Source organism: Calliopsis andreniformis, unplaced genomic scaffold (assembly GCF_051401765.1).
Source record: "Calliopsis andreniformis isolate RMS-2024a unplaced genomic scaffold, iyCalAndr_principal scaffold0047, whole genome shotgun sequence".
In the NCBI taxonomy this organism is placed as follows: domain Eukaryota; kingdom Metazoa; phylum Arthropoda; class Insecta; order Hymenoptera; family Andrenidae; genus Calliopsis; species Calliopsis andreniformis.
This window is the reverse complement of record NW_027480456.1, coordinates 4,364,160-4,508,338: the sequence shown is the minus strand read 5'-3', so window position 1 is coordinate 4,508,338 and position 144,179 is coordinate 4,364,160.

Here is a 144,179-nt window from a genome sequence, read left to right as displayed (position 1 = left end):
TCCTCAACCGTCAATACTCAATCTTCAATCCTCAATACTCAATCTTCAATCCTCAGTCCTCAATCCTCAATCCTCAATTCTCAATACCCAATCCTCTATCCTCAGACCTCAAACATCAATACTCAACCCTCAGTCCTCCTCCTCATTCCACAAACCTCAATACTCAATCCTCAATCTTCAATCATCAATATTCAATCTTCAACCCTCAATCCTCAATACCCAGTCCTCAATCCTCAGTCCTCAAACCTCAATCCTGAATCCTCAAACCTGAATCCTCAACCTTCAGCCCCCAGTCCTCAACAATCAGTTGTCAATCCTCAATCCTCAATAGAATATCCTCAATTCACAGTTTTCAATACTCAATACTCTACCTGCAATCTTCAAACCTCTATCCACTAACATCAATTCTCATCACTCAACCCTCAACACTCAGTCCTCAATGTTCAATCCTCAATTCTCAATTCTCAGTCTTCAATCCTCAATACTGAATCTTCAATCCTCAATCCTCAATCCTCAATCCTCAATCTTCAATCCTCAGTCCCAAATCCTCAATCTTCAATCCTCAATACTCAATCCTCAATCCTCAATCCTCAATCCTCAATCTTCAATCCTCAATACTCAATCCCCAATCCTCAATCCTCAATCCTCAATCCGCAATCCTCAATACTCAACCATCAATCCTCAATCCTCAATACTCAGTCCTCAATCCTCAATCCTCAATCCTCAATCCCCAATCCTCAATCCTCAATCCTCAATCCTCAATCCTCAATTCTCAATCCTGAATCCTCAATCCTCAGTCATGAATACTCAATCTTCAATACTCAATCCTCAATCCTCTATCCTCATTCCTCAATCCTCAATCCTCAATCCTCAATCCTCAATCTTCAATCCTCAATACACAATCTTCAATCCTCAATCCTCAGTCCTCAAACCTCAATTCCGAATCCTCAATCCTGAATCCTCAATCTTCAGCCCTCAGTTCTCAACAATCAGTTGTCAATCCTCAATCCTCAATAGAAAATCATCAATTCACAGTTTTCAATACTCAATACTCCATCTGCAATCTTCAAACCTCTATCCACAAACATCAATTCTCATCACTCAACCCTCAACACTCAGTCCTCAATGTTCAATCCTCAGTCCTCAATTCTCAATCTTCAATCCTCAATACTGAATCTTCAATCCTCAATCCTCAATCCTCAATCCTCAATCCTCAATCCTCAATCCTCAACCCTCAATCCTCAATCCTCAATCCTCAATCATCAATCCTCAATCTTCAATACTCAATCCTCAATCCTCAATGCTCAATCCTCAATCCTCAGTCCTCAATCCTCAATCCTCAGTCCTCAGTCCTCAGTCCTCAATCCTCAGTCCTCAACCCTCAGCCCTCATCCTCAATGCTCAATCCTCAACCCTCAGTCCTCAGTCCGCAAACCTCAATCCTCAACCCTCAGACCTCATCCTCAATCCTCAATCCTCAATACTCAATCCTCAATCTTCAATCCTCAATACTCAACCTTCAATCCTCAATCCTCAGTCCTCAATCCTCAATTCTGAATCCTCAATACTCAACCTTCAACCCTCAATCCTCAGTCCTCAATACTCAGCCATCAATCCTCGATTCTCAATACTCAATAGAATATCCTGAATTCGCAGGATTCAATACTCAAACCTCAATCCTCCATCCTCAATCCTCAGTCCCCAATACTCAGTCTTCAATCCTCAACCCTCAATCCTCAATCCTCAATCCTCAATCCTCAATCTTCAATCCTCAATACTCAATCCTCAATCCTCAATCCTCAATCCTCAGTCATCAATCCTCAATCTTCAATACTCAATCGTCAATCGTCAGACCTCAATCCTCAATCCTCAATCCTCGTTCCTCAAACCTCAATCCTCAACCCTCAGTCCTCATCCCCAATTCTCAATTCTCAATCTTCAATACTTGTTTAAAAAAGAGTTAATATATTGAGAACTCTATTTCGTTACGAAAAGCCGTTGTATGTTGATCGACGTGCCCAACCGAAGGTCGCCTTCGGTTGGGGATTCAGTGTCACTAATAACAAACACGGTGAATTTGACGAAGGACTCGTTTTTAGAAAATTACAGTTAAGCTCGAACAGGTGAACGACCTGTGTCAGCTGTTCGAGCCTGAAGGAAAGAGAGAGAAAGTTGTCGAAGATTAGAAAAGGACACAGTTTGATTAGCGAGCGCCGCGTGGCGGCTAACGAGCGTATTCCGCGCTTTCGCGGAGACACGCGCAACTCTCGCAGTCAGTCTTGTGCCAGTCTTTGACAGGTAACAGTTCGATCAGTAGAAGTCCAGCCATTTCGAGGTTACTTCAAACAGAGCTTCTTGGTTTCTCCAACAAGCTCGAAGTACTCGAAGAGCAGAATCCTCACTGACCGAACGATCTTCTCTTGCGGCTTAGTCTATTCGTCTGTTCGATCAACACGTATTATACGTGCGACAGACGAATCAGCTTGCAAAAAAGAGATTGCAAAAAACGATTGAACACACTCTTGGAATCGGTGATTTTCACGATTCTCTGAGTTTGCATATCGTCGGAAGAGCACCGAACCCACTGCTCAGTAGCCTTGTTTGACGGGCAAATCCAGACAGAGTAAACGTAAGTGCCTATCACCTCTACGTTACTCGCGCCTCACTAACCGTTTAGAAGCAACCCCCGTGTGACGAATAGATGCACACGGCGCGGTGAACGGTGTAGTGGAGACTCTGGCCGTCACCTGCCTCTGAGCCTAGCACCAGCTAGGGACAGTGCATTTCAACGCTCGCGAATCTCTGCTCTCGCAGGGATTCAACCGACGTGCACCTCTTTAAAAGGTGCATAAGACGTAGAGAAGAGGTTTCTCCTCTCTACGCACTTGCAGGTAGACGATCCCTTTAATTTTTAAAGGAACGTCGATCATACAGTCCACTGCTTTACCTTTGCGTTACAAGCAAGGTATTGCTATCCCCTCCATACAGGCTTGTTGTCACAGCCAGGAGTCGGTACCATTTGGTATAGCTTGACTTACGCTCTCGCTTACCGTCGCGGTTCTGCCGCTATTTTCGTTTCAGACGCCAACGTCGCTGACCGGCGTCCAAAAACAAGGCCCTCGGATTCACCGCCGACCACCAAAGGAGCCGCCGAGGACCTCAACCACCCCCAGCCCCCAAAGACAAAGAAAAATTATAATAAACGTCGTACTTAAGCCCTTTTAAGGGCCGACTTAAATTTAATCGAGTATTTGTTTCTTTCTGTACCCTCATTCTCACCTTGTCCGGACCCCAGTTAGATCACTTCCTCTAAGCGATTCTAACAATACTCAATCCTCAATCCTCAATTCTCAGTCCTCAATACTCAACCATCAATGCTGAATTCTCAATACACAATAGAATATCCTGAATTCGCAGGATTCAATACTCAAACCTCACTCCTATACCCTCAGCCCTCATCCTCCATCCTCGATCCTCAGCCCTCATCCTCAATCCTCAATAATCAATCCTCAACCCTCAATCCTCAATCCTCAATCATCAATCCTCAATCTTCAATACTCTATCCTCAATCCTCAATCCTCAATCCTCAGTCCTCAATCCTCAATCGTCAATCCTCAATCCCCAATCCTCAATCTTCAATCCTCAATCCTCAATCCTCAATCCCCAATCCTCAATCTTCAATCCTCAATACTCAATCATCACTCCTCAATTCCCAATCCTCAATCCTTAATCCCCAATCCTCAATCCTCAATCTTCAATCCTCAATACTCAATCTTCAATCCTCAGTCCTCAATCCTCAATCCTCATTTCTCGACCCTCAACCCTCAATCCTCAGACCTCAAACATCAATACTCAACCCTCAGTCCTCGTCCTCAATCCACAACACTCAATACTCAATCCTCAATCTTCAATCATCTATATTCAATATTCAATCCTCAATCCTCAATCCTCAGTCCTCAATCCTCAGTCCTCAAACCTCAATCCTGAATCCTCAAACCTGAATCCTCAATCGTCAGCCCCCAGTCCTCAACAACCAGTTGTCAATCCTCAATCCTCAATAGAATATCCTGAATTCACAGTTTTCAATACTCAATACTCTATCTGCAATCTTCAAATCTCTACACACAAACATCAATTCTCGTCACTCAACCCTCAGCACTCACTCCCCAATCCTCAATCTTCAATCCTCCATCCTCAATCCTCAATCCTCAATCGTCAATCTTCAATCCTGAATATTCAATCTTCAATCCTCAATCCTCAATCCTCAATCCTCAACCCTCATTCTTCAATCCTCAATACCCAATCCTCAATCTTCAATCCTCAATCCTCAATCCTAAATTTTCAATCCTCAATCCTCAGTCCTCAGTCCTCAATACTCAGTCCTCAACCCTCAGCCCTCATCCTCAATCTTCAATCCTCGATCCTAAATCCTCAATCTTCAATCCTCAATACTCAACCTTCAATTATCAATCCTCAGTCCTCAAACCTCAATTCAGAATCCTCAATCCTGAATCCTCAATCTTCAGCCCTCAGTCCTCAACAATCAGTTGTCAATCCTCAATCCTCAATAGAATATCCTCAATTCACAGTTTTCAATACTCAATACTGAATCTGCAATCTTCAAATCTCTATCCACAAACATCAATTCTCATCTCTCAACCCTCAACACTCAGTCCTTCATGTTCAATCCTCAATTCTCAATCTTCAATCCTCAATACTGAATCTTCAATGCTCAATCCCCAGTCCTCAATCCTCAATCCTCAATCCTCAATCTTCAATCCTCAGTCCCAAAGACTCAATCTTCGTTCGTCAATCCTCAATCCTCAATCCTCAATCCCCAATCCTCAATCCTCAATCCTCAACCATCAATCCTCAATCTTCAATACTCAGTCCTCAATCCTCAATCCTCTATCCTCAGTACTCGACCATCAATCCTCAATTCTTCAATACTCAATAGAATATCCTGAATTCTCAGGATTCAATACTCAAACCTCAATCATCAACCCTCAGCCCTCATCCTCCATCCTCAATCCTCAATCCTCAAGCCTCAATCTTCAATCCTCAAACCTCAATCCTCAATGGTCAATCCTCAGTCCTCAGTCCTCAGTCCCCAAACCTCAATCCTCATCCCTCAGACCTCATCCTCAACCCTCAATCCACAATCCGCAATCCTCAATCCTCAATCTTCAATCCTCAATACTCAATTTCAATCCTCAATCCTCAGTCCTCAATCCTCAATCCTCAATCTTCAGTCGTCAGACACCAAGCCTCAATCCTCAACCCTCAGACCTCATCCTCAATCCTCAATCCTCAATCCTCAATCCTCAATCTTCAATCCTCAATACTCAGTCTTCAGTCCTCAATCCTTAGTCCACAATCCTCAATTCTGAATCCTCAATACTCAATCTTCAATCCTCAATACTCAATCCTCAATCCTCAATCCTCAATCCTCAATCCTCAGACATCAATCCTCAATCTTCAATACTCAGTCGTCAATCGTCAGCCCTCAATCCTCAATCCTCAATCCTCAGACCTCAAACATCAATACTCAACCCTCAGTCCTCGTCCTCAATCCACAACCCTCAATACTCAATACTCAATCTTCAATCATCAATATTCAATATTCAATCCTCAATCCTCTATCCTCAGTCCTCAATCCTCAATCTTCAATCCTCAATACCCAATCCTCAATCTTCAATCCTCAATCCTCAATCTTCAATCCCCAATCCTCAATCCTCAATCCTCAATCCTCAATGTTCAATCCTCAACACTCAATCTTCAACCCTCAGTCCTCAATTCTCAATCCTCAATCCTCAATCCTCAATCGTCAATCTTCAATCCTGAAAATTCAATCCTCAATACTCAATCCTCAATCCTCAATCCTCAACCCTCATTCTTCAATCCTCAATACCCAATCCTCAATCTTCAATCCTCAATCCTCAATCCTCAATTCTCAATCCTCAATCCTCAGTCCTCAGTCCTCGACCCTCAGTCCTCAACCCTCAGCCCTCATCCTCAATCCTCAAACGTCAATCCTCAATCCTCAATCTTCAATCCTCAATACTCACCCTTCAATCATCAATCCTCAGTCCTCAAACCTCAATTCTGAATCCTCAATCCTGAATCCTCAATCTTCGGCACTCAGTCCTCAACAATCAGTTGTCAATCCTCAATCCTCAATATAATATCCTCAATTCACAGATTTCAATGCTCAATACTCAATCTGCAATCTTCAAATCTCTATCCACAAACATCAATTCTCTTCACTCAACCCTCAACACTGAGTCCTCAATGTTCAATTCTCAATCCTCAATTCTGAATCTTCAATCCTCAATACTGAATCTTCAATCCTCAATCCTCAATCCTCAATCCTCAATCCTCAATCCTCAATCTTCAATCCTCAATACCCAATCTTCAATCCTCAATCCTCAGTCCTCAATCCTCAATTCTGAATCCTCAATACTCAACCTTCAACCCTCATTCCTCAGTCCTCAATACTCAGCCATCAATCCTCAATTCTCAATACTCAATAGAATATCCTGAATTCGCAGGATTCAATACTCAAACCTCAATCCTCAATCCTCAGTCCCCAATCCTCAGTCTTCAATCCTCAACCCTCAATCCTCAATCCTCAATCCTCAATCTTCAATCTGCAATACTCAATACTCAACCTTCAATCCTCAATCCTCAATTCTCAATCCTCAGTCCTCAATCCTAAATCATCAATCCTCAATCTTCAATACTCAATCCTCAATCCTCAATCCTCAATACTCAATACTCAACCATCAATACTCAGTTCTCAATACTCAATGGAATATCCTGAATTCTCAGGATTCGATACTCAAACCTCAATCCTCAACCCTCAGCCCTCATTCTCAATCCTCAATCCTCAATCCTCAATCCTCAATATTCAATCCTCAATACTCAATCTTCAATCCTCAATACTCAATCCTCAATCCTCAATCCTCAATCCTCAATCCCCAATCCTCAATCTTCAATCCTCAATACTCAATCATCACTCCTCAATTCCCAATCCTCAATCCTTAATCCCCAATCCTCAATCCTCAATCTTCAATCCTCAATACTCAATCTTCAATCCTCAGTCCTCAATCCTCAATCCTCATTTCTCGACCCTCAACCCTCAATCCTCAGACCTCAAACATCAATACTCAACCCTCAGTCCTCGTCCTCAATCCACAACCCTCAACACTCAATCCTCAATCTTCAATCATCAATATTCAATATTCAATCCTCAATCCTCAATCCTCAGTCCTCAACCCTCAGTCCTCAAACCTCAATCCTTAATCCTCAAACCTGAATCCTCAATCGTCAGCCCCCAGTCCTCAACAATCTGTTGTCAATCCTCAATCCTCAATAGAATATCCTGAATTCACAGTTTTCAATACTCAATACTCTATCTGCAATCTTCAAATCTCTACACACAAACATCAATTCTCGTCAATCAACCCTCAGCACTCAGTCCCCAATCCTCAATCTTCAATCCTCCATCCTCAGTCCTCAATCCTCAATCGTTAATCTTCAATCCTGAATATTCAATCTTCAATCCTCAATCCTCAATCCTCAATCCTCAACCCTCATTCTTCAATCCTCAATACCCAATCCTCAATCTTCAATCCTCAATCCTCAATCCTAAATTTTCAATCCTCAATCCTCAGTCCTCAGTCCTCAATACTCAGTCCTCAACCGTCAGCCCTCATCCTCAATCTTCAATCCTCGATCCTAAATCCTCAATCTTCAATCCTCAATACTCAATCTTCAATCCTCAATCCTCAGTCCTCAATCCTCAATTCTGAATCCTCAATACTCAATCTTCAACCCTCAACCCTCAGTCCTCAATACTCAACAATCAATCCTCAATTCTCAATAGTCAATAGAATATACAGAATTCTCAGGATTCAATACTCAAACCTCAATCCTCAACCATCAGCCCTCATCCTCCATCCTCAATCCACAATCCTCAATCCTCAATCTTCAATCCTCAATACTCAATCCTCAGTCATGAATACTCAATCTTCAATACTCATTCCTCAATCCTCTATACTCAATCCTCAATCCTCAGTCCTCAATCCTCAATACTCAGCCGTGAATCCTCAATCCCCAATCCTCAATCCTCAATCCTCAATCCTCAATCCTCAGTCATGAATACTCAATCTTCAATACTCAATACTCAATCCTCTATCCTCAATCCTCAGTCCTCAATACTCAATCGTCAATCCTCAATCCCCAATCCTCAATCTTCAATCTTCAATACTCAATCCTCAATCCTCAATCCTCAGTCATGAATACTCAATCTTCAATACTCAATCCTCAATCCTCTATCCTCAATCCTAAATCCCCAATCCTCAATCGTCAATCCTCAATCCCCAATCCTCAATCTTCAATCCTCAATCCTCAATCCTCAATCCTCCATCCTCAGTCTTCAATCCCCAATCCTCAATCCTCAATCCTCAATCTTCAATCCTCAATCCTCAATCCTCAATCCTCAATCCTCAATCTTCAATCCTCAATACTCAATCTTCAATCCTCAGTCCTCAATACTCAATCCTCAATTCTCAATCCTCAATCCTCAATCCTCAGACCTCAAACATCTATAATCAGCCCACTGTCATCGTCCTCAATCCACAAACCTCAATACTCAGTCCTCAACCTTCAATCATCAATATTCAATCTTCAATCCTGAATCCTCAATCCCCAGGCCTCAATCCTCAGTCCTCAAACCACAATGCTGAATCCTCAAACCTGAGTCCTCAATCTTCAGCCCCCAGTCCTCAACAATAAGTTGTCAATCCTCAATCCTCAATAGAATATCCTCAATTCACAGTTTTCAATACTCAATACTCTATCTGCAATCTTCAAACCTATATCCACAGACATCAACTCTCATCACTCAAACCTCAACTTTCAGTCCCCAATCCTCAATCTTCAATCCTCAATCCTAAATCCTCAATCAACAATCCTCAATGTTCAATCCTGAATATTCAATCTTCAATCCCCAATCCTCAATCCTCAATCCTCAATCCTCAATCTTCAATCCTCAACACTCAATCTTCAACCCTCAGTCCTCAATTCTCAATCCTCAATCCTCAATCCTCAATCGTCAATCTTCAATCCTGAATATTCAATCCTCAATCCACAATCCTCAATCCTCAATCCTCAACCCTCATTCTTCAATCCTCAATACCCAATCCTCAATCTTCAATCCTCAATCCTCAATCCTAAATTTTCAATCCTCAATCCTCAGTCCTCAGTCCTCAATACTCAGTCCTCAACCGTCAGCCCTCATCCTCAATCTTCAATCCTCGATCCTAAATCCTCAATCTTCAATCCTCAATACTCAACCTTCAATTATCAATCCTCAGTCCTCAAACCTCAATTCTGAATCCTCAATCCTGAATCCTCAATCTTCAGCCCTCAGTCCTCAACAATCAGTTGTCAATCCTCAATCCTCAATAGAATATCCTCAATTCACAGTTTTCAATACTCAATACTGAATCTGCAATCTTCAAATCTCTATCCACAAACATCAATTCTCATGTCTCAACCCTCAACACTCAGTCCTTCATGTTCAATCCTCAATTCTTAATTCTCAATCTTCAATCCTCAATACTGAATCTTCAATCCTCAATCCTCAGTCCTCAACCGTCAGCCCTCATCCTCAATCCTCAAACGTCAATCCTCAATCCTCAATCTTCAATCCTCAGTCCTCAATTCTCAATTCTCAATCCTCAGTCCTCAATCCTCAATCGTCAATCTTCAATCCTGAATATTCAATCCTCAATCCTCAATCCTCAATCCTCAATCCTCAATCTTCAATCCTCAATACTCAATCTTCAATCCTCAATCCTCAGTCCTCAATCCTCAATTCTGAATCCTCAATACTCAATCTTCAACCCTCAACCCTGAGTCCTCAATACTCAACAATCAATCCTCAATTCTCAATAGTCAATAGAATATACAGAATTCTCAGGATTCAATACTCAAACCTCAATCCTCAACCATCAGCCCTCATCCTCCATCCTCAATCCACAATCCTCAATCCTCAATCTTCAATCCTCAATACTCAATCCTCAGTCATGAATACTCAATCTTCAATACTCATTCCTCAATCCTCTATACTCAATCCTCAATCCTCAGTCCTCAATCCTCAATACTCAGCCGTCACTCCTCAATCCCCAATCCTCAATCCTCAATCCTCAATCCTCAATCCTCAATCCTCAATCCTCAGTGATGAATACTCAATCTTCAATACTCAATCCTCAATCCTCTCTCCTCAATCCTCAGTCCTCAATACTCAAACGTCAATCCTCAATCCCCAATCCTCAATCTTCAATCTTCAATACTCAATCCTCAATCCTCAATCCTCAGTCATGAATACTCAATCTTCAATACTCAATCCTCAATCCTCTATCCTCAATCCTAAATCCCCAATCGTCAATCGTCAATCCTCAATCCCCAATCCTCAATCTTCAATCCTCAATCCTCAATCCTCAATCCTCCATCCTCAGTCTTCAATTCTCAATACTCAATCTTCACTCCTCAATTCTCAATCCTCAATCCTTAATCCCCAATCCTCAACCCTCAATCTTCAATCCTCAATACTCAATCTTCAATCCTCAGTCCTCAATACTCAATCCTCAATTCTCAATCCTCAATCCTCAATCCCCAGGCCTCAATCCTCAGTCCTCAAACCACAATGCTGAATCCTCAAACCTGAGTCCTCAATCTTCAGCCCCCAGTCCTCAACAATAAGTTGTCAATCCTCAATCCTCAATAGAATATCCTCAATTCACAGTTTTCAATACTCAATACTCTATCTGCAATCTTCAAACCTCTATCCACAGACATCAACTCTCATCACTCAAACCTCAACTTTCAGTCCCCAATCCTCAATCTTCAATCCTCAATCCTAAATCCTCAATCAACAATCCTCAAAGTTCTATCCTGAATATTCAATCTTCAATCCCCAATCCTCAATCCTCAATCCTCAATCCTCAATCTTCAATCCTCAACACTCAATCTTCAACCCTCAGTCCTCAATTCTCAATCCTCAATCCTCAATCCTCAATCGTCAATATTCAATCCTGAATATTCAATCCTCAATCCTCAATCCTCAATCCTCAATCCTCAACCCTCATTCTTCAATCCTCAATACCCAATCCTCAATCTTCAATCCTCAATCCTCAATCCTCAATTCTCAATCCTCAATCCTCAGTCCTCAGTCATCGACCCTCAGTCCTCAACCCTCAGCCCTCATCCTCAATCCTCAAACGTCAATCCTCAATCCTCAATCTTCAATCCTCAATACTCACCCTTCAATCATCAATCCTCAGTCCTCAAACCTCAATTCTGAATCCTCAATCTTCGGCACTCAGTCCTCAACAATCAGTTGTCAATCCTCAATCCTCAATATAATATCCTCAATTCACAGCTTTCAATGCTCAATACTCAATCTGCAATCTTCAAATCTCTATCCACAAACATCAATTCTCTTCACTCAACCCTCAACACTGAGTCCTCAATGTTCAATCCTCAATCCTCAATTCTGAATCTTCAATCCTCAATACTGAATCTTCAATCCTCAATCCTCAATCCTCAATCCTCAATCCTCAATCCTCAATCTTCAATCCTCAATACTCAATCTTCAATCCTCAATCCTCAGTCCTCAATCCTCAATTCTGAATCCTCAATACTCAACCTTCAACCCTCAATCCTCAGTCCTCAATACTCAGCCATCAATCCTCAATTCTCAATACTCAATAGAATATCCTGAATTCGCAGGATTCAATACTCAAACCTCAATCCTCAATCCTCAGTCCCCAATCCTCAGTCTTCAATCCTCAACCCTCAATCCTCAATCCTCAATCCTCAATCTTCAATCTGCAATACTCAATACTCAACCTTCAATCCTCAATCCTCAATTCTCAATCCTCAGTCCTCAATCCTAAATCATCAATCCTCAATCTTCAATACTCAATCCTCAATCCTCAATCCTCAATACTCAATACTCAACCATCAATACTCAGTTCTCAATACTCAATGGAATATCCTGAATTCTCAGGATTCGATACTCAAACCTCAATCCTCAACCCTCAGCCCTCATTCTCAATCCTCAATCCTCAATCCTCAATCCTCAATATTCAATCCTCAATACTCAATCTTCAATCCTCAATACTCAATCCTCAATCCTCAATCCTTAATCCCCAATCCTCAATCTTCAATCCTCAATACTCAATCATCACTCCTCAATTCCCAATCCTCAATCCTTAATCCCCAATCCTCAATCCTCAATCTTCAATCCTCAATACTCAATCTTCAATCCTCAGTCCTCAATCCTCAATCCTCATTTCTCGACCCTCAACCCTCAATCCTCAGACCTCAAACATCAATACTCAACCCTCAGTCCTCGTCCTCAATCCACAACCCTCAACACTCAATCCTCAATCTTCAATCATCAATATTCAATATTCAATCCTCAATCCTCAATCCTCAGTCCTCAACCCTCAGTCCTCAAACCTCAATCCTTAATCCTCAAACCTGAATCCTCAATCGTCAGCCCCCAGTCCTCAACAATCTGTTGTCAATCCTCAATCCTCAATAGAATATCCTGAATTCACAGTTTTCAATACTCAATACTCTATCTGCAATCTTCAAATCTCTACACACAAACATCAATTCTCGTCACTCAACCCTCAGCACTCAGTCCCCAATCCTCAATTCCCAATCCTCAATCCTTAATCCCCAATCCTCAATCCTCAATCTTCAATCCTCAATACTCAATCTTCAATCCTCAGTCCTCAATCCTCAATCCTCATTTCTCGACCCTCAACCCTCAATCCTCAGACCTCAAACATCAATACTCAACCCTCAGTCCTCGTCCTCAATCCACAACCCTCAACACTCAATCCTCAATCTTCAATCATCAATATTCAATATTCAATCCTCAATCCTCAATCCTCAGTCCTCAACCCTCAGTCCTCAAACCTCAATCCTTAATCCTCAAACCTGAATCCTCAATCGTCAGCCCCCAGTCCTCAACAATCTGTTGTCAATCCTCAATCCTCAATAGAATATCCTGAATTCACAGTTTTCAATACTCAATACTCTATCTGCAATCTTCAAATCTCTACACACAAACATCAATTCTCGTCACTCAACCCTCAGCACTCAGTCCCCAATCCTCAATCTTCAATCCTCCATCCTCAGTCCTCAATCCTCAATCGTTAATCTTCAATCCTGAATATTCAATCTTCAATCCTCAATCCTCAATCCTCAATCCTCAACCCTCATTCTTCAATCCTCAATACCCAATCCTCAATCTTCAATCCTCAATCCTCAATCCTAAATTTTCAATCCTCAATCCTCAGTCCTCAGTCCTCAATACTCAGTCCTCAACCGTCAGCCCTCATCCTCAATCTTCAATCCTCGATCCTAAATCCTCAATCTTCAATCCTCAATACTCAACCTTCAATTATCAATCCTCAGTCCTCAAACCTCAATTCTGAATCCTCAATCCTGAATCCTCAATCTTCAGCCCTCAGTCCTCAACAATCAGTTGTCAATCCTCAATCCTCAATAGAATATCCTCAATTCACAGTTTTCAATACTCAATACTGAATCTGCAATCTTCAAATCTCTATCCACAAACATCAGTTCTCATCTCTCAACCCTCAACACTCAGTCCTTCATGTTCAATCCTCAATTCTCAATTCTCAATCTTCAATCCTCAATACTGAATCTTCAATCCTCAATCCTCAGTCCTCAACCCTCAGCCCTCATCCTCAATCCTCAAACGTCAATCCTCAATCCTCAATCTTCAATCCTCAGTCCTCAATTCTCAATCCTCAGTCTTCAATCCTCAATCGTCAATCTTCAATCCTGAATATTCAATCCTCAATCCTCAATCCTCAATCCTCAATCCTCAATCTTCAATCCTCAATACTCAATCTTCAATCCTCAATCCTCAGTCCTCAATCCTCAATTCTGAATCCTCAATACTCAATCTTCAACCCTCAACCCTCAGTCCTCAATACTCAACAATCAATCCTCAATTCTCAATAGTCAATAGAATATACAGAATTCTCAGGATTCAATACTCAAACCTCAATCCTCAACCATCAGCCCTCATCCTCCATCCTCAATCCACAATCCTCAATCCTCAATCTTCAATCCTCAATACTCAATCCTCAGTCATGAATACTCAATCTTCAATACTCATTCCTCAATCCTCTATACTCAATCCTCAATCCTCAGTCCTCAATCCTCAATACTCAGCCGTGAATCCTCAATCCCCAATCCTCAATCCTCAATCCTCAATCCTCAATCCTCAATCCTCAATCCTCAGTCATGAATACTCAATCTTCAATACTCAATACTCAATCCTCTATCCTCAATCCTCAGTCCTCAATACTCAATCGTCAATCCTCAATCCCCAATCCTCAATCTTCAATCTTCAATACTCAATCCTCAATCCTCAATCCTCAGTCATGAATACTCAATCTTCAATACTCAATCCTCAATCCTCTATCCTCAATCCTAAATCCCCAATCCTCAATCGTCAATCCTCAATCCCCAATCCTCAATCTTCAATCCTCAATCCTCAATCCTCAATCCTCCATCCTCAGTCTTCAATCCCCAATCCTCAATCCTCAATCCTCAATCTTCAATCCTCAATCCTCAATCCTCAATCCTCAATCCTCAATCTTCAATCCTCAATACTGAATCTTCAATCCTCAATCCTCAGTCCTCAACCGTCAGCCCTCATCCTCAATCCTCAAACGTCAATCCTCAATCCTCAATCTTCAATCCTCAGTCCTCAATTCTCAATTCTCAATCCTCAGTCCTCAATCCTCAATCGTCAATCTTCAATCCTGAATATTCAATCCTCAATCCTCAATCCTCAATCCTCAATCCTCAATCTTCAATCCTCAATACTCAATCTTCAATCCTCAATCCTCAGTCCTCAATCCTCAATTCTGAATCCTCAATACTCAATCTTCAACCCTCAACCCTGAGTCCTCAATACTCAACAATCAATCCTCAATTCTCAATAGTCAATAGAATATACAGAATTCTCAGGATTCAATACTCAAACCTCAATCCTCAACCATCAGCCCTCATCCTCCATCCTCAATCCACAATCCTCAATCCTCAATCTTCAATCCTCAATACTCAATCCTCAGTCATGAATACTCAATCTTCAATACTCATTCCTCAATCCTCTATACTCAATCCTCAATCCTCAGTCCTCAATCCTCAATACTCAGCCGTCAATCCTCAATCCCCAATCCTCAATCCTCAATCCTCAATCCTCAATCCTCAATCCTCAATCCTCAGTGATGAATACTCAATCTTCAATACTCAATCCTCAATCCTCTCTCCTCAATCCTCAGTCCTCAATACTCAAACGTCAATCCTCAATCCCCAATCCTCAATCTTCAATCTTCAATACTCAATCCTCAATCCTCAATCCTCAGTCATGAATACTCAATCTTCAATACTCAATCCTCAATCCTCTATCCTCAATCCTAAATCCCCAATCGTCAATCGTCAATCCTCAATCCCCAATCCTCAATCTTCAATCCTCAATCCTCAATCCTCAATCCTCCATCCTCAGTCTTCAATTCTCAATACTCAATCTTCACTCCTCAATTCTCAATCCTCAATCCTTAATCCCCAATCCTCAACCCTCAATCTTCAATCCTCAATACTCAATCTTCAATCCTCAGTCCTCAATACTCAATCCTCAATTCTCAATCCTCAATCCTCAATCCCCAGGCCTCAATCCTCAGTCCTCAAACCACAATGCTGAATCCTCAAACCTGAGTCCTCAATCTTCAGCCCCCAGTCCTCAACAATAAGTTGTCAATCCTCAATCCTCAATAGAATATCCTCAATTCACAGTTTTCAATACTCAATACTCTATCTGCAATCTTCAAACCTCTATCCACAGACATCAACTCTCATCACTCAAACCTCAACTTTCAGTCCCCAATCCTCAATCTTCAATCCTCAATCCTAAATCCTCAATCAACAATCCTCAAAGTTCTATCCTGAATATTCAATCTTCAATCCCCAATCCTCAATCCTCAATCCTCAATCCTCAATCTTCAATCCTCAACACTCAGTCTTCAACCCTCAGTCGTCAATTCTCAATCCTCAATCCTCAATCCTCAATCGTCAATCTTCAATCCTGAATATTCAATCCTCAATCCTCAATCCTCAATCCTCAATCCTCAACCCTCATTCTTCAATCCTCAATACCCAATCCTCAATCTTCAATCCTCAATCCTCAATCCTCAATTCTCAATCCTCAATCCTCAGTCCTCAGTCATCGACCCTCAGTCCTCAACCCTCAGCCCTCATCCTCAATCCTCAAACGTCAATCCTCAATCCTCAATCTTCAATCCTCAATACTCACCCTTCAATCATCAATCCTCAGTCCTCAAACCTCAATTCTGAATCCTCAATCCTCAATCCTCAGTCATGAATACTCAATCTTCAATACTCAATACTCAATCCTCTATCCTCAATCCTCAGTCCTCAATACTCAATCGTCAATCCTCAATCCCCAATCCTCAATCTTCAATCTTCAATACTCAATCCTCAATCCTCAATCCTCAGTCATGAATACTCAATCTTCAATACTCAATCCTCAATCCTCTATCCTCAATCCTAAATCCCCAATCCTCAATCGTCAATCCTCAATCCCCAATCCTCAATCTTCAATCCTCAATCCTCAATCCTCAATCCTCCATCCTCAGTCTTCAATCCCCAATCCTCAATCCTCAATCCTCAATCTTCAATCCTCAATCCTCAATCCTCAATCCTCAATCCTCAATCTTCAATCCTCAATACTCAATCTTCAATCCTCAGTCCTCAATACTCAATCCTCAATTCTCAATCCTCAATCCTCAATCCTCAGACCTCAAACATCTATAATCAGCCCACTGTCATCGTCCTCAATCCACAAACCTCAATACTCAGTCCTCAACCTTCAATCATCAATATTCAATCTTCAATCCTGAATCCTCAATCCCCAGGCCTCAATCCTCAGTCCTCAAACCACAATGCTGAATCCTCAAACCTGAGTCCTCAATCTTCAGCCCCCAGTCCTCAACAATAAGTTGTCAATCCTCAATCCTCAATAGAATATCCTCAATTCACAGCTTTCAATACTCAATACTCTATCTGCAATCTTCAAACCTCTATCCACAGACATCAACTCTCATCACTCAAACCTCAACTTTCAGTCCCCAATCCTCAATCTTCAATCCTCAATCCTAAATCCTCAATCAACAATCCTCAATGTTCAATCCTGAATATTCAATCTTCAATCCCCAATCCTCAATCCTCAATCCTCAATCCTCAATCTTCAATCCTCAACACTCAATCTTCAACCCTCAGTCCTCAATTCTCAATCCTCAATCCTCAATCCTCAATCGTCAATCTTCAATCCTGAATATTCAATCCTCAATCCACAATCCTCAATCCTCAATCCTCAACCCTCATTCTTCAATCCTCAATACCCAATCCTCAATCTTCAATCCTCAATCCTCAATCCTAAATTTTCAATCCTCAATCCTCAGTCCTCAGTCCTCAATACTCAGTCCTCAACCGTCAGCCCTCATCCTCAATCTTCAATCCTCGATCCTAAATCCTCAATCTTCAATCCTCAATACTCAACCTTCAATTATCAATCCTCAGTCCTCAAACCTCAATTCTGAATCCTCAATCCTGAATCCTCAATCTTCAGCCCTCAGTCCTCAACAATCAGTTGTCAATCCTCAATCCTCAATAGAATATCCTCAATTCACAGTTTTCAATACTCAATACTGAATCTGCAATCTTCAAATCTCTATCCACAAACATCAATTCTCATGTCTCAACCCTCAACACTCAGTCCTTCATGTTCAATCCTCAATTCTTAATTCTCAATCTTCAATCCTCAATACTGAATCTTCAATCCTCAATCCTCAGTCCTCAACCGTCAGCCCTCATCCTCAATCCTCAAACGTCAATCCTCAATCCTCAATCTTCAATCCTCAGTCCTCAATTCTCAATTCTCAATCCTCAGTCCTCAATCCTCAATCGTCAATCTTCAATCCTGAATATTCAATCCTCAATCCTCAATCCTCAATCCTCAATCCTCAATCTTCAATCCTCAATACTCAATCTTCAATCCTCAATCCTCAGTCCTCAATCCTCAATTCTGAATCCTCAATACTCAATCTTCAACCCTCAACCCTGAGTCCTCAATACTCAACAATCAATCCTCAATTCTCAATAGTCAATAGAATATACAGAATTCTCAGGATTCAATACTCAAACCTCAATCCTCAACCATCAGCCCTCATCCTCCATCCTCAATCCACAATCCTCAATCCTCAATCTTCAATCCTCAATACTCAATCCTCAGTCATGAATACTCAATCTTCAATACTCATTCCTCAATCCTCTATCCTCAATCCTAAATCCCCAATCCTCAATCGTCAATCCTCAATCCCCAATCCTCAATCTTCAATCCTCAATCCTCAATCCTCAATCCTCCATCCTCAGTCTTCAATCCCCAATCCTCAATCCTCAATCCTCAATCTTCAATCCTCAATCCTCAATCCTCAATCCTCAATCCTCAATCTTCAATCCTCAATACTGAATCTTCAATCCTCAATCCTCAGTCCTCAACCGTCAGCCCTCATCCTCAATCCTCAAACGTCAATCCTCAATCCTCAATCTTCAATCCTCAGTCCTCAATTCTCAATTCTCAATCCTCAGTCCTCAATCCTCAATCGTCAATCTTCAATCCTGAATATTCAATCCTCAATCCTCAATCCTCAATCCTCAATCCTCAATCTTCAATCCTCAATACTCAATCTTCAATCCTCAATCCTCAGTCCTCAATCCTCAATTCTGAATCCTCAATACTCAATCTTCAACCCTCAACCCTGAGTCCTCAATACTCAACAATCAATCCTCAATTCTCAATAGTCAATAGAATATACAGAATTCTCAGGATTCAATACTCAAACCTCAATCCTCAACCATCAGCCCTCATCCTCCATCCTCAATCCACAATCCTCAATCCTCAATCTTCAATCCTCAATACTCAATCCTCAGTCATGAATACTCAATCTTCAATACTCATTCCTCAATCCTCTATACTCAATCCTCAATCCTCAGTCCTCAATCCTCAATACTCAGCCGTCAATCCTCAATCCCCAATCCTCAATCCTCAATCCTCAATCCTCAATCCTCAATCCTCAATCCTCAGTGATGAATACTCAATCTTCAATACTCAATCCTCAATCCTCTCTCCTCAATCCTCAGTCCTCAATACTCAAACGTCAATCCTCAATCCCCAATCCTCAATCTTCAATCTTCAATACTCAATCCTCAATCCTCAATCCTCAGTCATGAATACTCAATCTTCAATACTCAATCCTCAATCCTCTATCCTCAATCCTAAATCCCCAATCGTCAATCGTCAATCCTCAATCCCCAATCCTCAATCTTCAATCCTCAATCCTCAATCCTCAATCCTCCATCCTCAGTCTTCAATTCTCAATACTCAATCTTCACTCCTCAATTCTCAATCCTCAATCCTTAATCCCCAATCCTCAACCCTCAATCTTCAATCCTCAATACTCAATCTTCAATCCTCAGTCCTCAATACTCAATCCTCAATTCTCAATCCTCAATCCTCAATCCCCAGGCCTCAATCCTCAGTCCTCAAACCACAATGCTGAATCCTCAAACCTGAGTCCTCAATCTTCAGCCCCCAGTCCTCAACAATAAGTTGTCAATCCTCAATCCTCAATAGAATATCCTCAATTCACAGTTTTCAATACTCAATACTCTATCTGCAATCTTCAAACCTCTATCCACAGACATCAACTCTCATCACTCAAACCTCAACTTTCAGTCCCCAATCCTCAATCTTCAATCCTCAATCCTAAATCCTCAATCAACAATCCTCAAAGTTCTATCCTGAATATTCAATCTTCAATCCCCAATCCTCAATCCTCAATCCTCAATCCTCAATCTTCAATCCTCAACACTCAGTCTTCAACCCTCAGTCGTCAATTCTCAATCCTCAATCCTCAATCCTCAATCGTCAATCTTCAATCCTGAATATTCAATCCTCAATCCTCAATCCTCAATCCTCAATCCTCAACCCTCATTCTTCAATCCTCAATACCCAATCCTCAATCTTCAATCCTCAATCCTCAATCCTCAATTCTCAATCCTCAATCCTCAGTCCTCAGTCATCGACCCTCAGTCCTCAACCCTCAGCCCTCATCCTCAATCCTCAAACGTCAATCCTCAATCCTCAATCTTCAATCCTCAATACTCACCCTTCAATCATCAATCCTCAGTCCTCAAACCTCAATTCTGAATCCTCAATCCTCAATCCTCAGTCATGAATACTCAATCTTCAATACTCAATACTCAATCCTCTATCCTCAATCCTCAGTCCTCAATACTCAATCGTCAATCCTCAATCCCCAATCCTCAATCTTCAATCTTCAATACTCAATCCTCAATCCTCAATCCTCAGTCATGAATACTCAATCTTCAATACTCAATCCTCAATCCTCTATCCTCAATCCTAAATCCCCAATCCTCAATCGTCAATCCTCAATCCCCAATCCTCAATCTTCAATCCTCAATCCTCAATCCTCAATCCTCCATCCTCAGTCTTCAATCCCCAATCCTCAATCCTCAATCCTCAATCTTCAATCCTCAATCCTCAATCCTCAATCCTCAATCCTCAATCTTCAATCCTCAATACTCAATCTTCAATCCTCAGTCCTCAATACTCAATCCTCAATTCTCAATCCTCAATCCTCAATCCTCAGACCTCAAACATCTATAATCAGCCCACTGTCATCGTCCTCAATCCACAAACCTCAATACTCAGTCCTCAACCTTCAATCATCAATATTCAATCTTCAATCCTGAATCCTCAATCCCCAGGCCTCAATCCTCAGTCCTCAAACCACAATGCTGAATCCTCAAACCTGAGTCCTCAATCTTCAGCCCCCAGTCCTCAACAATAAGTTGTCAATCCTCAATCCTCAATAGAATATCCTCAATTCACAGCTTTCAATACTCAATACTCTATCTGCAATCTTCAAACCTCTATCCACAGACATCAACTCTCATCACTCAAACCTCAACTTTCAGTCCCCAATCCTCAATCTTCAATCCTCAATCCTAAATCCTCAATCAACAATCCTCAATGTTCAATCCTGAATATTCAATCTTCAATCCCCAATCCTCAATCCTCAATCCTCAATCCTCAATCTTCAATCCTCAACACTCAATCTTCAACCCTCAGTCCTCAATTCTCAATCCTCAATCCTCAATCCTCAATCGTCAATCTTCAATCCTGAATATTCAATCCTCAATCCACAATCCTCAATCCTCAATCCTCAACCCTCATTCTTCAATCCTCAATACCCAATCCTCAATCTTCAATCCTCAATCCTCAATCCTAAATTTTCAATCCTCAATCCTCAGTCCTCAGTCCTCAATACTCAGTCCTCAACCGTCAGCCCTCATCCTCAATCTTCAATCCTCGATCCTAAATCCTCAATCTTCAATCCTCAATACTCAACCTTCAATTATCAATCCTCAGTCCTCAAACCTCAATTCTGAATCCTCAATCCTGAATCCTCAATCTTCAGCCCTCAGTCCTCAACAATCAGTTGTCAATCCTCAATCCTCAATAGAATATCCTCAATTCACAGTTTTCAATACTCAATACTGAATCTGCAATCTTCAAATCTCTATCCACAAACATCAATTCTCATGTCTCAACCCTCAACACTCAGTCCTTCATGTTCAATCCTCAATTCTTAATTCTCAATCTTCAATCCTCAATACTGAATCTTCAATCCTCAATCCTCAGTCCTCAACCGTCAGCCCTCATCCTCAATCCTCAAACGTCAATCCTCAATCCTCAATCTTCAATCCTCAGTCCTCAATTCTCAATTCTCAATCCTCAGTCCTCAATCCTCAATCGTCAATCTTCAATCCTGAATATTCAATCCTCAATCCTCAATCCTCAATCCTCAATCCTCAATCTTCAATCCTCAATACTCAATCTTCAATCCTCAATCCTCAGTCCTCAATCCTCAATTCTGAATCCTCAATACTCAATCTTCAACCCTCAACCCTGAGTCCTCAATACTCAACAATCAATCCTCAATTCTCAATAGTCAATAGAATATACAGAATTCTCAGGATTCAATACTCAAACCTCAATCCTCAACCATCAGCCCTCATCCTCCATCCTCAATCCACAATCCTCAATCCTCAATCTTCAATCCTCAATACTCAATCCTCAGTCATGAATACTCAATCTTCAATACTCATTCCTCAATCCTCTATACTCAATCCTCAATCCTCAGTCCTCAATCCTCAATACTCAGCCGTCAATCCTCAATCCCCAATCCTCAATCCTCAATCCTCAATCCTCAATCCTCAATCCTCAATCCTCAGTGATGAATACTCAATCTTCAATACTCAATCCTCAATCCTCTCTCCTCAATCCTCAGTCCTCAATACTCAAACGTCAATCCTCAATCCCCAATCCTCAATCTTCAATCTTCAATACTCAATCCTCAATCCTCAATCCTCAGTCATGAATACTCAATCTTCAATACTCAATCCTCAATCCTCTATCCTCAATCCTAAATCCCCAATCGTCAATCGTCAATCCTCAATCCCCAATCCTCAATCTTCAATCCTCAATCCTCAATCCTCAATCCTCCATCCTCAGTCTTCAATTCTCAATACTCAATCTTCACTCCTCAATTCTCAATCCTCAATCCTTAATCCCCAATCCTCAACCCTCAATCTTCAATCCTCAATACTCAATCTTCAATCCTCAGTCCTCAATACTCAATCCTCAATTCTCAATCCTCAATCCTCAATCCCCAGGCCTCAATCCTCAGTCCTCAAACCACAATGCTGAATCCTCAAACCTGAGTCCTCAATCTTCAGCCCCCAGTCCTCAACAATAAGTTGTCAATCCTCAATCCTCAATAGAATATCCTCAATTCACAGTTTTCAATACTCAATACTCTATCTGCAATCTTCAAACCTCTATCCACAGACATCAACTCTCATCACTCAAACCTCAACTTTCAGTCCCCAATCCTCAATCTTCAATCCTCAATCCTAAATCCTCAATCAACAATCCTCAAAGTTCTATCCTGAATATTCAATCTTCAATCCCCAATCCTCAATCCTCAATCCTCAATCCTCAATCTTCAATCCTCAACACTCAGTCTTCAACCCTCAGTCGTCAATTCTCAATCCTCAATCCTCAATCCTCAATCGTCAATCTTCAATCCTGAATATTCAATCCTCAATCCTCAATCCTCAATCCTCAATCCTCAACCCTCATTCTTCAATCCTCAATACCCAATCCTCAATCTTCAATCCTCAATCCTCAATCCTCAATTCTCAATCCTCAATCCTCAGTCCTCAGTCATCGACCCTCAGTCCTCAACCCTCAGCCCTCATCCTCAATCCTCAAACGTCAATCCTCAATCCTCAATCTTCAATCCTCAATACTCACCCTTCAATCATCAATCCTCAGTCCTCAAACCTCAATTCTGAATCCTCAATCTTCGGCACTCAGTCCTCAACAATCAGTTGTCAATCCTCAATCCTCAATATAATATCCTCAATTCACAGCTTTCAATGCTCAATACTCAATCTGCAATCTTCAAATCTCTATCCACAAACATCAATTCTCTTCACTCAACCCTCAACACTGAGTCCTCAATGTTCAATCCTCAATCCTCAATTCTGAATCTTCAATCCTCAATACTGAATCTTCAATCCTCAATCCTCAATCCTCAATCCTCAATCCTCAATCCTCAATCTTCAATCCTCAATACTCAATCTTCAATCCTCAATCCTCAGTCCTCAATCCTCAATTCTGAATCCTCAATACTCAACCTTCAACCCTCAATCCTCAGTCCTCAATACTCAGCCATCAATCCTCAATTCTCAATACTCAATAGAATATCCTGAATTCGCAGGATTCAATACTCAAACCTCAATCCTCAATCCTCAGTCCCCAATCCTCAGTCTTCAATCCTCAACCCTCAATCCTCAATCCTCAATCCTCAATCTTCAATCTGCAATACTCAATACTCAACCTTCAATCCTCAATCCTCAATTCTCAATCCTCAGTCCTCAATCCTAAATCATCAATCCTCAATCTTCAATACTCAATCCTCAATCCTCAATCCTCAATACTCAATACTCAACCATCAATACTCAGTTCTCAATACTCAATGGAATATCCTGAATTCTCAGGATTCGATACTCAAACCTCAATCCTCAACCCTCAGCCCTCATTCTCAATCCTCAATCCTCAATCCTCAATCCTCAATATTCAATCCTCAATACTCAATCTTCAATCCTCAATACTCAATCCTCAATCCTCAATCCTTAATCCCCAATCCTCAATCTTCAATCCTCAATACTCAATCATCACTCCTCAATTCCCAATCCTCAATCCTTAATCCCCAATCCTCAATCCTCAATCTTCAATCCTCAATACTCAATCTTCAATCCTCAGTCCTCAATCCTCAATCCTCATTTCTCGACCCTCAACCCTCAATCCTCAGACCTCAAACATCAATACTCAACCCTCAGTCCTCGTCCTCAATCCACAACCCTCAATACTCAATCCTCAATCTTCAATCATCAATATTCAATATTCAAACCTCAATCCTCAATCCTCAGTCCTCAATCCTCAGTCCTCAAACATCTATAATCAGCCCACTGTCATCGTCCTCAATCCACAAACCTCAATACTCAGTCCTCAACCTTCAATCATCAATATTCAATCTTCAATCCTGAATCCTCAATCCCCAGGCCTCAATCCTCAGTCCTCAAACCACAATGCTGAATCCTCAAACCTGAGTCCTCAATCTTCAGCCCCCAGTCCTCAACAATAAGTTGTCAATCCTCAATCCTCAATAGAATATCCTCAATTCACAGTTTTCAATACTCAATACTCTATCTGCAATCTTCAAACCTCTATCCACAGACATCAACTCTCATCACTCAAACCTCAACTTTCAGTCCCCAATCCTCAATCTTCAATCCTCAATCCTAAATCCTCAATCAACAATCCTCAATGTTCAATCCTGAATATTCAATCTTCAATCCCCAATCCTCAATCCTCAATCCTCAATCCTCAATCTTCAATCCTCAACACTCAATCTTCAACCCTCAGTCCTCAATTCTCAATCCTCAATCCTCAATCCTCAATCGTCAATCTTCAATCCTGAATATTCAATCCTCAATCCACAATCCTCAATCCTCAATCCTCAACCCTCATTCTTCAATCCTCAATACCCAGTCCTCAATCTTCAATCCTCAATCCTCAATCCTAAATTTTCAATCCTCAATCCTCAGTCCTCAGTCCTCAATACTCAGTCCTCAACCGTCAGCCCTCATCCTCAATCTTCAATCCTCGATCCTAAATCCTCAATCTTCAATCCTCAATACTCAACCTTCAATTATCAATCCTCAGTCCTCAAACCTCAATTCTGAATCCTCAATCCTGAATCCTCAATCTTCAGCCCTCAGTCCTCAACAATCAGTTGTCAATCCTCAATCCTCAATAGAATATCCTCAATTCACAGTTTTCAATACTCAATACTGAATCTGCAATCTTCAAATCTCTATCCACAAACATCAATTCTCATCTCTCAACCCTCAACACTCAGTCCTTCATGTTCAATCCTCAATTCTTAATTCTCAATCTTCAATCCTCAATACTGAATCTTCAATCCTCAATCCTCAGTCCTCAACCGTCAGCCCTCATCCTCAATCCTCAAACGTCAATCCTCAATCCTCAATCTTCAATCCTCAGTCCTCAATTCTCAATTCTCAATCCTCAGTCCTCAATCCTCAATCGTCAATATTCAATCCTGAATATTCAATCCTCAATCCTCAATCCTCAATCCTCAATCCTCAATCTCCAATCCTCAATACTCAATCTTCAATCCTCAATCCTCAGTCCTCAATCCTCAATTCTGAATCCTCAATACTCAATCTTCAACCCTCAACCCTGAGTCCTCAATACTCAACAATCAATCCTCAATTCTCAATAGTCAATAGAATATACAGAATTCTCAGGATTCAATACTCAAACCTCAATCCTCAACCATCAGCCCTCATCCTCCATCCTCAATCCACAATCCTCAATCCTCAATCTTCAATCCTCAATACTCAATCCTCAGTCATGAATACTCAATCTTCAATACTCATTCCTCAATCCTCTATACTCAATCCTCAATCCTCAGTCCTCAATCCTCAATACTCAGCCGTCAATCCTCAATCCCCAATCCTCAATCCTCAATCCTCAATCCTCAATCCTCAATCCTCAATCCTCAGTGATGAATACTCAATCTTCAATACTCAATCCTCAATCCTCTCTCCTCAATCCTCAGTCCTCAATACTCAAACGTCAATCCTCAATCCCCAATCCTCAATCTTCAATCTTCAATACTCAATCCTCAATCCTCAATCCTCAGTCATGAATACTCAATCTTCAATACTCAATCCTCAATCCTCTATCCTCAATCCTAAATCCCCAATCGTCAATCGTCAATCCTCAATCCCCAATCCTCAATCTTCAATCCTCAATCCTCAATCCTCAATCCTCCATCCTCAGTCTTCAATTCTCAATACTCAATCTTCACTCCTCAATTCTCAATCCTCAATCCTTAATCCCCAATCCTCAACCCTCAATCTTCAATCCTCAATACTCAATCTTCAATCCTCAGTCCTCAATACTCAATCCTCAATTCTCAATCCTCAATCCTCAATCCCCAGGCCTCAATCCTCAGTCCTCAAACCACAATGCTGAATCCTCAAACCTGAGTCCTCAATCTTCAGCCCCCAGTCCTCAACAATAAGTTGTCAATCCTCAATCCTCAATAGAATATCCTCAATTCACAGTTTTCAATACTCAATACTCTATCTGCAATCTTCAAACCTCTATCCACAGACATCAACTCTCATCACTCAAACCTCAACTTTCAGTCCCCAATCCTCAATCTTCAATCCTCAATCCTAAATCCTCAATCAACAATCCTCAAAGTTCTATCCTGAATATTCAATCTTCAATCCCCAATCCTCAATCCTCAATCCTCAATCCTCAATCTTCAATCCTCAACACTCAATCTTCAACCCTCAGTCCTCAATTCTCAATCCTCAATCCTCAATCCTCAATCGTCAATCTTCAATCCTGAATATTCAATCCTCAATCCTCAATCCTCAATCCTCAATCCTCAACCCTCATTCTTCAATCCTCAATACCCAATCCTCAATCTTCAATCCTCAATCCTCAATCCTCAATTCTCAATCCTCAATCCTCAGTCCTCAGTCATCGACCCTCAGTCCTCAACCCTCAGCCCTCATCCTCAATCCTCAAACGTCAATCCTCAATCCTCAATCTTCAATCCTCAATACTCACCCTTCAGTCATCAATCCTCAGTCCTCAAACCTCAATTCTGAATCCTCAATCTTCGGCACTCAGTCCTCAACAATCAGTTGTCAATCCTCAATCCTCAATATAATATCCTCAATTCACAGCTTTCAATGCTCAATACTCAATCTGCAATCTTCAAATCTCTATCCACAAACATCAATTCTCTTCACTCAACCCTCAACACTGAGTCCTCAATGTTCAATCCTCAATCCTCAATTCTGAATCTTCAATCCTCAATACTGAATCTTCAATCCTCAATCCTCAATCCTCAATCCTCAATCCTCAATCCTCAATCTTCAATCCTCAATACTCAATCTTCAATCCTCAATCCTCAGTCCTCAATCCTCAATTCTGAATCCTCAATACTCAACCTTCAACCCTCAATCCTCAGTCCTCAATACTCAGCCATCAATCCTCAATTCTCAATACTCAATAGAATATCCTGAATTCGCAGGATTCAATACTCAAACCTCAATCCTCAATCCTCAGTCCCCAATCCTCAGTCTTCAATCCTCAACCCTCAATCCTCAATCCTCAATCCTCAATCTTCAATCTGCAATACTCAATACTCAACCTTCAATCCTCAATCCTCAATTCTCAATCCTCAGTCCTCAATCCTAAATCATCAATCCTCAATCTTCAATACTCAATCCTCAATCCTCAATCCTCAATACTCAATACTCAACCATCAATACTCAGTTCTCAATACTCAATGGAATATCCTGAATTCTCAGGATTCGATACTCAAACCTCAATCCTCAACCCTCAGCCCTCATTCTCAATCCTCAATCCTCAATCCTCAATCCTCAATATTCAATCCTCAATACTCAATCTTCAATCCTCAATACTCAATCCTCAATCCTCAATCCTTAATCCCCAATCCTCAATCTTCAATCCTCAATACTCAATCATCACTCCTCAATTCCCAATCCTCAATCCTTAATCCCCAATCCTCAATCCTCAATCTTCAATCCTCAATACTCAATCTTCAATCCTCAGTCCTCAATCCTCAATCCTCATTTCTCGACCCTCAACCCTCAATCCTCAGACCTCAAACATCAATACTCAACCCTCAGTCCTCGTCCTCAATCCACAACCCTCAATACTCAATCCTCAATCTTCAATCATCAATATTCAATATTCAATCCTCAATCCTCAATCCTCAGTCCTCAATCCTCAGTCCTCAAACCTCAATCCTGAATCCTCAAACCTGAATCCTCAATCGTCAGCCCCCAGTCCTCAACAATCTGTTGTCAATCCTCAATCCTCAATAGAATATCCTGAATTCACAGTTTTCAATACTCAATACTCTATCTGCAATCTTCAAATCTCTACACACAAACATCAATTCTCGTCACTCAACCCTCAGCACTCAGTCCCCAATCCTCAATCTTCAATCCTCCATCCTCAATCCTCAATCCTCAATCGTTAACCTTCAATCCTGAATATTCAATCTTCAATCCTCAATCCTCAATTCTCAATTCTCAATCTTCAATCCTCAATACTGAACCTTCAATCCTCAATCCTCAGTCCTCAACCCTCAGCCCTCATCCTCAATCCTCAAACGTCAATCCTCAATCCTCAATCTTCAATCCTCAGTCCTCAATTCTCAATCCTCAGTCCTCAATCCTCAATCGTCAATCTTCAATCCTGAATATTCAATCCTCAATCCTCAATCCTCAATCCTCAATCCTCAATCTTCAATCCTCAATACTCAATCTTCAATCCTCAATCCTCAGTCCTCAATCCTCAATTCTGAATCCTCAATACTCAATCTTCAACCCTCAACCCTCAGTCCTCAATACTCAACAATCAATCCTCAATTCTCAATCCTCAATCCTCGTTCCTCAAACCTCAATCCTCAACCCTCAGTCCTCATCCTCAATTCTCTATTCTCAATCTTCAATACTCAATCCTCAATCCTCAATTCTCAATCCTCAATACTCAACCATCAATACTGAATTCTCAATACACAATAGAATATCCTGAATTCGCAGGATTCAATACTCAAACCTCAATCCTAAACCCTCAGCCCTCATCCTCCATCCTCGACCCTCAGCCCTCATCCTCAATCCTCAATACTCAATCCTCAATCCTCAATCCCCAATCTTCAATCCTCAATACTCAATATTCAATCCTGAATCCTCAGTCCTCAAACATCAATTCTGAATCCTCAATTCTGAATTCTCAATCTTCAGAACTCAGTCCTCAACAATCAGTTGTCAATCCTCAATCCTCAATAGAATATCCCCAATTCACAGTATTCAATACTCAATACTCAATCTGCAATCTTCAAATCTCTATCCACAAACATCAATTCTCATCACTCAAACCTCAACACTCAGTCCTCAATGTTCAATCCTCAATTCTCAATTCTCAATCTTCAATCCTCAATACTGAATCTTCAATCCTCAATCCTCTATCCTCAATCCTCAATCCTCAATCCTCAATCCTCAACCCTCAATCCTCAATCCTCAATCCTCAATCATCAATCCTCAATCTTCAACACTCAATCCTCAATCCTCAATTCTCAATCCTCAGTCCTCAGTCCTCAATCCTCAATCGTCAATCCTCAATCCCCAATCCTCAATCTTCAATCTTCAATCGTCAACACTCAATCCTCTATCCTCAGTCCTCAATCCTCAATCCTCAATCCTCAATCCTCAATCGTCAATCTTCAATCCTGAATATTCAATCCTCAATCCACAACCCTCAATCCTCAATCCTCAACCCTCATTCTTCAATCCTCAATGCCCAATCCTCAATCTTCAATCCTCAATCCTCAATCCTCAATTCTCAATCCTCAATCCTCAGTCCTCTGTCCTCAATACTCAGTTCTCAATCCTCAATACTCAATCCTCAGTCCTCAGTCCCCAAACCTCAATCCTCAACCCTCAGACCTCATCCTCAATCCTCAATCCTCAATACTCAATCCTCAATCTTCAATCCTCAATACTCAACCTTCAATCCTCAATCCTCAGTCCTCAATCCTCAATTCTGAATCCTCAATACTCAACCTTCAACCCTCAATCCTCAGTCCTCAATACTCAGCCATCAATCCTCAATCCTCAATACTCAATAGAATATCCTGAATTCGCAGGATTCAATACTCAAACCTCAATCCTCAACCCACAGTCCCCAATCCTCAGTCTTCTATCCTCAACCCTCAATCCTCAATCCTCAATCCTCAATCCTCAATCTTCAATCCTCAATACTCAATCCTCAATCCTCAATCCTCAATCCTCAGTCATCAATCCTCAATCTTCAGTACTCAATCGTCAATCGTCAGTCTTCAACACTCAATCCTCAATCCTCGTTCCTCAAACCTCAATCCTCAACCCTCAGTCCTCAATCCTCAATCTTCAATCCTCAATACTCAATCCTCAATCGTCAATACTTAGTCCACAATCCTCAATTCTGAATCCTCAATACTCAATCTTCAATCCTCAATACTCAATCCTCAATCCTCAATCCTCAATCCTCAATCCTCAATCTTCAATCCTAAAAACTCAATCTTCAATCCTCAGTCCTCAATCCTCAATCCTCAATCCTCCATCCTCAATCGTCTATCTTCAGTCCTGAATATTCAATCCTCAATCCTCAATCCTCAATCCTCAACCCTCATTATTCAATCCTCAATACCCAATCCTCTATCTTCAATCCTCAATCCTCAATCCTCAATTCTCAATCCTCAATCCTCGGTCCTCAGTCCTCAATACTCAACCATCAATCCTCAATTCTCAATACTCAATAGAATATCCAGAATTCTCAGGATTCTATACTCAAACCTCAATCCTCAAACCTCAGCCCTCATCCTCCATCCTCAATCCTCAATCCTCAATCCCCAATCCTCAATCCTCAACCCTCATTCTTCAATCCTCAATACCAAATGCTCAATCTTCAATCCTCAATCCTCAATCCTCAATTCTCAATCCTCAATCCTCAGTCCTCAGTCCTCAGTCCTCAATCCTCAGCCCTCAACCCTTAGCCCTCACCGTCAACCCTCAGTCCTCAATTATCAATCCTTAATCTTCAATCCTCAATACTCAACCTTCAATCCTCAATCCTCAGTCCTCAATCCTCAATCCTCAATCCTCAGTCCTCAGTCCCCAATCCTCAATACTCAACCCTCAGACCTCATCTTCAATCCTCAATCCTCAATCCACAATCCTCAATCTTCAATCCTCAATACTCCATCTTCAATCCTCAATCCTCAGTCCTCAATCCTCAATTCTGAATCCTCAATACTCAACCTTCAACCCTCAATCCTCAGACCTCAATACTCAGCCATCAATCCTCAATTCTCAATGCTCAATAGAATATCCTGAATTCGCAGGATTCAATACTCAAACTTCTATCCTCAATCCTCAGTCCCCAATCCTCAGTCTTCAATCCTCAACCCTCAATCCTCAATCCTCAATCTTCAGCCTTAAATCTTCAATAATCAATACTCAACCTTCAATCCTCAATCCACAATTCTCAATCCTCAATCCTCAATCCTAAATCCTCAATCCTCAGTCGTCAGTCCCCAAGCCTCAATCCTCAACCCTCAGTCCTCAGTCCTCAATCCTCAATCCTCAATCCTCAATCCTCAATCCTCAATCCTCAATCGTCAATCTTCAATCCTGAATATTCAATCCTCAATCCACAATCCTCAATCCTCAATCCTCAACCCTCATTCTTCAATCCTCAATACCCAATCCTCAATCTTCAATCCTCAATCCTCAATCCTCAATTCTCAATCCTCAATCCTCAGTCCTCTGTCCTCAATCCTCAGACATCAACCCTCAGCCCTCATCCTCAATCCTCAATCCTCAATTATCAATCCTCAATCTTCAATCCTCAATACTCAACCTTCAATCCTCAATCCTCAGTCCTCAATCCTCAATCCTCAATCCTCAGTCCTCAGTCCCCAAACCTCAATCCTCAACCCTCAGACCTCATCCTCAATCCTCAATCCTCAATACTCAATCCCCAATCTTCAATCCTCAATACTCAACCTTCAATCCTCATTCCTCAGTCCTCAATCCTCAATTCTGAATCCTCAATACTCAACCTTCAACCCTCAATCCTCAGTCCTCAATACTCAGCCATCAATCCTCAATCCTCAATACTCAATAGAATATCCAGAATTCTCAGGATTCTATACTCAAACCTCAATCCTCAAACCTCAGCCCTCATCCTCCATCCTCAATCCTCAATCCTCAGTCCTCAATCCTCAATCCTCAATCCTCAATCTTCAATCCTCAGTACCAAATCCTCAATCTTCAATCCTCAATCCTCAATCCTCAATCCTCAATCCTCAATCCTCAATCCTCAATCCTCAATCCTCAATCATCAATCCTCAATCTTCCATACTCGGTCCTCAATCCTCAATCCTCAAACCTAAATCATCAATCCTCAACCTTCAATACTCAATCCTCAATCCTCAATCCTCAATACTCAATAATCAACCATCAATCCTCAATTCTCAATACTCAATGGAATATCCTGAATTCTCAGGATTCGATACTCAAACCTCAATCCTCAACCCTCAGCCCTCATTCTCAAACCTCAATCCTCTATCCTCAATCCTCAATATTCAATCCTCAATCCTCAATCCTCAGTCATCAACCCTCAATCTTCAATACTCAGTCGTCAATCGTCAGCCCTCAATTCTCAATCCTCAGTCCTCAGACCTCAAACATCAATACTCAACCCTCAGTCCTCGTCCTCAATCCACAACCCTCAATACTCAATCCTCAATCTTCAATCATCAATATTCAATATTCAATCCTCAATCCTCAATCCTCAGTCCTCAATCCTCAGTCCTCAAACCTCAATCCTGAATCCTCAAACCTGAATCCTCAATCGTCAGCCCCCAGTCCTCAACAATCTGTTGTCAATCCTCAATCCTCAATAGAATATCCTGAATTCACAGTTTTCAATACTCAATACTCTATCTGCAATCTTCAAATCTCTACACACAAACATCAATTCTCGTCACTCAACCCTCAGCACTCAGTCCCCAATCCTCAATCTTCAATCCTCCATCCTCAATCCTCAATCCTCAATCGTTAACCTTCAATCCTGAATATTCAATCTTCAATCCTCAATCCTCAATTCTCAATTCTCAATCTTCAATCCTCAATACTGAACCTTCAATCCTCAATCCTCAGTCCTCAACCCTCAGCCCTCATCCTCAATCCTCAAACGTCAATCCTCAATCCTCAATCTTCAATCCTCAGTCCTCAATTCTCAATCCTCAGTCCTCAATCCTCAATCGTCAATCTTCAATCCTGAATATTCAATCCTCAATCCTCAATCCTCAATCCTCAATCCTCAATCTTCAATCCTCAATACTCAATCTTCAATCCTCAATCCTCAGTCCTCAATCCTCAATTCTGAATCCTCAATACTCAATCTTCAACCCTCAACCCTCAGTCCTCAATACTCAACAATCAATCCTCAATTCTCAATCCTCAATCCTCGTTCCTCAAACCTCAATCCTCAACCCTCAGTCCTCATCCTCAATTCTCTATTCTCAATCTTCAATACTCAATCCTCAATCCTCAATTCTCAATCCTCAATACTCAACCATCAATACTGAATTCTCAATACACAATAGAATATCCTGAATTCGCAGGATTCAATACTCAAACCTCAATCCTAAACCCTCAGCCCTCATCCTCCATCCTCGACCCTCAGCCCTCATCCTCAATCCTCAATACTCAATCCTCAATCCTCAATCCCCAATCTTCAATCCTCAATACTCAATATTCAATCCTGAATCCTCAGTCCTCAAACATCAATTCTGAATCCTCAATTCTGAATTCTCAATCTTCAGAACTCAGTCCTCAACAATCAGTTGTCAATCCTCAATCCTCAATAGAATATCCCCAATTCACAGTATTCAATACTCAATACTCAATCTGCAATCTTCAAATCTCTATCCACAAACATCAATTCTCATCACTCAAACCTCAACACTCAGTCCTCAATGTTCAATCCTCAATTCTCAATTCTCAATCTTCAATCCTCAATACTGAATCTTCAATCCTCAATCCTCTATCCTCAATCCTCAATCCTCAATCCTCAATCCTCAACCCTCAATCCTCAATCCTCAATCCTCAATCATCAATCCTCAATCTTCAACACTCAATCCTCAATCCTCAATTCTCAATCCTCAGTCCTCAGTCCTCAATCCTCAATCGTCAATCCTCAATCCCCAATCCTCAATCTTCAATCTTCAATCGTCAACACTCAATCCTCTATCCTCAGTCCTCAATCCTCAATCCTCAATCCTCAATCCTCAATCGTCAATCTTCAATCCTGAATATTCAATCCTCAATCCACAACCCTCAATCCTCAATCCTCAACCCTCATTCTTCAATCCTCAATGCCCAATCCTCAATCTTCAATCCTCAATCCTCAATCCTCAATTCTCAATCCTCAATCCTCAGTCCTCTGTCCTCAATACTCAGTTCTCAATCCTCAATACTCAATCCTCAGTCCTCAGTCCCCAAACCTCAATCCTCAACCCTCAGACCTCATCCTCAATCCTCAATCCTCAATACTCAATCCTCAATCTTCAATCCTCAATACTCAACCTTCAATCCTCAATCCTCAGTCCTCAATCCTCAATTCTGAATCCTCAATACTCAACCTTCAACCCTCAATCCTCAGTCCTCAATACTCAGCCATCAATCCTCAATCCTCAATACTCAATAGAATATCCTGAATTCGCAGGATTCAATACTCAAACCTCAATCCTCAACCCACAGGCCCCAATCCTCAGTCTTCTATCCTCAACCCTCAATCCTCAATCCTCAATCCTCAATCCTCAATCTTCAATCCTCAATACTCAATCCTCAATCCTCAATCCTCAATCCTCAGTCATCAATCCTCAATCTTCAGTACTCAATCGTCAATCGTCAGTCTTCAACACTCAATCCTCAATCCTCGTTCCTCAAACCTCAATCCTCAACCCTCAGTCCTCAATCCTCAATCTTCAATCCTCAATACTCAATCCTCAATCGTCAATCCTTAGTCCACAATCCTCAATTCTGAATCCTCAATACTCAATCTTCAATCCTCAATACTCAATCCTCAATCCTCAATCCTCAATCCTCAATCCTCAATCTTCAATCCTAAAAACTCAATCTTCAATCCTCAGTCCTCAATCCTCAATCCTCAATCCTCCATCCTCAATCGTCTATCTTCAGTCCTGAATATTCAATCCTCAATCCTCAATCCTCAATCCTCAACCCTCATTATTCAATCCTCAATACCCAATCCTCTATCTTCAATCCTCAATCCTCAATCCTCAATTCTCAATCCTCAATCCTCGGTCCTCAGTCCTCAATACTCAACCATCAATCCTCAATTCTCAATACTCAATAGAATATCCAGAATTCTCAGGATTCTATACTCAAACCTCAATCCTCAAACCTCAGCCCTCATCCTCCATCCTCAATCCTCAATCCTCAATCCCCAATCCTCAATCCTCAACCCTCATTCTTCAATCCTCAATACCAAATGCTCAATCTTCAATCCTCAATCCTCAATCCTCAATTCTCAATCCTCAATCCTCAGTCCTCAGTCCTCAGTCCTCAATCCTCAGCCCTCAACCCTTAGCCCTCACCGTCAACCCTCAGTCCTCAATTATCAATCCTTAATCTTCAATCCTCAATACTCAACCTTCAATCCTCAATCCTCAGTCCTCAATCCTCAATCCTCAATCCTCAGTCCTCAGTCCCCAATCCTCAATACTCAACCCTCAGACCTCATCTTCAATCCTCAATCCTCAATCCACAATCCTCAATCTTCAATCCTCAATACTCCATCTTCAATCCTCAATCCTCAGTCCTCAATCCTCAATTCTGAATCCTCAATACTCAACCTTCAACCCTCAATCCTCAGACCTCAATACTCAGCCATCAATCCTCAATTCTCAATGCTCAATAGAATATCCTGAATTCGCAGGATTCAATACTCAAACTTCTATCCTCAATCCTCAGTCCCCAATCCTCAGTCTTCAATCCTCAACCCTCAATCCTCAATCCTCAATCTTCAGCCTTAAATCTTCAATAATCAATACTCAACCTTCAATCCTCAATCCACAATTCTCAATCCTCAATCCTCAATCCTAAATCCTCAATCCTCAGTCGTCAGTCCCCAAGCCTCAATCCTCAACCCTCAGTCCTCAGTCCTCAATCCTCAATCCTCAATCCTCAATCCTCAATCCTCAATCCTCAATCGTCAATCTTCAATCCTGAATATTCAATCCTCAATCCACAATCCTCAATCCTCAATCCTCAACCCTCATTCTTCAATCCTCAATACCCAATCCTCAATCTTCAATCCTCAATCCTCAATCCTCAATTCTCAATCCTCAATCCTCAGTCCTCTGTCCTCAATCCTCAGACATCAACCCTCAGCCCTCATCCTCAATCCTCAATCCTCAATTATCAATCCTCAATCTTCAATCCTCAATACTCAACCTTCAATCCTCAATCCTCAGTCCTCAATCCTCAATCCTCAATCCTCAGTCCTCAGTCCCCAAACCTCAATCCTCAACCCTCAGACCTCATCCTCAATCCTCAATCCTCAATACTCAATCCCCAATCTTCAATCCTCAATACTCAACCTTCAATCCTCATTCCTCAGTCCTCAATCCTCAATTCTGAATCCTCAATACTCAACCTTCAACCCTCAATCCTCAGTCCTCAATACTCAGCCATCAATCCTCAATCCTCAATACTCAATAGAATATCCAGAATTCTCAGGATTCTATACTCAAACCTCAATCCTCAAACCTCAGCCCTCATCCTCCATCCTCAATCCTCAATCCTCAGTCCTCAATCCTCAATCCTCAATCCTCAATCTTCAATCCTCAGTACCAAATCCTCAATCTTCAATCCTCAATCCTCAATCCTCAATCCTCAATCCTCAATCCTCAATCCTCAATCCTCAATCCTCAATCATCAATCCTCAATCTTCCATACTCGGTCCTCAATCCTCAATCCTCAAACCTAAATCATCAATCCTCAACCTTCAATACTCAATCCTCAATCCTCAATCCTCAATACTCAATAATCAACCATCAATCCTCAATTCTCAATACTCAATGGAATATCCTGAATTCTCAGGATTCGATACTCAAACCTCAATCCTCAACCCTCAGCCCTCATTCTCAAACCTCAATCCTCTATCCTCAATCCTCAATATTCAATCCTCAATCCTCAATCCTCAGTCATCAACCCTCAATCTTCAATACTCAGTCGTCAATCGTCAGCCCTCAATTCTCAATCCTCAGTCCTCAGACCTCAAACATCAATACTCAACCCTCAGTCCTCGTCCTCAATCCACAACCCTCAATACTCAATACTCAATCTTCAATCATCCATATTCAATATTCAATCCTCAATCCTCAGTCCTCAGTCCTCAATCCTCAATCTTCAATCCTCAATCCTCAATCCTCGTTCCTCAAACCTCCATCCTCGATCCTCAGCCCTCATCCTCAATCCTCAATACTCAATCCTCAATCCCCAATCTTCAATCCTCAATACTCAATGTTCAATCCTCAATCCTCAGTCCTCAAACCTCAATTCTGTATCCTCAATTCTGAATTCTCAATCTTGAGCACTCAGACATCAACAATCAGTTGTCAATAACTGAATCCTCAATAGAATATCCCCAATTCACAGTTTTCAATACTCAATACTCATTCTGCAATCTTCAAATCTCTATCCACAAACATCAATTCTCATCACTCAAACCTCAACACTCAGTCCTCAATGTTCAATCCTCAATTCTCAATTCTCAATCTTCAATCCTCAATACTGAATCTTCAATCCACAATCCTCAATCTTCAATCCTCAATCCTCAATCCTCAATCCTCAACCCTCAATCCTCATTCTTCAATCCTCAATACCCAATCCTCAATCTTCAATCCTCAATCCTCAATCCTCAATTCTCAATCCTCAATCCTCAGTCCTCTGTCCTCAATCCTCAGACCTCAACCCTCAGCCCTCATCCTCAATCCTCAATCCTCAATTATCAATCCTCAATCTTCAATCCTCAATACTCAACCATCAATCCTCAATCCTCAGTCCTCAATCCTCAATCCTCAATCCTCAGTCCTCAGTCCTCAGTCCTCAATCCTCAGCCCTCAACCCTTAGCCCTCATTCTCAACCCTCAATCCTCAATTATCAATCCTTAATCTTCAATCCTCAATACTCAATCGTCAATCCTCAATCCCCAATCCTCAATCTTCAATCTTCAATACTCAATCCTCAATCCTCAATCCTCAGTCATGAATACTCAATCTTCAATCCTCAGTCCTCAATCCTCAATCCTCAATTCTCAATCCTCAACCCTCAATCCTCAGACCTCAAACATCAATACTCAACCCTCAGTCCTCGTCCTCAGTCCACAACCCTCAATACTCAATCCTCAATCTTCATTCATCAATATTCAATATTCAATCCTCAATCCTCAATCCTCAGTCCTCAATCCTCAGTCCTCAAACCTCAATCCTGAATCCTCAAACATGAATCCTCAATCTTCTGCCCCCAGTCCTCAACAATCAGTTGTCAATCCTCAATCCTGAATAGAATAACCTCAATTCACAGTTTTCAATACTCAATACTCTATCTGCAATCTTCAAATCACTATCCACAAACATCAATTCTCGTCACTCAACCCTCAACACTCAGTCCCCAATCCTCAATCTTCAATCCTCGATCCTCAATCCTCAATCCTCAACAGTCAATCTTCAATCCTGAATATTCAATCTCCAATCCACAATCCTCAACCCTCAATCCCCAATCCTCAATCGTCAATCCTCAATCCCCAATCCTCAATCTTCAATCCTCAATCCACAACCCTCAATCCGCATTCTTCAATCCTCAATACCCAATCCTCAATCTTCAATCCTCAATCCTCAATCCTCAATTCTCAATCCTCAATCCTCAGTCCTCTGTCCTCAATCCTCAGACCTCAACCCTGAGCCCTCATCCTCAATCCTCAATCCTCAATCCTCAATTCTCAATCCTCAACCCTCAATCCTCAGTCCCAAAACCTCAATCCTCAACCCTCAGACCTCATCCTCAATCCTCAATCCTCAATCCTCAATCCTCAATCTTCAATCCGCAATACTCAATCTTCAATCCTCAATCCTCAGACCTCAATCCTCAATTCTGAATCCCCAATACTCAATCTTCAACCCTCAACCCTCAGTCCTCAATACTCAACTATCAATACTCAATTCTCAATACTCAATAGAATATCCAGAATTCTCAGGATTCAATACTCAAACCTCAATCCTCAACCATCAGCCATCAGCCATCATCCTCCATCCTCAATCCTCAGTCATCAATCCTCAATCTCCAATACTCAATCGTCAATCGTCAGTCCTTAATCCTCAATCCTCAATCCTCGCTCCTCAAACCTCAATCCTCAACTCTCAGTCCTCATCCTCAATTCTCAATTCTCAATCTTCAAATCTCTATCCACAAACATCAATTCTCATCACTCAACCCACAACACTCATTCCTCAATGTTCAATCCTCAATCCTCAATTCTCAATCTTCATTCCTCAATACTGAATCTTCAATCCTCAATCCTCAATCCTCAATCCTCAATCCTCAATCCTCAATCTTCAATCCTCAGTCCCCAATCCTTAATCTTCAATCCTCAATCCTCAATCCTCAATCGTCAATCCTCAATCCTCAGACCTCAGTCCCCAAACCTCAATCCTCAACCTTCAGACCTCATCCTTAATCCTCAATCCTCAATCCTCAATCCTCAATCTTCAATCCTCAATACTCAATCTTCAATCCTCAATCCTCAGTCCTCAATCCTCAATTCTGAATCCTCAATACTCAATCTTCAACCCTCAATCCTCATTCCTCAATACTCGGCCATCAATCCTCAATTCTGAATACTCAATCCTTAATCAACAATCCTCAATCTTCAATACTCAATCCTCAATCGTCAATCCTCAATACTCAATACTCAACCCTCAATCCTCAGTCCTCAATACTCAGCCATCAATCCTCAATTCTCAATACTCAATAGAATATCCTGAATTCGCAGGACTCAATACTCAAACCTCAATCCTCAATCCTCAGTCCCCAGTCCTCAGTCTTCAATCCTCAACCCTCAATATTCAATCCTCAATCCTCAATGTTCAATCTTCAATACTCAATACTCAACCTTCAATCCTCAATCCTCAACCCTCAATCCTCAATCCTCAATCCTAAATCGTCAATCCTCAATCTTCAATACTCAATCCTCAATCCTCAATCCTCAATACGCAATACTCAACCATCAATCCTCAGTTCTCAGTACTCAATGTAATATCCTGAATTCTCAGGATTCGATACTCAAACCTCAATCCTCAACCCTCAGCCCTCATTCTCAATCCTCAACCCTCAATCCTCAATCCTCAATATTCAATCCTCAATACTCAATCTTCAATCCACAATACTCAATCCTCAATATTCCATCCTCAATAATCAATCTCCAATCCTAGATCCTCAATCCCCAACCCTCAATCCTCAATAATCAGTCCTCAATCCTCAGCCTACAATCCTCAGTACTCAATCTTCAATCCTCAATGGTCAATCCTCAATCCTCAATCCTCAATCCTCAATCATCACCCCTCAACCTTCGATACTCTATCCTCAATCTTCAATCCTCAACCCCAGTCCTCAATCTTCAATCCACAATGCTCAATCCTCAATCCTCAACCCTCAGTTCTCAATCCTCAATCCTCAATCCTCATACCTCAATCCTCAACCGTCAGTCCTCGACCTCAATTCTCAACCCTCAATCCTCAATCCTCAATCTTCAATCATCAATACTCAATCATCAATCCTCAATCCTCAACTCTCAATCCTCAATCCTCAATCCTCAATATTCATTACACAACGCCCTACCTTCAATCCTCAATACTCAATCATCAATCCTCAATTCTCAATACTCAATAGAATATTCTGAATTCTCATGGTACAATACTCAAACCACAATATTCAATAATCAAATCTCAATCGTCAAACATCAATTCTCAATCCTCAATCCTCAATCCTCAATCTTCAATCCTCAATACTCAATCCTCAATCCTCAATCCTCAATCCTCAATCTTCAATCCTCAGTCCCAAATCCTAAATCTACAATCCTCAATCCTCAATCCCCAATCCTCAATCCTCAATCCTCATACTTCAGTCCTCAATACTCAATCTTCAATCCTCAATCTTCAATACTCAATCCTCAATCCTCAATCCTCAACCCTCATTCGTCAATCCTCAATCATCAATCCTCAATCTTCAATACTCAGTCCTCAATCCTCAATCCTCAATCCTCAATACTCAACCATCAATCCTCAATTCTCAATACTCAATAGAATATACTGAATTCTCAGGATTCAATACTCAAACCTCAATCCTCAACCCTCAGACCTCATCCTCCATCCTCAATCCTCAATCCTCAATCCTCAATCTTCAATCCTCAATACTCAATCTTCAATCCTCAGTCCTCAATCCTCAATCCACAGTCATGAATACTCAATCTTCAATCCTCAATCCTCAATCCTCAATCCTCAACCCTCAGCCCTCATCCTCAATCCACAATCTTCAATTCTCAATCCTCAATCCTCAGTCCTCAAACCTCAATTCTGAATCCTCAATACCGAATCCTCAATCTTCAGCCCTCAGTCCTCAACAATCAGTTGTCAATCCTCAATCCTCAATAGAATATCATCAATTCACAGTTTTCAATACTCAATACTCAATCTGCAATCTTCAAATCTCTATCCACAAACATCAATTCTCATCACTCAACCCTCAACACTCAATCCCCAATCCTCAATCTTCAATCCTCAATCCTAAATCCTCAATCCTCAATCCTCAATCTTCAATCCTCAACACTCAGTCCCCAATCCTTAATCATCAATCCTCAATCCTCAATCCTCAATCGTCAATCCTCAATCCTCAGTCCTCAGTCCCCAAACCTCAATCCTCAACCCTCAGACCTCATCCTCAATCCTCAATCCTCAATCCTCAATCCTCAATCTTCAACCCTCAATACTCAATCTTCAATCCTCAATCCTCAGTCCTCAATCCTCAATTCTGAATCCTCAATACTCAATCTTCAACCCTCAATCCTCAGTCCTCAATACTCGACCATCAATCCTCAATTCTGAATACTCAATCCTAAATCAACAATCCTCAATCTTCAATACTCAATCCTCAATCCTCAATCGTCAATACTCAATACACAACCATCAATCCTCAGTTCTCAATACACAACCCTCAATCCTCAATCTTCAATCCTCAATCATCAATCATCAATCCTCAATCTTCAATACTCAATCCTCAATCGTCAATCGTCAATCCTCAATCCTCAATCCTCAATCATCAATCCTCAATCTTCAATACTCAGTCCTCAATCCTCAATCCTCAACCCTCAGCCCTCATTCTCAATCCTCAATCCTCAATCCTCAATCCTCAGTATTCAATCCTCAATTCTCAATACTCAACCATCAATCCTCAATTCTCAATACTCAATAGAATATACTGAATTCTCAGGATTCAATACCCAAACCTCAATCCTCAACCCTCAGACCTCATCCTCCATCCTCAATCCTCAATCCTCAATCCTCAATCTTCAATCCTCAATACTCAATCTTCAATCCTCAGTCCTCAATCCTCAATCCACAGTCATGAATACTCAATCTTCAATCCTCAATCCTCAATCCTCAATCCTCAACCCTCAGCCCTCATCCTCAATCCACAATCTTCAATTCTCAATCCTCAATCCTCAGTCCTCAAACCTCAATTCTGAATCCTCAATACCGAATCCTCAATCTTCAGCCCTCAGTCCTCAACAATCAGTTGTCAATCCTCAATCCTCAATAGAATATCATCAATTCACAGTTTTCAATACTCAATACTCAATCTGCAATCTTCAAATCTCTATCCACAAACATCAATTCTCATCACTCAACCCTCAACACTCAGTCCCCTATCCTCAATCTTCAATCCTCAATCCTCAATACTCGTTCTTCAATCCTCAATACCCAACCCTCAATCTTCAATCCTCAATCCTCAATCCCCAATTCTCAATCCTCAATCCCCTGTCCTCAGTCCTCAAACCTCAATCCTCAAACCTCAGCCCTCATCCTCAATCCTCAATCCTCAATCCTCAATCCTCAATCTTCAATCGTCAATACTGAATCTTCAATCCTCAATCCTCAGTCCCCAAACCTCAATTCTGAATCCTCAATCCTGAATCCTCAATCTTCGGCCCTCAGTCCTCAACAATCAGTTGTCAATACTCAATCCTCAATACAATATCCTCAATTCACAGTATTCAATACTCAATACTCAATCTGCAATCTTCAAACCTCTATCCACAAACATCAATTCTCATCACTCAACCCTCAACACTCAGTCCTCAATGTTCAATCCTCAATCCTCAATTCTCAATCTTCAATTCTCAATCTACAATCCTCAATACTCAATCTTCAATCCTCAATACTCAATCCTCAATCCTCAATCCTCAATCCTCAATCCTCAATCATCAATCCTCAATCCTCAATCCTCAATCCTCAATCCTCAGTCATCAATCCTCAATCTTCAATACTCAATCGTCAATCGTCAGACCTCAATCCTCAATCCTCGTTCCTCAAACCTCAATCCTCAACCCTCAGCCCTCATCCCCAATTCTCAATTCTCAATCTTCAATACTCAATCCTCAATCCTCAATTCTCAGTCCTCAATACACAACCATCAATGCTGAATTCTCCATACACAATAGAATATCCTGAATTCGCAGAATTCAATACTCAAACCTCACTCCTATACCCTCAGCCCTCATCCTCCATCCTCGACCCTCAGCCCTCATCCTCAATCCTCAATAATCAATCCTCAACCCTCAATCCTCAATCCTCAATCATCAATCCTCAATCTTCAATACTCTGTCCTCAATCCTCAATCCTCAATCCTCAGTCCTCAATCCTCAATCGTCAATCCTCAATCCCCAATCCTCAATCTTCAATCCTCAATCCTCAATCCTCAATCCTAAATCCTCAATCTTCAATCCTCAATACTCAATCATCACTCCTCAATTCCCAATCCTCAACCCTTAATCCCCAATCCTCAATCCTCAATCTTCAATCCTCAATACTCAATCTTCAATCCTCAGTCCTCAATCCTCAATTCTCATTTCTCGACCCTCAACCCTCAATCCTCAGACGTCAAACATCAATACTCAACCCTCAGTCCTCGTCCTCAATCCACAACCCTCAATACTCAATCCTCAATCTTCAATCATCAATATTCAATATTCAATCCTCAATCCTCAATCCTCAGTCCTTAATCATCAGTCCTCAAACCTCAATCCTGAATCCTCAAACCTGAATACTCAATCGTCAGCCCCCAGTCCTCAACAATCAGTTGTCAATCCTCAATCCTCAATAGAATATCCTCAATTCACAGTTTTCAGTACTCAATACTGAATCTGCAATCTTCAAATCTCTATCCACAAACATCAATTCTCATCTCTCAACCCTCAACACTCAGTCCTTCATGTTCAATCCTCAATTCTCAATTCTCAATCTTCAATCCTCAATACTGAATCTTCAATCCTCAATCCTCAGTCCTCAATCCTCAATCCTCAATCCTCAATCTTCAATCCTCAGTCCCAAATCCTCAATCGTCATTCCTCAATCCTCAATCCTCAATCCTCAATCCTCAATCCTCAATCCTCAATCCTCAACCATCAATCCTCAATCTTCAATACTCAGTCCTCAATCCTCAATCCTCTATCCTCAATACTCGACCATCAATCCTCAATTCTTCAATACTCAATAGAATATCCTGAATTCTCAGGATTCAATACTCAAACCTCAATCATCAATCCTCAGCCCTCATCCTCCATCCTCAATCCTCAATCCTCAATCCTCAATCTTCAATCCTCAATCCTCAATCCTCAATCCTCGATCCTCAATCCTCAGTCCTCAGTCCCCAAACCTCAATCATCAAAACCTCAGACCTCATCCTCAACCCTCAATCCTCAATCCTCAATCCTCAATCTTCAATCCTCAATACTCAATTTCAATCCTCAATCCTCATTCCTCAATCCTCAATCCTCAATCCTCAATCCTCAATCCTCAATCGTCAATCTTCAATCCTGAATATTCAATCCTCAATACTCAATCCTCAATCCTCAACCCTCAACCCTCATTCTTCAATCCTCAATACCCAATCCTCAATCTTCAATCCTCAATCCGCAATCCTCAATTCTCAATCCTCAATCTTCAGTCCTCAGTCCTCAATCCTCAGTCCTCAACCCTCAGCCCCCATCCTCAATCCTCAATCCTCAATCCTCAATCCTCAATCGTCAATCTTCAATCCTGAATATTCAATCCTCAATACTCAATCCTCAATCCTCAATCCTCAACCCTCATTCTTCAATCCTCAAAACCCAATCCTCAATCTTCAATCCTCAATCCTCAATCCTCAATTCTCAATCCTCAATCCTCGGTCCTCAGTCCTCAATACTCAACCATCAATCCTCAATTCTCAATACTCAATAGAATATCCAGAATTCTCAGGATTCTATACTCAAACCTCAATCCTCAAACATCAGCCCTCATCCTCCATCCTCAATCCTCAATCCTCAATCCTCAATCCTCAATCCTCAACCCTCATTCTTCAATCCTCAATACCAAATGCTCAATCATCAATCCTCAATCCTCAATCCTCAATTCTCAATCCTCAATCCTCAGTCCTCAGTCCTCAGTCCTCAATCCTCAGCCCTCAACCCTTAGCCCTCATCCTCAACCCTCGATCCTCAATTATCAATCCTTAATCTTCAATCCTGAATACTCATCGTTCAATCCTCAGTCCTCAATCCTCAATCCTCTATCCTCAGTCCTCAGTCCCCAAACCTCAATCCTCAACCCTCAGACCTCATCCTCAATCCTCAATCCTCAATACTCAATCCTCAATCTTCAATCCTCAATACTCAATCATCACTCCTCAATTCCCAATCCTCAATCATTAATCCCCAATCCTCAATACTCAATCTTCAATCCTCAATACTCAAACATCAATCCTCAATCCTCAATACTCAGTCCTCAATCCTCAGTCCTCAATCCTCAATCCTCAACCGTCAATACTCAATCCCCAATCCTCAATCCTCAATCCTCAATCCTCAATCCTCAGTCCTCAATCCTCAATCCTCAGTCATGAATACTCAATCTTCAATACTCAATCCTCAATCCTCTATCCTCATTCCTCAATCCTCAGTCATGAATACTCAATCTTCAATACTGAATCCTCAATCCTCTATTCTCAGTCCTCAATCCTCAATCCTCAGCCCTCAGTCCTCAGTCCCCAATCCTCAATCCTCAAACCTCAGAACTCATCCTCAATTCTCAATCCTCAATACTCAATCCTCAATCTTCAATCCTCAACACTCAACCTTCAATCCTCAATCCTCAGTCCTCAATCCTCAATTCTGAATCATCAATAGTCAACCTTCAACCCTCAATCCTCAGTCCTCAATACTCAGCCATCAATACTCAATCCTCAATACCCAATAGAATATCCTGAATTCGCAGGATTCAATACTCAAACCTCAATCCTCAGTCCTCAGTCCCCAATCCTCAATCCTCAATCCTAAATCCTCAATCCTCAATCCTCAATGTTCAATCCTGAATATTCAATCTTCAATCCACAATCCTCAATACTCAATCCTCAACCCTCATTCTTCAATCCTTAATACCCAATCCTCAATCTTCAATCCTCAATCCTCAATCCTCAATTCTCAATCCTCAATCCTCAGTCCTCAACCCTCAGCCCTCATCCTCAATCCTCAATCCTCAATCCTCAATCCTCAACCTTCAAATCTCTATCCACAAATATCAGTTCTCATCACTCAACCCTCAACACTCATTCCTCAATGTTCAATCCTCAATCCTCAATTCTCAATCTTCAATCCTCAATACTGAATCTTCAATCCTCAATCCTCAATCCTCAATCCTCAATCCTCAATCCTCAATCTTCAATCCTCAGTCCCCAATCCTTAATCTTCAATCCTCAATCCTCAATCCTCAATCTTCAATCCTCAGTCCTCAGTCCTCAGTCCCCAAACCTCAATCCTCAACCCTCAGACCTCATCCTCAATCCTCAATCCTCAATCCTCAATCCTCAATCTTCAATCCTCAATACTCAATCTTCAATCCTCAATCCTCAGTCCTCAATCCTCAATTCTGAATCCTCAATACTCAATCTTCAACCCTCAATCCTCAGTCCTCAATACTCGACCATCAATCCTCAATTCTGAATACTCAATCCTAAATCAACAATCCTCAAACTTCAATACTCAATCCTCAATCCTCAATCCTCAATACTCAATACTCAACCATCAATCCTCAGTTCTCAATACCCAATGGAATATCCTGAATTCTCAGGATTCGATACTCAAACCTCAATCCTCAACCCTCAGCCCTCATTCTCAAACCTCAATCCTCAATCCACAATCCTCAATATTCAATCCTCAATACTCAATCTTCAATCCACAATACTCAATCCTCAATCCTCAATCCTCAATCCTCAGGCATCAATCCTCAATCTTCAATACTCAATCGTCAATTTCCAGTCCTCAATCCTCAATCCTCAATCCTCGTTCCTCAAACCTCAATCCTCAACCCTCAGTCCTCATCCTCAATTCTCAATTCTCAATCTTCAATACTCTATCCTCAATCCTCTATTCTCAGTCCTCAATACTCAACCATCAAAACTGAATTCCCAATACACAATAGAATATCCTGAATTCGCAGGATTCAATTTTCAAACCTCAATCCTAAACCCTCAGCCCTCATCCTCCATCCTCGATCCTCAGCCCTCACCCTCAATCCTCAATAATCAATCCTCAATCCTCAATCCTCAATCGTCAACCTTCAATCCTGAATATTCAATCCTCAATACCCAATCCTCAATCCTCAGTACTCAATCCTCAACCCTCAATCCTCAATCCTCAATCATCAATCCTCAATCTTCAATACTCAATCCTCAATCCTCAATCCTCAATCCTCAGTCCTCAATCCTCAATCGTCAATCCTCAATTCCCAATCCTCAATCTTCAATCCTCAATCCTCAATCCTCAATCCTCAAACCTCAATCTTCAAAACTCAATACTCAATCATCACTCCTCAATTCCCAATCCTCAATCCTTAATCCCCGATCCTCAATCCTCAATCTTCAATCCTCAATACTCAATCTTCAATCCTCAGTCCTCAATCCTCAATCCTCATTTCTCAATCATCAACCCTCAATCCTCAGACCTCAAACATCAATACTCAACCCTCAGTCCTCGTCCTCAATCCACAACCCTCAATACTCAATCCTCAATCTTCAATCATCAATATTCAATATTCAATCCTCAATCCTCAATCCTCAGTCCTCAATCCTCGGTCCTCAAACCTCAATCCTGAATCCTCAAACCTGAATCCTCAATCTTCAGCCCCCTGTCCTCAACAATCAGTTGTCATTCCTCAATCCTCAATAGAATATCCTCAATTCACAGCTTTCAATACTCAATACTCTATCTGCAATGTTCAAATCTCTATCCACAAACATCAATTCTCGTCACTCAACGCTCAACACTCAGTGCCCTATCCTCAACCTTCAATCCTCAATCCTCAATCCTCAATCCTCAATCCTCAACTTTCAATCCTCAACACTCAATCTTCAATCCTCAGTCCTCAATTCTCAATCCTCAATCCTCAATCCTCAATCGTCAATCTTCAATCCCGAATATTCAATCCTCAATCCTCAATTCTCAATCCTCAATCCTCAGTCCTCAGTCCTCAATCCTCAGTCCTCAACCCTCAGCCCTCATCCTCAATCCTCAAACGTCAATCCTCAATCCTCAATCTCCAATCCTCAGTCCTCAATTCTCAATCCTCAGTCCTCAATCCTCAATCGTCAATTTTCAATCCTGAATATTCAATCCTCAATCCTCAATCCTCAATCCTCAATCTTCAATCATCAATACTCAATCTTCAATCCTCAGTCCTCAGTCCTCAATCCTCAATTCTGAATCCTCAATACTCAATCTTCAACGCTCTACCCTCAGTCCTCAATACTCAACCATCAATCCTCAATTCTCAATAGTCAATAGAATATCCAGAATTCTCAGGATTCAATACCCAAACCTCTTCCTCAACCATCAGCCCTCATCCTCCATCCTCAATCCACAATCCCCAATCCTCAATCTTCAATCCTCAATACTCAATCCTCAGTCATGAATACTCAATCTTCAATACTCATTCCTCAATCCTCTATACTCAATCCTCAATCCTCAGTCCTCAATCCTCAATACTCAGCCGTCAATCCTCAATCCCCAATCCTCAATCCTCAATCCTCAATCCTCAATCCTCAATCCTCAGTCCTCAGTCATGAATACTCAATCTTCAATACTCAATCCTCAATCCTCTATCCTCAATCCTCAGTCCTCAATACTCAATCGTCAATCCTCAATCCCCAATCCTCAATCTTCAATCTTCAATACTCAATCCTCAGTCATCAATCCTCAGTCATGAATACTCAATCTTCAATACTCAATCCTCAATCCTCTATCCTCAATCCTCAATCCCCAATCCTCAATCGTCAATCCTCAATCCCCAATCCTCAATCTTCAATCCTCAATCCTCAATCCTCAATCCTCCATCCTCAATCTTCAATCCTCAATACTCAATCTTCAGTCCTCAATTCTCAATCCTCAATCCTTAATCCCCAATCCTCAATCCTCAATCCTCAATCTTCAATCCTCAATACTCAATCTTCAATCCTCAGTCCTCAATACTCAATCCTCAATTCTCAATCCTCAATCCTCAATCTTCAATCCTCAAACCTCAGTCCTCAATCCTCAATTCTGAATCCTCAATACTCAACCTTCAACCCTCAATCCTCAGTCCTCAATACTCAGCCATCAATCCTCAATTCTCAATACTCAATAGAATATCCTGAATTCGCGGGATTCAATACTCAAACCTCAATCCTCAATCCTCAGTCCCCAATCCTCAGTCTTCAATCCTCAACCCTCAAACCTCAATCCTCAATCCTCAATCCCCAATCGTCAATCTTCAATCCTGAATATTCAATCCTCAATACTCAATCCTCAATCCTCAACCCTCAACCCTCATTCTTCAATCCTCAATACCCAATCCTCAATCTTCAATCCTCAATCCGCAATCCTCAATTCTCAATCCTCAATCTTCAGTCCTCAGTCCTCAATCCTCAGTCCTCATCCCTCAGCCCCCATCCTCAATCCTCAATCCTCAATCTTCAATCCTCAATCTTCAATCCTCAATACTCAACCTTCAATCCTCAATCCTCAGTCCTCAATCCTCAATCCTCAATCCTCAGTCGTCAGTCCCCAAGCCTCAATCCTCAACCCTCAGACCTCATCCTCAATCCTCAATCCTCAATCCTCAATCCTCAATCTTCAATCCTCAATACTCAATCTTCAATCGTCAATCCTTAGTCCACTATCCTCAATTCTGAATCCTCAATACTCAATCTTCAATCCTCAATACTCAATCCTCAATCCTCAATCCTCAATCCTCAGTCATCAATACTCAATCTTCAATCCTCAATACTCAATCTTCAGTCCTCAATTCTCAATCCTCAATCCTTAATCCCCAATCCTCAATCCTCAATCTTCAATCCTCAATACTCAATCTTCAATCCTCAGTCCTCAATACTCAATCCTCAATTCTCAATCCTCAATCCTCAATCTTCAATCCTCAATCCTCAGTCCTCAATCCTCAATTCTGAATCCTCAATACTCAACCTTCAACCCTCAATCCTCAGTCCTCAATACTCAGCCATCAATCCTCAATTCTCAATACTCAATAGAATATCCTGAATTCGCGGGATTCAATACTCAAACCTCAATCCTCAATCCTCAGTCCCCAATCCTCAGTCTTCAATCCTCAACCCTCAATCCTCAATCCTCAATCCTCAATCCTCAATCGTCAATCTTCAATCCTGAATATTCAATCCTCAATACTCAATCCTCAATCCTCAACACTCAACCCTCATTCTTCAATCCTCAATACCCAATCCTCAATCTTCAATCCTCAATCCGCAATCCTCAATTCTCAATCCTCAATCTTCAGTCCTCAGTCCTCAATCCTCAGTCCTCATCCCTCAGCCCCCATCCTCAATCCTCAATCCTCAATCTTCAATCCTCAATCTTCAATCCTCAATACTCAACCTTCAATCCTCAATCCTCAGTCCTCAATCCTCAATCCTCAATCCTCAGTCGTCAGTCCCCAAGCCTCAATCCTCAACCCTCAGACCTCATCCTCAATCCTCAATCCTCAATCCTCAATCCTCAATCTTCAATCCTCAATACTCAATCTTCAATCGTCAATCCTTAGTCCACTATCCTCAATTCTGAATCCTCAATACTCAATCTTCAATCCTCAATACTCAATCCTCAATCCTCAATCCTCAATCCTCAGTCATCAATACTCAATCTTCAATCCTCAATACTCAATCTTCAGTCCTCAATTCTCAATCCTCAATCCTTAATCCCCAATCCTCAATCCTCAATCTTCAATCCTCAATACTCAATCTTCAATCCTCAGTCCTCAATACTCAATCCTCAATTCTCAATCCTCAATCCTCAATCTTCAATCCTCAATCCTCAGTCCTCAATCCTCAATTCTGAATCCTCAATACTCAACCTTCAACCCTCAATCCTCAGTCCTCAATACTCAGCCATCAATCCTCAATTCTCAATACTCAATAGAATATCCTGAATTCGCGGGATTCAATACTCAAACCTCAATCCTCAATCCTCAGTCCCCAATCCTCAGTCTTCAATCCTCAACCCTCAATCCTCAATCCTCAATACTCAATCCTCAATCGTCAATCTTCAATCCTGAATATTCAATCCTCAATACTCAATCCTCAATCCTCAAACCTCATCCCTCATTCTTCAATCCTCAATACCCAATCCTCAATCTTCAATCCTCAATCCGCAATCCTCAATTCTCAATCCTCAATCTTCAGTCCTCAGTCCTCAATCCTCAGTCCTCATCCCTCAGCCCCCATCCTCAATCCTCAATCCTCAATCTTCAATCCTCAATCTTCAATCCTCAATACTCAACCTTCAATCCTCAATCCTCAGTCCTCAATCCTCAATCCTCAATCCTCAGTCGTCAGTCCCCAAGCCTCAATCCTCAACCCTCAGACCTCATCCTCAATCCTCAATCCTCAATCCTCAATCCTCAATCTTCAATCCTCAATACTCAATCTTCAATCGTCAATCCTTAGTCCACTATCCTCAATTCTGAATCCTCAATACTCAATCTTCAATCCTCAATACTCAATCCTCAATCCTCAATCCTCAATCCTCAGTCATCAATACTCAATCTTCAATACTTAGTCGTCAATCGTCAGCCCTCAATCCTCAATCCTCAATCCTCAATCCTCAGACCTCAAACATCAATAGTCAACCCTCAGTCCTCGGCCTCAATCCACAACCCTCAATACTCAATACTCAATCTTCAATCATCAATATTCAATATTCAATCCTCAATCCTCAATCCTCAGTCCTCAAACCTCAATTCTGTATCCTCAATCCTGAATCCTCAATCTTCAGCCCTCAGTCCTCAACAATCAGTTGTCAATCCTCAATCCTCAATAGAATATCCTCAATTCACAGTTTTCAATACTCAATACTCAATCTGCAATCTTCAAATCTCTATCCACAAACATCAATCCTCATCTCTCAACCCTCAACACTCAGTCCTCAATGTTCAATCCTCAATTCTCAATTCTCAATCTTCAATCCTCAATACTTAATCCTCAATCCTCAATCCTCAGTCCTCAATCCTCAATTCTGAATCCTCAATACTCAACCTTCAACCCTCAATACTCAGTCCTCAATACTCAGCCATCAATCCTCAATCCTCAATACCCAATAGAATATCCTGAATTCGCAGGATTCAATACTCAAACCTCAATCCTCAATCCTCAGTCCCCAATCCTCAATCCTCAATCCTCAGTCCTCAATCCTCAGTCCTCAAACCTCAATCCTGAATCCTCAAACCTGAATCCTCAATCTTCAGCCCCCTGTCCTCAACAATCTGTTGTCAATCCTCAATCCTCAATAGAATATCCTCAATTCACAGCTTTCAATACTCAATACTCTATCTGCAATGTTCAAATCTCTATCCACAAACATCAATTCTCGTCACTCAACGCTCAACACTCAGTGCCCTATCCTCAACCTTCAATCCTCAATCCTCAATCCTCAATCCTCAATCCTCAACTTTCAATCCTCAACACTCAATCTTCAATCCTCAGTCCTCAATTCTCAATCCTCAATCCTCAATCCTCAATCGTCAATCTTCAATCCCGAATATTCAATCCTCAATCCTCAATTCTCAATCCTCAATCCTCAGTCCTCAGTCCTCAATCCTCAGTCCTCAACCCTCAGCCCTCATCCTCAATCCTCAAACGTCAATCCTCAATCCTCAATCTCCAATCCTCAGTCCTCAATTCTCAATCCTCAGTCCTCAATCCTCAATCGTCAATCTTCAATCCTGAATATTCAATCCTCAATCCTCAATCCTCAATCCTCAATCTTCAATCATCAATACTCAATCTTCAATCCTCAGTCCTCAGTCCTCAATCCTCAATTCTGAATCCTCAATACTCAATCTTCAACGCTCTACCCTCAGTCCTCAATACTCAGCCATCAATCCTCAATTCTCAATAGTCAATAGAATATCCAGAATTCTCAGGATTCAATACCCAAACCTCTTCCTCAACCATCAGCCCTCATCCTCCATCCTCAATCCACAATCCCCAATCCTCAATCTTCAATCCTCAATACTCAATCCTCAGTCATGAACACTCAATCTTCAATACTCATTCCTCAATCCTCTATACTCAATCCTCAATCCTCAGTCCTCAATCCTCAATACTCAGCCGTCAATCCTCAATCCCCAATCCTCAATCCTCAATCCTCAATCCTCAATCCTCAATCCTCAATCCTCAGTCATGAATACTCAATCTTCAATACTCAATCCTCAATCCTCTATCCTCAATCCTCAGTCCTCAATACTCAATCGTCAATCCTCAATCCCCAATCCTCAATCTTCAATCTTCAATACTCAATCCTCAGTCATCAATCCTCAGTCATGAATACTCAATCTTCAATACTCAATCCTCAATCCTCTATCCTCAATCCTCAATCCCCAATCCTCAATCGTCAATCCACAATCCCCAATCCTCAATCTTCAATCCTCAATCCTCAATCCACAATCCTCCATCCTCAATCTTCAATCCTCAATACTCAATCTTCAGTCCTCAATTCTCAATCCTCAATCCTTAATCCCCAATCCTCAATCCTCAATCTTCAATCCTCAATACTCAATCTTCAATCCTCAGTCCTCAATACTCAATCCTCAATTCTCAATCCTCAATCCTCAATCTTCAATCCTCAAACCTCAGTCCTCAATCCTCAATTCTGAATCCTCAATACTCAACCTTCAACCCTCAATCCTCAGTCCTCAATACTCAGCCATCAATCCTCAATTCTCAATACTCAATAGAATATCCTGAATTCGCGGGATTCAATACTCAAACCTCAATCCTCAATCCTCAGTCCCCAATCCTCAGTCTTCAATCCTCAACCCTCAAACCTCAATCCTCAATCCTCAATCCTCAATCGTCAATCTTCAATCCTGAATATTCAATCCTCAATACTCAATCCTCAATCCTCAACCCTCAACCCTCATTCTTCAATCCTCAATACCCAATCCTCAATCTTCAATCCTCAATCCGCAATCCTCAATTCTCAATCCTCAATCTTCAGTCCTCAGTCCTCAATCCTCAGTCCTCATCCCTCAGCCCCCATCCTCAATCCTCAATCCTCAATCTTCAATCCTCAATCTTCAATCCTCAATTCTCAACCTTCAATCCTCAATCCTCAATCCTCAGTCGTCAGTCCCCAAGCCTCAATCCTCAACCCTCTGACCTCATCCTCAATCCTCAATCCTCAATCCTCAATCCTCAATCTTCAATCCTCAATACTCAATCTTCAATCGTCAATCCTTAGTCCACTATCCTCAATTCTGAATCCTCAATACTCAATCTTCAATCCTCAATACTCAATCCTCAATCCTCAATCCTCAATCCTCAGTCATCAATACTCAATCTCCAATCCTCAATACTCAATCTTCAGTCCTCAATTCTCAATCCTCAATCCTTAATCCCCAATCCTCAATCCTCAATCTTCAATCCTCAATACTCAATCTGCAATCCTCAGTCCTCAATACTCAATCCTCAATTCTCAATCCTCAATCCTCAATCTTCAATCCTCAATCCTCAGTCCTCAATCCTCAATTCTGAATCCTCAATACTCAACCTTCAACCCTCAATCCTCAGTCCTCAATACTCAGCCATCAATCCTCAATTCTCAATACTCAATAGAATATCCTGAATTCGCGGGATTCAATACTCAAACCTCAATCCTCAATCCTCAGTCCCCAATCCTCAGTCTTCAATCCTCAACCCTCAATCCTCAATCCTCAATCCTCAATCCTCAATCGTCAATCTTCAATCCTGAATATTCAATCCTCAATACTCAATCCTCAATCCTCAACCCTCAACCCTCATTCTTCAATCCTCAATACCCAATCCTCAATCTTCAATCCTCAATCCGCAATCCTCAATTCTCAATCCTCAATCTTCAGTCCTCAGTCCTCAATCCTCAGTCCTCATCCCTCAGCCCCCATCCTCAATCCTCAATCCTCAATCTTCAATCCTCAATCTTCAATCCTCAATACTCAACCTTCAATCCTCAATCCTCAGTCCTCAATCCTCAATCCTCAATCCTCAGTCGTCAGTCCCCAAGCCTCAATCCTCAACCCTCAGACCTCATCCTCAATCCTCAATCCTCAATCCTCAATCCTCAATCTTCAATCCTCAATACTCAATCTTCAATCGTCAATCCTTAGTCCACTATCCTCAATTCTGAATCCTCAATACTCAATCTTCAATCCTCAATACTCAATCCTCAATCCTCAATCCTCAATCCTCAGTCATCAATACTCAATCTTCAATACTTAGTCGTCAATCGTCAGCCCTCAATCCTCAATCCTCAATCCTCAATCCTCAGACCTCAAACATCAATAGTCAACCCTCAGTCCTCGTCCTCAATCCACAACCCTCAATACTCAATACTCAATCTTCAATCATCAATATTCAATATTCAATCCTCAATCCTCAATCCTCAGTCCTCAAACCTCAATTCTGTATCCTCAATCCTGAATCCTCAATCTTCAGCCCTCAGTCCTCAACAATCAGTTGTCAATCCTCAATCCTCAATAGAATATCCTCAATTCACAGTTTTCAATACTCAATACTCAATCTGCAATCTTCAAATCTCTATCCACAAACATCAATCCTCATCTCTCAACCCTCAACACTCAGTCCTCAATGTTCAATCCTCAATTCTCAATTCTCAATCTTCAATCCTCAATACTTAATCCTCAATCCTCAATCCTCAGTCCTCAATCCTCAATTCTGAATCCTCAATACTCAACCTTCAACCCTCAATCCTCAGTCCTCAATACTCAGCCATCAATCCTCAATCCTCAATACCCAATAGAATATCCTGAATTCGCAGGATTCAATACTCAAACCTCAATCCTCAATCCTCAGTCCCCAATCCTCAATCCTCAATCCTCAGTCCTCAATCCTCAGTCCTCAAACCTCAATCCTGAATCCTCAAACCTGAATCCTCAATCTTCAGCCCCCTGTCCTCAACAATCTGTTGTCAATCCTCAATCCTCAATAGAATATCCTCAATTCACAGCTTTCAATACTCAATACTCTATCTGCAATGTTCAAATCTCTATCCACAAACATCAATTCTCGTCACTCAACGCTCAACACTCAGTGCCCTATCCTCAACCTTCAATCCTCAATCCTCAATCCTCAATCCTCAATCCTCAACTTTCAATCCTCAACACTCAATCTTCAATCCTCAGTCCTCAATTCTCAATCCTCAATCCTCAATCCTCAATCGTCAATCTTCAATCCCGAATATTCAATCCTCAATCCTCAATTCTCAATTCTCAATCCTCAATCCTCAGTCCTCAGTCCTCAATCCTCAGTCCTCAACCCTCAGCCCTCATCCTCAATCCTCAAACGTCAATCCTCAATCCTCAATCTCCAATCCTCAGTCCTCAATTCTCAATCCTCAGTCCTCAATCCTCAATCGTCAATCTTCAATCCTGAATATTCAATCCTCAATCCTCAATCCTCAATCCTCAATCTTCAATCATCAATACTCAATCTTCAATCCTCAGTCCTCAGTCCTCAATCCTCAATTCTGAATCCTCAATACTCAATCTTCAACGCTCTACCCTCAGTCCTCAATACTCAGCCATCAATCCTCAATTCTCAATAGTCAATAGAATATCCAGAATTCTCAGGATTCAATACCCAAACCTCTTCCTCAACCATCAGCCCTCATCCTCCATCCTCAATCCACAATCCCCAATCCTCAATCTTCAATCCTCAATACTCAATCCTCAGTCATGAATACACAATCTTCAATACTCATTCCTCAATCCTCTATACTCAATCCTCAATCCTCAGTCCTCAATCCTCAATACTCAGCCGTCAATCCTCAATCCCCAATCCTCAATCCTCAATCCTCAATCCTCAATCCTCAATCCTCAATCCTCAGTCATGAATACTCAATCTTCAATACTCAATCCTCAATCCTCTATCCTCAATCCTCAGTCCTCAATACTCAATCGTCAATCCACAATCCCCAATCCTCAATCTTCAATCTTCAATACTCAATCCTCAGTCATCAATCCTCAGTCATGAATACTCAATCTTCAATACTCAATCCTCAATCCTCTATCCTCAATCCTCAATCCCCAATCCTCAATCGTCAATCCTCAATCCCCAATCCTCAATCTTCAATCCTCAATCCTCAATCCTCAATCCTCCATCCTCAATCTTCAATCCTCAATACTCAATCTTCAGTCCTCAATTCTCAATCCTCAATCCTTAATCCCCAATCCTCAATCCTCAATCTTCAATCCTCAATACTCAATCTTCAATCCTCAGTCCTCAATACTCAATCCTCAATTCTCAATCCTCAATCCTCAATCTTCAATCCTCAAACCTCAGTCCTCAATCCTCAATTCTGAATCCTCAATACTCAACCTTCAACCCTCAATCCTCAGTCCTCAATACTCAGCCATCAATCCTCAATTCTCAATACTCAATAGAATATCCTGAATTCGCGGGATTCAATACTCAAACCTCAATCCTCAATCCTCAGTCCCCAATCCTCAGTCTTCAATCCTCAACCCTCAAACCTCAATCCTCAATCCTCAATCCTCAATCGTCAATCTTCAATCCTGAATATTCAATCCTCAATACTCAATCCTCAATCCTCAACCCTCAACCCTCATTCTTCAATCCTCAATACCCAATCCTCAATCTTCAATCCTCAATCCGCAATCCTCAATTCTCAATCCTCAATCATCAGTCCTCAGTCCTCAATCCTCAGTCCTCATCCCTCAGCCCCCATCCTCAATCCTCAATCCTCAATCTTCAATCCTCAATCTTCAATCCTCAATTCTCAACCTTCAATCCTCAATCCTCAGTCCTCAATCCTCAATCCTCAATCCTCAGTCGTCAGTCCCCAAGCCTCAATCCTCAACCCTCTGACCTCATCCTCAATCCTCAATCCTCAATCCTCAATCCTCAATCTTCAATCCTCAATACTCAATCTTCAATCGTCAATCCTTAGTCCACTATCCTCAATTCTGAATCCTCAATACTCAATCTTCAATCCTCAATACTCAATCCTCAATCCTCAATCCTCAATCCTCAGTCATCAATACTCAATCTCCAATCCTCAATACTCAATCTTCAGTCCTCAATTCTCAATCCTCAATCCTTAATCCCCAATCCTCAATCCTCAATCTTCAATCCTCAATACTCAATCTTCAATCCTCAGTCCTCAATACTCAATCCTCAATTCTCAATCCTCAATCCTCAATCTTCAATCCTCAATCCTCAGTCCTCAATCCTCAATTCTGAATCCTCAATACTCAACCTTCAACCCTCAATCCTCAGTCCTCAATACTCAGCCATCAATCCTCAATTCTCAATACTCAATAGAATATCCTGAATTCGCGGGATTCAATACTCAAACCTCAATCCTCAATCCTCAGTCCCCAATCCTCAGTCTTCAATCCTCAACCCTCAATCCTCAATCCTCAATCCTCAATCCTCAATCGTCAATCTTCAATCCTGAATATTCAATCCTCAATACTCAATCCTCAATCCTCAACCCTCAACCCTCATTCTTCAATCCTCAATACCCAATCCTCAATCTTCAATCCTCAATCCGCAATCCTCAATTCTCAATCCTCAATCTTCAGTCCTCAGTCCTCAATCCTCAGTCCTCATCCCTCAGCCCCCATCCTGAATCCTCAATCCTCAATCTTCAATCCTCAATCTTCAATCCTCAATACTCAACCTTCAATCCTCAATCCTCAGTCCTCAATCCTCAATCCTCAATCCTCAGTCGTCAGTCCCCAAGCCTCAATCCTCAACCCTCAGACCTCATCCTCAATCCTCAATCCTCAATCCTCAATCCTCAATCTTCAATCCTCAATACTCAATCTTCAATCGTCAATCCTTAGTCCACTATCCTCAATTCTGAATCCTCAATACTCAATCTTCAATCCTCAATACTCAATCCTCAATCCTCAATCCTCAATCCTCAGTCATCAATACTCAATCTTCAATACTTAGTCGTCAATCGTCAGCCCTCAATCCTCAATCCTCAATCCTCAATCCTCAGACCTCAAACATCAATAGTCAACCCTCAGTCCTCGTCCTCAATCCACAACCCTCAATACTCAATACTCAATCTTCAATCATCAATATTCAATATTCAATCCTCAATCCTCAATCCTCAGTCCTCAAACCTCAATTCTGTATCCTCAATCCTGAATCCTCAATCTTCAGCCCTCAGTCCTCAACAATCAGTTGTCAATCCTCAATCCTCAATAGAATATCCTCAATTCACAGTTTTCAATACTCAATACTCAATCTGCAATCTTCAAATCTCTATCCACAAACATCAATCCTCATCTCTCAACCCTCAACACTCAGTCCTCAATGTTCAATCCTCAATTCTCAATTCTCAATCTTCAATCCTCAATACTTAATCCTCAATCCTCAATCCTCAGTCCTCAATCCTCAATTCTGAATCCTCAATACTCAACCTTCAACCCTCAATACTCAGTCCTCAATACTCAGCCATCAATCCTCAATCCTCAATACCCAATAGAATATCCTGAATTCGCAGGATTCAATACTCAAACCTCAATCCTCAATCCTCAGTCCCCAATCCTCAATCCTCAAACCTCAGTCCTCAATCCTCAGTCCTCAAACCTCAATCCTGAATCCTCAAACCTGAATCCTCAATCTTCAGCCCCCTGTCCTCAACAATCTGTTGTCAATCCTCAATCCTCAATAGAATATCCTCAATTCACAGCTTTCAATACTCAATACTCTATCTGCAATGTTCAAATCTCTATCCACAAACATCAATTCTCGTCACTCAACGCTCAACACTCAGTGCCCTATCCTCAACCTTCAATCCTCAATCCTCAATCCTCAATCCTCAATCCTCAACTTTCAATCCTCAACACTCAATCTTCAATCCTCAGTCCTCAATTCTCAATCCTCAATCCTCAATCCTCAATCGTCAATCTTCAATCCCGAATATTCAATCCTCAATCCTCAATTCTCAATCCTCAATCCTCAGTCCTCAGTCCTCAATCCTCAGTCCTCAACCCTCAGCCCTCATCCTCAATCCTCAAACGTCAATCCTCAATCCTCAATCTCCAATCCTCAGTCCTCAATTCTCAATCCTCAGTCCTCAATCCTCAATCGTCAATCTTCAATCCTGAATATTCAATCCTCAATCCTCAATCCTCAATCCTCAATCTTCAATCATCAATACTCAATCTTCAATCCTCAGTCCTCAGTCCTCAATCCTCAATTCTGAATCCTCAATACTCAATCTTCAACGCTCTACCCTCAGTCCTCAATACTCAACCATCAATCCTCAATTCTCAATAGTCAATAGAATATCCAGAATTCTCAGGATTCAATACCCAAACCTCTTCCTCAACCATCAGCCCTCATCCTCCATCCTCAATCCACAATCCCCAATCCTCAATCTTCAATCCTCAATACTCAATCCTCAGTCATGAATACTCAATCTTCAATACTCATTCCTCAATCCTCTATACTCAATCCTCAATCCTCAGTCCTCAATCCTCAATACTCAGCCGTCAATCCTCAATCCCCAATCCTCAATCCTCAATCCTCAATCCTCAATCCTCAATCCTCAATCCTCAGTCATGAATACTCAATCTTCAATACTCAATCCTCAATCCTCTATCCTCAATCCTCAGTCCTCAATACTCAATCGTCAATCCTCAATCCCCAATCCTCAATCTTCAATCTTCAATACTCAATCCTCAGTCATCAATCCTCAGTCATGAATACTCAATCTTCAATACTCAATCCTCAATCCTCTATCCTCAATCCTCAATCCCCAATCCTCAATCGTCAATCCTCAATCCCCAATCCTCAATCTTCAATCCTCAATCCTCAATCCTCAATCCTCCATCCTCAATCTTCAATCCTCAATACTCAATCTTCAGTACTCAATTCTCAATCCTCAATCCTTAATCCCCAATCCTCAATCCTCAATCTTCAATCCTCAATACTCAATCTTCAATCCTCAGTCCTCAATACTCAATCCTCAATTCTCAATCCTCAATCCTCAATCTTCAATCCTCAAACCTCAGTCCTCAATCCTCAATTCTGAATCCTCAATACTCAACCTTCAACCCTCAATCCTCAGTCCTCAATACTCAGCCATCAATCCTCAATTCTCAATACTCAATAGAATATCCTGAATTCGCGGGATTCAATACTCAAACCTCAATCCTCAATCCTCAGTCCCCAATCCTCAGTCTTCAATCCTCAACCCTCAAACCTCAATCCTCAATCCTCAATCCTCAATCGTCAATCTTCAATCCTGAATATTCAATCCTCAATACTCAATCCTCAATCCTCAACCCTCAACCCTCATTCTTCAATCCTCAATACCCAATCCTCAATCTTCAATCCTCAATCCGCAATCCTCAATTCTCAATCCTCAATCTTCAGTCCTCAGTCCTCAATCCTCAGTCCTCATTCCTCAGCCCCCATCCTCAATCCTCAATCCTCAATCTTCAATCCTCAATCTTCAATCCTCAATACTCAACCTTCAATCCTCAATCCTCAGTCCTCAATCCTCAATCCTCAATCCTCAGTCGTCAGTCCCCAAGCCTCAATCCTCAACCCTCAGACCTCATCCTCAATCCTCAATCCTCAATCCTCAATCCTCAATCTTCAATCCTCAATACTCAATCTTCAATCGTCAATCCTTAGTCCACTATCCTCAATTCTGAATCCTCAATACTCAATCTTCAATCCTCAATACTCAATCCTCAATCCTCAATCCTCAATCCTCAGTCATCAATACTCAATCTTCAATCCTCAATACTCAATCTTCAGTCCTCAATTCTCAATCCTCAATCCTTAATCCCCAATCCTCAATCCTCAATCTTCAATCCTCAATACTCAATCTTCAATCCTCAGTCCTCAATACTCAATCCTCAATTCTCAATCCTCAATCCTCAATCTTCAATCCTCAATCCTCAGTCCTCAATCCTCAATTCTGAATCCTCAATACTCAACCTTCAACCCTCAATCCTCAGTCCTCAATACTCAGCCATCAATCCTCAATTCTCAATACTCAATAGAATATCCTGAGTTCGCGGGATTCAATACTCAAACCTCAATCCTCAATCCTCAGTCCCCAATCCTCAGTCTTCAATCCTCAACCCTCAATCCTCAATCCTCAATCCTCAATCCTCAATCGTCAATCTTCTATCCTGAATATTCAATCCTCAATACTCAATCCTGAATCCTCAACCCTCAACCCTCATTCTTCAATCCTCAATACCCAATCCTCAATCTTCAATCCTCAATCCGCAATCCTCAATTCTCAATCCTCAATCTTCAGTCCTCAGTCCTCAATCCTCAGTCCTCATCCCTCAGCCCCCATCCTCAATCCTCAATCCTCAATCTTCAATCCTCAATCTTCAATCCTCAATACTCAACCTTCAATCCTCAATCCTCAATCCTCAGTCGTCAGTCCCCAAGCCTCAATCCTCAACCCTCAGACCTCATCCTCAATCCTCAATCCTCAATCCTCAATCCTCAATCTTCAATCCTCAATACTCAATCTTCAATCGTCAATCCTTAGTCCACTATCCTCAATTCTGAATCCTCAATACTCAATCTTCAATCCTCAATACTCAATCCTCAATCCTCAATCCTCAATCCTCAGTCATCAATACTCAATCTTCAATACTTAGTCGTCAATCGTCAGCCCTCAATCCTCAATCCTCAATCCTCAATCCTCAGACCTCAAACATCAATAGTCAACCCTCAGTCCTCGTCCTCAATCCACAACCCTCAATACTCAATACTCAATCTTCAATCATCAATATTCAATATTCAATCCTCAATCCTCAATCCTCAGTCCTCAAACCTCAATTCTGTATCCTCAATCCTGAATCCTCAATCTTCAGCCCTCAGTCCTCAACAATCAGTTGTCAATCCTCAATCCTCAATAGAATATCCTCAATTCACAGTTTTCAATACTCAATACTCAATCTGCAATCTTCAAATCTCTATCCACAAACATCAATCCTCATCTCTCAACCCTCAACACTCAGTCCTCAATGTTCAATCCTCAATTCTCAATTCTCAATCTTCAATCCTCAATACTTAATCCTCAATCCTCAATCCTCAGTCCTCAATCCTCAATTCTGAATCCTCAATACTCAACCTTCAACCCTCAATACTCAGTCCTCAATACTCAGCCATCAATCCTCAATCCTCAATACCCAATAGAATATCCTGAATTCGCAGGATTCAATACTCAAACCTCAATCCTCAATCCTCAGTCCCCAATCCTCAATCCTCAATCCTCAGTCCTCAATCCTCAGTCCTCAAACCTCAATCCTGAATCCTCAAACCTGAATCCTCAATCTTCAGCCCCCTGTCCTCAACAATCTGTTGTCAATCCTCAATCCTCAATAGAATATCCTCAATTCACAGCTTTCAATACTCAATACTCTATCTGCAATGTTCAAATCTCTATCCACAAACAACAATTCTCGTCACTCAACGCTCAATACTCAGTCCCCAATCCTCAATCTTCAATCCTCAATCCTCAATCCTCAATCCTCAATCCTCAACCTTCAATCCTCAACACTCAATCTTCAATCCTCAGTCCTCAATTCTCAATCCTCAATCCTCAATCCTCAATCGTCAATCTTCAATCCTGAATATTCAATCCTCAATCCTCAATCCTCAATCCTCAACCGTCATTCTTCAATCCTCAATACCCAATCCTCAATCTTCAATCCTCAATCCTCAATCCTCAATTCTCACTCCTCAACCCTCAGTCCTCAACCTTCAATCATCAATATTCAATCTTCAATCCTGAATCCTCAATCCCCAGGCCTCAATCCTCAGTCCTCAAACCACAATGCTGAATCCTCAAACCTGAATCCTCAATCTTCAGCCCCCAGTCCTCAACAATAAGTTGTCAATCCTCAATCCTCAATAGAATATCCTCAATTCACAGTTTTCAATACTCAATACTCTATCTGCAATCTTCAAACCTCTATCCACAAGCATCAACTCTCATCACTCAAACCTCAACTTTCAGTCCCGAATCCTCAATCTTCAATCCTCAATCCTAAATCCTCAATCCTCAACCCTCAATCTTCAATCCTGAACACACAATCTTCAATCCTCAGCCCTGAATTCTCAACCCTCAACCCTCAGTCCTCGTCCTCAATTCTCAATTCTCAAACTTCAATACTCAATCCTCAATCCTCAATTCTCAATCCTCAATACTCAATTCTCAATCCTCAATCCTCAGTCCTCAGTCCACAATCCTCAGTCCTGAACCCTCAGCCCTCATCCTCAATCCTCAAACGTCAATCCTCAATCCTCAATCTTCAATCCTCAGTCCTCAATACTCAATCCTCAGTCCTCAATCCTCAATCGTCAATCTTCAATCCTGAATATTCAATCCTCAATCCTCAATCCTCAATCCTCAATCTTCAATCCTCAATACTCAATCTTCAATCCTCAATCCTCAGTCCTCAATCCTCAGTTCTGAATCCTCAATACTCAATCTTCAACCCTCAACCCTCAGTCCTCAATACTCAACCATCAATCCTCAATTCTCAATAGTCAATAGAATATCCAGAATTCTCAGGATTCAATACTCAAACCTCAATCCTCAACCGTCAGCCCTCATCCTCCATCCTCAATCCACAATCCTCTATCCTCAATCTTCAATCCTCAATACTCAATCCTCAGTCATGAATACTCAATCCTCAATACTCATTCCTCAATCCTCTATACTCAATCCTCAATCCTCAGTCCTCAATCCTCAATACTCAGCCGTCAATCCTCAATCCCCAATCCTCAATCCTCAATCCTCAACCCTCAATCCTCAATCCTCAATCCTCAGTCATGAATACTCAATCTTCAATACTCAATCCTCAATCCTCTATCCTCAATCCTCAGTCCTCAATACTCAATCGTCAATCCTCAATCCCCAATCCTCAATCTTCAATCTTCAATACTCAATCCTCAATCCTCAATCCTCAGTCATGAATACTCAATCTTCAATACTCAATCCTCAATCCTCTATCCTCAATCCTCAATCCCCAATCCTCAATCGTCAATCCTCAATCCCCAATCCTCAATCTTCAATCCTCAATCCTCAATCCTCAATCCTCCATCCTCAATCTTCAATCCTCAATACTCAATCTTCACTCCTCAATTCTCAATCCTCAATCCTTAATCCCCAATCCTCAATCCTCAATCTTCAATCCTCAATACTCAATCTTCAATCCTCAGTCCTCAATACTCAATCCTCAATTCTCAATCCTCAATCCTCAATCCCCAGACCTCAAACATCAATAATCAGCCCACAGTCATCGTCCTCAATCCACAAACCTCAATACTCAGTCCTCAACCTTCAATCATCAATATTCAATCTTCAATCCTGAATCCTCAATCCCCAGGCCTCAATCCTCAGTCTTCAAACCACAATGCTGAATCCCCTAACCTGAGTCCTCAATCTTCAGCCCCCAGTCCTCAACAATAAGTTGTCAATCCTCAATCCTCAATAGAATATCCTCAATTCACAGTTTTCAATACTCAATACTCTATCTGCAATCTTCAAACCTCTATCCACAAACATCAACTCTCATCACTCAAACCTCAACATTCAGTCCCCAATCCTCAATCTTCAATCCTCAATCCTAAATCCTCAATCCTCAATCCTCAATGTTCAATCCTGAATATTCAATCTTCAATCCACAATCCTCAATACTCAATCCTCAACCCTCATTCTTCAATCCTTAATACCCAATCCTCAATCTTCAATCCTCAGTCCTCAATCCTCAATTCTCAATCCTCAATCCTCAGTCCTCAGTCCTCAATCCTCAATTCTGAATCCTCAATACTCAATCTTCAACCCTCAATCCTCAGTCCTCAATACTCGACCATCAATCCTCAATACTCAATACTCAACCATCAATCCTCAGTTCTCAATACCCAATGGAATATCCTGAATTCTCAGTATTCGATACTCAAACCTCAATCCTCAACACTCAGCCCTCATCCTCCATCCTCGATCCTCAGCCCTCATCCTCAATCCTCAATACACAATCCTCAATCCTCAATCTTCAATCCTCAATACTCAATCTTCAACCCTCAACCCTCAGTCCTCAATACTCAACCATCAATCCTCAATTCTCAATAGTCAATAGAATATCCAGAATTCTCAGGATTCAATACTCAAACCTCAATCCTCAACCGTCAGCCCTCATCCTCCATCCTCAATCCACAATCCTCTATCCTCAATCTTCAATCCTCAATACTCAATCCTCAGTCATGAATACTCAATCCTCAATACTCATTCCTCAATCCTCTATACTCAATCCTCAATCCTCAGTCCTCAATCCTCAATACTCAGCCGTCAATCCTCAATCCCCAATCCTCAATCCTCAATCCTCAACCCTCAATCCTCAATCCTCAATCCTCAGTCATGAATACTCAATCTTCAATACTCAATCCTCAATCCTCTATCCTCAATCCTCAGTCCTCAATACTCAATCGTCAATCCTCAATCCCCAATCCTCAATCTTCAATCTTCAATACTCAATCCTCAATCCTCAATCCTCAGTCATGAATACTCAACCTTCAATACTCAATCCTCAATCCTCTATCCTCAATCCTCAATCCCCAATCCTCAATCGTCAATCCTCAATCCCCAATCCTCAATCTTCAATCCTCAATCCTCAATCCTCAATCCTCCATCCTCAATCTTCAATCCTCAATACTCAATCTTCACTCCTCAATTCTCAATCCTCAATCCTTAATCCCCAATCCTCAATCCTCAATCTTCAATCCTCAATACTCAATCTTCAATCCTCAGTCCTCAATACTCAATCCTCAATTCTCAATCCTCAATCCTCAATCCCCAGACCTCAAACATCAATAATCAGCCCACAGTCATCGTCCTCAATCCACAAACCTCAATACTCAGTCCTCAACCTTCAATCATCAATATTCAATCTTCAATCCTGAATCCTCAATCCCCAGGCCTCAATCCTCAGTCTTCAAACCACAATGCTGAATCCCCTAACCTGAGTCCTCAATCTTCAGCCCCCAGTCCTCAACAATAAGTTGTCAATCCTCAATCCTCAATAGAATATCCTCAATTCACAGTTTTCAATACTCAATACTCTATCTGCAATCTTCAAACCTCTATCCACAAACATCAACTCTCATCACTCAAACCTCAACATTCAGTCCCCAATCCTCAATCTTCAATCCTCAATCCTAAATCCTCAATCCTCAATCCTCAATGTTCAATCCTGAATATTCAATCTTCAATCCACAATCCTCAATACTCAATCCTCAACCCTCATTCTTCAATCCTTAATACCCAATCCTCAATCTTCAATCCTCAGTCCTCAATCCTCAATTCTCAATCCTCAATCCTCAGTCCTCAGTCCTCAATCCTCAATTCTGAATCCTCAATACTCAATCTTCAACCCTCAATCCTCAGTCCTCAATACTCGACCATCAATCCTCAATACTCAATACTCAACCATCAATCCTCAGTTCTCAATACCCAATGGAATATCCTGAATTCTCAGTATTCGATACTCAAACCTCAATCCTCAACACTCAGCCCTCATCCTCCATCCTCGATCCTCAGCCCTCATCCTCAATCCTCAATACACAATCCTCAATCCTCAATCTTCAATCCTCTATCATCAATCATCAATCCTCAATCCTCAGTCATCAATACTCAATCTTCAATACTCAGTCGTCAATCGTCAGCCCTCAATCCTCAATCCTCAATCCTCAATCATCAATCGTCAATCTTCAATCCTGAATATTCAATCCTCAATACTCAATCCTCAATCCTCAACCCTCAACCCTCATTCTTCAATCCTCAATACCCAATCCTCAATCTTCAATCCTCAATCTGCAATCCTCAATTCTCAATCCTCAATCTTCAGTCCTCAGTCCTCAATCCTCAGTCCTCAACCCTCAGCCCCCATCCTCAATCCTCAATCCTCAATCTTCAATCCTCAATCTTCAATCCTCAATACTCAACCTTCAATCCTCAATCCTCAGTCCTCAATCCTCAATCCTCAATCCTCAGTCGTCAGTCCCCAAGCCTCAATCCTCAACCCTCAGACCTCATCCTCAATCCTCAATCCTCAATCCTCAATCCTCAATCTTCAATCCTCAATACTCAATCTTCAATCGTCAATCCTTAGTCCATTATCCTCAATTCTGAATCCTCAATACTCAATCTTCAATCCTCAATACTCAATCCTCAATCCTCAATCCTCAATCCTCAGTCATCAATACTCAATCTTCAATACTCAGTCGTCAATCGTCAGCCCTCAATCCTCAATCCTCAATCCTCAATCCTCAGACCTCAAACATCAATAGTCAACCCTCAGTCCTCGTCCTCAATCCACAACCCTCAATACTCAATACTCAATCTTCAATCATCAATATTCAATATTCAATCCTCAATCCTCAATCCTCAGTCCTCAAACCTCAATTCTGTATCCTCAATCCTGAATCCTCAGTCTTCAGCCCTCAGTCCTCAACAATCAGTTGTCAATCCTCAATCCTCAATAGAATATCCTCAATTCACAGTTTTCAATACTCAATACTCAATCTGCAATCTTCAAATCTCTATCCACAAACATCAATCCTCATCTCTCAACCCTCAACACTCAGTCCTCAATGTTCAATCCTCAATTCTCAATTCTCAATCTTCAATCCTCAATACTTAATCCTCAATCCTCAATCCTCAGTCCTCAATCCTCAATCCACAATCCTCAATCTTCAATCCTCAGTACCAAATCCTCAATCTTCAATCCTCAATCCTCAATCCTCAATCCTCAATCCTCAATCCTCAATCCTCAATCCTCAATCATCAATCCTCAATCTTCAATACTCGGTCCTCAATCCTCAATCCTTAAACCTAAATCATCAATCCTCAACCTTCAATACTCAATCCTCAATCCTCAATCCTCAATACTCAATAATCAACCATCAATCCTCAATTCTCAATACTCAATGGAATATCCTGAATTCTCAAGATTCGATACTCAAACCTCAATCCTCAACCCTCAGCCCTCATTCTCAATCCTCAATCCTCTATCCTCAATCCTCAATATTCAATCCTCAATCCTCAATCCTCAGTCATCAATCCTCAATCTTCAATACTCAGTCGTCAATCGTCAGCCCTCAATCCTCAATCCTCAATCCTCAGACCCCAAACATCAATACTCAACCCTCAGTCCTCGTCCTCAATCCACAACCCTCAATACTCAATACTCAACCTTCAATCATCAATATTCAATATTCAATCCTCAATCCTCAGTCCTCAGTCCTCAATCCTCAATCTTCAATCCTCAATACTCAATCTTCAGTCCTCAATTCTCAATCCTCAATCCTTAATCCCCAATCCTCAATCCTCAATCTTCAATCCTCAATACTCAATCTTCAATCCTCAGTCCTCAATACTCAATCCTCAATTCTCAATCCTCAATCCTCAATCTTCAATCCTCAATCCTCAGTCCTCAATCCTCAAGTCTGAGTCCTCAATACTCAACCTTCAACCCTCAATCCTCAGTCCTCAATACTCAGCCATCAATCCTCAATTCTCAATACTCAATAGAATATCCTGAATTCGCGCGATTCAATACTCAAACCTCAATCCTCAATCCTCAGTCCCCAATCCTCAGTCTTCAATCCTCAACCCTCAATCCTCAATCCTCAATCCTCAATCTTCAATCTGCAATACACAATACTCAACCTTCAATCCTCAATCCTCAATTCTCAATCCTCAATCCTCAATCCTAAATCATCAATCCTCAATCCTCAATCCTCAATACTCAATACTCAACCATCAATACTCAGTTCTCAATACTCAATGGAATATCCTGAATTCTAAGGATTCGATACTCAAACCTCAATCCTCAACCCTCAGCCCTCATTCTCAATCCTCAATCCTCAATCCTCAATCCTCAATATTCAATCCTCAATACTCAATCTTCAATCCTCAATACTCAATCCTCAATCCTCAATCCTCAATCCTCAGTCATCAATCCTCAATCTTCAATACTCAATCGTCAATCGTCAATCCTCAATCCTCAATCCTCAATCCTCGTTCCTCAAACCTCAATCCTCAACCCTCAGTCCTCATCCTCAATTCTCAATTCTCAATCTTCAATACTCAACCCTCAATCCTCAATTCTCAGTCCTCAATACTCAACCATCAATACTGAATTCTCAATACACAATAGAATATCCTGAATTCGCAGGGTTCAATACTCAAACCTCAATCCTAAACCCTCAGCCCTCATCCTCCATCCTCGATCCTCAGCCCTCATCCTCAAACGTCAATAATCAATCCTCAACACTCAATCCTCAATTCTCAATCATCAATCCTCAATCTTCAATACTCAATACTCAATCCTCAATCCTCAATCCTCAGTCCTCAATCCTCAATCGTCAATCATCAATCCCCAATCCTCAAACTTCAATCCTCAATCCTCAATCCTCAGTCCTCAATCCTCAACCTTCAATCCTCAATACTCAATCATCACTCCTCAATTCCCAATCCTCAATCCTTAATCCCCAATCCTCAATCCTCAATCTTCAATCCCCAATACTCAATCTTCAATCCTCAGTCCTCAATCCTCAATCCTCATTTCTCAACCCTCAACCCTCAATCCTCAGACCTCAAACATCAATACTCAACCCTCAGTCCTCGTCCTCAATCCACAACACTCAATACTCAATCCTCAATCTTCAATCATCAATATTCAATATTCAATCCTCAATCCTCAATCCTCAGTCCTCAATCCTCAGTCCTCAAACCTCAACCCTCATTCTTCAATCCTCAATACCCAATCCTCAATCTTCAATCCTCAATCCTCAATCCTCCATCCTCAATCCTCAATCCTCAATCCTCAATCTTCAATCCTCAATCCTCAATCCTCAATCCTCGATCCTCAATCCTCAGTCCTCAGTCCCCAAACCTCAATCCTCAAACCTCAGACCTCATCCTCAACCCTCAATCCTCAATCCTCAATCCTCTATCTTCAATACTCAATACTCAATTACAATCCTCAATCCTCATTCCTCAATCCTCAATCCTCAATCCTCAATCCTCAATCCTCAATCGTCAATTTTCAATCCTGAATATTCAATCCTCAATACTCAATCCTCAATCCTCAACCCTCAACACTCATTCTTCAATCCTCAATACCCAATCCTCAATCTTCAATCCTCAATCCGCAATCCTCAATCCTCAATCCTCAATCATCAATCCTCAATCTTCAACACTCAATCCTCAATCCTCAATTCTCAATCCTCAGTCCTCAGTCCTCAATCCTCAATCGTCAATCCTCAATCCCCAATCCTCAATCTTCAATCTTCAATCGTCAACACTCAATCCTCTATCCTCAGCCCTCAGTCCTCGTCCTCAATCCACAACCCTCAATCGTCAATCCTCAATCTTCAATCATCAATATTCAATCTTCAATCCTCAATCCTCAATCCTCAATCATCAATCCTCAATCTTCAATACTCAGTCCTCAATCCTCAATCCTCAATCCTCAATACTCAGCCATCAATCCTCAATTCTCAATACTCAATAGAATATACTGAATTCTCAGGATTCAATACTCAAACCTCAATCCTCAACCCTCAGATCTCATCCTCCATCCTCAATCCTCAATCCTCAATCGTCAATCTTCAATCCTCAATACTCAATCTTCAATCCTCAGTCCTCAAACCTCAATCCACAGTCATGAATACTCAATCTTCAATCCTCAATCCTCAATCCTCAATCCTCAACCCTCAGCCCTCATCCTCAATCCTCAATCCTCAATTCTCAATCCTCAATCCTCAGTCCCCAAACCTCAATTCTGAATCCTCAATACTGAATCCTCAATCTTCAGCCCTCAGTCCTCAACAATCAGTTGTCAATCCTCAATCCTTAATAGAATATTCTCAATTCACAGTTTTCAATACTCAATACTCAATCTGCGATCTTCAAATCTCTATCCACAAACATCAATTCTCATCAGTCAGCCCTCAACACTCAGTCCTCAATGTTCAATCCTCAATCCTCAATTCTCAATCTACAATCTTCAATACTGAATCTTCAATCCTCAATCCTCAATCCTCAGTTCTCAATCCTCAATCCAGAATCTTCAGTCCTCGATACTCAATATTCAATCCTCAATCCTCAATCCACAATCATCAGTCCTCAATCGTCAATCCCCAATCCCCAATCCTCAATCTTCAATCCTCAATACTCAATCTTCAATCCTCAATCCTCAGTACTCAATCCTCAATCCTCAATAGAATATACTGAGTTCACAGTTTTCAATACTCAATCTGCAATCTTCAATCCTCAATGCTCAATCTTCAATCCTCAATCCTCAGTCCTCAAACATCAATTCTGAATCCTCAATACTGAATCCTAAATCTTCAGCCCTCAGTCCTCAACAATCAGTTGTCAATCCACAATCCTCAATGGAATATCCTCAATTCACAGTTTTCAATACTCAATACTCAATCTGCAATCTTCAAACCTCTACCCACAAACATCAATTCTCATCACTCAACCCTCAGCACTCAGTCCTCAACGTTCAATCCTCAATCCTCAATCCTCAATATTCTATCCTCAATACTGAATCTTGAATAATCAATCCTCAAGCCTCAATTCTCAATCCTCAATCCTCAATCTTCAATCCTCAGTCCCAAATCCTCAAACTTCAATCCTCAATCCTCAATCCTCAATCCTCAATCCTCAATCCTCAATCTTCAATCCTCAATACTCAATCTTGAATCCTCAATCCTCAGTCCTCAATCCTCAATCCTCAATCCTCAATCCTCAATCTTCAATCCTCAATACTCAACCTTCAATCCTCAATCCTCAATCCTCAATCCTCGATCATCAATCCTCAATCTTCAATACTCAATCCCCATTCCTCAATCCTCAATACTCAATCCTCAATCCGCAACCTCCATCCTCAATCCTCAATCTTCAAACCTCAATCTTCAATCCTCAATACTCAATCTTCAATCCACAATCCTCAACCCTCAATCCTCAATCCTCAATCCTCAATCCTCAATTCTCAATCCTCAATCCTCAGACCTCAAACATCGATACTCAACCCTCAGTCTTCGTCCTCAATCCACAACCCTCAATCGTCAATCCTCAATCTTCAATCATCAATATTCAATCTTCAACCCTCAATCCTCAACCCTCAGTCCTCAATTCTCAGTCCTCAAACCTCAATCCTGAATCCTCAATCCTGAATCCTCAACCTGCCGCCCTGAGTCCTCAACAATCGGTTGTCAATCCTCAATCCTCAATAGAGTATCCTCAATGCACAGTTTTCAATACTCAATACTCAATCTGCAATCTTCAAATCCCTTTACACAAACATCATTTCTCATCACTCAACTCTCAACACTCAGTCCCCAATCCTCAATCTTCAATCCTCAGTCCCAAATACTCAATCTTCAATCCTCAATCCTAAATCCTCAATCCTCAATCCTCAATCCTCTATCTTCAATCCTCAATACTCAATCTTGAATCCTCAATCCTCAGTCCTCAATCCTTAACCATCAATCCTCAATTATCAATCCTCAATCTTCAATCCACAATCCTCAAACCTCAATCCTCAATCCTCAATCCTCAAACCTCAATCCTCAATCATCAATCATCAATCTTGAATACTCAGTCCTCAATCCTCAATCCTCAGCCATCAATACTCAACCATCACTCCTCAATTCTCAATACTCAATAGAATATCCTGAATTCTCAGGGTTCAATACTCAAACCTCAATCCTCGACCCTCAGCCCTCATACTCCATTCTCAATCCTCAATCCTCAATACTCAATCTTCAATCCTCAATACTCAATCTTCAATCCACAATCCTCAATCCTCAATTCTCAATCCTCAATACACAACCATCAATTCTCAATTCTCAATACTCAATAGAATATCCTGAATTCTCAGGTTTCAATACTCAAACCTCAATCCTCAACCCTCAGCCCTCAGACTCCATCCACAATCCTCAATCCTCAATCCTCAATCTTCAATCCTCAATACTCAATCTTCAATCCTCAATCCTCAATCCTCAATCCTCAATCATCAATCCTCAAACTTCAATACTCAATCCCCAATACTCAAGCCTCAATCCTCAATCCTCAATCCTCAATCATCAACCCTCAATCTTCAATACTCAGTCCTCAATCCTCAATCCTCAATCCTCAATACTCAACCATCAATTCTCAATTCTCAATACTCAATAGAACATCCTGAATTCTCAGGATTCAATACTCAAACCTCAATCCTCAACCCTCAGCCCTCATCCTCCATCCTCAATCCTCATTCCTCAAACCTCAATCTTCAATCCTCAATACTCAATCTTCAATCCACAATCCTCAATCCTCAATCCTCGATCCTCAATCCTCAATCCTCAATTCCCAATCCTCAATCCTCAGACCTCAAACATCAATACTCAGCCCACAGTCCTCGTCCTCAACCCACAACCCTCAATCCTCAATCCTCAATCTTCAATCACCAATATTCAATCTTCAATCCTCAATCCTCAGCCCTCAGCCCTCATACTCAATTCTCAATTCTCAATCCTCAATCCTCAATCCTCAATATTCAATCCTCAATAGTCAATCTCCAATCATAGATCCTCAATCCCCAATCTTCAATCCTCAATACTCAATCCTCAATCCTCAACCTACAATCCTCAGTACTCAATCTTCAATCCTCAATCGTCAATCCTCAATCCTCAATCCTCAATCCTCAATCATGAACCCTCAACCTTCAATACTCTATCCTCAATCTTCAATCCTCAACCCCAGTCCTCAATCTTCAATCCACAATGCTCAATCCTCAATCCTCAACCCTCAATCCTCAATCCTCGATTCCCAATCCTCAATCCTCAGACATCAAACATCCATACTCAACCTTCAGTCCTCGTCCTCAATCCACAACCCTCAATCCTCAATCCTCAATCCTCAATCTTCAATCACCAATATTCAATCTTCAATCCTCAATCCTCAACCTTCAGTCCTCAATTCTCAGTCCTCAAACCTCAATCCTAAATCCTCAATCCTGAATCCTCAATCTGCCGCCCTGAGTCCTCAACAATCAGTTGTCAATCCTCAATCCTCAATAAAATATCCTCAATTCACAGCTTTCAATACTCAATACTCAATCTGCAATCTTCAAATCTCTATACACAAACATCAATTCTCATCACTCAACCCTCAACACTCAGTCCCCTATCCTCAATCTTCAATCCTCAATCCTCAATCCTCAATACTCAACCTTCAACCCTCAATACTCAATCTTCAATCCTCAATCCTCAATCCTCGTTCTTCAATCCTCAATACCCAATCCTCAGTCCCCAAACCTCAATTCTGTATCCTCAATCCTGAATCCTCAATCTTCAGCCCTCAGTCCTCAACAATCAGTTGTCAATACTCAATCCTCAATACAATATCCTCAATTCATAGTATTCAATACTCAATACTCAATCTGCAATCTTCAAACCTCTACCCACAAACATCAATTCTCATCACTCAACCCTCAGCACTCAGTCCTCAACGTTCAATCCTCAATCCTCAATCCTCAATATTCTATCCTCAATACTGAATCTTGAATAATCAATCCTCAAGCCTCAATTCTCAATCCTCAATCCTCAATCTTCAATCCTCAGTCCCAAATCCTCAAACTTCAATCCTCAATCCTCAATCCTCAATCCTCAATCCTCAATCCTCAATCTTCAATCCTCAATACTCAATTTTGAATCCTCAATCCTCAGTCCTCAATCCTCAATCCTCAATCCTCAATCGTCAATCCTCAATCTTCAATCCACAATCCTCAATCCTCAATCCTCAATCCTCAATCCTCAATCCTCAATCATCAATCATCAATCCTCAATCTTGAATACTCAGTCCTCAATCCTCAATCCTCAATCCTCAATACTCAACCATCAATTCTCAATTCTCAATACTCAATAGAATATCCTGAATTCTCAGGATTCAATACTCAAACCTCAATCCTCAACCCTCAGCCCTCATCTTCCATCCTCAATCCTCAATCCTCATTCCTCAATCTTCAATCCTCAATACTCAACCTTCAATCCTCAATCCTCAACCTTCAGTCCTCAATTCTCAGTCCTCAAACCTCAATCCTAAATCCTCAATCCTGAATCCTCAATCTGCCGCCCTGAGTCCTCAACAATCAGTTCTCAATCCTCAATCCTCAATAAAATATCCTCAATTCACAGCTTTCAATACTCAATACTCAATCTGCAATCTTCAAATCTCTATACACAAACATCAATTCTCATCGCTCAACCCTCAACACTCAGTCCCCTATCCTCAATCTTCAATCCTCAATCCTCAATTCTCAATCCTCAATACTCAACCTTCAACCCTCAATACTCAATCTTCAATCCTCAATCCTCAATCCTCGTTCTTCAATCCTCAATACCCAATCCTCAGTCCCCAAACCTCAATTCTGTATCCTCAATCCTGAATCCTCAATCTTCAGCCCTCAGTCCTCAACAATCAGTTGTCAATACTCAATCCTCAATACAATATCCTCAATTCACAGTATTCAATTCTCAATACTCAATCTGCAATCTTCAAACCTCTATCCACAAACATCAATACTCATCACTCAACCCTCAACACTCAGGCCTCAATGTTCAATCCTCAATCCTCAATTCTCAATCTTCAATTCTCAATACTGTTTCTTCAATCCTCAATCCTCAATTCTCAATCCTCAACCTTCAGTCCTCAGTCCTCAAACCTCAATCCTCAGCCCTCAGCCCTCATCCTCAATCCTCAATCCTCAATCCTCAATCCTCAATCTTCAATCCTCAATCATCAATCTTCAATCCTCAGTCCCAAATCCTCAATCTTCAATCCTCTATCCTCAATCCTCAATCCTCAATCCTAAATCCTCAATCTACAATGCTCAATGCTCAATCCTCAACCCTCAGTCCTCAATCCTCAATCCTCAATCCTCATACCTCAATCCTCAACCGTCAGTCCTCGACCTCAATCCTCAACCCTCAATCCTCAATCCTCAATCTTCAATCATTAATACTCAACCATCAATCCTCAATCCTCAACTCTCAATCCTCAATCCTCAATCCTCAATATTCAACACACAACGCCCTACCTTCAATCCTCGATACTCAACCATCAATCCTCAATTCTCAATACTCAATAGAATATCCTGAACTCTCATGGTACAATACTCATACCACAATATTCAATAATCGAATCTCAATCGTCAAACATCAATTCTCAACACTCAATCCTCAACACTCAGTCCCCTCTCTTCAATCCTCCATCCTTAATCCGCATTCCTCAAGCGACAATCCTCAATCTTCAATCCTCAACCCTCAATTCTCAATCTACAATCTTCCATACTGAATCTTCAATCCTCAATCCTCAATCCTCAGTTCTCAATCCTCAATCCAGAATCTTCAGTCCTCGATACTCAATATTCAATCCTCAATCCTCAATCCACAATCATCAGTCCTCAATCGTCAATCCCCAATCCCCAATCCTCAATCTTCAATCCTCAATCATCAATCCTCAATCTTCAATACTTAATCCTCAATCCTCAATCCTCAACCCTCATTCGTCAATCCTCAATCATCAATCCTCAATCCTCAATACTCAACCATCAATCCTCAATTCTCAGTACTCAATAGAATATACTGAATTCTCAGGATTCAATACTCAAACCTCAATCCTCAACCCTCAGACCTCATCCTCCATCCTCAATCCTCAATCCTCAATCCTCAATCTTCAATCCTCAATACTCAATCTTCAATCCTCAGTCCTCAATCCTCAATCCACAGTCATGAATACTCAATCTTCAATCCTCAATCCTCAATCTTCAATTCTCGGTCCCAAATCCTCAATCTTCAATCCTCTATCCTGAATCCTCAATCCTCAATCCTCAATCCTCAATCTACAATCCTCAATACTCAATCTTCAATCCTCAATCCTCAATCCTCAATCCTCTATCCTCAATCCTCAATCCTCAATCATCAATCCTCAATCCTCAATCCTCAACCCTCAATCCTCATTCCTCAAACCTCAATCCTCAACCCTCAGTCCTCATCCCCAACTCTCAATTCTCAATTCTCAATCCTCAATCCTCAATTCTCTATACTCAATAGAATATCCTGAATTCGCAGGATTTAATACTCAAAACTCAAGTCTCAACCCTCACCCCTCATCCTCCATCCTCGATCCTCAATCCTCAATCCTCAATCTTCAATCCCCAATACTCAATCTTCAGTCTTCAATCCTCAATACTCAATCCTCAATATTCAATACGCAATACTCAGTCTTCAATCCTCAATACTCAATCTTCAATCCTCAATCCTCAATCCTCAACCCTCATTCTTCAATCCTCAATACCCAATCCTCAATCTTCAATCCTCAATCCTCAATCCTCAATTCTCAATCCTCAATCCTCAGTCCTCAGTCCTCAATCCTCAGTCCTCAACCCTCAGCCCTCATCGTCAATCCTCAATCCTCAATTATCAATCCTCAATCTTCAATCCCCAAGACCCAACCTTCAATCCTCAATCCTCAGTCCTCAAACCTCAATCCTCAATCCTCAGTCTTCAGTCCCCAAACCTCAATCCTCAACCCTCAGACCTCATCCTCAATCCTCAATCCTCAATATTCAATCCTCAATCTTCAATCCTCAATACTCAACCTTCAATCCTCAATCCTCAGTCCTCAATCCTCAATTCTGAATCCTCAATACTCAACCTTCAACCCTCAATCCTCAGTCCTCAATACTCAGCCATCAATCCTCAATACTCAATACTCAATAGAATATCCTGAATTCGCAAGATTCAATACTCAAACCTCAATCCTCAATCCTCAGTCCCCAATCCTCAGTCTTCAATCCTCAACCCTCAATCCTCAATCCTCAATCCTCAATACTCAATCTTCAATCCTCAATACTCAATCCTCAATCCTCAATCCTCAATCCTCAGTCATCAATCCTCAATCTTCAATACTCAATCGTCAATCGTCAGACCTCAATCCTCAATCCTCAATCCTCGTTCCTCAAACCTCAATCCTCAACCCTCAGTCCTCATCCCCAATTCTCAATTCTCAATCTTCAATACTCAATCCTCAATCCTCAATTCTCAGTCCTCAATACTCAACCATCAATACTGAATTCTCAATACACAATAGAATATCCTGAATTCGCAGGATTCAATACTCAAACCTCACTCCCATACCCTCAGCCCTCATCCTCCATCCTCGATCTTCAGCCCTCATCCTCAATCCTCAATCCTCAGTCCTCAATCCTCAATCCTCTGTCCTCAATCCTCAATCCTCAATTCTGAATCCTCAATCCTGAATCCTCAATCCTGAGCCCTCAGTCCTCAATAATTAGTTGTCAATCCTCAATCCTCGATAGAATATCCTCAATTCACAGTTTTCAATACTCAATACTCCATCTGCAATCTTCAAATCACTATCCACAAACACCAATTCACATCACTCAACCCTGAACACTCAGTCCTCAGTGTTCAATCCTCAATTCTCAATTCTCAATCTTCAATCCTCAATACTGCATCTTCAATCCTCAATCCTCAAACCTCAATCCTCAATCCACAATCCCCAATCTTCAATCCTCAGTCCCAAATCCTCAATCTTCAATCCTCAATCCTCAATCCTCAAACCTCAATCCTCAATCCTCAATCTTCAATCCTCAATGCTCAATCCTCAATTATCAATCCTCAATCCTCAATCCTCAATCCTCAATCCTCAATCATCAATCCTCAATCTTCAATACTCAATCCTCAATCCTCAATCCTCAATCCTCAATCTTCAATACTCAATCCTCAATCCTCTATCCTCAATCCTCAATCCTCAGTCCTCAATCCTCAATCCTCAACCGTCAATCCTCAATCCCCAACCCTCAATCTTCAATCCTCAATCCTCAATCCTCAAACCTCAATCCTCAGTCCTCAGTCATGAATACTCAATCTTCAATACTCAATCCTCAATCCTCTATCCTCAATCCTCAATCCTCAATCCTCAATCGTCAATCCTCAGTCCCCAACCCTCAATCTTCAGTCCTCAATCCTCAATCCTCAATCCTCAATCGTCAATCTTCAATCCTCAATACTCAATCTTCACTCCTCAATTCCCAATCCTCAATCCTTAATCCCCAACCCTCAAGCCTCAATCTTCAATCCTCAATACTCAATCTTCAATCCTCAGTCCTCAATCCTCAATCCTCAATTCTCAATCCTCAATCCTCAGTCCTCAGACCTCAAACATCAATACTCAACCCTCAGTCCTCGTCCTCAGTCCACAACCCTCAATACTCAATCCTCAAACTTCAATCATCAATATTCAATCTTCAATCCTCAATCCTCAATCCTCAGTCCTCAATCCTCAGTCCTCCAACCACAATCCTGAATCCTCAATCCTGAATCCTCAATCTTCAGCCCCCAGTCCTCAACAATCAGTTGTCAATCCTCAATCCTCAATAGAATATCCTCAATTCACAGATTTCAATACTCAATATTCTATCTGCAATCTTCAAATCTCTATCCACAAACATCAATTCTCATCACTCAACCCTCAACACTCAGTCCCCAATCCTCAATCTTCAATCCTCAATCCTCAATCCTCAATCCACAATCCTCAATCTTCAATCCTCAACACTCAATCTTCAATCCTCAATCCTCAATTCTCAATCCCCAATCCTCAATTCTCAACCCTCATTCTTCAATCCTCAATACCCAATCCTCAATCTTCAATCCTCAATCCTTTATCCTCAATTCTCAATCCACAATCCTCAGCCATCAGTCCTCAATCCTCAGTCCTCAACCCTCAGCTCTCATCCTCAATCCTCAGTCCTCAATCCTCAATCCTCAATCTTCAATCCTCAATACTCAACATTCAATCCTCAATCCTCAGTCCTCAAACCTCAGTTCTGAATCCTCAATCCTGAATCCTCAATCTTCAGCCCTCAGTCCTCAAAAATCAGTTGTCAACCCTCAATCCTCGATAGAATATCCTCAATTCACAGTTTTCAATACTCAATACTCCATCTGCAATCTTCAAATCACTATCCACAAACATCAATTCTCATCACTCAACCCTCAACACTCAGTCCTCAATGTTCAATCCTCAATTCTCAATTCTCAATCTTCAATCCTCAATACTGCATCTTCAATCCTCAATCCTCAATCCTCAATCCTCAATCCACAATCCTCAATCTTCAATCCTCAGTCCCAAATCCTCAATCTTCAATCCTCAATCCTCAATCCTCAAACCTCAATCCTCAATCCTCAATCTTCAATCCTCAATGCTCAATCCTCAATGATCAATCCTCAATCCTCAATCCTCAATCCTCAATCCTCAATCATCAATCCTCAATCTTCAATACTCAATCCTCAATCCTCAATCCTCAATCCTCAATCCTCAATCCTCAATCATCAATCCTCAATCTTCAATACTCAGTCCTCAACCCTCAATCCTCAGTCCCCAATACTCAACCATCAATCCTCAATCCTCAATACTCAATCCTCAATCCTCAGTCATGAATACTCAATCTTCAATACTCAATCCTCAGTCCCCTATCCCCAATCCTCAATCCTCAAACCTCAGTAGTCAATCCTCAATCCCCAATCCACAATCTTCAATCCCCAATCCTCAATCCTCAATCCTCAATCCTCAATCTTCAATCCTCAATACTCAATCTTCACTCCTCAATTCCCAATCCTCAATCCGTAATCACCAATCCTCAATCCTCAATCTTCAATCCTCAATACTCAATCTTCAATCCACAGTCCTCAATCCTCAATCCTCAATTCTCAATCCTCAATCCTCTATCCTCAGACCTCAAACACCAATACTCAACCCTCAGTCCTCCTCCTCATTCCACAAACCTCAATACTCAATCCTCAATCTTCAATCATCAATATTCAATCTTCAACCCTCAATCCTCAATACCCAGTCCTCAATCATCAGTCCTCAAACCTCAATCCTGAATCCTCAAACCTGAATCCTCAACCTTCAGCCCCCAGTCCTCAACAATCAGTTGTCAATCCTCAATCCTCAATAGAAAATCCTCAATTCACAGTTTTCAATACTCAATACTCTACCTGCAATCTTCAAATCTCTATCCACTAACATCAATTCTCATCACTCAACCCTCAACACTCAGTCCTCAATGTTCAATCCTCAATTCTCAATTCTCAGTCTTCAATCCTCAATACTGAATCTTCAATCCTCAATCCTCAATCCTCAATCCTCAATCCTCAATCCTCAATCTTCAATCCTCAGTCCCAAATCCTCAATCTTCAATCCTCAATACTCAATCCTCAATCCTCAATCCTCAATCCTCAATCTTCAATCCTCAATACTCAATCCCCAATCCTCAATCCTCAATCCTCAATCCTCAATCCTCAATACTCAAACATCAATCCTCAATCCTCAATACTCAGTCCTCAATCCTCAATCCTCAATCCTCAATCCTCAGTCCTCAATCCTCAATCCTCAGTCATGAATACTCAATATTCAGTACTCAATCCTCAATCCTCTATCCTCATTCCTCAATCCTCAGTCATGAATACTCAATCTTCAATACTGAATCCTCAATCCTCTATTCTCAGTCCTCAATCCTCAGTCCTCAATCCTCAGTCCTCAACCGTCAATACTCAATCCCCAATCCTCAATCCTCAATCCTCAATCCTCAATTCTCAATCCTCAATCCTCAATCCTCAGTCATGAATACTCAATCTTCAATACTCAATCCTCAATCCTCTATCCTCATTCCTCAATCCTCAATCCTCAATCCTCAAACCTCAATCTTCAATCCTCAATACACAATCTTCAATCCTCAATCCTCAGTCCTCAAACCTCAATTCCGAATCCTCAATCCTGAATCCTCAATCTTCAGCCCTCAGTTCTCAACAATCAGTTGTCAATCCTCAATCCTCAATAGAAAATCATCAATTCACAGTTTTCAATACTCAATACTCCATCTGCAATCTTCAAACCTCTATCCACAAACATCAATTCTCATCACTCAACCCTCAACACTCAGTCCTCAATGTTCAATCCTCAGTCCTCAATTCTCAATCTTCAATCCTCAATACTGAATCTTCAATCCTCAATCCTCAATCCTCAATCTTCAATCCTCAATACTCAATCTTCACTCCTCAATTCCCAATCCTCAATCCGTAATCACCAATCCTCAATCCTCAATCTTCAATCCTCAATACTCAATCTTCAATCCTCAGTCCTCAATCCTCAATCCTCAATTCTCAATCCTCAATCCTCTATCCTCAGACCTCAAACATCAATACTCAACCCTCAGTCCTCCTCCTCATTCCACAAACCTCAATACTCAATCCTCAATCTTCAATCATCAATATTCAATCTTCAACCCTCAATCCTCAATACCCAGTCCTCAATCCTCAGTCCTCAAACCTCAATCCTGAATCCTCAAACCTGAATCCTCAACCTTCAGCCCCCAGTCCTCAACAATCAGTTGTCAATCCTCAATCCTCAATAGAATATCCTCAATTCACAGTTTTCAATACTCAATACTCTACCTGCAATCTTCAAATCTCTATCCACTAACATCAATTCTCATCACTCAAACCTCAACACTCAGTCCTCAATGTTCAATCCTCAATTCTCAATTCTCAGTCTTCAATCCTCAATACTGAATCTTCAATCCTCAATCCTCAATCCTCAATCCTCAATCCTGAATCCTCAATCTTCAATCCTCAGTCCCAAATCCTCAATCTTCAATCCTCAATACTCAATCCTCAATCCTCAATGCTCAATCCTCAATCTTCAATCCTCAATACTCAATCCCCAATCCTCAATCCTCAATCCTCAATCCTCAATCCTCAATACTCAAACATCAATCCTCAATCCTCAATACTCAGTCCTCAATCCTCAGTCCTCAATCCTCAATCCTCAACCGTCAATACTCAATCCCCAATCCTCAATCCTCAATCCTCAATCCTCAATCCTCAGTCCTCAATCCTCAATCCTCAGTCATGAATACTCAATCTTCAACCCTCAATCCTCAGTCCTCAATACTCAGCCATCAATCCTCAATTCTCAATACTCAATAGAATATCCTGAATTCGCAGGATTCAATACTCAAACCTCAATCCTCAATCCTCGGGCCCCAATCCTCAGTCTTCAATCATCAACCCTCAATCCTCAATCCTCAATCCTCAATCCTCAATCTTCAATTCTCAATACTCAATCCTCAATCCTCAATCCTCAATCCTCAGTCATCTATCCTCAATCTTCAATACTCAGTCGTCAATCGTCAGACCTCAATCCTCAATCCTCAATTCTCGTTCCTCAAACCTCAATCCTCAACCCTCAGACCTCATCCCCAATTCTCAATTCTCAATCTTCAATACTCAATCCTCAATCCTCAATTCTCAGTCCTCAATACTCAACCATCAATACTGAATTCTCAATACACAATAGAATATCCTGAATTCGCAGGATTCAATACTCAAACCTCACTCCTATACCCTCAGCCCTCATCCTCCATCCTCGATCCTCAGCCCTCATCCTCAATCCTCAATAATCAATCCTCAACCCTCAATCCTCAATCCTCAATCATCAATCCTCAATCTTCAATACTCTATCCTCAATCCTCAATCCTCAATCCTCAATCCTCAGTCCCCAATCCTCAATCGTCAATCCTCAATCCCCAATCCTCAATCTTCAATCCTCAATCCTCAATCCTCAATCCTCAATCCTCAATCTTCAATCCTCAATACTCAATCATCACTCCTCAATTCCCAATCCTCAATCCTTAATCCCCAATCCTCAATACTCAATCTTCAATCCTCAATACTCAATCTTCAATCCTCAGTCCTCAATCCTCAATCCTCATTTCTCAACCCTCAACCCTCAATCCTCCGACCTCAAACACCAATACTCAACCCTCAGTCCTCGTCCTCAATACACAACCCTCAATACTCAATCCTCAATCTTCAATCCTCAATACACAATCTTCAATCCTCAATCCTCAGTCCTCAAACCTCAATTCCGAATCCTCAATCCTCAATCCTCAGTCATGAATACTCAATCCTCAATCCTCAATCCTCAATTCTCAATCCTCAATCCTCAGTCCTCAGTCCTCAATCCTCAGTCCTCAACCCTCAGCCCTCATCCTCAATACTCAATCCTCAACTATCAATCCTCAATCTTCAATCCTCAAGACCCAACCTTCAATCCTCAATCCTCAGTCCTCAATCTTCAATCCTCAATCCTCAGTCCTCAGTCCGCAAACCTCAATCCTCAAACCTCAGACCTCATCCTCAATCCTCAATCCTCAATACTCAATCCTCTATCTTCAATCCTCAATACTCAACCTTCAATCCTCAATCCTCAGTCCTCAATCCTCAATTCTGAATCCTCAATACTCAACCTTCAACCCTCAATCCTCAGTCCTCAATACTCAATCCTCAATCCTCAATTCTCAATGCTCAATAGAATATCCTGAATTCGCAGGATTCAATACTCAAACCTCTATCCTCAATCCTCAGTCCCCAATCCTCAGTCTTCAATCCTCAACCCTCAATCCTCAATCCTCAATCTTCAGCCTTAAATCTTCAATAATCAATACTCAACCTTCAATCCTCAATCCACAATTCTCAATCCTCAATCCTCAATCCTAAATCCTCAATCCTCAGTCGTCAGTCCCCAAGCCTCAATCCTCAACCCTCAGTCCTCAGTCCTCAATCCTCAATCCTCAATCCTCAATCCTCAATCCTCAATCGTCAATCTTCAATCCTGAATATTCAATCCTCAATCCACAATCCTCAATCCTCAATCCTCAACCCTCATTCTTCAATCCTCAATACCCAATCCTCAATCTTCAATCCTCAATCCTCAATCCTCAATTCTCAATCCTCAATCCTCAGTCCTCTGTCCTCAATCCTCAGACATCAACCCTCAGCCCTCATCCTCAATCCTCAATCCTCAATTATCAATCCTCAATCTTCAATCCTCAATACTCAACCTTCAATCCTCAATCCTCAGTCCTCAATCCTCAATCCTCAATCCTCAGTCCTCAGTCCCCAAACCTCAATCCTCAACCCTCAGACCTCATCCTCAATCCTCAATCCTCAATACTCAATCCTCAATCTTCAATCCTCAATACTCAACCTTCAATCCTCATTCCTCAGTCCTCAATCCTCAATTCTGAATCCTCAATGCTCAACCTTCAACCCTCAATGCTCAGTCCTCAATACTCAGCCATCAATCCTCAATCCTCAATACTCAATAGAATATCCTGAATTCGCAGGATTCAATACTCAAACCTCAATCCTCAATCCTCAGTCCCCAATCCTCAGTCTTCAATCCTCAACCCTCAATCCTCAATCCTCAATCCTCAATCCTCAATCCTCAATCCTCAATCCTCAATTCTCAATCCTCAATCATCAATCCTCAATCTTCAATACTCGGTCCTCAATCCTCAATCCTCAAACCTAAATCATCAATCCTCAACCTTCAATACTCAATCCTCAATCCTCAATCCTCAATACTCAATAATCAACCATCAATCCTCAATTCTCAATACTCAATGAAATATCCTGAATTCTCAGGATTCGATACTCAAACCTCAATCCTCAATCCTCAATCTTCAATCCTCAATACTCAATCTTCAATCCTCAATCCTCAACCGTCAATACTCAATCTTCAATCCTCAATACTCAATCTTCAATCCTCAGTCCTCAATCCTCAATCCTCAATTCTCAATACTCAATCCTCTATCCTCAGACCTCAAACACCAATACTCAACCCTCAGTCCTCCTCCTCATTCCACAAACCTCAATACTCAATCCTCAATCTTCAATCATCAATATTCAATCTTCAACCCTCAATCCTCAATACCCAGTCCTCAATCCTCAGTCCTCAAACCTCAATCCTGAATCCTCAAACCTGAATCCTCAACCTTCAGCCCCCAGTCCTCAATAATCAGTTGTCAATCCTCAATCCTCAATAGAATATCCTCAATTCACGGTTTTCAATACTCAATACTCTACCTGCAATCTTCAAATCTCTATCCACTAACATCAATTCTCATCACTCAACCCTCAACACTCAGTCCTCAATGTTCAATCCTCAATTCTCAATTCTCAGTCTTCAATCCTCAATACTGAATCTTCAATCCTCAATCCTCAATCCTCAATCCTCAATCTTCAATCCTCAGTCCCAAATCCTCAATCTTCAATCCTCAATACTCAATCCTCAATCCTCAATCCTCAATCCTCAATCTTCAATCCTCAATACTCAATCCCCAATCCTCAATCCTCAATCCTCAATCCTCAATCCTCAATACTCAACCATCAATCCTCAATCCTCAATACTCAGTCCTCAATCCTCAATCCTCAATCCTCAATCCCCAATCCTCAATCCTCAATCCTCAATTCTCAATCCTCAATCCTCAATCCTCAGTCATGAATACTCAATCTTCAATACTCAATCCTCAATCCTCTATCCTCATTCCTCAATCCTCAATCCTTGTTGGAATCGCTTAAAATAAGGGATCCAACGGAGGTCCGGATGAGGTGAGATTGAGGGGATACGAAAGAAAACGAAGACACGAGTTTTATATTTTGTCGGCCCTGAAAAGGGCTTTTAAGCGACGTTTATTTAACTGTTTTCTGGGGCTGGGCGCTGGCTCCGGTCCTCGTCGGCTCGAATGGACGGCGGCGGATCGGAGGGCCTTGGCTGGTGGTGACGCCGGCTCCCCTTAGCGACGTTGGCGTCTGAAAAAGAGAGATAGCGGCGGAACCGCGGCGGTAAGCAAGAGTGTAAATCTAGCTATACCAAAGATTCCCAACTCCAGGCTGCGCTCGCGAGCCTATTTGGAGGGGATAGCAAAACCTTGCCTGTAGCGCAAAGGTAATGCAGTGGACTGTATTATCGACTCTTCTTCTGGCGCGAAGAAGACGTCGATGAACGAGTGGCTTGAGAGGAGGAGGGACCTCTTCTCTTCACCTTGCACCTTTTAGAAAGGTTCGCTTCGTACGAATCCAAGTAACTTAGGGATTCGTGAGCGGAGGGACACGCTATAGCCAGCGAATTGCTAGTCCTGGAGGCTGAGGACGGCCAGAGGCTCGGCGACTCCGTTCACCTTACCGTGTGCTTCTATTCGTCACACGGGGGTTGCTTCTAAACGGGGTGGCAGAGCACGAGTAACGCAGAGGTGATAGGCACGTACGTTATCTCTCTCTGTTGTAACCCGTCTCTCAGGGATCCAACAGGCAGCGGCCTTTGTTGCTCCGAGACGAAGACGAGACTCAGAGAATCAGGGCAGGCCCCGATTCCAAGAGCGCAAATCTCGCTCAATTGTCTCCTAAAACAAACCAGGTGCTCTTTCGTACGTATTATACGTACGAATCGAGCAGAGTTTCCTAGTCTGTCGGCGACAGAGGTTCAGCTTTTTAGAGCTAGTGAGATTTCAAGTGTCTGGTAACCAAACTACTTGAAATCTGAAAACTGGCGAGCTGAGAGGCGCTTGACGTACGGTCGCACTGACTGCGTCAAGCTTGATTGTCGAAAGACGACTGGGGCGAGAGCCGCGCGTGTCTCCGCGAAGCGGAAGACGTGCCAAATTTTACCACTACGCGGCGCTCACAAATTATCTTTTGTCTCGTGCTAATGTAGTACGATGTACTCTCTCTCTCCTTCAGGCTCCGATGTCCCCACTCGACATCGAGCCTGGAGTTCAAAACCGTTGCTCGACAACGCTTACTTTGATTGAACTTTAATTTTGACGACAAACAAGTCATACGACAGCGGATCGTGTTTTGCTGCTAGGACAACGTATGCTCCGACCGAAGGCCACCTTCGGTCGGTCACGTATACCAACAAATTATGAATCTCGCGGACGAGCCAAATGCCCGTTATATAACCGCTTTTTAAACAATCCTCAATCCTCAATCCTCAATCTTCAATCCTCAATACACAATCTTCAATCCTCAATCCTCAGTCCTCAAACCTCAATTCCGAATCCTCAATCCTGAATCCTCAATCTTCAGCCCTCAGTTCTCAACAATCAGTTGTCAATCCTCAATCCTCAATAGAAAATCATCAATTCACAGTTTTCAATACTCAATACTCCATCTGCAATCTTCAAACCTCTATCCACAAACATCAATTCTCATCACTCAACCCTCAACACTCAGTCCTCAATGTTCAATCCTCAGTCCTCAATTCTCAATCTTCAATCCTCAATACTGAATCTTCAATCCTCAATCCTCAATCCTCAATCCTCAATCCTCAATCCTCAACCCTCAATCCTCAATCCTCAATCCTCAATCATCAATCCTCAATCTTCAATACTCAATCCTCAATCCTCAATGCTCAATCCTCAATCCTCAGTCCTCAATCCTCAATCCTCAGTCCTCAGTCCACAGTCCTCAATCCAAAGTCCTCAACCCTCAGCCCTCATCCTCAATCCTCAATCATCAATTATCAATCCTCAATCTTCAATCCTCAAGACCCAACCTTCAATCCTCAATCCTCAGTCCACAATCCTCAATCCTCAGTCCTCAGTCCTCAGTCCCCAAACCTCAATCCTCAACCCTCAGAACTCATCCTCAATTCTCAATCCTCAATACTCAATCCTCAATCTTCAATCCTCAATACACAACCTTCAATCCTCAATCCTCAGTCCTCAATCCTCAATTCTGAATCATCAATACTCAACCTTCAACCCTCAATCCTCAGTCCTCAATACTCAGCCATCAATCCTCAATTCTCAATACTCAATAGAATATCCTGAATTCGCAGGATTCAATACTCAAACCTCAATCCTCAATCCTCGGGCCCCAATCCTCAGTCTTCAATCATCAACCCTCAATCCTCAATCCTCAATCCTCAATTCTCAATCTTCAATCCTCAATACCCAATCCTCAATCCTCAATCCTCAATCCTCAGTCATCTATCCTCAATCTTCAATACTCAGTCGTCAATCGTCAGACCTCAATCCTCAATCCTCAATTCTCGTTCCTCAAACCTCAATCCTCAACCCTCAGACCTCATCCCCAATTCTCAATTCTCAATCTTCAATACTCAATCCTCAATCCTCAATTCTCAGTCCTCAATACTCAACCATCAATACTGAATTCTCAATACACAATAGAATATCCTGAATTCGCAGGATTCAATACTCAAACCTCACTCCTATACCCTCAGCCCTCATCCTCCATCCTCGATCCTCAGCCCTCATCCTCAATCCTCAATAATCAATCCTCAACCCTCAATCCTCAATCCTCAATCATCAATCCTCAATCTTCAATACTCTATCCTCAATCCTCAATCCTCAATCCTCAATCCTCAGTCCCCAATCCTCAATCGTCAGTCCTCAATCCCCAATCCTCAATCTTCAATCCTCAATCCTCAATCCTCAATCCTCAATCCTCAATCTTCAATCCTCAATACTCAATCATCACTCCTCAATTCCCAATCCTCAATCCTTAATCCCCAATCCTCAATCCTCAATCTTCAATCCTCAATACTCAATCTTCAATCCTCAGTCCTCAATCCTCAATCCCCATTTCTCAACCCTCAACCCTCAATCCTCAGACCTCAAACACCAATACTCAACCCTCAGTCCTCGTCCTCAATCCACAACCCTCAATACTCAATCCTCAATCTTCAATCCTCAATACACAATCTTCAATCCTCAATCCTCAGTCCTCAAACCTCAATTCCGAATCCTCAATCCTCTATCCTCAGTCATGAATACTCAATCCTCAATCCTCAATCCTCAATTCTCAATCCTCAACCCTCAGTCCTCAGTCCTCAATCCTCAGTCCTCAACCCTCAGCCCTCATCCTCAATCCTCAATCCTCAACTATCAATCCTCAATCTTCAATCCTCAAGACCCAACCTTCAATCCTCAATCCTCTGTCCTCAATCCTCAATCCTCAACCCTCAGTCCTCAGTCCGCAAACCTCAATCCTCAACCCTCAGACCTCATCCTCAATCCTCAATCCTCAATACTCAATCCTCAATCTTCAATCCTCAATACTCAACCTTCAATCCTCAATCCTCAGTCCTCAATCCTCAATTCTGAATCCTCAATACTCAACCTTCAACCCTCAATCCTCAGTCCTCAATACTCAGCCATCAATCCTCGATTCTCAATACTGAATAGAATATCCTGAATTCGCAGGATTCAATACTCAAACCTCAATCCTCAATCCTCAATCCTCAGTCCCCAATACTCAGTCTTCAATCCTCAACCCTCAATCCTCAATCCTCAATCCTCAATCCTCAATCTTCAATCCTCAATACTCAATCCTCAATCCTCAATCCTCAATCCTCAGTCATCAATCCTCAATCTTCAATACTCAATCGTCAATCGTCAGACCTCAATCCTCAATCCTCAATCCTCGTTCCTCAAACCTCAATCCTCAACCCTCAGTCCTCATCCCCAATTCTCAATTCTCAATCTTCAATAGTTGTTTAAAAAAGAGTTAATATATTGAGAACTCTATTTCGTTACGAAAAGCCGTTGTATGTTGATCGACGTGCCCAACCGAAGGTCGCCTTCGGTTGGGGATTCAGTGTCACTAATAACAAACACGGTGAATTTGACGAAGGACTCGTTTTTAGAAAATTACAGTTAAACTTGAACAGGTGAACGACCTGTGTCAGCTGTTCGAGCCTGAAGGAAAGAGAGAGAAAGTTGTCGAAGATTAGAAAAGGACACAGTTTGATTAGCGAGCGCCGCGTGGCGGCTAACGAGCGTATTCCGCGCTTTCGCGGAGACACGCGCAACTCTCGCAGTCAGTCTTGTGCCAGTCTTTGACAGGTAACAGTTCGATCAGTAGAAGTACAGCCATTTCGAGGTTACTTCAAACAGAGCTTCTTGGTTTCTCCAACAAGCTCGAAGTACTCGAAGAGCAGAATCCTCACTGACCGAACGATCTTCTCTTGCGGCTTAGTCTATTCGTCTGTTCGATCAACACGTATTATACGTGCGACAGACGAATCAGCTTGCAAAAAAGAGATTGCAAAAAACGATTGAACACACTCTTGGAATCGGTGATTTTCACGATTCTCTGAGTTTGCATATCGTCGGAAGAGCACCGAACCCACTGCTCAGTAGCCTTGTTTGACGGGCAAATCCAGACAGAGTAAACGTAAGTGCCTATCACCTCTACGTTACTCGCGCCTCACTAACCGTTTAGAAGCAACCCCCGTGTGACGAATAGATGCACACGGCGCGGTGAACGGTGTAGTGGAGACTCTGGCCGTCACCTGCCTCTGAGCCTAGCACCAGCTAGGGACAGTGCATTTCAACGCTCGCGAATCTCTGCTCTCGCAGGGATTCAACCGACGTGCACCTCTTTAAAAGGTGCATAAGACGTAGAGAAGAGGTTTCTCCTCTCTACGCACTTGCAGGTCGACGATCCCTTTAATTTTTAAAGGAACGTCGATCATACAGTCCACTGCTTTACCTTTGCGTTACAAGCAAGGTATTGCTATCCCCACCATACAGGCTTGTTGTCACAGCCAGGAGTCGGTACCATTTGGTATAGCTTGACTTACGCTCTCGCTTACCGTCGCGGTTCTGCCGCTATTTTCGTTTCAGACGCCAACGTCGCTGACCGGCGTCCAAAAACAAGGCCCTCGGATTCACCGCCGACCACCAAAGGAGCCGCCGAGGACCTCAACCACCCCCAGCCCCCAAAGACAAAGAAAAATTATAATAAACGTCGTACTTAAGCCCTTTTAAGGGCCGACTTAAATTTAATCGAGTATTTGTTTCTTTCTGTACCCTCATTCTCACCTTGTCCGGACCCCAGTTAGATCACTTCCTCTAAGTGATTCTAACAATACTCAATCATCAATCCTCAATTCTCAGTCCTCAATACTCAACCATCAATGCTGAATTCTCAATACACAATAGAATATCCTGAATTCGCAGGATTCAATACTCAAACCTCACTCCTATACCCTCAGCCCTCATCCTCCATCCTCGATCCTCAGCCCTCATCATCAATCCTCAATAATCAATCCTCAACACTCAATCCTCAATCCTCAATCATCAATCCTCAATCTTCAATACTCTATCCTCAATCCTCAATCCTCAATCCTCAGTCCTCAATCCTCAATCGTCAATCCTCAATCCCCAATCCTCAATCTTCAAACCTCAATCCTCAATCCTCAATCCCCAATCCTCAATCTTCAATCCTCAATACTCAATCATCACTCCTCAATTCCCAATCCTCAATCCTTAATCCCCAATCCTCAATCCTCAATCTTCAATCCTCAATACTCAATCTTCAATCCTCAGTCCTCAATCCTCAATCCTCATTTCTCGACCCTCAACCCTCAATCCTCAGACCTCAAACATCAATACTCAACCCTCAGTCCTCGTCCTCAATCCACAACACTCAATACTCAATCCTCAATCTTCAATCATCTATATTCAATATTCAATCCTCAATCCTCAATCCTGAGTCCTCAATCCTCAGTCCTCAAACCTCAATCCTGAATCCTCAAACCTGAATCCTCAATCGTCAGCCCCCAGTCCTCAACAATCAGTTGTCAATCCTCAATCCTCAATAGAATATCCTGAATTCACAGTTTTCAATACTCAATGCTCTATCTGCAATCTTCAAATCTCTACAAACAAACATCAATTCTCGTCACTCAACCCTCAGCACTCAGTCCCCAATCCTCAATCTTCAATCCTCCATCCTCAATCCTCAATCCTCAATCGTCAATCTTCAATCCTGAATATTCAATCTTCAATCCTCAATCCTCAATCCTCAATCCTCAACCCTCATTCTTCAATCCTCAATACCCAATCCTCAATCTTCAATCCTCAATCCTCAATCCTAAATTTTCAATCCTCAATCCTCAGTCCTCAGTCCTCAATACTCAGTCCTCAACCCTCAGCCCTCATCCTCAATCTTCAATCCTCGATCCTAAATCCTCAATCTTCAATCCTCAATACTCAACCTTCAATTATCAATCCTCAGTCCTCAAACCTCAATTCAGAATCCTCAATCCTGAATCCTCAATCTTCAGCCCTCAGTCCTCAACAATCAGTTGTCAATCCTCAATCCTCAATAGAATATCCTCAATTCACAGATTTCAATACTCAATACTGAATCTGCAATCTTCAAATCTCTATCCACAAACATCAATTCTCATCTCTCAACCCTCAACACTCAGTCCTTCATGTTCAATCCTCAATTCTCAATTCTCAATCTTCAATCCTCAATACTGAATCTTCAATGCTCAATCCCCAGTCCTCAATCCTCATTCCTCAATCCTCAATCTTCAATCCTCAGTCCCAAAGACTCAATCTTCGTTCGTCAATCCTCAATCCTCAATCCTCAATCCTCAATCCTCAATCCTCAATCCTCAACCATAAATCCTCAATCATCAATACTCAGTCCTCAATCCTCAATCCTCTATCCTCAGTACTCGACCATCAATCCTCAATTCTTCAATACTCAATAGAATATCCTGAATTCTCAGGATTCAATACTCAAACCTCAATCATCAACCCTCAGCCCTCATCCTCCATCCTCAATCCTCAATCCTCAAGCCTCAATCTTCAATCCTCAAACCTCAATCCTCAATGGTCAATCCTCAATCCTCAGTCCTCAGTCCCCAAACCTCAATCCTCATCCCTCAGACCTCATCCTCAACCCTCAATCCTCAATCCGCAATCCTCAATCCTCAATCTTCAATCCTCAATACTCAATTTCAATCCTCAATCCTCAGTCCTCAATCCTCAATCCTCAATCTTCAGTCGTCAGGCACCAAGCCTCAATCCTCAACCCTCAGACCTCATCCTCAATCCTCAATCCTCAATCCTCAATCCTCAATCTTCAATCCTCAATACTCAGTCTTCAATCCTCAATCCTTAGTCCACAATCCTCAATTCTGAATCCTCAATACTCAATCTTCAATCCTCAATACTCAATCCTCAGACCTCAAACATCAATACTCAACCCTCAGTCCTCGTCCTCAATCCACAACCCTCAATACTCAATACTCAATCTTCAATCATCAATATTCAATATTCAATCCTCAATCCTCTATCCTCAGTCCTCAATCCTCAATCTTCAATCCTCAATACCCAATCCTCAATCTTCAATCCTCAATCCTCAATCTTCAATCCCGAATCATCAATCCTCAATCCTCAATCCTCAATCTTCAATCCTCAACACTCAATCTTCAACCCTCAGTCCTCAATTCTCAATCCTCAATCCTCAATCCTCAATCGTCAATCTTCAATCCTGAATATTCAATCCTCAATCCTCAATCCTCAATCCTCAATCCTCAATCCTCAACCCTCATTCTTCAATCCTCAATACCCAATCCTCAATCTTCAATCCTCAATCCTCAATCCTCAATTCTCAATCCTCAATCCTCAGTCCTCAGTCCTCGACCCTCAGTCCTCAACCCTCAGCCCTCATCCTCAATCCTCAAACGTCAATCCTCAATCCTCAATCTTCAATCCTCAATACTCACCCTTCAATCATCAATCCTCAGTCCTCAAACCTCAATTCTGAATCCTCAATCCTGAATCCTCAATCTTCGGCACTCAGTCCTCAACAATCAGTTGTCAATCCTCAATCCTCAATATAATATCCTCAATTCACAGCTTTCAATGCTCAATACTCAATCTGCAATCTTCAAATCTCTATCCACAAACATCAATTCTCTTCACTCAACCCTCAACACTGAGTCCTCAATGTTCAATCCTCAATCCTCAATTCTGAATCTTCAATCCTCAATCCTCAATCCTCAATCCTCAATCCTCAATCCTCAATCTTCAATCCTCAATACTCAATATTCAATCCTCAATCCTCAGTCCTCAATCCTCAATTCTGAATCCTCAATACTCAACCTTCAACCCTCAATCCTCAGTCCTCAATACTCAGCCATCAATCCTCAATTCTCAATACTCAATAGAATATCCTGAATTCGCAGGATTCAATACTCAAACCTCAATCCTCAATCCTCATTCCCCAATCCTCAGTCTTCAATCCTCAACCCTCAATCCTCAATCCTCAATCCTCAATCTTCAATCTGCAATACTCAATACTCAACCTTCAATCCTCAATCCTCAATTCTCAATCCTCAGTCCTCAATCCTAAATCATCAATCCTCAATCTTCAATACTCAATCCTCAATCCTCAATCCTCAATACTCAATACTCAACCATCAATACTCAGTTCTCAATACTCAATGGAATATCCTGAATTCTCAGGATTCGATACTCAAACCTCAATCCTCAACCCTCAGCCCTCATTCTCAATCCTCAATCCTCAATCCTCAATCCTCAATATTCAATCCTCAATACTCAATCTTCAATCCTCAATACTCAATCCTCAATCCTCAATCCTCAATCCCCAATCCTCAATCTTCAATCCTCAATACTCAATCATCACTCCTCAATTCCCAATCCTCAATCGTTAATCCCCAATCCTCAATACTCAATCTTCAATCCTCAATACTCAATCTTCAATCCTCAGTCCTCAATCCTCAATCCTCAATACCCAATCCTCAATCTTCAATCCTCAATCCTCAATCCTAAATTTTCAATCCTCAATCCTCAGTCCTCAGTCCTCAATACTCAGTCCTCAACCCTCAGCCCTCATCCTCAATCTTCAATCCTCGATCCTAAATCCTCAATCTTCAATCCTCAATACCCAATCCTCAATCTTCAATCCTCAATCCTCAATCCTAAATTTTCAATCCTCAATCCTCAGTCCTCAGTCCTCAATACTCAGTCCTCAACCGTCAGCCCTCTTCCTCCATCATCAATCCACAATCCTCAATCCTCAATCCTCAATCCTCAATCCTCAATCCTCAATCCTCAATCCTCAGTCATGAATACTCAATCTTCAATACTCAATCCTCAATCCTCTATCCTCAATCCTCAGTCCTCAATACTCAATCGTCAATCCTCAATCCCCAATCCTCAATCTTCAATCTTCAATACTCAATCCTCAATCCTCAATCCTCAGTCATGAATACTCAATCTTCAATACTCAATCCTCAATCCTCTATCCTCAATCCTAAATCCCCAATCCTCAATCGTCAATCCTCAATACCCAATCCTCAATCTTCAATCCTCAATCCTCAATCCTCAATCCTCCATCCTCAGTCTTCAATCCTCAATACTCAATCTTCACTCCTCAATTCTCAATCCTCAATCCTTAATCCCCAATCCTCAATCCTCAATCTTCAATCCTCAATACTCAATCTTCAATCCTCAGTCCTCAATACTCAATCCTCAATTCTCAATCCTCAATCCTCAATCCTCAGACCTCAAACATCTATAATCAGCCCACTGTCATCGTCCTCAATCCACAAACCTCAATACTCAGTCCTCAACCTTCAATCATCAATATTCAATCTTCAATCCTGAATCCTCAATCCCCAGGCCTCAATCCTCAGTCCTCAAACCACAATGCTGAATCCTCAAACCTGAGTCCTCAATCTTCAGCCCCCAGTCCTCAACAATAAGTTGTCAATCCTCAATCCTCAATAGAATATCCTCAATTCACAGTTTTCAATACTCAATACTCAATCTGCAATCTTCAAATCTCTATCCACAAACATCAATTCTCTTCACTCAACCCTCAACACTGAGTCCTCAATGTTCAATCCTCAATCCTCAATTCTGAATCTTCAATCCTCAATACTGAATCTTCAATCCTCAATCCTCAATCCTCAATCCTCAATCCTCAATCCTCAATCTTCAATCCTCAATACTCAATCTTCAATCCTCAATCCTCAGTCCTCAATCCTCAATTCTGAATCCTCAATACTCAACCATCAACCCTCAATCCTCAGTCCTCAATACTCAGCCATCAATCCTCAATTCTCAATACTCAATAGAATATCCTGAATTCGCAGGATTCTATACTCAAACCTCAATCCTCAACCCTCAGCCCTCATTCTCAAACCTCAATCCTCTATCCTCAATCCTCAATATTCAATCCTCAATCCTCAATCCTCAGTCATCAACCCTCAATCTTCAATACTCAGTCGTCAATCGTCAGCCCTCAATTCTCAAACCTCAATACTCAATCCTCAATCCCCAATCTTCAATCCTCAATACTCAATATTCAATCCTGAATCCTCAGTCCTCAAACCTCAATTCTGAATCCTCAATTCTGAATTCTCAATCTTCAGAACTCAGTCCTCAACAATCAGTTGTCAATCCTCAATCCTCAATAGAATATCCCCAATTCACAGTATTCAATACTCAATACTCAACCTGCAATCTTCAAATCTCTATCCACAAACATCAATTCTCATCACTCAAACCTCAACACTCAGTCCTCAATGTTCAATCCTCAATTCTCAATTCTCAATCTTCAATCCTCAATACTGAATCTTCAATCCTCAATCCTCTATCCTCAATCCTCAATCCTCAATCCTCAATCCTCAACCCTCAATCCTCAATCCTCAATCCTCAATCATCAATCCTCAATCTTCAACACTCAATCCTCAATCCTCAATTCTCAATCCTCAGTCCTCAGTCCTCAATCCTCGATCGTCAATCCTCAATCCCCAATCCTCAATCTTCAATCTTCAATCGTCAACACTCAATCCTCTATCCTCAGTCCTCAATCCTCAATCCTCAATCCTCAATCCTCAATCGTCAATCTTCAATCCTGAATATTCAATCCTCAATCCACAACCCTCAATCCTCAATCCTCAACCCTCATTCTTCAATCCTCAATGCCCAATCCTCAATCTTCAATCCTCAATCCTCAATCCTCAATTCTCAATCCTCAATCCTCAGTCCTCTGTCCTCAATACTCAGAACTCAACCCACAGCCCTCATCCTCAATCCTCAATCCTCAATTATCAATCCTCAATCTTCAATCCTCAATACTCAACCTTCAATCCTCAATCCTCAGTTCTCAATCCTCAATCCTCAATCCTCAGTCCTCAGTCCCCAAACCTCAATCCTCAACCCTCAGACCGCATCCTCAATCCTCAATCCTCAATACTCAATCCTCAATCTTCAATCCTCAATACTCAACCTTCAATCCTCAATCCTCAGTCCTCAATCCTCAATTCTGAATCCTCAATACTCAACCTTCAACCCTCAATCCTCAGTCCTCAATACTCAGCCATCAATCCTCAATCCTCAATACTCAATAGAATATCCTGAAATCGCAGGATTCAATACTCAAACCTCAATCCTCAACCCACAGTCCCCAATCCTCAGTCTTCAATCCTCAACCCTCAATCCTCAATCCTCAATCCTCAATCCTCAATCTTCAATCCTCAATACTCAATCCTCAATCCTCAATCCTCAATCCTCAGTCATCAATCCTCAATCTTCAGTACTCAATCGTCAATCGTCAGTCTTCAACACTCAATCCTCAATCCTCGTTCCTCAAACCTCAATCCTCAACCCTCAGTCCTCAATCCTCAATCTTCAATCCTCAATACTCAATCCTCAATCGTCAATCCTTAGTCCACAATCCTCAATTCTGAATCCTCAATACTCAATCTTCAATCCTCAATACTCAATCCTCAATCCTCAATCCTCAATCCTCAATCCTCAATCTTCAATCCTAAAAACTCAATCTTCAATCCTCAGTCCTCAATCCTCAATCCTCAATCCTCAATCCTCAATCGTCAATCTTCAGTCCTGAATATTCAATCCTCAATCCTCAATCCTCAATCCTCAACCCTCATTATTCAATCCTCAATACCCAATCCTCTATCTTCAATCCTCAATCCTCAATCCTCAATTCTCAATCCTCAATCCTCGGTCCTCAGTCCTCAATACTCAACCATCAATCCTCAATTCTCAATACTCAATAGAATATCCAGAATTCTCAGGATTCTATACTCAAACCTCAATCCTCAAACCTCAGCCCTCATCCTCCATCCTCAATCCTCAATCCTCAATCCCCAATCCTCAATCCTCAACCCTCATTCTTCAATCCTCAATACCAAATGCTCAATCTTCAATCCTCAATCCTCAATCCTCAATTCTCAATCCTCAATCCTCAGTCCTCAGTCCTCAGTCCTCAATCCTCAGCCCTCAACCCTTAGCCCTCACCGTCAACCTTCAGTCCTCAATTATCAATCCTTAATCTTCAATCCTCAATACTCAACCTTCAATCCTCAATCCTCAGTCCTCAATCCTCAATCCTCAATCCTCAGTCCTCAGTCCCCAATCCTCAATACTCAACCCTCAGACCTCATCTTCAATCCTCAATCCTCAATCCACAATCCTCAATCTTCAATCCTCAATACTCAATCTTCAATCCTCAATCCTCAGTCCTCAATCCTCAATTCTGAATCCTCAATACTCAACCTTCAACCCTCAATCCTCAGACCTCAATACTCAGCCATCAATCCTCAATTCTCAATGCTCAATAGAATATCCTGAATTCGCAGGATTCAATACTCAAACCTCTATCCTCAATCCTCAGTCCCCAATCCTCAGTCTTGAATCCTCAACCCTCAATCCTCAATCCTCAATCTTCAGCCTTAAATCTTCAATAATCAATACTCAACCTTCAATCCTCAATCCACAATTCTCAATCCTCAATCCTCAATCCTAAGTCCTCAATCCTCAGTCGTCAGTCCCCAAGCCTCAATCCTCAACCCTCAGTCCTCAGTCCTCAATCCTCAATCCTCAATCCTCAATCCTCAATCCTCAATCGTCAATCTTCAATCCTGAATATTCAATCCTCAATCCACAATCCTCAATCCTCAATTCTCAACCCTCATTCTTCAATCCTCAATACCCAATCCTCAATCTTCAATCCTCAATCCTCAATCCTCAATTCTCAATCCTCAATCCTCAGTCCTCTGTCCTCAATCCTCAGACATCAACCCTCAGCCCTCATCCTCAATCCTCAATCCTCAATTATCAATCCTCAATCTTCAATCCTCAATACTCAATCTTCAATCCTCAATCCTCAGTCCTCAATCCTCAATCCTCAATCCTCAGTCCTCAGTCCCCAAACCTCAATCCTCAACCCTCAGACCTCATCCTCAATCCTCAATCCTCAATACTCAATCCTCAATCTTCAATCCTCAATACTCAACCTTCAATCCTCATTCCTCAGTCCTCAATCCTCAACTCTGAATCCTCAATACTCAACCTTCAACCCTCAATCCTCAGTCCTCAATACTCAGCCATCAATCCTCAATCCTCAATACTCAATAGAATATCCAGAATTCTCAGGATTCTAGACTCAAACCTCAATCCTCAAACCTCAGCCCTCATCCTCCATCCTCAATCCTCAATCCTCAGTCCTCAATCCTCAATCCTCAATCCCCAATCTTCAATCCTCAGTACCAAATCCTCAATCTTCAATCCTCAATCCTCAATCCTCAATCCTCAATCCTCAATCCTCAATCATCAATCCTCAATCTTCAATACTCGGTCCTCAATCCTCAATCCTCAAACCTAAATCATCAATCCTCAACCTTCAATACTCAATCCTCAATCCTCAATCCTCAATACTCAATAATCAACCATCAATCCTCAATTCTCAATACTCAATGGAATATCCTGAATTCTCAGGATTCGATACTCAAACCTCAATCCTCAACCCTCAGCCCTCATTCTCAAACCTCAATCCTCTATCCTCAATCCTCAATATTCAATCCTCAATCCTCAATCCTCAGTCATCAACCCTCAATCTTCAATACTCAGTCGTCAATCGTCAGCCCTCAATTCTCAATCCTCAGTCCTCAGACCTCAAACATCAATACTCAACCCTCAGTCCTCGTCCTCAATCCACAACCCTCAATACTCAATACTCAATCTTCAATCATCCATATTCAATATTCAATCCTCAATCCTGAGTCCTCAGTCCTCAATCCTCAATCTTCAATCCTCAATCCTCAATCCTCGTTCCTCAAACCTCCATCCTCGATCCTCAGCCCTCATCCTCAATCCTCAATACTCAATCCTCAATCCCCAATCTTCAATCCTCAATACTCAATGTTCAGTCCTCAATCCTCAGTCCTCAAACCTCAATTCTGTATCCTCAATTCTGAATTCTCAATCTTGAGCACTCAGTCATCAACAATCAGTTGTCAATAACTGAATCCTCAATAGAATATCCCCAATTCACAGTTTTCAATACTCAATACTCATTCTGCAATCTTCAAATCTCTATCCACAAACATCAATTCTCATCACTCAAACCTCAACACTCAGTCCTCAATGTTCAACCCTCAATTCTCAATTCTCAATCTTCAATCCTCAATACTGAATCTTCAATCCACAATCCTCAATCTTCAATCCTCAATCCTCAATACTCAATCCTCAACCCTCAATCCTCATTCTTCAATCCTCAATACCCAATCCTCAATCTTCAATCCTCAATCCTCAATCCTCAATTCTCAATCCTCAATCCTCAGTCCTCTGTCCTCAATCCTCAGACCTCAACCCTCAGCCCTCATCCTCAATCCTCAATCCTCAATTATCAATCCTCAATCTTCAATCCTCAATACTCAACCTTCAATCCTCAATCCTCAGTCCTCAATCCTCAATCCTCAATCCTCAGTCCTCAGTCCCCAAACCTCAATCCTCAACCCTCAGACCTCATCCTCAATCCTCAATCCTCAATACTCAATCCTCAACCTTCAATCCTCAATACTCAACCTTCAATCCTCAAGCCTCAGTCCTCAATCCTCAATTCTGAATCCTCAATACTCAACCTTCAACCCTCAATCCTCAGTCCTCAATACTCAGCCATCAATCCTCAGTCCTCAATACTCAATAGAATATCCTGAATTCGCAGGATTCAATACTCAAACCTCAATCCTCAATCCTCAGTCCCCAATCCTCAGTCTTCAATCCTCAACCCTCAATCCTCAATCCTCAATCCTCAATCCTCAATCTTCAATCCTCAATACTCAATCCCCAATCCTCAATCCTCAATCCTCAGTCATCAATCCTCAATCTTCAATACTCAATCGTCAATCGTCAGTCTTCAATACTCAATCCTCAATCCTCGTTCCTCAAACCTCAATCCTCAACCCTCAGTCCTCAATCCTCAATCTTCAATCCTCAATACTCAATCTTCAATCGTCAATCCCTAGTCCACAATCCTCAATTCTGAATCCTCAATACTCAATCTTCAATCCTCAATACTCAATCCTCAATCCTCAATCCTCAATCCTCAATCCTCAATCTTCAATCCTCAACACTCAATCTTCAATCCTCAGTCCTCAATCCTCAATCCTCAATCCTCAATCGTCAATCTTCAATCCTGAATATTCAATCCTCAATCCTCAATCCTCAATCCTCAATCCTCAACCCTCATTCTTCAATCCTCAATACCCAATCCTCTATCTTCAATCCTCAATCCTCAATCCTCAATTCTCAATCCTCAATCCTCGGTCCTCAGTCCTCAATACTCAACCATCAATCCTCAATTCTCAATACTCAATAGAATATCCAGAATTCTCAGGATTCTATACTCAAACCTCAATCCTCAAACCTCAGCCCTCATCCTCCATTCTCAATCCTCAATCCTCAATCCCCAATCCTCAATCCTCAACCCTCATTCTTCAATCCTCAATACCAAATGCTCAATCTTCAATCCTCAATCCTCAATTCTCAATTCTCAATCCTCAATCCTCAGTCCTCAGACCTAAGTCCTCAATCCTCAGCCCTCAACCCTTAGCCCTCATTCTCAACCCTCACTCCTCAATTATCAATCCTTAATCTTCAATCCTCAATACTCAATCGTCAATCCTCAATCCCCAATCCTCAATCTTCAATCTTCAATACTCAATCCTCAATCCTCAATCCTCAGTCATGAATACTCAATCTTCAATACTCAATCCTCAATCCTCTATCCTCAATCCTCAATCCCCAATCCTCAATCGTCAATCCTCAATCCCCAATCCTCAATCTTCAATCCTCAATCCTCAATCATCAAACCTCAAACCTAAATCATCAATCCTCAACCTACAATACTCAATCCTCAATCCTCAATCCTCAATACTCAATAATCAACCATCAATCCTCAATTCTCAATACTCAATGGAATATCCTGAATTCTCAGGATTCGATACTCAAACCTCAATCCTCAACCCTCAGCCCTCATTCTCAAACCTCAATCCTCTATCCTCAATCCTCAATATTCAATCCTCAATCCTCAATCCTCAGTCATCAACCCACAATCTTCAATACTCAGTCGTCAATCGTCAGCCCTCAATTCTCAATCCTCAGTCCTCAGACCTCAAACATCAATACTCAACCCTCAGTCCTCGTCCTCAATCCACAACCCTCAATACTCAATACTCAATCTTCAATCATCCATATTCAATATTCAATCCTCAATCCTGAGTCCTCAGTCCTCAATCCTCAATCTTCAATCCTCAATCCTCAATCCTCGTTCCTCAAACCTCCATCCTCGATCCTCAGCCCTCATCCTCAATCCTCAATACTCAATCCTCAATCCCCAATCTTCAATCCTCAATACTCAATGTTCAGTCCTCAATCCTCAGTCCTCAAACCTCAATTCTGTATCCTCAATTCTGAATTCTCAATCTTGAGCACTCAGTCATCAACAATCAGTTGTCAATAACTGAATCCTCAATAGAATATCCCCAATTCACAGTTTTCAATACTCAATACTCATTCTGCAATCTTCAAATCTCTATCCACAAACATCAATTCTCATCACTCAAACCTCAACACTCAGTCCTCAATGTTCAACCCTCAATTCTCAATTCTCAATCTTCAATCCTCAATACTGAATCTTCAATCCACAATCCTCAATCTTCAATCCTCAATCCTCAATACTCAATCCTCAACCCTCAATCCTCATTCTTCAATCCTCAATACCCAATCCTCAATCTTCAATCCTCAATCCTCAATCCTCAATTCTCAATCCTCAATCCTCAGTCCTCTGTCCTCAATCCTCAGACCTCAACCCTCAGCCCTCATCCTCAATCCTCAATCCTCAATTATCAATCCTCAATCTTCAATCCTCAATACTCAACCTTCAATCCTCAATCCTCAGTCCTCAATCCTCAATCCTCAATCCTCAGTCCTCAGTCCCCAAACCTCAATCCTCAACCCTCAGACCTCATCCTCAATCCTCAATCCTCAATACTCAATCCTCAACCTTCAATCCTCAATACTCAACCTTCAATCCTCAAGCCTCAGTCCTCAATCCTCAATTCTGAATCCTCAATACTCAACCTTCAACCCTCAATCCTCAGTCCTCAATACTCAGCCATCAATCCTCAGTCCTCAATACTCAATAGAATATCCTGAATTCGCAGGATTCAATACTCAAACCTCAATCCTCAATCCTCAGTCCCCAATCCTCAGTCTTCAATCCTCAACCCTCAATCCTCAATCCTCAATCCTCAATCCTCAATCTTCAATCCTCAATACTCAATCCCCAATCCTCAATCCTCAATCCTCAGTCATCAATCCTCAATCTTCAATACTCAATCGTCAATCGTCAGTCTTCAATACTCAATCCTCAATCCTCGTTCCTCAAACCTCAATCCTCAACCCTCAGTCCTCAATCCTCAATCTTCAATCCTCAATCCTCAATCTTCAATCGTCAATCCCTAGTCCACAATCCTCAATTCTGAATCCTCAATACTCAATCTTCAATCCTCAATACTCAATCCTCAATCCTCAATCCTCAATCCTCAATCCTCAATCTTCAATCCTCAACACTCAATCTTCAATCCTCAGTCCTCAATCCTCAATCCTCAATCCTCAATCCTCAATCGTCAATCTTCAATCCTGAATATTCAATCCTCAATCCTCAATCCTCAATCCTCAATCCTCAACCCTCATTCTTCAATCCTCAATACCCAATCCTCTATCTTCAATCCTCAATCCTCAATCCTCAATTCTCAATCCTCAATCCTCGGTCCTCAGTCCTCAATACTCAACCATCAATCCTCAATTCTCAATACTCAATAGAATATCCAGAATTCTCAGGATTCTATACTCAAACCTCAATCCTCAAACCTCAGCCCTCATCCTCCATTCTCAATCCTCAATCCTCAATCCCCAATCCTCAATCCTCAACCCTCATTCTTCAATCCTCAATACCAAATGCTCAATCTTCAATCCTCAATCCTCAATTCTCAATTCTCAATCCTCAATCCTCAGTCCTCAGACCTAAGTCCTCAATCCTCAGCCCTCAACCCTTAGCCCTCATTCTCAACCCTCACTCCTCAATTATCAATCCTTAATCTTCAATCCTCAATACTCAATCGTCAATCCTCAATCCCCAATCCTCAATCTTCAATCTTCAATACTCAATCCTCAATCCTCTATCCTCAATCCTCAATCCCCAATCCTCAATCGTCAATCCTCAATCCCCAATCCTCAATCTTCAATCCTCAATCCTCAATCATCAAACCTCCATCCTCAATCTTCAATCCTCAATATTCAATCTTCACTCCTCAATTCTCAATCCTCAATCCTTAATCCACAATCCTCAATCTTCAATCTTCAATCCTCAATACTCAATCTTCAATCCTCAGTCCTCAATCCTCAATCCTCAATTCTCAATCCTCAACCCTCAATCCTCAGACCTCAAACATCAATACTCAACCCTCAGTCCTCGTCCTCAGTCCACAACCCTCAATACTCAATCCTCAATCTTCATTCATCAATATTCAATATTCAATCCTCAATCCTCAATCCTCAGTCCTCAATCCTCAGTCCTCAAACCTCAATCCTGAATCCTCAAACATGAATCCTCAATCTTCTGCCCCCAGTCCTCAACAATCAGTTGTCAATCCTCAATCCTCAATAGAATAACCTCAATTCACAGTTTTCAATACTCAATACTCTATCTGCAATCTTCAAATCACTATCCACAAACATCAATTCTCGTCACTCAACCCTCAACACTCAGTCCCCAATCCTCAATCTTCAATCCTCGATCCTCAATCCTCAATCCTCAACAGTCAATCTTCAATCCTGAATATTCAATCTTCAATCCACAATCCTCAACCCTCAATCCCCAAACCTCAATCGTCAATCCTCAATCCCCAATCCTCAATCTTCAATCCTCAATCCTCAACCCTCAATCCTCCATCCGCAATCTTCAATCCTCAATACTGAGTCTTCAATCCTCAATCCTCAATCCTCAATCCTCAATCCTCAATCCTCAATCTTCAATCCTCAGTCCCCAATCCTGAATCTTCAATCCTCAATCCTCAATCCTCAATCGTCAATCCTCAATCCTCAGTCCTCAGTCCCCAAACCACAATCCTCAACCCTCAGACCTCATCCTCAATCCTCAACCCTCAATCCTCAATCCTCAACCTTCAATCCTCAATACTCAATCTTCAATCCTCAATCCTCAGTCCTCAATCCTCAATTCTGAATCCTCAATACTCAATCTTCAACCCTCAATCCTCAGTCCTCAATCCTCAATCCTCAATCTTCAATCCTCAATACTCAATCCTCAATCCTCAATCCTCAATCCTCAGTCATCAATCCTCAATCTTCAATACTCAATCGTCAATCGTCAGACCTCAATCCTCAATCCTCAATCCTCGTTCCTCAAACCTCAATCCTCAACCCTCAGTCCTCATCCCCAATTCTCAATTCTCAATCTTCAATACTTGTTTAAAAAAGAGTTAATATATTGAGAACTCTATTTCGTTACGAAAAGCCGTTGTATGTTGATCGACGTGCCCAACCGAAGGTCGCCTTCGGTTGGGGATTCAGTGTCACTAATAACAAACACGGTGAATTTGACGAAGGACTCGTTTTTAGAAAATTACAGTTAAACTTGAACAGGTGAACGACCTGTGTCAGCTGTTCGAGCCTGAAGGAAAGAGAGAGAAAGTTGTCGAAGATTAGAAAAGGACACAGTTTGATTAGCGAGCGCCGCGTGGCGGCTAACGAGCGTATTCCGCGCTTTCGCGGAGACACGCGCAACTCTCGCAGTCAGTCTTGTGCCAGTCTTTGACAGGTAACAGTTCGATCAGTAGAAGTACAGCCATTTCGAGGTTACTTCAAACAGAGCTTCTTGGTTTCTCCAACAAGCTCGAAGTACTCGAAGAGCAGAATCCTCACTGACCGAACGATCTTCTCTTGCGGCTTAGTCTATTCGTCTGTTCGATCAACACGTATTATACGTGCGACAGACGAATCAGCTTGCAAAAAAGAGATTGCAAAAAACGATTGAACACACTCTTGGAATCGGTGATTTTCACGATTCTCTGAGTTTGCATATCGTCGGAAGAGCACCGAACCCACTGCTCAGTAGCCTTGTTTGACGGGCAAATCCAGACAGAGTAAACGTAAGTGCCTATCACCTCTACGTTACTCGCGCCTCACTAACCGTTTAGAAGCAACCCCCGTGTGACGAATAGATGCACACGGCGCGGTGAACGGTGTAGTGGAGACTCTGGCCGTCACCTGCCTCTGAGCCTAGCACCAGCTAGGGACAGTGCATTTCAACGCTCGCGAATCTCTGCTCTCGCAGGGATTCAACCGACGTGCACCTCTTTAAAAGGTGCATAAGACGTAGAGAAGAGGTTTCTCCTCTCTACGCACTTGCAGGTCGACGATCCCTTTAATTTTTAAAGGAACGTCGATCATACAGTCCACTGCTTTACCTTTGCGTTACAAGCAAGGTATTGCTATCCCCACCATACAGGCTTGTTGTCACAGCCAGGAGTCGGTACCATTTGGTATAGCTTGACTTACGCTCTCGCTTACCGTCGCGGTTCTGCCGCTATTTTCGTTTCAGACGCCAACGTCGCTGACCGGCGTCCAAAAACAAGGCCCTCGGATTCACCGCCGACCACCAAAGGAGCCGCCGAGGACCTCAACCACCCCCAGCCCCCAAAGACAAAGAAAAATTATAATAAACGTCGTACTTAAGCCCTTTTAAGGGCCGACTTAAATTTAATCGAGTATTTGTTTCTTTCTGTACCCTCATTCTCACCTTGTCCGGACCCCAGTTAGATCACTTCCTCTAAGTGATTCTAACAATACTCAATCATCAATCCTCAATTCTCAGTCCTCAATACTCAACCATCAATGCTGAATTCTCAATACACAATAGAATATCCTGAATTCGCAGGATTCAATACTCAAACCTCACTCCTATACCCTCAGCCCTCATCCTCCATCCTCGATCCTCAGCCCTCATCATCAATCCTCAATAATCAATCCTCAACACTCAATCCTCAATCCTCAATCATCAATCCTCAATCTTCAATACTCTATCCTCAATCCTCAATCCTCAATCCTCAGTCCTCAATCCTCAATCGTCAATCCTCAATCCCCAATCCTCAATCTTCAAACCTCAATCCTCAATCCTCAATCCCCAATCCTCAATCTTCAATCCTCAATACTCAATCATCACTCCTCAATTCCCAATCCTCAATCCTTAATCCCCAATCCTCAATCCTCAATCTTCAATCCTCAATACTCAATCTTCAATCCTCAGTCCTCAATCCTCAATCCTCATTTCTCGACCCTCAACCCTCAATCCTCAGACCTCAAACATCAATACTCAACCCTCAGTCCTCGTCCTCAATCCACAACACTCAATACTCAATCCTCAATCTTCAATCATCTATATTCAATATTCAATCCTCAATCCTCAATCCTGAGTCCTCAATCCTCAGTCCTCAAACCTCAATCCTGAATCCTCAAACCTGAATCCTCAATCGTCAGCCCCCAGTCCTCAACAATCAGTTGTCAATCCTCAATCCTCAATAGAATATCCTGAATTCACAGTTTTCAATACTCAATGCTCTATCTGCAATCTTCAAATCTCTACAAACAAACATCAATTCTCGTCACTCAACCCTCAGCACTCAGTCCCCAATCCTCAATCTTCAATCCTCCATCCTCAATCCTCAATCCTCAATCGTCAATCTTCAATCCTGAATATTCAATCTTCAATCCTCAATCCTCAATCCTCAATCCTCAACCCTCATTCTTCAATCCTCAATACCCAATCCTCAATCTTCAATCCTCAATCCTCAATCCTAAATTTTCAATCCTCAATCCTCAGTCCTCAGTCCTCAATACTCAGTCCTCAACCCTCAGCCCTCATCCTCAATCTTCAATCCTCGATCCTAAATCCTCAATCTTCAATCCTCAATACTCAACCTTCAATTATAAATCCTCAGTCCTCAAACCTCAATTCAGAATCCTCAATCCTGAATCCTCAATCTTCAGCCCTCAGTCCTCAACAATCAGTTGTCAATCCTCAATCCTCAATAGAATATCCTCAATTCACAGATTTCAATACTCAATACTGAATCTGCAATCTTCAAATCTCTATCCACAAACATCAATTCTCATCTCTCAACCCTCAACACTCAGTCCTTCATGTTCAATCCTCAATTCTCAATTCTCAATCTTCAATCCTCAATACTGAATCTTCAATGCTCAATCCCCAGTCCTCAATCCTCAATCCTCAATCCTCAATCTTCAATCCTCAGTCCCAAAGACTCAATCTTCGTTCGTCAATCCTCAATCCTCAATCCTCAATCCTCAATCCTCAATCCTCAATCCTCAACCATAAATCCTCAATCATCAATACTCAGTCCTCAATCCTCAATCCTCTATCCTCAGTACTCGACCATCAATCCTCAATTCTTCAATACTCAATAGAATATCCTGAATTCTCAGGATTCAATACTCAAACCTCAATCATCAACCCTCAGCCCTCATCCTCCATCCTCAATCCTCAATCCTCAAGCCTCAATCTTCAATCCTCAAACCTCAATCCTCAATGGTCAATCCTCAATCCTCAGTCCTCAGTCCCCAAACCTCAATCCTCATCCCTCAGACCTCATCCTCAACACTCAATCCTCAATCCGCAATCCTCAATCCTCAATCTTCAATCCTCAATACTCAATTTCAATCCTCAATCCTCAGTCCTCAATCCTCAATCCTCAATCTTCAGTCGTCAGACACCAAGCCTCAATCCTCAACCCTCAGACCTCATCCTCAATCCTCAATCCTCAATCCTCAATCCTCAATCTTCAATCCTCAATACTCAGTCTTCAATCCTCAATCCTTAGTCCACAATCCTCAATTCTGAATCCTCAATACTCAATCTTCAATCCTCAATACTCAATCCTCAGACCTCAAACATCAATACTCAACCCTCAGTCCTCGTCCTCAATCCACAACCCTCAATACTCAATACTCAATCTTCAATCATCAATATTCAATATTCAATCCTCAATCCTCTATCCTCAGTCCTCAATCCTCAATCTTCAATCCTCAATACCCAATCCTCAATCTTCAATCCTCAATCCTCAATCTTCAATCCCGAATCATCAATCCTCAATCCTCAATCCTCAATCTTCAATCCTCAACACTCAATCTTCAACCCTCAGTCCTCAATTCTCAATCCTCAATCCTCAATCCTCAATCGTCAATCTTCAATCCTGAATATTCAATCCTCAATCCTCAATCCTCAATCCTCAATCCTCAATCCTCAACCCTCATTCTTCAATCCTCAATACCCAATCCTCAATCTTCAATCCTCAATCCTCAATCCTCAATTCTCAATCCTCAATCCTCAGTCCTCAGTCCTCGACCCTCAGTCCTCAACCCTCAGCCCTCATCCTCAATCCTCAAACGTCAATCCTCAATCCTCAATCTTCAATCCTCAATACTCACCCTTCAATCATCAATCCTCAGTCCTCAAACCTCAATTCTGAATCCTCAATCCTGAATCCTCAATCTTCGGCACTCAGTCCTCAACAATCAGTTGTCAATCCTCAATCCTCAATATAATATCCTCAATTCACAGCTTTCAATGCTCAATACTCAATCTGCAATCTTCAAATCTCTATCCACAAACATCAATTCTCTTCACTCAACCCTCAACACTGAGTCCTCAATGTTCAATCCTCAATCCTCAATTCTGAATCTTCAATCCTCAATCCTCAATCCTCAATCCTCAATCCTCAATCCTCAATCTTCAATCCTCAATACTCAATATTCAATCCTCAATCCTCAGTCCTCAATCCTCAATTCTGAATCCTCAATACTCAACCTTCAACCCTCAATCCTCAGTCCTCAATACTCAGCCATCAATCCTCAATTCTCAATACTCAATAGAATATCCTGAATTCGCAGGATTCAATACTCAAACCTCAATCCTCAATCCTCATTCCCCAATCCTCAGTCTTCAATCCTCAACCCTCAATCCTCAATCCTCAATCCTCAATCTTCAATCTGCAATACTCAATACTCAACCTTCAATCCTCAATCCTCAATTCTCAATCCTCAGTCCTCAATCCTAAATCATCAATCCTCAATCTTCAATACTCAATCCTCAATCCTCAATCCTCAATACTCAATACTCAACCATCAATACTCAGTTCTCAATACTCAATGGAATATCCTGAATTCTCAGGATTCGATACTCAAACCTCAATCCTCAACCCTCAGCCCTCATTCTCAATCCTCAATCCTCAATCCTCAATCCTCAATATTCAATCCTCAATACTCAATCTTCAATCCTCAATACTCAATCCTCAATCCTCAATCCTCAATCCCCAATCCTCAATCTTCAATCCTCAATACTCAATCATCACTCCTCAATTCCCAATCCTCAATCGTTAATCCCCAATCCTCAATACTCAATCTTCAATCCTCAATACTCAATCTTCAATCCTCAGTCCTCAATCCTCAATCCTCAATACCCAATCCTCAATCTTCAATCCTCAATCCTCAATCCTAAATTTTCAATCCTCAATCCTCAGTCCTCAGTCCTCAATACTCAGTCCTCAACCCTCAGCCCTCATCCTCAATCTTCAATCCTCGATCCTAAATCCTCAATCTTCAATCCTCAATACCCAATCCTCAATCTTCAATCCTCAATCCTCAATCCTAAATTTTCAATCCTCAATCCTCAGTCCTCAGTCCTCAATACTCAGTCCTCAACCGTCAGCCCTCATCCTCCATCATCAATCCACAATCCTCAATCCTCAATCCTCAATCCTCAATCCTCAATCCTCAATCCTCAATCCTCAGTCATGAATACTCAATCTTCAATACTCAATCCTCAATCCTCTATCCTCAATCCTCAGTCCTCAATACTCAATCGTCAATCCTCAATCCCCAATCCTCAATCTTCAATCTTCAATACTCAATCCTCAATCCTCAATCCTCAGTCATGAATACTCAATCTTCAATACTCAATCCTCAATCCTCTATCCTCAATCCTAAATCCCCAATCCTCAATCGTCAATCCTCAATACCCAATCCTCAATCTTCAATCCTCAATCCTCAATCCTCAATCCTCCATCCTCAGTCTTCAATCCTCAATACTCAATCTTCACTCCTCAATTCTCAATCCTCAATTCTTAATCCCCAATCCTCAATCCTCAATCTTCAATCCTCAATACTCAATCTTCAATCCTCAGTCCTCAATACTCAATCCTCAATTCTCAATCCTCAATCCTCAATCCTCAGACCTCAAACATCTATAATCAGCCCACTGTCATCGTCCTCAATCCACAAACCTCAATACTCAGTCCTCAACCTTCAATCATCAATATTCAATCTTCAATCCTGAATCCTCAATCCCCAGGCCTCAATCCTCAGTCCTCAAACCACAATGCTGAATCCTCAAACCTGAGTCCTCAATCTTCAGCCCCCAGTCCTCAACAATAAGTTGTCAATCCTCAATCCTCAATAGAATATCCTCAATTCACAGTTTTCAATACTCAATACTCAATCTGCAATCTTCAAATCTCTATCCACAAACATCAATTCTCTTCACTCAACCCTCAACACTGAGTCCTCAATGTTCAATCCTCAATCCTCAATTCTGAATCTTCAATCCTCAATACTGAATCTTCAATCCTCAATCCTCAATCCTCAATCCTCAATCCTCAATCCTCAATCTTCAATCCTCAATACTCAATCTTCAATCCTCAATCCTCAGTCCTCAATCCTCAATTCTGAATCCTCAATACTCAACCATCAACCCTCAATCCTCAGTCCTCAATACTCAGCCATCAATCCTCAATTCTCAATACTCAATAGAATATCCTGAATTCGCAGGATTCAATACTCAAACCTCAATCCTCAACCCTCAGCCCTCATTCTCAAACCTCAATCCTCTATCCTCAATCCTCAATATTCAATCCTCAATCCTCAATCCTCAGTCATCAACCCTCAATCTTCAATACTCAGTCGTCAATCGTCAGCCCTCAATTCTCAATCCTCAATACTCAATCCTCAATCCCCAATCTTCAATCCTCAATACTCAATATTCAATCCTGAATCCTCAGTCCTCAAACCTCAATTCTGAATCCTCAATTCTGAATTCTCAATCTTCAGAACTCAGTCCTCAACAATCAGTTGTCAATCCTCAATCCTCAATAGAATATCCCCAATTCACAGTATTCAATACTCAATACTCAACCTGCAATCTTCAAATCTCTATCCACAAACATCAATTCTCATCACTCAAACCTCAACACTCAGTCCTCAATGTTCAATCCTCAATTCTCAATTCTCAATCTTCAATCCTCAATACTGAATCTTCAATCCTCAATCCTCTATCCTCAATCCTCAATCCTCAATCCTCAATCCTCAACCCTCAATCCTCAATCCTCAATCCTCAATCATCAATCCTCAATCTTCAACACTCAATCCTCAATCCTCAATTCTCAATCCTCAGTCCTCAGTCCTCAATCCTCGATCGTCAATCCTCAATCCCCAATCCTCAATCTTCAATCTTCAATCGTCAACACTCAATCCTCTATCCTCAGTCCTCAATCCTCAATCCTCAATCCTCAATCCTCAATCGTCAATCTTCAATCCTGAATATTCAATCCTCAATCCACAACCCTCAATCCTCAATCCTCAACCCTCATTCTTCAATCCTCAATGCCCAATCCTCAATCTTCAATCCTCAATCCTCAATCCTCAATTCTCAATCCTCAATCCTCAGTCCTCTGTCCTCAATACTCAGACCTCAACCCACAGCCCTCATCCTCAATCCTCAATCCTCAATTATCAATCCTCAATCTTCAATCCTCAATACTCAACCTTCAATCCTCAATCCTCAGTTCTCAATCCTCAATCCTCAATCCTCAGTCCTCAGTCCCCAAACCTCAATCCTCAACCCTCAGACCGCATCCTCAATCCTCAATCCTCAATACTCAATCCTCAATCTTCAATCCTCAATACTCAACCTTCAATCCTCAATCCTCAGTCCTCAATCCTCAATTCTGAATCCTCAATACTCAACCTTCAACCCTCAATCCTCAGTCCTCAATACTCAGCCATCAATCCTCAATCCTCAATACTCAATAGAATATCCTGAAATCGCAGGATTCAATACTCAAACCTCAATCCTCAACCCACAGTCCCCAATCCTCAGTCTTCAATCCTCAACCCTCAATCCTCAATCCTCAATCCTCAATCCTCAATCTTCAATCCTCAATACTCAATCCTCAATCCTCAATCCTCAATCCTCAGTCATCAATCCTCAATCTTCAGTACTCAATCGTCAATCGTCAGTCTTCAACACTCAATCCTCAATCCTCGTTCCTCAAACCTCAATCCTCAACCCTCAGTCCTCAATCCTCAATCTTCAATCCTCAATACTCAATCCTCAATCGTCAATCCTTAGTCCACAATCCTCAATTCTGAATCCTCAATACTCAATCTTCAATCCTCAATACTCAATCCTCAATCCTCAATCCTCAATCCTCAATCCTCAATCTTCAATCCTAAAAACTCAATCTTCAATCCTCAGTCCTCAATCCTCAATCCTCAATCCTCAATCCTCAATCGTCAATCTTCAGTCCTGAATATTCAATCCTCAATCCTCAATCCTCAATCCTCAACCCTCATTATTCAATCCTCAATACCCAATCCTCTATCTTCAATCCTCAATCCTCAATCCTCAATTCTCAATCCTCAATCCTCGGTCCTCAGTCCTCAATACTCAACCATCAATCCTCAATTCTCAATACTCAATAGAATATCCAGAATTCTCAGGATTCTATACTCAAACCTCAATCCTCAAACCTCAGCCCTCATCCTCCATCCTCAATCCTCAATCCTCAATCCCCAATCCTCAATCCTCAACCCTCATTCTTCAATCCTCAATACCAAATGCTCAATCTTCAATCCTCAATCCTCAATCCTCAATTCTCAATCCTCAATCCTCAGTCCTCAGTCCTCAGTCCTCAATCCTCAGCCCTCAACCCTTAGCCCTCACCGTCAACCTTCAGTCCTCAATTATCAATCCTTAATCTTCAATCCTCAATACTCAACCTTCAATCCTCAATCCTCAGTCCTCAATCCTCAATCCTCAATCCTCAGTCCTCAGTCCCCAATCCTCAATACTCAACCCTCAGACCTCATCTTCAATCCTCAATCCTCAATCCACAATCCTCAATCTTCAATCCTCAATACTCAATCTTCAATCCTCAATCCTCAGTCCTCAATCCTCAATTCTGAATCCTCAATACTCAACCTTCAACCCTCAATCCTCAGACCTCAATACTCAGCCATCAATCCTCAATTCTCAATGCTCAATAGAATATCCTGAATTCGCAGGATTCAATACTCAAACCTCTATCCTCAATCCTCAGTCCCCAATCCTCAGTCTTGAATCCTCAACCCTCAATCCTCAATCCTCAATCTTCAGCCTTAAATCTTCAATAATCAATACTCAACCTTCAATCCTCAATCCACAATTCTCAATCCTCAATCCTCAATCCTAAGTCCTCAATCCTCAGTCGTCAGTCCCCAAGCCTCAATCCTCAACCCTCAGTCCTCAGTCCTCAATCCTCAATCCTCAATCCTCAATCCTCAATCCTCAATCGTCAATCTTCAATCCTGAATATTCAATCCTCAATCCACAATCCTCAATCCTCAATCCTCAACCCTCATTCTTCAATCCTCAATACCCAATCCTCAATCTTCAATCCTCAATCCTCAATCCTCAATTCTCAATCCTCAATCCTCAGTCCTCTGTCCTCAATCCTCAGACATCAACCCTCAGCCCTCATCCTCAATCCTCAATCCTCAATTATCAATCCTCAATCTTCAATCCTCAATACTCAATCTTCAATCCTCAATCCTCAGTCCTCAATCCTCAATCCTCAATCCTCAGTCCTCAGTCCCCAAACCTCAATCCTCAACCCTCAGACCTCATCCTCAATCCTCAATCCTCAATACTCAATCCTCAATCTTCAATCCTCAATACTCAACCTTCAATCCTCATTCCTCAGTCCTCAATCCTCAACTCTGAATCCTCAATACTCAACCTTCAACCCTCAATCCTCAGTCCTCAATACTCAGCCATCAATCCTCAATCCTCAATACTCAATAGAATATCCAGAATTCTCAGGATTCTAGACTCAAACCTCAATCCTCAAACCTCAGCCCTCATCCTCCATCCTCAATCCTCAATCCTCAGTCCTCAATCCTCAATCCTCAATCCCCAATCTTCAATCCTCAGTACCAAATCCTCAATCTTCAATCCTCAATCCTCAATCCTCAATCCTCAATCCTCAATCCTCAATCATCAATCCTCAATCTTCAATACTCGGTCCTCAATCCTCAATCCTCAAACCTAAATCATCAATCCTCAACCTTCAATACTCAATCCTCAATCCTCAATCCTCAATACTCAATAATCAACCATCAATCCTCAATTCTCAATACTCAATGGAATATCCTGAATTCTCAGGATTCGATACTCAAACCTCAATCCTCAACCCTCAGCCCTCATTCTCAAACCTCAATCCTCTATCCTCAATCCTCAATATTCAATCCTCAATCCTCAATCCTCAGTCATCAACCCTCAATCTTCAATACTCAGTCGTCAATCGTCAGCCCTCAATTCTCAATCCTCAGTCCTCAGACCTCAAACATCAATACTCAACCCTCAGTCCTCGTCCTCAATCCACAACCCTCAATACTCAATACTCAATCTTCAATCATCCATATTCAATATTCAATCCTCAATCCTGAGTCCTCAGTCCTCAATCCTCAATCTTCAATCCTCAATCCTCAATCCTCGTTCCTCAAACCTCCATCCTCGATCCTCAGCCCTCATCCTCAATCCTCAATACTCAATCCTCAATCCCCAATCTTCAATCCTCAATACTCAATGTTCAGTCCTCAATCCTCAGTCCTCAAACCTCAATTCTGTATCCTCAATTCTGAATTCTCAATCTTGAGCACTCAGTCATCAACAATCAGTTGTCAATAACTGAATCCTCAATAGAATATCCCCAATTCACAGTTTTCAATACTCAATACTCATTCTGCAATCTTCAAATCTCTATCCACAAACATCAATTCTCATCACTCAAACCTCAACACTCAGTCCTCAATGTTCAACCCTCAATTCTCAATTCTCAATCTTCAATCCTCAATACTGAATCTTCAATCCACAATCCTCAATCTTCAATCCTCAATCCTCAATACTCAATCCTCAACCCTCAATCCTCATTCTTCAATCCTCAATACCCAATCCTCAATCTTCAATCCTCAATCCTCAATCCTCAATTCTCAATCCTCAATCCTCAGTCCTCTGTCCTCAATCCTCAGACCTCAACCCTCAGCCCTCATCCTCAATCCTCAATCCTCAATTATCAATCCTCAATCTTCAATCCTCAATACTCAACCTTCAATCCTCAATCCTCAGTCCTCAATCCTCAATCCTCAATCCTCAGTCCTCAGTCCCCAAACCTCAATCCTCAACCCTCAGACCTCATCCTCAATCCTGAATCCTCAATACTCAATCCTCAACCTTCAATCCTCCATACTCAACCTTCAATCCTCAAGCCTCAGTCCTCAATCCTCAATTCTGAATCCTCAATACTCAACCTTCAACCCTCAATCCTCAGTCCTCAATACTCAGCCATCAATCCTCAGTCCTCAATACTCAATAGAATATCCTGAATTCGCAGGATTCAATACTCAAACCTCAATCCTCAATCCTCAGTCCCCAATCCTCAGTCTTCAATCCTCAACCCTCAATCCTCAATCCTCAATCCTCAATCCTCAATCTTCAATCCTCAATACTCAATCCCCAATCCTCAAAACTCAATCCTCAGTCATCAATCCTCAATCTTCAATACTCAATCGTCAATCGTCAGTCTTCAATACTCAATCCTCAATCCTCGTTCCTCAAACCTCAATCCTCAACCCTCAGTCCTCAATCCTCAATCTTCAATCCTCAATACTCAATCTTCAATCGTCAATCCCTAGTCCACAATCCTCAATTCTGAATCCTCAATACTCAATCTTCAATCCTCAATACTCAATCCTCAATCCTCAATCCTCAATCCTCAATCCTCAATCTTCAATCCTCAACACTCAATCTTCAATCCTCAGTCCTCAATCCTCAATCCTCAATCCTCAATCGTCAATCTTCAATCCTGAATATTCAATCCTCAATCCTCAATCCTCAATCCTCAATCCTCAACCCTCATTCTTCAATCCTCAATACCCAATCCTCTATCTTCAATCCTCAATCCTCAATCCTCAATTCTCAATCCTCAATCCTCGGTCCTCAGTCCTCAATACTCAACCATCAATCCTCAATTCTCAATACTCAATAGAATATCCAGAATTCTCAGGATTCTATACTCAAACCTCAATCCTCAAACCTCAGCCCTCATCCTCCATTCTCAATCCTCAATCCTCAATCCCCAATCCTCAATCCTCAACCCTCATTCTTCAATCCTCAATACCAAATGCTCAATCTTCAATCCTCAATCCTCAATTCTCAATTCTCAATCCTCAATCCTCAGTCCTCAGACCTAAGTCCTCAATCCTCAGCCCTCAACCCTTAGCCCTCATTCTCAACCCTCACTCCTCAATTATCAATCCTTAATCTTCAATCCTCAATACTCAATCGTCAATCCTCAATCCCCAATCCTCAATCTTCAATCTTCAATACTCAATCCTCAATCCTCAATCCTCAGTCATGAATGCTCAATCTTCAATACTCAATCCTCAATCCTCTATCCTCAATCCTCAATCCCCAATCCTCAATCGTCAATCCTCAATCCCCAATCCTCAATCTTCAATCCTCAATCCTCAATCATCAAACCTCAAACCTAAATCATCAATCCTCAACCTACAATACTCAATCCTCAATCCTCAATCCTCAATACTCAATAATCAACCATCAATCCTCAATTCTCAATACTCAATGGAATATCCTGAATTCTCAGGATTCGATACTCAAACCTCAATCCTCAACCCTCAGCCCTCATTCTCAAACCTCAATCCTCTATCCTCAATCCTCAATATTCAATCCTCAATCCTCAATCCTCAGTCATCAACCCACAATCTTCAATACTCAGTCGTCAATCGTCAGCCCTCAATTCTCAATCCTCAGTCCTCAGACCTCAAACATCAATACTCAACCCTCAGTCCTCGTCCTCAATCCACAACCCTCAATACTCAATACTCAATCTTCAATCATCCATATTCAATATTCAATCCTCAATCCTGAGTCCTCAGTCCTCAATCCTCAATCTTCAATCCTCAATCCTCAATCCTCGTTCCTCAAACCTCCATCCTCGATCCTCAGCCCTCATCCTCAATCCTCAATACTCAATCCTCAATCCCCAATCTTCAATCCTCAATACTCAATGTTCAGTCCTCAATCCTCAGTCCTCAAACCTCAATTCTGTATCCTCAATTCTGAATTCTCAATCTTGAGCACTCAGTCATCAACAATCAGTTGTCAATAACTGAATCCTCAATAGAATATCCCCAATTCACAGTTTTCAATACTCAATACTCATTCTGCAATCTTCAAATCTCTATCCACAAACATCAATTCTCATCACTCAAACCTCAACACTCAGTCCTCAATGTTCAACCCTCAATTCTCAATTCTCAATCTTCAATCCTCAATACTGAATCTTCAATCCACAATCCTCAATCTTCAATCCTCAATCCTCAATACTCAATCCTCAACCCTCAATCCTCATTCTTCAATCCTCAATACCCAATCCTCAATCTTCAATCCTCAATCCTCAATCCTCAATTCTCAATCCTCAATCCTCAGTCCTCTGTCCTCAATCCTCAGACCTCAACCCTCAGCCCTCATCCTCAATCCTCAATCCTCAATTATCAATCCTCAATCTTCAATCCTCAATACTCAACCTTCAATCCTCAATCCTCAGTCCTAAATCCTCAATCCTCAATCCTCAGTCCTCAGTCCCCAAACCTCAATCCTCAACCCTCAGACCTCATCCTCAATCCTCAATCCTCAATACTCAATCCTCAACCTTCAATCCTCAATACTCAACCTTCAATCCTCAAGCCTCAGTCCTCAATCCTCAATTCTGAATCCTCAATACTCAACCTTCAACCCTCAATCCTCAGTCCTCAATACTCAGCCATCAATCCTCAGTCCTCAATACTCAATAGAATATCCTGAATTCGCAGGATTCAATACTCAAACCTCAATCCTCAATCCTCAGTCCCCAATCCTCAGTCTTCAATCCTCAACCCTCAATCCTCAATCCTCAATCCTCAATCCTCAATCTTCAATCCTCAATACTCAATCCCCAATCCTCAATCCTCAATCCTCAGTCATCAATCCTCAATCTTCAATACTCAATCGTCAATCGTCAGTCTTCAATACTCAATCCTCAATCCTCGTTCCTCAAACCTCAATCCTCAACCCTCAGTCCTCAATCCTCAATCTTCAATCCTCAATCCTCAATCTTCAATCGTCAATCCCTAGTCCACAATCCTCAATTCTGAATCCTCAATACTCAATCTTCAATCCTCAATACTCAATCCTCAATCCTCAATCCTCAATCCTCAATCCTCAATCTTCAATCCTCAACACTCAATCTTCAATCCTCAGTCCTCAATCCTCAATCCTCAATCCTCAATCCTCAATCGTCAATCTTCAATCCTGAATATTCAATCCTCAATCCTCAATCCTCAATCCTCAATCCTCAACCCTCACTCTTCAATCCTCAATACCCAATCCTCTATCTTCAATCCTCAATCCTCAATCCTCAATTCTCAATCCTCAATCCTCGGTCCTCAGTCCTCAATACTCAACCATCAATCCTCAATTCTCAATACTCAATAGAATATCCAGAATTCTCAGGATTCTATACTCAAACCTCAATCCTCAAACCTCAGCCCTCATCCTCCATTCTCAATCCTCAATCCTCAATCCCCAATCCTCAATCCTCAACCCTCATTCTTCAATCCTCAATACCAAATGCTCAATCTTCAATCCTCAATCCTCAATTCTCAATTCTCAATCCTCAATCCTCAGTCCTCAGACCTAAGTCCTCAATCCTCAGCCCTCAACCCTTAGCCCTCATTCTCAACCCTCACTCCTCAATTATCAATCCTTAATCTTCAATCCTCAATACTCAATCGTCAATCCTCAATCCCCAATCCTCAATCTTCAATCTTCAATACTCAATCCTCAATCCTCAATCCTCAGTCATGAATACTCAATCTTCAATACTCAATCCTCAATCCTCTATCCTCAATCCTCAATCCCCAATCCTCAATCGTCAATCCTCAATCCCCAATCCTCAATCTTCAATCCTCAATCCTCAATCATCAAACCTCCATCCTCAATCTTCAATCCTCAATATTCAATCTTCACTCCTCAATTCTCAATCCTCAATCCTTAATCCACAATCCTCAATCTTCAATCTTCAATCCTCAATACTCAATCTTCAATCCTCAGTCCTCAATCCTCAATCCTCAATTCTCAATCCTCAACCCTCAATCCTCAGACCTCAAACATCAATACTCAACCCTCAGTCCTCGTCCTCAGTCCACAACCCTCAATACTCAATCCTCAATCTTCATTCATCAATATTCAATATTCAATCCTCAATCCTCAATCCTCAGTCCTCAATCCTCAGTCCTCAAACCTCAATCCTGAATCCTCAAACATGAATCCTCAATCTTCTGCCCCCAGTCCTCAACAATCAGTTGTCAATCCTCAATCCTCAATAGAATAACCTCAATTCACAGTTTTCAATACTCAATACTCTATCTGCAATCTTCAAATCACTATCCACAAACATCAATTCTCGTCACTCAACCCTCAACACTCAGTCCCCAATCCTCAATCTTCAATCCTCGATCCTCAATCCTCAATCCTCAACAGTCAATCTTCAATCCTGAATATTCAATCTTCAATCCACAATCCTCAACCCTCAATCCCCAAACCTCAATCGTCAATCCTCAATCCCCAATCCTCAATCTTCAATCCTCAATCCTCAACCCTCAATCCTCCATCCGCAATCTTCAATCCTCAATACTGAGTCTTCAATCCTCAATCCTCAATCCTCAATCCTCAATCCTCAATCCTCAATCTTCAATCCTCAGTCCCCAATCCTGAATCTTCAATCCTCAATCCTCAATCCTCAATCGTCAATCCTCAATCCTCAGTCCTCAGTCCCCAAACCACAATCCTCAACCCTCAGACCTCATCCTCAATCCTCAACCCTCAATCCTCAATCCTCAACCTTCAATCCTCAATACTCAATCTTCAATCCTCAATCCTCAGTCCTCAATCCTCAATTCTGAATCCTCAATACTCAATCTTCAACCCTCAATCCTCAGTCCTCAATACTCGACCATCAATCCTCAATTCTGAATACTCAATTCTAAATCAACAATCCTCAATCTTCAATACTCAATCCTCAATCCTCAATCCTCAATACTCAATACTCAACCATCAATCCTCAGTTCTCAATACTCAATGGAATATCCTGAATTCTCAGGATTCGATACTCAAACCTCAATCCTCAACCCTCAGCCCTCATCCTCCACCCTCGATCCTCAGCACTCATCCTCAATCCTCAATACACAATCCTCAATCCTCAATCTTCAATCCTCTATCATCAATCATCAATACTCAAACTTCAATACTCAATCCTCAATCCTCAATCGTCAATCCTCAATCCTCAATCCTCAATCATCAATCCTCAATCTTGAATACTCAGTCCTCAATCCTCAATCCTCAATCCTCAATACTCAACCTTCAACCCTCAATCCTCAGGCCTCAATACTCAGCCATCAGTCCTCAATTCTCAATACTCAATAGAATATCCTGCATTCGCAGGATTCTATACTCAAACCTCAATCCTCAATCCTCAGTCCCCAGTCCTCAGTCTTCAATCCTCAACCCTCAATCTTCAATCCTCAATCCTCAATGTTCAATCTTCAATACTCAATACTCAACCTTCAATCCTCAATCCTCAACCCTCAATCCTCAATCCTCAATCCTAAATCGTCAATCCTCAATCTTCAATACTCAATCCTCAATCCTCAATCCTCAATACGCAATACTCAACCATCAATCCTCAGTTCTCAGTACTCAATGTAATATCCTGAATTCTCAGGATTCGATACTCAAACCTCAATCCTCAACCCTCAGCCCTCATTCTCAATCCTCAACCCTCAATCCTCAATCCTCAATATTCAATCCTCAATACTCAATCTTCAATCCACAATACTCAATCCTCAATCCTCAATCCTCAATCCTCAGTCATCAATCCTCAATACTCAGCCGTCAATCCTCAATGCCCAATCCTCAATCCTCAATCCTCAATCCTCAATACTCAATCCTCAATCCTCAGTCATGAATACTCAATCTTCAATACTCAATCCTCAATCCTCTATCCTCAATCCTCAGTCCTCAATACTCTATCGTCAATCCTCAATCCCCAATCCTCAATCTTCAATCTTCAATACTCAATCCTCAATCCCCAATCCTCAGTCATGAATACTCAATCTTCAATACTCAATCCTCAATCCTCTATCCTCAATCCTCAATCCCCAATCCTCAATCGTCAATCCTAAATCCCCAATCCTCAATCTTCAATCCTCAATCCTCAATCCTCAGTCCTCAATCCTCAGTCCTCAAACCTCAATCCTGAATCCTCAAACCTGAATCCTCAATCTTCAGCCCCCAGTCCTCAACAATCAGTTGTCAATCCTCAATCCTCAATAGAATAACCTCAATTCACAGTCTTCAATACTCAATACTTTATCTGCAATCTTCAAATCTCTATCCACAAACATCAATTCTCGTCACTCAACCCTCAACACTCAGTCCCCAATCCTCAATCTTCAATCCTCGATCCTCAATCCTCAATTATCAACCGTCAATCTTCAATCCTGAATATTCAATCTTCAATCCACAATCCTCAATCCTCAATCCTCAACCCTCATTCTTCAATCCTCAATACCCAATCCTCAATCTTCAATCCTCAATCCCCAATCGTCAATTCTCAATCCTCAATCCTCAGCCCTAAGTCCTCAATCCTCAGTCCTCAACCCTCGGCCCTCATCCTCAATCCTCAATACTCAATCCTCAATACTCAATCTTCAAATCTCTATCCACAAACATCAATTCTCATCACTCAATCCTCAACACTCAGTCCTCAATGTTCAATCCTCAATCCTCAATTCTCAATCTTCAATCCTCAATACTGAATCTTCAATCCTCAATCCTCAATCCTCAATCCTCAATCCTCAATCCTCAATCTTCAATCCTCAGTCCCCAATCCTTAATCTTCAATCCTCAATCCGCAATCCTCAATCGTCAATCCTCAATCCTCAGCCCTCAGTCCCCAAACCTCAATCCTCAACCCTCAGACCTCATCCTCAATCCTCAATCCTCAATCCTCAATCCTCAATCTTCAACCCTCAATACTCAATCTTCAGCCCTCAATCCTCAGTCCTCAATCCTCAATACTGAATCCTCAATACTCAATCTTCAGCACTCAATCCTCAGTCCTCAATACTCGAATGTCAATCCTCAATTCTCAATACTCAATCCTAAATCAACAATCCTCAATCTTCAATACTCAATCCTCAATCCTCAATCCTCAATACTCAATACTCAACCATCAATCCTCAGTTCTCAATACTCAATGGAAAATCCTGAATTCTCAGGATTCGATACTCAGACCTCAATCCTCAACCCTCAGCACTCATTCTCAATCCTCAATCCTCAATCCTCAGTCATCAATCGTCAATCTTCAATACTCAATCGTCAATCGTCAGTCCTCAATCCTCAATCCTCAATCCTCAATCCTCGTTCCTCAATCCTCAATCCTCAACCCTCAGTCCTCATGCTCAATTCCCAATACACAATAGAATATCCTGGATTCGCAGGATTCAATACTCAAACCTCAATCCTCAACCCTCAGCCCTCATCCTCCATCCTCAATCCTCAATCCTCAGCCCTCATCCTCCATCCTCGATCCTCAGCCCCAATCCTCAATCTTCAATACTCAATCGTCAATCGTCAGTCCTCAATCCTCAATCCTCAATCCTCGTTCCTCAAACCTCAATCCTCAACCCTCAGTCCTCATCCTCAATTCTCAATCCTCAATCCTCAATCCTCAATTCTCAATCCTCAATCCTCAGTGATCAGCCCTCAATCCTCAGTCCTCAACCGTCAGCCCTCATCCTCAATCCTCAAACGTCAATCCTCAATCCTCAATCTTCAATCCTCAATACTCAACCTTCAACCCTCAACCCTCAGTCCTCAATACTCAACCATCAATCCTCAATTCTCAATACTCAATAGAATATCCAGAATTCTCAGGATTCAATACTCAAACCTCAATCCTCAACCATCAGCCCTCATCCTCCATCCTCAATCCTCAATCCTCAATCCTCAATCTTCAATCCTCAATACTCAATCCTCAGTCATGAATACTCAATCTTCAATACTCATTCCTCAATCCTCTATACTCAATCCTCAATCCTCAGTCCTCAATCCTCAATACTCAGCCGTCAATCCTCAATCCCCAATCCTCAATCCTCGATCCTCAATCCTCAATCCTCAATCCTCAATCCTCAGTCATGAATACTCAATCTTCAATACTCAATCCCCAATCCTCTATCCTCAATCCTCAGTCCTCAATACTCAATCGTCAATCCTCAATCCCCAATCCTCAATCTTCAATCTTCAATACTCAATCCTCAATCCTCAATCCTCAGTCATGAATAGTCAATCTTCAATACTCAATCCTCAATCCTCTATCCTCAATCCTCAATCCTCAAACGTCAATCCTAAATCCCCAATCCGCAATCTTCAATCCTCAATCCTCAATCCTCAATCCTCCATCCTCAATCTTCAATCCTCAATGCTCAATCTTCACTCCTCAATTCTCAATCCTCAATCCTTAATCCCCAATCCTCAATCCTCAATCTTCAATCCTCAACACTCAATCTTCAATCCTCAGTCCTCAATACACACTCCTCAATTCTGTATCCTCAATCCTCAATCCTCAGACCTCACACATCAATAATCAACCCACTGTCCTCGTCCTCAATCCACAAACCTCAATACTCAATCCTCAACCTTCAATCATCAATATTCAATCTTCAATCCTGAATCCTCAACCCCAGGCCTCAATCCTCAGTCCTCAAACCACAATGCTGAATCCTCAAACCTGAATCCTCAATCTTCAGCCCCCAGTCCTCAACAATCAGTTGTCAATCCTCAACCTCAATAGAATATCCTCAATTCACAGTTTTCAATACTCAATACTCTATCTGCAATCTTCAAATCTCTATCCACAAACATCAACTCTCATCACTCAAACCTCAACACTCAGTCCCCAATCCTCAATCTTCAATACTCAATCCTAAATCCTCAATCCTCAATCCTCAATCTTTAATCCTCAACACTCAATCTTCAATCCTCAGCCCTCAATTCTCAATCCTCAACCCTCAGTCCTCGTCCTCAATTCTCAATTCTCAATCTTCAATACTCAATCCTCAATCCTCAATCCTCAATCCTCAATACTCAACCATCAATACTGAATTCTCAATGCACAATAGAATAACCTGAATTCGCAGGATTCAATACTCAAACCTCAATCCTAAACCCTCAGCCCTCATCCTCCATCCTCGATCCTGAGCCCTCATCCTCAAACCTCAATACTCAATCCTCAATCCTCAATCTTCAATCCTCAATACTCAATATTCAATCCTCAATCCTCAGTCCTCAAACCTCAATTCTGAATCCTCAATACTGAATTCTCAATCTTCAGCCCTCAGTCCTCAACAATCAGTTGTCAATCCTCAATCCTCAATAGAATATCCCCAATTCACATTTTTCAATACTGAATACTCAATCTGCAATCTTCAAATCTCTATCCACAAACATCAATTCTCATCACTCAACCCTCAACACTCAGTCCTCAATGTTCAATCCTCAATTCTCAATTCTCAACCTTCAATCCTCAATACTGAATCTCCAATCCTCAATCCTCAATCCTCAATCCTCAATCCTCATCCCTCAATACTCAATCCTCAATCATCAATCCTCAATCTTCAATACTCAAACCTCAATCCTCAATCCTCAATACTCAATCCTCAATCCTCAATCCTCAATCATCAATCATCAATCCTCAATCTTGAATACTCAGTCCTCAATCCTCAATCCTCAATCCTCAATACTCAACCATCAATTCTCAATTCTCAGTACTCAATAGAATATCCTGAATTCTCAGGATTCAATACTCAAACCTCAATCCTCAACCCTCAGCCCTCATCCTCCATCCTCAATCCTCAATCCTCATTCCTCAACCTTCAATCCTCAATACTCAATATTCAATCCACAATCCTCAACCCTCAATCCTCAATCCTCAATCCTCAATCCTCAATTCTCAATCCTCAATCCTCAGAACTCAAACATCGATACTCAACCCTCAGTCCTCGTCCTCAATCCACAACCCTCAATCGTCAATCCTCAATCTTCAATCATCAATATTCAATTTTCAACCCTCAATCCTCAACCCTCAGTCCTCAATTCTCAGTCCTCAAACCTCAATCCTGAATCCTCAATCCTGAATCCTCAACCTGCCGCCCTGAGTCCTCAACAATCGGTTGTCAATCCTCAATCCTCAATAGAGTATCCTCAATACACAGTTTTCAATACTCAATACTCAATCTGCAATCTTCAAATCTCTTTACACAAACATCATTTCTCATCACTCAACTCTCAACACTCAGTCCCCAATGCTCAATCTTCAATCCTCAGTCGCAAATACTCAATCTTCAATCCTCAATCCTAAATCCTCAATCCTCAATCCTCAATCCTCAATCCTCTATCTTCAATCCTCAATACTCAATCTTGAATCCTCAATCCTCAATTATCAATCCTCAATCTTCAATCCACAATCCTCAAACCTCAATCCTCAATCCTCAATCCTCAAACCTCAATCATCAATCATCAATCCTCAATCTTGAATACTCAGTCCTCAATCCTCAATCCTCAACCATCAATACTCAACCATCACTCCTCAATTCTCAATACTCAATAGAATATCCTGAATTCTCAGGATTCAATACTCACACCTCAATCCTCAACCCTCAGCCCTCATACTCCATTCTCAATCCTCAATCCTCAATACTCAATCTTCAATCCTCAATACTCAATCCTCAATCCTCGAACCTCAATCCTCAATCCTCAAGTCCCAATCCTCAATCCTCAGACCTCAAACATCAATACTCAGCCCTCAGTCCTCGTCCTCAATCCACAACCCTCAATCCTCAATCCTCAATCTTCAATCACCAATATTCAATCTTCAATCCTCAATCCTCAGCCCTCAGCCCTCATCCTCAATTCTCAATTCTCAATCCTCAATCCTCAATCCTCAATATTCCATCCTCAATAATCAATCTCCAATCCTAGATCCTCAATCCCCAACCCTCAATCCTCAATACTCAATCCTCAATCCTCATACTTCAATCCTCAATACTCAATCTTCAATCCTCAATCTTCAATACTCAATCCTCAATCCTCAATCCTCAACCCTCATTCGTCAATCCTCAATCATCAATCCTCAATCTTCAATACTCAGTCCTCAATCCTCAATCCTCAATCCTCAATACTCAACCATCAATCCTCAATTCTCAATACTCAATAGAATATACTGAATTCTCAGGATTCAATACTCAAACCTCAATCCTCAACCCTCAGACCTCATCCTCCATCCTCAATCCTCAATCCTCAATCCTCAATCTTCAATCCTCAATACTCAATCTTCAATCCTCAGTCCTCAATCCTCAATCCACAGTCATGAATACTCAATCTTCAATCCTCAATCCTCAATCCTCAATCCTCAACCCTCAGCCCTCATCCTCAATCCACAATCTTCAATTCTCAATCCTCAATCCTCAGTCCTCAAACCTCAATTCTGAATCCTCAATACCGAATCCTCAATCTTCAGCCCTCAGTCCTCAACAATCAGTTGTCAATCCTCAATCCTCAATAGAATATCATCAATTCACAGTTTTCAATACTCAATACTCAATCTGCAATCTTCAAATCTCTATCCACAAACATCAATTCTCATCACTCAACCCTCAACACTCAGTCCCCTATCCTCAATCTTCAATCCTCAATATTCAATACTCGTTCTTCAATCCTCAATACCCAACCCTCAATCTTCAATCCTCAATCCTCAATCCCCAATTCTCAATCCTCAATCCCCTGTCCTCAGTCCTCAAACCTCAATCCTCAAACCTCAGCCCTCATCCTCAATCCTCAATCCTCAATCCTCAATCCTCAATCTTCAATACTCAATACTCAATCTTCAATCCTCAATCCTCAGTCCCCAAACCTCAATTCTGAATCCTCAATCCTGAATCCTCAATCTTCAGCCCTCAGTCCTCAACAATCAGTTGTCAATACTCAATCCTCAATACAATATCCTCAATTCACAGTATTCAATACTCAATACTCAATCTGCAATCTTCAAACCTCTATCCACAAACATCAATTCTCATCACTCAACCCTCAACACTCAGTCCTCAATGTTCAACCCTCAATCCTCAATTCTCAATCTTCAATTCTCAATACTGTTTCTTCAATCCTCAATCCTCAATTCTCAATCCTCAACCTTCAGTCCTCAGTCCTCAAACCTCAATCCTCAGCCCTCAGCCCTCATCCTCAATCCTCAATCCTCAATCCTCAATCCTCAATCCTCAATCTTCAATCCTCAATCCTCAATCTTCAATCCTCAGTACTCAATCTTCAATCCTCAATCGTCAATCCTCAATCCTCAATCCTCAATCCTCAATAATCAACCCTCAACCTTCAATACCCTATCCTCAATCTTCAATCCTCAACCCCAGTCCTCAATCTTCAATCCACAATGCTCAATCCTCAATCCTCAACCCTCAGTCCTCAATCCTCAATCCTCAATCCTCATATCTCAATCCTCAACCGTCAGTCCTCGACCTCAATCCTCAACCCTCAATCCTCAATCCTCAATCTTCAATCATCAATACTCAATCATCAATCCTCAATCCTCAACTCTCAATCCTCAATCCTCAATCCACAATATTCAGCACACAACGCCCTACCTTCAATCCTCAATACTCAATCATCAATCCTCAATTCTCAATACTCAATAGAATATCCTGAATTCTCATGGTACAATACTCAAACCACAATATTCAATAATCAAATCTCAATCGTCAAACATCAATTCTCAATCTTCAATACTCAGTCCTCAATCCTCAATCCTCAATCCTCAATACTCAACCATCAATCCTCAATTCTCAATACTCAATAGAATATACTGAATTCTCAGGATTCAATACTCAAACCTCAATCCTCAACCCTCAGACCTCATCCTCCATCCTCAATCCTCAATCCTCAATCCTCAACCTTCAATCCTCAATACTCAATCCTCAATCCTCAATCCTCAATCCTCAATCTTCAATCCTCAGTCCCAAATCCTCAATCTACAATCCTCATGCCTCAATCCCCAATCCTCAATCCTCAATCCTCATACTTCAATCCTCAATACTCAATCTTCAATCCTCAATCTTCAATACTCAATCCTCAATCCTCAACCCTCAACCCTCAGACCTCATGCCCCATCCTCAATCCTCAATCCTCAATCCTCAATCTTCAATCCTCAATTATCAATCTTCAATCCTCAGTCCTCAATCCTCAATCCACAGTCATGAATACTCAATCTTCAATCCTCAATCCTCAATCCTCAATCCTCAACCCTCAGCCCTCATCCTCAATCCAAAATCTTCAATTCTCAATCCTCAATCCTCAGTCCTCAAACCTCAATTCTGAATCCTCAATACTGAATCCTCAATCTTCAGCCCTCAGTCCTTAACAATCAGTTGTCAATCCTCAATCCTCAATAGAATATCATCAATTCACAGTTTTCAATACTCAATACTCAGACTGCAATCTTCAAATCTCTATCCACAATCATCAATTCTCATCACTCAACCCTCAACACTCAGTCCCCTATCCTCAATCTTCAATCCTCAATCACCAATCCTCGTTCTTCAATCGTCAATACACAATCCTCAGTCTTCAATCCTCAATCCTCAACCCCAATTCTCAGTCCTCAATCCCCTGTCCTCAGTCCTCAAACCTCAATCCTCAAACCTCAGCCCTCATCCTCAATCCTCAATCCTCAATCCTCAATCCTCAATCTTCAATCCTCAATACTCAATCTTCAATCCTCAATCCTCACTCCCCAAACCTCAATTCTGAATCCTCAATCCTGAATCGTCAATCTTCAGCCCTCAGTCCTCAACAATCAGTTGTCAATACTCAATCCTCAATACAATATCCTCAATTCACAGTATTCAATACTCAATACTCAATCTGCAATCTTCAAACCTCTATCCACAAACATCAATTCTCATCACTCAACCCTCAACACTCAGTCCTCAATGTTCAATCCTCAATCCTCAATTCTCAATCTTCAATTCTCAATACTGTTTCTTCAATCCTCAATCCTCAATCCTCAATCCTCAATACTCAATCCTCAATCCTCAATCATCAATCCTCAATCCTCAATCCCCAACCCTCAATCCTCATTCCTCAAACCTCAATCCTCAACCCTCAGTCCTCATCCTCAATTCTCAATTCTCAATTCTCAATCCTCAATCCTCAATTCTCTATACTCAATAGAATATCCTGAATTCTCAGGATTCAATACTCAAACCTCAATCCTCAACCCTCAGCCCTCATCCTGCATCCTCAATCTTCCATCCTCAATCCTCAATCTTCAATCCTCAATACTCAACCATCAATCCCCAATTCTCAATACTCCATAGAATATCCTGAATTCTCATGGTTCAATACTCAATCCACAATTTCAATAATCAAACCTCAATCCTCAAACATCAATTGTCAACACTCAATCCACAACACTCAGTCCTCTCTCCTCAATCCTCCATCCTCAACCCTCAATCCTCAAGCGTCAATCCTCAATCCTCAATAGTCAACACCCAATCCTCAGCCCTCAAACCTCAATACCGAATCCTCAATCCTGAATCCTCAATCTTCAGACCTCAGTCCTCAAAAATCATGTGTCTATCCTCAATCCTGAATAGAATATCCTCAATTCACAGTTTTCAATACTCAATACTCAATCTGCAATCTTCAAATCTCTATCCACAAACATCAGTTCTCATCACTCAATACTCAACACTCAGTCCCCAATCTTCAATCCTCAATCCTCAATCCTCAATCTTCAATCCTCAATACTCAATCTGCAATCCTCAATCCTCAACCCACAATCCTCAATCATCATTCTTCAATCCTCAATACCCAATCCTCAATCCTCAATCCTCAATCCTCAATCCTCAATTCTCAATCGCCAATCCTCAATCCTCAGACCTCAAACATCATTACTCAACTCTCATTCCTCGTCCTCAATCCACAACGCTCAATCCTCAATCCTCAATCTTCAATCATCAATATTCAATCTTCAATCCTCAATCCTCAGTCCTCAATCCTCAATACTCAATCCACAATGTTCAATCCTCAATACACAATCCTCAATCTTCAATCCTCAATACTCAAACCTCAATCCTCTGTCCTCAATCCTCAGTCCTCAAACGTCAATCCTGAATGTTCAATCCAGAATTCTCAATCTTCAGCACTCAGTCCTCAACAATCAGTTGTCAATCCTCAATCCTCAATAGAATATCATCAATTCACAGTTTTCAATACTCAATACTCAAGCTGCAATCTTCAAATCTCTATCCACAAACATCAATTCTCATCACTCAACCCTCAACACTCAGTCCCCAATCCTCAATCCTCAATCCTCATACCTCAATTCTCAACCGTCAGTCCTCGACCTCAATCCTCAACCCTCAATCCTCAATCCTCAATCTTCAATCATCAATACTCAATCATCAATCCTCAATCCTCAACTCACAATCCACAATCCTCAATCCTCAATATTCAACACACAACCCCCTTCCTTCAATCCTCAATACTCAACCAGCAATCCTCAATTCTCAATACTCAATAGTATATCCTGAATTCTCATGGTACAATACTCGAACCACAATATTCAATAATCAAATCTCAATCGTCAAACATCAATTCTCAACACTCAATCCTCAATCTTTGATCCTCAATGTTCAATCCTCAATACCCAATCCTCAATCTTCAATCCTCAATACCCAATCCTCAATCCCCAATCCTCAATCCTCAATCCTCAGTCCTCGATCCTCAATCTTCAATACCCAATCCTCAATCTTCAATCCTCAACCCCAATCCTCAATACTCAATCCTCAGTCCTCAATCCTCAATCTTCAATCCTCAATCCTCAATAGAATATCCTCAATTCACAGTTTTCAATACTCAATCCTCAACCTGCAATCCTCAATCCCCAGTCCTCAATCTTCAATCCTCAATGCTCAATCCTCAATCCTCAAGTCTCAGTCCTCAATCCTCAATCCTCAATCTTCAAACCTCAATCCTCAACCGTCAGTCCTCGTCCTCAATCGTCAAACCTCAATCCTCAATCCTCAATCTTCAATCATCAATACGCAATCGTCAATCCTCAATCCTCAATCCTTAATCCTCAATCCTCAATCCTCAATATTCAACACACAACCCTCAACCATCAATCCTCAATACTCGGTCCTCTCTCTTCAATCCTCCATCCTCAACCCTCAATCCTCAAGCGTCAATCCTCAATCCTCAATAGTCAACACCCAATCCTCAGCCCTCAAACCTCAATACCGAATCCTCAATCCTGAATCCTCAATCTTCAGACCTCAGTCCTCAAAAATCATGTGTCTATCCTCAATCCTGAATAGAATATCCTCAATTCACAGTTTTCAATACTCAATACTCAATCTGCAATCTTCAAATCTCTATCCACAAACATCAGTTCTCATCACACAACCCTCAACACTCAGTCCCAAATCCTCAATCTCCAATCCTCAATCCTCAATCCACAATCATCTACCCACAGCCCTCATCGTCAATCCTCAATCCTCAATCCTCCATCCTCAATCTTCAATCCTCAATACTCAATCTTCAATCCTCAATCCTCTGTCCTCAAACCTCAATCCTGAATCCCCAATACTGAATCCTCAATCTTCAGCCCTCAGTCGTCAACAATCAGTTGTCAATCCTCAATCCTCAATAGAATATCCTCAATTCACAGTTTTCAATACTCAATACTCTATCTGCAATCTTCAAATCTCTATCCACAAACATCAACTCTCATCACTCAAACCTCAACACTCAGTCCCCAATCCTCAATCTTCAATCCTCAATCCTAAATCCTCAATCCACAATCCTCAATCTTTAATCCTCAACACTCAATCTTCAATCCTTAGCCCTCAATTCTCAATCCTCAACCCTCAGTCCTCGTCCTCAATTCTCAATTCTCAATCTTCAATACTCAATCCTCAATCCTCAATTCTCAATCCTCAATACTCAACCATCAATACTGAATTCTCAATGCACAATAGAATAACCTGAATTCGCAGGATTCAATACTCAAACCTCAATCCTAAACCCTCAGCCCTCATCCTCCATCCTCGATCCTGAGCCCTCATCCTCAAACCTCAATACTCAATCCTCAATCCTCAATCTTCAATCCTCAATACTCAATATTCAATCCTCAATCCTCAGTCCTCAAACCTCAATTCTGAATCCTCAATACAGAATTCTCAATCTTCAGCCCTCAGTCCTCAACAATCAGTTGTCAATCCTCAATCCTCAATAGAATATCCCCAATTCACATTTTTCAATACTGAATACTCAATCTGCAATCTTCAAATCTCTATCCACAAACATCAATTCTCATCACTCAACCCTCAACACTCAGTCCTCAATGTTCAATCCTCAATTCTCAATTCTCAACCTTCAATCCTCAATACTGAATCTCCAATCCTCAATCCTCAATCCTCAATCCTCAATCCTCAACCCTCGATACTCAATCCTCAATCATCAATCCTCAATCTTCAATACTCAAACCTCAATCCTCAATCCTCAATCCTCAATCCTCAATCCTCAATCCTCAATCATCACTCATCAATCCTCAATCTTGAATACTCAGTCCTCAATCCTCAATCCTCAATCCTCTATACTCAACCATCAATTCTCAATTCTCAGTACTCAATAGAATATCCTGAATTCTCAGGATTCAATACTCAAACCTCAATCCTCAACCCTCAGCCCTCATCCTCCATCCTCAATCCTCAATCCTCATTCCTCAACCTTCAATCCTCAATACTCAACCTTCAATCCTCAATCCTCAATCCTCAATCCTCGATCATCAATCCTCAATCTTCAATACTCAATCCCCAATCCTCAATCCTCAATCCTCGATCCTCAATCCGCATCCTCCATCCTCAATCCTCAATCTTCAAACATCAATCTTCAATCCTCAATACTCAATCTTCAATCCACAATCCTAAACCCTCAATCCTCAATCCTCAATCCACAATCCTCAATTCTCAATCCTCAATCCTCAGACCTCAAACATCGATACTCAACCCTCAGTCCTCGTCCTCAATCCACAACCCTCAATCGTCAATCCTCAATCTTCAATCATCAATATTCAATTTTCAACCCTCAATCCTCAACCCTCAGTCCTCAATTCTCAGTCCTCAAACCTCAATCCTGAATCCTCAATCCTGAATCCTCAACCTGCCGCCCTGAGTCCTCAACAATCGGTTGTCAATCCTCAATCCTCAATAGAGTATCCTCAATACACAGTTTTCAATACTCAATACTCAATCTGCAATCTTCAAATCTCTTTACACAAACATCATTTCTCATCACTCAACTCTCAAAACTCAGTCCCCAATGCTCAATCTTCAATCCTCAGTCCCAAATACTCAATCTTCAATCCTCAATCCTAAATCCTCAATCCTCAATCCTCAATCCTCAATCCTCTATCTTCAATCCTCAATACTCAATCTTGAATCCTCAATCCTCAATTATCAATCCTCAATCTTCAATCCACAATCCTCAAACCTCAATCCTCAATCCTCAATCCTCAAACCTCAATCCTCAATCATCAATCCTCAATCCTCAGTCCTCAGTCCCCAAACCTCAATCCTCAACCCTCAGACCTCATCCTCAATCCTCAATCCTCAATCCTCAATATTCAATCCTCAATACTCAATCTTCAATCCTCAATACTCAATCCTCAATCATCAGTCCTCAATCCTCAGTCATCAATCCTCAATCTTCAATACTCAATCGTCAATCGTCAGTCCTCAATCCTCAATCCTCAATCCTCGTTCCTCAAACCTCAATCCTCAACCCTCAGTCCTCATCCTCAATTCTCAATTCTAAATCGTCAATACTCAATCCTCAACCCTCAATACTCAATACACAATAGAATATCCAGGATTCGCAGGATTCAATACTCAAACCTCAATCCTCAACCCTCAGTCCTCATCCTCCATCCTCGATCCTCAGCCCTCATCCTCAATCCTCAATACACAACCCTCAATCCTCAATCTTCAATCCTCAATCATCAATCATCAATCCTCAATCTTCAATACTCAATCCTCAATCGTCAATCGTCAATCCTCAATCCTCAATCCTCAATCATCAATTCTCAATCTTCAATACTCAGTCCTCAATCCTCAATCCTCAACCCTCAGCCCTCATTCTCAATCCTCAATCCTCAATCCTCAATCCTCAGTATTCAATATTCAATTCTCAATCTTCAATCCTCAATACTCAATCCTCAATCCTCAATCCTCAATACTCAGTCATCAATCCTCAATCTTCAATACTCAATCGTCAATCGTCAGTCCTCAATCCTCAATCCTCAATCCTCGTTCCTCAAACCTCAATCCTCAACCCTCAGTCCTCATCCTCAATTCTCAGTTCTCAATCTTCAATACTCAATCCTCAATCCTCAATTCTCAATCCTCAATACTCAACCATCAATACTGAATTCTAAATACACAATAGAATATCCTGAATTCGCAGGATTCAATACTCAAACCTCAATCCTAAACCCTCAGCCCTCATCCTCCATCCTCGATCCTCAGCCCTCATTCTCAATCCTCAATACTCAATCCTCAATCCTCAATCTTCAATCCTCAATACTCAATATTCAACCCTCAATCCTCAGTCCTCAAACCTCAATTCTGAATCCTCAATTCTGCGTTCTCAATCTTCAGCACTCAGTCCTCAACAATCAGTAGTCAATCCTCAATCCTCAATAGAATATCCCCAATTCACAGTTTTCAATACTCAATACTCAATCTGCAATCTTCAAATCTCTATCCACAAACATCAATTCTCATCACTCAAACCTCAACACTCAGTCCTCAATGTTCAATCCTCAATTCTCAATTCTCAATCTTCAATCCTCAATACTGAATCTTCAATCCTCAATCCTCAATCCTCAATCCTCAATCCTCAATCCTCAATCCTCAGTCCTCAATCCTCAACCCTCAATCCTCAATCCTCAATCCTCAATCATCAATCCTCAATCTTCAACACTCAATCCTCAATCCTCAATCCTCAATCCTCAATCCTCAGTCCTCAATCCTCAATCGTCAATCCTCAATCCCCAATCCTCAATCTTCAATCTTCAATCCTCAATACCCAATCCTCAATCGTCAATCCTCAATCCTCAATCCTCAATTCTCAATCCTCAATCCTCAGTCCTCAGTTCTCTATACTCAGTCCTCAATCCTCAATCCTCAATCCTCAATCCTCAATCGTCAATCTTCAATCCTGAATATTCAATCCTCAATCCACAATCCTCAATCCTCAATCCTCAATCCTCAATCCTCAGTCATCAATCCTAAATCTTCAATACTCAATCGTCAATCGTCAGTCCTCAATCCTCAATCCTCAATCCTCGTTCCTCAAACCTCAATCCTCAACCCTCAGTCCTCATCCTCAATTCTCAATTCTCAATCTTCAATACTCAATCCTCAATCCTCTATTCTCAGTCCTCAATACTCAACCATCAATTCTGAATTCTCAATACACAATAGAATATCCTGAATTCGCAGGATTCAATTCTCAAACCTCAATCCTAAACCCTCAGCCCTCATCCTGCATCCTCGATCTTCAGCCCTCACCCTCAACCCTCAATAATCAATCCTCAGTCCTCAATCCTCAATCGTCAATCATCAATCCTGAATACTCAATCTTCAATACTCAATCCTCAATCCTCTATCCTCATTCCTCAATCCTCAGTCATGAATACTCAATCTTCAATACTGAATCCTCAATCCTCTATTCTCAGTCCTCAATCCTCAGTCCTCAATCCTCAATCCTCAACCGTCAATACTCAATCCCCAATCCTCAGTCCTCAATCCTCAATCCTCAATTCTCAATCCTCAATCCTCAGCCCTCAGTCCTCAGTCCCCAAACCTCAATCCTCAAACCTCAGAACTCATCCTCAATTCTCAATCCTCAATACTCAATCCTCAATCTTCAATCCTCAATACTCAACCTTCAATCCTCAATCCTCAGTCCTCAATCCTCAATTCTGAATCATCAATACTCAACCTTCAACCCTCAATCCTCAGTCCTCAATACTCAGCCATCAATCCTCAATTCTCAATACTCAATAGAATATCCTGAATTCGCAGGATTCAATACTCAAACCTCAATCCTCAATCCTCGGGCCCCAATCCTCAGTCTTCAATCATCAACCCTCAATCCTCAATCCTCAATCCTCAATCCTCAATCTTCAATTCTCAATACTCAATCCTCAATCCTCAATCCTCAATCGTCAGTCATCTATCCTCAATCTTCAATACTCAGTCGTCAATCGTCAGACCTCAATCCTCAATCCTCAATTCTCGTTCCTCAAACCTCAATCCTCAACCCTCAGACCTCATCCCCAATTCTCAATTCTCAATCTTCAATACTCAATCCTCAATCCTCAATTCTCAGTCCTCAATACTCAACCATCAATACTGAATTCTCAATACACAATAGAATATCCTGAATTCGCAGGATTCAATACTCAAACCTCACTCCTATACCCTCAGCCCTCATCCTCCATCCTCGATCCTCAGCCCTCATCCTCAATCCTCAATAATCAATCCTCAACCCTCAATCCTCAATCCTCAATCATCAATCCTCAATCTTCAATACTCTATCCTCAATCCTCAATCCTCAATCCTCAATCCTCAGTCCCCAATCCTCAATCGTCAATCCTCAATCCCCAATCCTCAATCTTCAATCCTCAATCCTCAATCCTCAATCCTCAATCCTCAATCTTCAATCCTCAATACTCAATCATCACTCCTCAATTCCCAATCCTCAATCCTTAATCCCCAATCCTCAATACTCAATCTTCAATCCTCAATGCTCAATCTTCAATCCTCAGTCCTCAATCCTCAATCCTCATTTCTCAACCCTCAACCCTCAATCCTCCGACCTCAAACACCAATACTCAACCCTCAGTCCTCGTCCTCAATACACAACCCTCAACACTCAATCCTCAATCTTCAATCCTCAATACACAATCTTCAATCCTCAATCCTCAGTCCTCAAACCTCAATTCCGAATCCTCAATCCTCAATCCTCAGTCATGAATACTCAATCCTCAATCCTCAATCCTCAATTCTCAATCCTCAATCCTCAGTCCTCAGTCCTCAATCCTCAGTCCTCAACCCTCAGCCCTCATCCTCAATACTCAATCCTCAACTATCAATCCTCAATCTTCAATCCTCAAGACCCAACCTTCAATCCTCAATCCTCAGTCCTCAATCTTCAATCCTCAATCCTCAGTCCTCAGTCCGCAAACCTCAATCCTCAAACCTCAGACCTCATCCTCAATCCTCAATCCTCAATACTCAATCCTCTATCTTCAATCCTCAATACTCAACCTTCAATCCTCAATCCTCAGTCCTCAATCCTCAATTCTGAATCCTCAATACTCAACCTTCAACCCTCAATCCTCAGTCCTCAATACTCAATCCTCAATCCTCAATCCTCAGTCATGAATACTCAATCTTCAATACTCAATCCTCAATCCTCTATCCTCAATCCTCAGTCCTCAATACTCAATCGTCAATCCTCAATCCCCAATCCTCAATCTTCAATCTTCAATACTCAATCCTCAATCCTCAATCCTCAGTCATGAATACTCAATCTTCAATACTCAATCCTCAATCCTCTATCCTCAATCCTAAATCCCCAATCCTCAATCGTCAATCCTCAATACCCAATCCTCAATCTTCAATCCTCAATCCTCAATCCTCAATCCTCCATCCTCAGTCTTCAATCCTCAATACTCAATCTTCACTCCTCAATTCTCAATCCTCAATTCTTAATCCCCAATCCTCAATCCTCAATCTTCAATCCTCAATACTCAATCTTCAATCCTCAGTCCTCAATACTCAATCCTCAATTCTCAATCCTCAATCCTCAATCCTCAGACCTCAAACATCTATAATCAGCCCACTGTCATCGTCCTCAATCCACAAACCTCAATACTCAGTCCTCAACCTTCAATCATCAATATTCAATCTTCAATCCTGAATCCTCAATCCCCAGGCCTCAATCCTCAGTCCTCAAACCACAATGCTGAATCCTCAAACCTGAGTCCTCAATCTTCAGCCCCCAGTCCTCAACAATAAGTTGTCAATCCTCAATCCTCAATAGAATATCCTCAATTCACAGTTTTCAATACTCAATACTCTATCTGCAATCTTCAAACCTCTATCCACAAACATCAACTCTCATCACTCAAACCTCAACTTTCAGTCCCCAATCCTCAATCTTCAATCCTCAATCCTAAATCCTCAATCAACAATCCTCAATGTTCAATCCTGAATATTCAATCTTCAATCCCCAATCCTCAATCCTCAATCCTCAATCCTCAATCTTCAATCCTCAACACTCAATCTTCAACCCTCAGTCCTCAATTCTCAATCCTCAATCCTCAATCCTCAATCGTCAATCTTCAATCCTGAATATTCAATCCTCAATCCTCAATCCTCAATCCTCAATCCTCAACCCTCATTCTTCAATCCTCAATACCCAATCCTCAATCTTCAATCCTCAATACTCAATCCTCAATTCTGAATCCTCAATCCTCAGTCCTCAGTCCTCGACCCTCAGTCCTCAACCCTCAGCCCTCATCCTCAATTCTCAAACGTCAATCCTCAATCCTCAATCTTCAATCCTCAATACTCACCCTTCAATCATCAATCCTCAGTCCTCAAACCTCAATTCTGAATCCTCAATCCTGAATCCTCAATCTTCGGCACTCAGTCCTCAACAATCAGTTGTCAATCCTCAATCCTCAATATAATATCCTCAATTCGCAGCTTTCAATGCTCAATACTCAATCTGCAATCTTCAAATCTCTATCCACAAACATCAATTCTCTTCACTCAACCCTCAACACTGAGTCCTCAATGTTCAATCCTCAATCCTC